Here is a 144,179-nt window from a genome sequence, read left to right on the forward strand (position 1 = left end):
TACCTAAAGTATCATTATTACAAACTCTCTGTTATTTCCACAAATCAAAGATAGAAAAAAAGTAATAAACATTTAAGGCATAATTAGAATTACAAGCAATACCTCTCTACAAGATACATCCAACAATAATACACTAGGCCACCTAATTTCATTTCAGTTGCCAAATGAATAGTTAAATGCACCATGACATCGAAGAATGTTGGTGGAAAGCATTTCTCAAGATCGCAGAGTATAACGACAATTTCACTTTCCAAACGAACCACATCTTGAGGACAAATAACTTTAGAACAAAGCTGCCTGAAGTATCTACTCAATCGAATCAAAGGATAGCGCACTGATTTTGGCAAAGTCTTTCTCAAAGCTATAGGCATCAATTGCTACATTAGGATATGATTATCATGACTTTAAGGCCCCGAAATTCTTGGTGGTTTTACTCGAACGCATCTTGAGACGTTAGCTACATAACCATCTGGAACTTTCACTTTTTTTTAGCACATTGCAAAACATAGTTTTCTATTTTTGATCCATTGCAAAGGAAGATGGAGGTAAGTACACCTTTCCAGGTTCTGTCTCAATGGGATGCAGCTCTTTTCTTATTTCCATTTCTCTCAAATCACGGCGGGAATTATAATGGTCCTTTGCTTTATCCTCAATGTCCAGCAATGTCCCCCAAATGTTTTCACAAAAAATCTTCTCAATGTGCATGAAGTCAAGAATATGTCTTAAGACATTATCTTTCCAATATGGCAAGTCAAAGAAAATACTCCTCTTTTTCCAATTAAAAGACAGCTTCGGATTACCTTTCACAAGTTTTCCAAATTTAATTTGCAAGTCTCCCAATTCACTCACAATCATATCAAGGGCGGATTTAAAGGGGGACACTGGGGGCACGGGCCCCCACTGCCCCCCTTAAATTCCTATAATACATATACAATTTTGACATAATTTTAAATATGGCCCCAGAATTGTTTTTAGAAAAAATGTGAAAGAATGGGTGACAAAATTTATATCATTCACTTTCCTCATCTAGTCCCCATTTTTCTCCCAACAAGGCCAAATACCAATTATATCAGTCATTCCTTTTGGTCCCCACTCCCCAAGTTCCCTCTACTCCTGTGGTCCCCCATTTCCCTTCATAACCGGCTCCTCTTCTTTCACACCTAAGCCAACTACTCTTTCTTTTTATCACTTCATCCAATTATCATTTACTTCCTTTGTCCCCACTCCCCAATTTCCCTTTTCTCCTCTGGCTCTCGGTTGTCCCCACTCCCCAACATACATACGAGAGCTACTTTTTCTTCCACAACCAAAGCTTGTTATTCTTTCTGTTGATCACTTCATCCGATTTAGAGATTGCACCAGAATCAATTGATCTTCTAGAACCTTGGTCCGCCACATTTTGCAGCTCTTTTCACCAACTTTAGGAGACCATCAAAATCAGGTTCTAAACAATTACTTCTTCTTATTATTATTTTAAATTTGTTTGCAAATATATTTCTAGAGTATGAGACTATTACTGTTTTAAAGAAATTTGAAAATTGATTAGTTAATGTAATAACTAATAAATGGGTTATTTGATAAATATTTTAACTTGTGAAATGGTGATTTTATGCATGAGACTTTTTTTTTTTTGCTTAAAAAATTAAAAAAGAGTAGATAAAAAATTTTAGTGTTATTTTTGCCCCCACTAAGATTTTTTTCTGGCTCCGCCCCTGAATCATATCCCCAGTTTGCAAAGGTGGTCGCTTTCCATATTTTTCGGTGCCATCAAAGAATTGGGCTTGCTTTCTAAATTTATGCTACTATCTAAGAATCTACGATGATTCATATAGCAATATTTGAAACTATGAGTCAACCGTCGTGCATGAGTGAACTTGTGACAAATAGGACAAGCATATTCACCTTTAGTGCTCCACCCAGATAACATTGCATATCCAGGGAAATCACTAATGGTCCACAACAGAGCTGCATGCAATTGAAAATTTTCTTTTTGGGATGCATCATAAGTTTGAATGCCAAAATCCCACAATTTGGTCAGTTCTTTAACTAGAGGCTGTAGATAAACATCAATATTATTCCCAGGAGAGAATGGTCCAGGTATTAACAAGGACAACATGAAGTACAGTTGCTTCATACACATCCACAGAGGTAAGTTATATGGTATTAAAACCACATGCCAAGTACTGTGTGTAGAACTCATGTTGTTGAATGGATTAAACTCGTCAGATGCCAACCCCAATCTAACATTTCGACAATCCTTAGCAAATTCTGGATGTAGATGGTCAAAAGTTTGCCAACCTGGAGAATCAGCTGGATGTCTCATACAACCATCTTTTGTACGTTTTTCCTCATGCCATCTTATTTGAGATGCAATTTTAGAAGACATAAATAGTCTTTGTAATCTAGCTTTTAAGGAAAAATGCCACAATATTTTTTGAGGAATTTTTCTTTTTTCACCAGTTCGATCATTTTCTGAAGCAACCCACCTAAGCTCGTTACATGTTTCGCATGAAGTTCTTTTTTCAGCACTACCCCAATAAAGAGAACAATCATTAGACCATGCATCGATCTTTTTATAACCCAGCCCCAATGTATTCATCAATTTCTTAGCCTCATAGTAAGAAGAAGGCAAATTAGTCATGGCCTCCGGAAATGCTTCTCTCAACAGCTCAATAAGCATATTAAAAATCTTGTTACTCATCTTACCAAGGCATTCTAGGTGAAGCAAATGAATAATGAAAGACAACTTCGAGAAATTTTTGCAACTACTGTACAAATCCTGTTGAGAATCATCAATCAATTTGTAAAATTTTTCAACATCTGAAACAGGAAAGTCCCCTTCTCTATTCAATTCATTTGATCCATGTGGTATCCCAAATACATCATGGACCAAGTCTTGCATGTCATTAGTCCCATTTGAAACCCCAATTGATGTATTTTTAGAATTAGATGTGGCTTCATTGTAGTTTGAAAGTTCTCCATGTACTATCCAATTATTATAACCCTTGATAAAGCTTACCACTTTCAAATGATTATATGCTTCCATTTTAGTCACACAAACACCCATGCCGCAATCTTTGCAAGGACACAAAATCATTCCGTCACAACTTGATCTAGAAAATGCAAAGTTTAGAAACATTTGAAGTCCTGCCCTATACTTTTCACTTGTTCTTGGAAAATCCATCCAACTTTTATCCATACTTTTAATATAAATAAATGTCCTCCAACAAGCTTCCAACAGCATGAAAACAACAACTACACATTAGTACTAAATCAAGCAGTCTCTAATTGCAAGTTCAAGAATTAACAGTCTCCTAAATCAAGCAGCCCAACAAATAAAGGAAATCAACAAAATGCACAATTTCTCAACAATCTGTCAAAACAGAAATTGCAAGCAAGCGAATAAAAATTTTATTTACCTAATAACAGGACAAAGCTCTTCGTACCAACTCCTGCGCTCGCATCTTCGCAAAATTCCTAAGTTCAATCTGAAATGTCAAAGGTTAAACAAACATATGACCGTGAAGACTAAAGCTGAATTTCAAGACTCATACTAAATTTCCATCAAAGTATACATACATCTGTCACAGTCATAATCTCTCACAGTCATGTCTTAATGGACTAGTTTCCAAGTTATGGGAGTCTGATGCATGAAAGTATACATATTGACATAATTGTAACTCAAAGAAGCTTGAATTAGGTTGATAGGGACAAATGCACGGTGACTGTTAAGAAGGTTTTGATTGATTAATTTATTGAAGTTAGATGACCAATGGGGTTAGATTTCAGCCATCAACCTCGCTTCGCTCTCAGCTTGCTGTCTTGCTTGGCTGTATCAATGTGATAGATTATTTAATATCTACTGGCTGTATCAGTGTGCATAGAAACAGAAACCAATAATGTTGCTTAGCATTAGATCCAAAGAAAAAAGGAAACCAAGAAACCTCTACACTAGCCGACTAAATTTAAGCCAACTAAAACTTGAAAAAAACATATATCACAAGAACATGGTAAGAGGTTCTTTTCACATTTGGATAAATGTTGCCGTGCAAAATCAAGAATGAAGAAAAATATGAACATAGTTGCTTAAAGAGAACTTCAATTATAACTTAAGTTTCATAAATTAACATTAAAAGAGATTCAGAGAAAATAATGAAAAACAAGGGGGGATTGACATTTTATCGACAGGTTATGGGCAACAGGTTCATTGTGTTTACCACTTTCTTTTGGAACAACATATGCCTGAAGTATCTTCCTGCTTTCCCAATGTAGAACTCCAATCTTCTAACTTTTACTCCTTGTCTGTCCTTCCAGATGTCTTAGCCGAGGGACAACAGTTGATGTTAGAAAAGATGAAGCTGGTTTTCAAGGTGCTTGGATTCCTACAACTTTCTTTTGGCCGAGATATAGCTTGTTTGCGGAGAGGTGAGAGAGATGAGAAGAAGAAAATTTTGGCCGACACATATAGCTTGTTTGCCGGCAGAATGAAACTTCAAAGTATTTCACCAAGTGCTTCACCAAGTATTTCACCAAAGTGTTTTGGATTTTGCCGGCAAAATGTTTTGGCAAATTTTCACCAAGTTTTGGCAAAATAAAACGACGTCGTTTTGTGTCCTTTTTTTTTTTTTTTTTGGTCATCTCACATTTTTCTGAGTGTCATAACAGGTAGTCTAAAGGCACATTATTATTTTTATATCAGATAAAATAAAAAAATTTATAGTACATATTATTGAGTTGATTAATAAGTGTCATGATAGGATTACTATAATAACACAAACCAGAAAGTGTCCTTATAGGAATGTCAAGAAAGGCTATTTTTGTTGTAGTGAAAGTATAACATAAAATCTTTATATAAATCTTTATATAATACAACATAAAATTTCAGGTGAAGCCAAGTCTTGATTATATATGCTTGAACTTGATATTTTGACAAGCCAAACTATGTTTTTCGTGAACATACATATGAAATTTTAAGTTAAACTCAATTAGTTTCTTTCAAAAAATTATTAAACATAAGCCAAATTCAAACAGTTTTTTTAAATTTTCGAATCAATCCTAAATATAATTCTGTCCGACTTGTTGAGTTTTGTTTTCAACCCTACTTGTGGACATTATTGCTGAAACTTGAAAGACTTCCACTAGACTAGGTTCCCCTTCTTCATTGCACAGGGAGAAATTTCTCCATTACACTAGAATAACAGCGTTCACAATGTAGAATCAACACCAGAAATTTCCACTTCTTCATTGTTTTTGAAAATACTCTATAGCATCAACACCGTTCACAATGTATGCCATCACTCATTCTAGTTATACACAAAAGTTAAAATCAAATTGATTAAGGTTTGCCGTTTAAGTAACCTTTACGAATTTGTCATGGTTTTGATCTAATTTTCACCCTTCAAAATTTTATCGCAAATTCTATGGAAAATTGTTCTCAAATGGATTTCATTTTTAAATATGGATCTACTCACCAACAAAAAAGGGAAAAAGAGTGACACAATCCGATGGTTTTTAAAATTAGAAATAGTAAATTAATAGGAGGAGAACATTCATGGAGAGGAGCCCATTCCGACTTCCTTAATTATTGGCTAAGTCCAACCTTTAAAAAATTCTTATATCAAATAATTGATAGGGTTATTATCACTTCACCCCCTTAACATTTGGTACTTCTATCAATTTCCCCCTTAAAATTATTTTTTAATCACTTTACCTCCAAGACTAACGGTCAAACTTAACGGAGTTTGTTAATTAAAGTGAAAAGGCATATTTAACCCTTAAAATTATTATCACTTTACCCCTATAAAATATAGTCTCATTATCAATTTACCTCATAGAGTTATTTTTTAGGCAATTTATCCTACCATTAAACCAACTTAACAAGTTAAAGAACTTTAAAAGAAAATACCTTCCTCTTTGCATAATAAAAATAATTAAAAAAATTTAGAGTGATTCTTCTCCTTTTTAGTATAAAAAAAAGTCAAAATATTAATTTTTTTCTTCTTGGCAGTCTATTTAATATTGAAAAAAATAGAAAGATGGGGAGAGGGAAGGGGGTGAGGGAGAGAGAGAGCTCAATTCTTTTTTTTTTTAAATTACAAATAAGAAAGAATTAAATACTTTTATTATTTTGAAATTATTTCACTTTTTGTTTATCACCAAATGCCAATTCTAATCCCGACATCCTTAAAGTAATACGATAATATTAGACATTTCTTTGTTTTTCTTTTTTGCAAAATCTAACTTTGTCTCCTTCTTTTCTATCTCTTTTTCTTTTCCTAGTATTAATAAGTGTGAAAAAAGAAATTTGAGAAAACCCTTTTATTTTTATGTTTTTCGATCTCTTAAAGTGAAAAAAAAAGAAAGAATAACCATTCCAACTTTTTATTTTTAATTATATATAAAAAAAGGGTAAATATATGTAAATTTTTTGACCATACTAGTTAGATTAATGATGAGGTAAAATATCTAAGAAATAATGTTAGGAATAAAGTGATTGTATCACTATAAACCAAACGAATAAAGTGATAATAATAATGTAGTAATGCAATAAAATAAAAGAGTATTTTTGTTCAAAATTTCTTAACATGTTGAGCTGAATTACTTATGAGGGTAAAGTGACTAAAAGATAACGTTAGAGGGTAAACTGATAGTAGTGATATAGTTTAGGGGTAAAGTAATAATAACCCTAATTGATATGGCTGCACATTATTTGGGTCAATTACTTTATTGGCGAAGACAAGTTCCCCCACATTAATATCTAATTCATTTTCCAACCACCCCAGCAATCCCACCCCCCCAAAAAAAAAGGTGGTATACTTTGAAGCCACAACCACTAGCCCAGGTTGGTGGCCACCACCAATGCATTAAGGCTTATCTCCCCACTAATTTGTCACAATTAAATGTGGCCTTATTTAAAAAATTCAGGTGGGTGTGTAGTGCGCTCGTCTGGTCCGGTAGTGGTTCAATCCCCTCCGAGTTACTACAAGACCTCTTCAGACCCTCCCCCTCCCCCTCCCCCTCCCTATAGTGTAGGAAACTATTGTATCAACAAAAAAAAAAAAAAGTATACTCTAAAGCCACCACTCTTTAAGGATGGCAATTTTAAGTAAAAGAAGAAATGCAACATTCTAGTCTAGATTAAATTAAAAAAAAAAATTACTTGCTAATATTGAAGCAAGTTTTATAATTTTTAATATAAAAAGAAGGAATTTTATTACTAAGATTACTAGAAATCATCCAACAGAAAATGATTGACAAAAGTTGGAAGAAAATTCCAAAGGAATTCAACATAATCAGATGATTTGGCATAAGGAACTAATCCATGAGCAACTTTGCTTACACCCAATTTACATCAATAGAGCTAGAATTTGGCATAATGAGCCAATCCACGAGCAATTTTGTTTGCACCCAATTTACATCAATAGAGCTATGATCTGATAACCTATTCTAATATCATTAATCAAAGGTTCGGCAGCATCCTCAGAAGAGGGCACATTTTGAATGATTCCCAGTGCATCACCTTCGAGAATAAATTGGGAGATGAACAAGTTTTTAGCCATAAAGATAGCTTTCTTAGCAGCAATTGCCTCAGCCACTTCCGGAGTAACAATACCACGAAATAAGCAAGTCAAAATGTTAATAAAACTTTCAAGGATGAATTATTGCAAAAAGAAGTTTAAGATGCTTGTTCTTCTAGCATCACAATTGCAAACTCTGCTACAGTTATCGTTGATTATTTGTGAAAGGAAATTGAAAATGAGATTTAAGAGGCGGGGCAGTTGGCTGTTGTCCTGTTACATGTTATCTGATAGCGGTCAAAATAGTATCCAATTCCAAACACTGGAGAAAAAGCACATCCTAACCCCGGAATCTAGGACGATATCAATGAACTCCAGACTTAATTAGTCTATTAAAAAGCCAACAAGGTTACTTTCTTTGATCGTTAATTCAGGTTTTCTGGAAGAATTAATTTGTGTACTAATGGTTTTTGTCAAGAATGAACTTAGAAAAGGGGTATGAAGTTTGATTGACCAAATTCTATTGATCAGGTTTCAAAGAAAAATGGCATGGATTTTCCTATGCTCAATTCTTCTTTTGATCCTATTTCTTCTTCGTGGTCCACCAGGTCCTCCAGGGCTTCCTTTCATTGGAAACTTGCACCAATTTGATAGTGCAAAGCCTCATGGATACCTGTGGAAACCTGTGTTTTTAAACTCGGATCGGACCGGCCGGTCCGACCGGTTGAACCGGGAACCGGCCAAGTGTCCGGTCCGAGTTGGTCATCAGAATCGGAAGACTTAAAACTCGGTCAACTTCGGTCAAAAACCGGGTTTGACCGGGTTTGACCGGAGAAAACCCGGAAAACCGGTTCAACATTGCATTCAAATATTGGCCAACCGAATTGGGGTGTTTGGTCAATCACTCGCCAAGGACAAGTGTTAATGGTGTGATCCTCCTGATCCTAAACTAAGTTAGTTTGAAAAGCAGCTATATCTGGGCCCACACGAAAAAGATAGCTGTTGGAATACAGGAGCGGCCGGTGAAATAAAAACACGGCCTCTGTTTCGGATGTTGTAAAAAAAAGTTCAAATTTTTTTAATATTATGTTTTAACCCCCTAAATGGTTAAAACTTATTAATACACATCAAATATTTCATACTTTATAAATATTATCCCAAAATTTGATGTTATTTTTCAATTAAATTCATAATTTTAATTCTAAACTTGTTAATGTTTATTAAATAATATAAATTGCTACTTGATTGTTCTAATTTCTTTTTATTTTCTTATTAAATATATTTGAAATATCAAATATATATGAATATACCTTTATTAATATTAACATGCTATGAGGTATTTTATATATAATATTTTAATTTTTAAATAATTTTTATTTATGACGTCATCTGGTTCGACCCCAATCAAACCCGGTTGAACCCATTGACCCCTGACTTCTGAGCACGACCGAGTCGATACCCGGTCCGGTTCTGAAAACATAGGTGGAAACTATCCAAGAATTACGGGCCTCTCATGTCTTTAAGGCTTGGTTCTGTGCCAGTAGTTCTGATTTTTTCATCGAAAATGGCAAAAGAAGCCCTGAAAACCCATGACCTTGTATTCTATGGAAGGCCAGCATATGTTAGCCATAAAAAATTATCATACAATGGCTTGGATGTTGCATTTCCACCTTATGGTCAGTATTCAAGGAAGATGAGGAAGATTTGCGATCTTCATCTCTTTAGCCTCGGTCAAGTTCAATCCTTTTCGCCAATTATTCAGGATGAAATTTCCCACTTAATACAGAAGATATCAAATCTTTCTTGTGCATCTAAAGTAATCAATTTAAGTTCGATTATGATGTCGCTTAGTAGCACGATAATTTGTCAAATTGATTTTACAAGAATCGCAGGCCATGATGGGAGGGTTTTTCATCTCTGATCACCTTCCTTCATTGAGCTGGATTGATAAGCTCTCAGGGATGTTTGCTCGTCTAGAGAATAATTTTAAGGACTTGGATTTGTTCTACCAAGAGCTCATAGATGAGCACCTCAATCCCAATAGGCCAGAAACAATGAAGGATGAGGTTCTTGATATCTTGATCCAGATAAAACAAGAACAATCATCAGGATTTGCACTTTCTTGGGATCACATCAAAGCATTGCTCATGGTAATTCCCTTTTTATTGTAATACAATACTTTGCTTCTCATTCTTTTTGGCCATTTTTCCTAGGACAACCTACCTTTTGTTCTGCCAAAGGTCTAAATTTTGGCGATCAATTAAATTTTGCATCATCGACGTGTTAATCAATTAATTTTTGCATCATCTTTGTCACTAGACGTGTGGAAGTGTTATTTTGTGGTCATTAAAATTTTGTTTGCGATGTTAAGATAGGATTCATCACAGGAACACCAACAAACATTTCAACGCTTGTTTCGTTTGCCTCAGTTATAACCAAGCCAGCCAATTCTGAAGTGGTAGTTGTGATTGGCATAAACAACAATTCAACGGACATTAGACAGATTCCTAAGCAAGTGTTTTGCCTAATTCACGGGAGTGTTTGGTTAGAACGATAATATAGCTACAATTTAACAGGTGCACAGTCAAACCGATACAAATAAACTCTGTTTTAAAACTCGGACCGGACCGGCCGGTCGAACCGATCGAACCGGGAACCGGCCAGGTAGCCGGTCCGAGTCATATTAAAAAACCGGAAATTTAAAACCCGGTCAAAGCCGGTCAAAAACCGGGTTTGACAGGAAAAAAACCGATTTTTCCGGTTCAACAGTAATTTTTTTAAAAAAAATTCAAACTTTTTAATATTATGTTTTGACCCCCTAAATTGTTAAAACTTATTGATATACCTCAAATATTTGATACTTTATAAATATTGTCCTAAAATTTGATGTTATTTTTCAATTAAATTCATAATTTTAATTCTAAACTTGTTAATATTTATTAAATAATATAAATTGCTACTTGATTGTTCTAATTTCTTTGTATTTTCTTGTTAAATATATTTGAAACATCAAATATATATGAATATACCTTTATTAATATCAATATATTATTAGATATTATATATATAATATTTTAATTTTTAAATAATTTTTATTTATGACGTCATCCGGTTCGACCCCTATCGACCCCCGGTCGAACCCATTGACCCCTGACCTCGGCCGAGTCACTATCCGGTCCGGTTCTGAAAACATAGCAAATAAGGATTCAACGAGTAAAACTTAGACCTTTTTACTTATTATTTTGGGACATGGATACTCCAAATAGGGAGGCCGAAATGGGAGCCGGGAGGCTTGAGAGTGGGCCTGGGAGACCTAAAATTGTTTATCATAAAACACCCAATGATTGTTTGTCCATTCATTTTTCTTTTAGTTATGTTGAATCCCCAGAAAGAATCACCATGATTGATATTTACATCCTTTTGTTTACTAATTTCTACAATGCAGAATATATTCATAGCTGGAACAGAGACAAGTGCAGCCACAGTTGTTTGGGCTATGACAGCCCTGATGAAGAATCCTTCAGCATTGAAGAAAGTACAAGCTGATATTAGAGATTTGGTTGGACAAAAAGGAGCTGTAGTAGAAGAAAAACTTCAGCAGCTTCACTATTTAGATGCAGTAATAAAGGAAGCTCTAAGATTGTATCCCACTGCACCAGTTCTAGTGCCAAGAGAAACTATAGAAAATTGCAACATAGAAGGCTAATGGGCCATATCTAGAGATCCTGAAAGCTAGGAAAGGCCAGATGAATTCATTCCTGAGAGATTCTTGAGCAATACTATAGACGTCAGGGGAAATGATTTTGAAGTGATTCCATCTGGAGCTGGAAGAAGAGGATGCCCTGGAATTTCTCTAGGACGGTCAATTGTGAAACTTGCACTCGCCAACCTTCTTTATTCCTTTGAATGGGAGTCGCCGTCCGGGATCAGAACAGAAGATGTTCATACCAATGTTTTGCCAGGAACAACTAGAAAAATGCGCTTTGAGTTTTGGCCAAGTAATATCTCGATCAAAGCTCTTAACACTGCAGAGAGCGAACATTAACGGCATGTATTTTTCTTTCTTTTCATCCTTTTTTTTTCGTGTTTTACAAACTACTCGTACTTTATAGAAAGTTATCTGTGAACAAAACAAAAGTTTGCAAGAAAGTTATTGATGGTAAATAGACAGTATTAGTTAATGGTGTAATGCCTACATGATTCACCACTTGCAGCCTTCTTTTAAATGAATACCAAAAGTTTCTGGCGGATCATTCATATTCCATGAATTGTGTAGTTAAATCCTAAAAGCACAGGAAACAAAACAGTTCATTCAAAATCATGGAAAACGGTCTACCAAGCCACCCACCTCAACCACCCCCCAAACCCCATTAAAAAACAAACATCAATAGAAGTGGTCTTCTTCTGAAACGTCATAGCAATCTTTTATCTCATCTCTTTAACATCATACTTCCTTCAATATTCAAGCGTAACATGATCATGTGAATACGAGACAACACAATAGGAGACTTTCTGTTCAAGCGTAACAAAGATCATGTGAACCTGAGAGAATACAATAGGAGACTTCCGAAATCCAAAATATATATAAAAGTTATCAAGCTTTTGTGTCTCGACCTATAGTTAAAAGTTTATACAAGTAGAACAAACTTGCCTTGCACAGATAAGCAGAGAATCAACTTTATGAACCAAAAAACAAGCAGAAATAAAAACCATTGCAGGTACGGCACCTTAAAGTCAACCTATTATGCATGTGGCATCACCTTGTATTATCCTTCCTAAGCCATCCGAGATCAGCTCAGTTAATTTTCAAGTAAGCATCTGTATAAAGTAAACACCTTTTACAAGATGCCTACGTTATCTAGACAGTAGTTACTTGTGTACTTGGTGGACAACCCCAAACAAGAAGATTAAGAAGACATAGCCCTTTCTAAAGATGGTCATCCAAACCTTTCACATGAAAGGGAATGAAAACGCATGCAAATTGGGGAAGGAACTAACATAGAGATGGATTAGGATTCACTAAATCACATGCAAAATCTGCAAGGATAGATAAAGTTCACTACATCTTTCAAATCTTAAGTTCCATGGTTCAAGAAATTACACTAGTTCTTTCAAAAATTAAGTTTAATTATCAAATACTACCAAAATTTTAAGCAGCTAGATGCACATTCAAAAGTTGTTTCACCAAAACAACAATATACCACAATGTAAAAGATGGTAATCTAATCAAAGAGGGACATTCCAAAGTCCTCATCATCACTCTCCTCCTTCTTCTCCTCTTTCTCTTCCTTAGCTGGAGCAGCTTCAGCAGCTGGCGCACCACCTGCGGGAGCAGCAGCAGCAGCAGCTCCACCACCAATGAAACCACCACCACCACCACCACCACCACCAATGACAACCTGTCTCAAGATAAGATGATCCTCACAAGTTAGTTGAGCAATAAAAGCCTAACCAAAACTTGCATTACTACAAGCAACACATTACTTCAGACCAACCCCAACATTCAGACTACTTTTTGTCCTATACAAAGTACAACCTGTTAAAGAAAAATAAATAAGAGACCAGTTCTATCATGCTCCAGCTATAACAACACAGATTCATCAAAGCTCCAGGAAAACAGAAACAACATTATGCAAATTCCTCAATGCGTTATTAGCAGAACTTTTGCATAATACAAAACTGCCCTATCTCTTATCTAATCATAGTACCAATTCTTAGCAAATGTAAAAAAATCCAATTGCATCAAGACGGTAAAACAGCAATTCTGGAGCATAACAAATTTAATCAGGTATAATATGCTGAAACGCAAAATCTATTCATCCTATCGAGTAACAATCCCTGCTACTAGTGACCATATCTTGTTGACTTACTCATTTTACCACACTGGAAATAGCAGTCCCTAACCCTATCTACCATATTTACGGCCAAAGTGAAAAAATTCAAAGTCTAATTCAGAACAATTTACTTAATCGGAAAAGCACAGAGTCTAATTCAGAACAATTTGCTTAATCGGAAAAGCACAAAAGAAATACATTTTCCAATTTGGAAAAATTATCTGTATACTCAACAAGAAAATAAAGAGAAAAATTCAAGTCATCATCATTACTAGGCACTTCTAACTAATGATTCTCCCATCTAATTTATAAGGCAGACAAGCAATTTCAAAAAAGAAAAAAAATCTAGAACTTTATTCAATAAATCGACTAAAATCTCGAGAAAACGTAAATAAAAACTTAATCCTGATTAACAAAATCTTAACATTCATCATTAAGCAATGTACAGAACGACTAGATCATCTACTAAACATGTTCAACCTTCGAAATAAAAGCAAATTCCTACACAAAAAAAAGTACAAAAGAATAATAATAAAAGGGGACCTGGAAAACAGCGGAGGAAGGTGTGATGAAGGAGAAGGAAGACTGAACTCCACCAGCGGAATCGGCAGCAGTGGCGGCTTGAACGAGCTTGCGCTGCAGCTCGAAAGTGGAGGCGGCTGAAGCCTCAAGATCGCCCTTGAGTTGCTTGGCGCTCCAGTCGCCGTCGGATCCTTTGACAACAAATGTATAAACTCCCATTTCTTCTTCGTCCTCCTGATTCTCAGTGTGTGTAGTGCGTGTGATTTTGCGATTAGAGTTTGAGGACGCAGCCAAAAGTGGTGGTCGGGGGCTTTTTGTATGAGCAGACGAACGGGAAACCCTAGTTCTACGATTTTGGGTGGGGTTTTGGGTTTTATCGGTAAATGACGATTTTGACCTTGAGCTTTTGTGGGTTGTTGAGCTGGGCTTGAGTTCAGGGGAAACTGGATTTGGTTGAATTTTGATGCCACTTAGTGTGAAATGAGATGGCTTGGGCCTAAGCTGAATCTGCCTGTACAGATTAAAGGCCTATTCTTTTCTCTCTCTTTTTTTCTTTTCTTTTTTTAGTTTGTGTTCTATTTCTTGTATGATCTTTGGCTCTCTTATAATGCTATCTCCTCCAGAAGGAAAAGAATAGAAATTGCCAAATTATTTGCTACTCTGGCTCCAGGAATGGCTGGTCCTTCATATAAATTTGAAAGGCGAAGCAAGTTGCTTGATACCTGAATCAAGGTCGACTAGGTTGGAGCTTAAAAATTAATCAAAACACGAACAACATTTATTTGTTCAATAAAATCTCAAATTAGACTTAAGTTTGGCTTGATTAGCATAATATTTTGGAATTTACATCATAAATTTCTAATTATTCGAATTCAAATTGATAAAAACTCATTTGAAGTTTGGATCAATATATGTACAAGTTAAATTTGAAAACAATTTCGAACTTGTTAAAATAGACAAGCAAATTTAAACACTAAACTATACGGTTTGATTAAACTCATTTATACACCTAAGTATTCATCGAACCCTACTATCTATCCCTAATGAGGTTGGGCTTTCTTAAATGGATGTGAAATCTGCTTTTTTAAATGGCTTTTTTGAAGAAGAGGCATATGTTGAGCAATCTGCAGGTTATGTTAGAATGGGTCAAGAAAACAAAGTATATAAATTGAAGAAGGTGTTGTATGGGTTAAAACAATCTCCCAGAGTTTGGTACACCCATATTAATATTTATTTTGTTAAGCATGATTTTCTAAGATGCCCATATGAGCATACTTTATACATCAAATTCACTCCTGGAGGAGATGTTCTTATTGTATGCTTGTATGTGGATGGCTTAATATTTACAGGCAAGAATCCTAAACTAATTTTTGAATTCAAGGAGGCTATGATCAGTTAGTTTGAGATGACAGATAAAGGATTCATGTCTTATTTTTTTGGTATTAAAGTTCGTCAGTTGGATGGTGGAATTTTTATTTCACAAAGAAAGTATGTAGGTGATATTCTAAAGAAGTTTAAAATGGATTTAGCTGAACCAATGATGATCTCAGTTGAAGAAAATTTGATATTGACCAAAGATGGCATTGGTGATTCTGTTGATGCTACTTATTTCAGGAGGTTAGTGGGGAGTCTTAGGTACTTAATTTCTACAAGACTTGACATCACTTATGGAGTTGGTTTGATTAGTAGATTCAGGGAATCTCGACGCCAATCTCACCTACAAGCTGCTAAGAGAATTTTGAGATATGTTCAAGGTACATAGTATATTTTATTCATCTTGACATGGTAGCAACCTTGTTGGATATACTGATAGTTTGGTGACACAATACAAAGAAGGAACACTTTTGGTTATGCATTTTATTTGGGTTCTAGTATATTTGCTTGGTCTTCCAAAAAACAGCAGGTGGTTGCTTTGTCCACAGTAGAAGCGAAGTACATGGAAGCTGCGAGTAGTGCTACTCAAGCACTTTGATTAATGAAAATGCTTGGGATTTTACAACATACGTAAGATGGTCCTACTAAAATATTTTGTGATAGCATGTCTGCTATTGAGTTGACACAAAATCCTGTTTTCCATGCACACAGCAAACATAGTGACATCAAGTCATTTTATTCATTAGTCAGTTCAAGATCAAAAGATTGTCATTGACTATTGCAGAAGTGAAAATCAAGTAGCTGGTGTTTTGACAAAACCACTCAATTTGGAGATGTTCACGAAGTTGAAAAAAATGCTCGGCATGGTGAAGTTTGAAGATCTTGATTTAATGGAGACAATATAGGAATTAAATCAAGATTATTATTATTATTATTATTATTAGTTTCCATATTGTTTGCTCCTGGTCTCTTTGTTATGTCAGTAGAGGTTTTTAAATCCAAGTCCAATTGTATAATTGATTCCTTTGCAGTTCGGGAACTATGCTTTAGGAATCTTAGCTGTGTGTGTTAGTCCACGCTCTACTAATGTATTGAGAGTTAAGAAATTGAGCAATAAAGTCAGAGAATTGCCTCCCTGTGGCTGTGCGTATTTCTTGCTCTTGGCCCGCGCCGCTGTCTTTTGTTGTTTCTGATGCCTACTCAATTCGAGTTTGTGAGACTTATTTGTTGTTTTCCTGTGGGTAAATTTCCTGCAGCTTGCTTGTTTTTTGGTTCGTAAGTTGATTTTCCCCTGCTTATCTGTGCAAAGCAAGTTTGTTCTACTTGCATAAACTTTTAAGAATAGGTCGAGATACAAAATCTCGATAACTTTTCTATATTTTGGTTTTCGGAAGTCTCCTATTGTATTGTCTCGTATTCACATGATCTTTGTGAAGGTTGAACATTGAAAGATTAATTTGCTATGATGAACTGTTTTCCATGATTTTGGATGAACTGTTTTGTTTCCTGTGCTTTCAAGTACAAAATCCATGGAACATCATAAACCCGCCAAAAACTTTTGGCGTTCATTTATAAGAAGGCTGCAACTGGTGAATTATGTAGGCTTGCACCATTAACTATAATTGATAAGTATCCATTTTACTTAATAGTTTGTAAATACATTAGTTCATTTATAGTTAATTTTAAACTCCTATGATAATGTGAGTGACCATTTTGATAATTTTTGATGTCTTTGAATAACTTTGAGAAGACTTGTGAATTTGTTCTATTTTACTTGTTAAAGTTTATCATTTTTTATAGAGATGAAGGAACAAGGAAATCTGGCACTATTTACAAAAAGTCATCACAAGATTGGCAGAAAATATAAGGTGCCGGATAGACGGAGTCAAGCATGATACCATACCAGATACTCATCAAAAAGTTTTGATGAAACAAGGGTGTTAAGCAATATGCAGGGCCGGATGGTGAATTTTGAGTTAGATACGAGTCAAATACTTGAGTGGGAAAATTTTGCAAGTTGTGCAACTTGCATCCTGCTTTTTATCCTTCTTTTCTACAATGACTGACTTTTTGACAACCACCTTTTGGGTTAAAACCATCAGTTTTTGTTAACTTTATGTCATTCTACTTAACCTCTAACTCTTCAAAACAAAAGAGACTTTTTGTGGAAGATTAAAGGCACTTGAAGAGCATAAATAGAGAGAGTTTTGTTTAGTTAAGGAGTTTTGAGTTTTGCTTTAGCTTGGAGTCTAGTTAGTTTAGAGAGGAGAAAAGATTTTGGAGCAAAAGGAAAAAATAAAGGAGGTTGAAGCAAGACACAAACTAACAACATTCATAGCTTTTTGCATTTATATTAATTTGCAAGACTAGTTTTGAACTCGTGTTATGTATTCATTTATGTAAAAACTAAGCAAGGAGGAAGATTGGGATGAAGAATGAGCACGGTGGGAGGCTCTAGTAACAAGGGTTATTCTCTTCCCCAAACTCTTTATCTTGTATTTGACTCTATACTTAGTGAATTTGCTAGTTTGGATATTATGTTTGTGATTTTCTTTTAAAGTTTATTTCTTGGGTATTTGGTTGAACTATATTTATGATTACTATGTATTGGATTCTAGATTATTTTGGGCTATTATTTTAATTAAGTTGTTTAGCACTTTTGTTCGTATAATCATTATTAACTAGCCATTGATAGTGATCATCTCATGGTGTTAGATTTTCAAATGAAAATTGGTAATTGACACTAGTTCATGGAAGTACTAAACCTAAAAAGTACAATCACCAAAGTAGATGTTTACCTTTGTGACTTATTTTGTAGTAATTTTATAGGAATAAATGAGTTTGTAATTAATTTCATAGCCATGAAAGTAGTTATGGATTAGTTATAGGTATATTAAGTATATCGGCGAAAGTAGGTATCACGAATATTAGGAAATTACGCTATAATTTAATCGATATTTTAGTGCTCAAGTAGTTGGGAAGATGCACTAGCATGAGTAAATAGGGATTCCATTATCTAATGAGCTTTCGTTTGTAATTTTCTTCCCATTAGTAGCTAACTAATTTGTTGATAGTCTATATAATAGAAAAGTTTTAGTAGTACTAGTATTATCTATCTTCATTGTAGGTTAACTCTTAATACCCAATACTCAAACACAACCTATATACTTGCAGTTATATATGGAGTATTTAGAAATTTACAAATTTAAAACTCGAGACTTAGCATGCGATTATTTTTATAGACACATCCCACGGCTATCACTAATACTGTCTATCTAGCATCAATAATTGTCATGCATAATTTCGTTTTTTTCACATATAACCCTCTATCAAGTACGAGCAGTTAATAAAACATTAAGAGAAAGGATGAAAAGAAGGAAAAAAAAAAAAAGCCCAAAATGCTCCTAAGGTCACCACCTGCAGTCTTAAGAGCTTTTATGAAGATATTCCTTGGCCAAAATGCAGAGAGCATTTTTCTTGTGCATGGTTATTCCTGGCAAAACATCAGTATCAATATCCTCTGCTCTGATCCCAGAAGGCAATTCCCATTCAAAGGAGTAAAGAAGGTTCGCGAGTGCAAGTTTCACAGTTGACAGTCCCAGATGAATTCCAGGGCATCCTCTTCTTCCGGCACCAAATGGAATCACTTCAAAATCATTTCCCCTGACATCAATAGCATTGTTCAAGAATCTCTCAGGAATGAATTCATCTGGCCTTTCCCAGTTTTCAGGATCTCTAGATATAGCCCAATCATTAATGTAAACTAAGGTTTTGGATCCAATTTCATAGCCTTCTATGTTGCAACTTTGTGTAGTTTCTCTTGCCACTAGAACTGGTGCAGGGGGATACAATCTTAGAGCTTCCTTTATTACTGCATCTAAATAGCGAAGCTGCTGAAGTTTCTCTCCTACTACAGCTCCTTTTTGTCCAACCAAATCTCTAATTTCAGCTTGTACTTTCTTTAATGCGGAAGGATTCTTCATCAGGGCTGTCATAGCCCAAACAACTGTGGCTGCACTTGTGTCTGTTCCAGCTATGAATATATTCTGCATTGTAGAAATTAGTAAACACAAGGATGTAATTATCAATCATGGTGATTCTTTCTGGGGATCTAACGTAATTAAAAGAAAAATGAATGGATAAACAATCATCAAATGTCTTATGAAGCCGCATTTTAGGTCTCCCAGGCCCACTCTCAAGCATCCCGGCTCCCATTTTCCGCCTCCCTATTTGGAGTCTCCATGTCTAGGGCTGTCGGATTTGGACCCGGACCTGATAGTTTTTTTTGGAGTACGAGTTGAGAAATAATTCCATTATTTAGACTTGGGTTCGGACCCATTTACTCTAACAAAAGAGCAGGTCGAATATGTAATATAGGATTCCAATTCGTATCCGATCTGGACCCAAACAATATATTAATAATTATCATTATCATTATCATTATTATCATTACTATATAAAAAGTATGAATCTTGGTATTAGAGAGTGTAAGTGTAAGTGTAAGCACTTTTTTATCTTACTTTTTGTTATTCCTAAATTACGCTCATGTCTTTTAATTAGAATTATTGCATTTTAATGTGGTAATAATTAAAAGAAATAAAACACTCCAATTGATTACATCTTAATAGTATTGGTAATTATAATTAAAAATTACTCATTAAAAACTATTTACCTACCATTGCACTCCACTCTTTGTATTGGGGAGTATAAGTGTAAACATTTTTTTTATTTTAGTTTTTGTTATCCCTAAATTACCCTCATATCTTTTAATTAGAATATTGCATTTATTGTGGCACTAATTAAAAGAAATAAAACACTCCAATTGATTACATCTTGATAGTATTGGTAATTATAATTAAAAATTGCTCATTAAAAACTATTTACCTACCCTTGGATTTCATCTCCAATTATTATACGTATCAAGATTTCTTAATTGAAACATGAAATATTTCTCATTAGTCGTTAGTTAAGATTGTTAAAAAAAAAAAATCAATGTCAAAATACAGATACTCTCTAGAAAATGAAGAAACATACAAGACGAAGAGAACATTTATTCATATGTATATTTTCATACAAATATCACGAGCAAATTTTAGAATTATGCACTTTTTGCCAATATAAAGAATTTTCATATTACACACAATGGAATTTCAATATACAAAAAATGATGACATATTTATAACTAAAATAGTAGTATTAAATCGGAAAAAAAGAAATCTCAAATAGCAATATACAAACCACTATTATCATTAATAGCAATCGATTAAAACAAGAAAAATTGAAAACTATTCATAAAATGACATAAAGTAAATAGCAAATGAATTAAAAAATTTAGAATACAATTCAAATAATACCAAAGACAACATTCAAATCACTTATATCCAAGGAAAGACAAACATTATTATTGACAATAATATGATAATACTTCATTTGTATTGATTTGAGCAAACCAAATCCATCCATGAAGGCAGAAGTCATTTCCAATGATAAAATAAGAATTATAATAAGAGTAAATTTAAAATGAAAAATGATAAAATGAAAATGTTATCCAAATTATTTTTGATGATGCCCAAAATACCCTTATTTTTTCTAATAATTACATATATTTATTGTATTGCAATATTAGCTAATAATGGAAACTGTTATGAAATGAAAAACTTTAAAATTAAGTAAATTTTATTTATGGTGACAATTGTAATTAGACATATTTAGTGCATTCCAATAATTGATAATAATGATGGCGGTTATGGATTAAAAATTGGCAATTAAAAAATAAAACACTACAATATACAAAAAATTAAGATTAAAATTGTTAATTAGCCACAATTCTGATACCAATTCAATGATCATCAAAAAAACTAATACTAAAACCAAAAATATTGTGCTTATATGAAAAAGGTAAACTTGTTGCTTTTGCTTCGCATTGGACTGTGCTAAAATATGAATAAAAAAAAAGAAAAATAGAAAAACTCCAACTATGTATATCTATAAACTTTCAATTGTCAGAATGTACAAGCCAAAAAAACTTTACGTCGTGAATCATTTATATTCCATTATTGACAAAAATAGAATTAACATAATACAAAAAGAATTTAAAATTACATGTATGTTTATTTATTTTTCTAACTTAATTATATTCTTCGTTTATAAAAAATTACAATGATTGTAGTTTATATGCAATAGAATCATGAATATACAATAATTTTGGTAAAACATGATGTTATCAATATTTGATATGTTAGAGTTCAAACTGTAAATCAAAAGTGTTTGGTACATGATTCCAAATTCAATCCTAAAGGACATGTCAATTACATTGGAATGTTTTCGGTCTCTTTTCATTTAATAAAATTTTTAAAAGTAACTAGCTTAAAAAAAATAAATAACATAAAAGTACTATATATATTATGATGTTGATAATCAAATTTTTATAAAAATTTTTAGTATCTAAAGAATAATATGTCTTAAGATATTACAATCACATGCAAAGCACGTGAACTATTACTAGTAAAATATAAATATTTCTAAATACAAAAGTAATTCTTTTACCAAATTAACAAACCCTAATCTTACAATCCACCTACCTGTACATCTCTCTCTCCTCTCTTGCTCCACCTGCCCATTCCAAGCTTCCAACAAAATCACTAGTTAGTCCATTCCGCCATATCCAAGCTTGCAGAGTTCGCCATCTCTGTTTAAGCTATAATCAATTCTGCCATGTCCCAAAATAATAAGTAAAAAGGTCCAAGCTTTACTTATTGAATCCTTATTTGTATCGATTTGACTGTGCACCTGTTAAATTGTAGCTATATCATCATTCTAACCAGACACTCCCCACGTGAATTAGGCAAAAAACTTGCTTAAGGAGCTGTCTATGTCCATTTAATTGTTTTTTATGCCAATCACAACTACCACTTCAGAATTGGCTGGCTTTATTATAACTGAGACAAACGAAACAAGCATTGAAATGTTTGTAGGTGCTCCTGTGATGAATCCTATCTGAACTTTGCAAACAAACTTTCAATGACCACAAAGTAACACTTCTACACATCTAGTGGCAAAAGATGATGCAAAAATTAATTGATTAGCGCGTCGATGATGCAAAATTTAATTGATCGCCAAAATTTAGACCTTGGCAGAACAAGAGCTAGGTTGTCCTAGAAAAAATGGCCAAAAAGAAAGAGAAGCAAAGAATTGTATTACAATAAGAAGGGAATTACCATGAGCAATGCTTTGATGTGATCCCAAGTAAGTTCAAATCCTGATGATTGTTCTTGTTTTATCTGGATCAAGATATCAAGAACATCATCCTTCATTGTTTCTGGCCTATTTGGATTGAGGTGCTCATCTATGAGCTCTTGGTAGAACAAATCCAAGTCCTTAAAATTCTTCTCAAGACGAGCAAACATCCCTGAGAGCTTATCAATCCAGCTCAATGAAGGAAGGTAATCAGAGATGAAAAACCCTGCCATCATGGCCTGAGATTCTTGTAAAATTTGATCAAACCTCTTCCTTTCATGCCCTTCTTCATCATATTTCTTACCAAAAGCAATTCGACAAATTATCGTGCTACCAAGCGACGTCATAATTGAACTTAAATTGATTACTTTAGATGCACAAGAAAGATTTGATATCTTCTGTATTAAGTGGGAAATTTCGTCCTGAATAATTGGCGAAAAGGATTGAACTCTACTGAGGCTAAAGAGATGAAGAACACAAACCTTCCTCATCTGCCTCCAATACTCACCATAAGGTGAAAATGCAACATCCCGGCCGTTGTATGATAATTTTTGATGGCTAACATAAGCTCTCCTTCCAGAGAATACAAGATCATGGGTTTTCAGGGCTTCTTTTGCCATTTTCGATGAAGAAATCACAACTACTGGCACAGAACCAATCCTTAAAGACATGAGAGGCCCGTACTTCTTGGAGAGTTTCCACAGGTACTCATGAGGCTTTGCACTATCCAATTGGTGCAAATTTCCAATGAAGGGAAGCCCTGGAGGACCTGGTGGACCACGAGTTTTTTTGCTTTTCTTGGTTTTTTGAAGAAGGAAAATAAGTATCAAAGGAAGAATTGAGCATAGGAAAAGCCATGCCATTTTTCTTTGAAATCTGATCACTAGAATTTGGTCAATCAAACTTCTTCCCCTTTTTCTAAGTTCATTCTTGACAAAAACCATTAGTATACAAGTTAATTCTTGCAGAAAATCCAAATTGACGATCAAAGAAAGTAACCTTGTTGACTTTTTACTAGATTAATTAAGCCTGGAACACCCTAGAATCCAGGGCTGAGGTGTGCTCTCTCTACACTGTTTGGAATTGGATACTATTTTGATCGCTATCGGATAACACGTAACTGGACAACTTAGTTGGATATAAAAAATACTTTACTGGAGCAGATAAGTTCCCCATTATTACTTTTTAATTCATTTCCCCACCACACCCTGGCCCCCTCCTCCCCACTTACCCTCCCCGGGTAAAAGAGAAACAAAAAAAAAACAACGCAAAAATAAGTTGGAGTGATCCAGCTGAAGGAACAATGGCACCATTGTTGACAGATAATTAATCAGTCCTCAAAAATATGAAAGAAATGTTAATGAGGATCCACTTTTTTAATTTTTTATTTTTTATAATGGTACTCTCATTATTTTATTTTTATATTAATAGAAAACAGATAAAAAAAAAGTAGAATTGCCATTATAAAAGGGAGCATCATTATAAAAAAGGATAATTTCAAAAACCTCCCCTGAGATTTTTGACTATTTCACTTAGTTCCCTTGAAGTTTTAATAATTACACTTACCTCCCTTGATTTGACACTTTAGTAACCCAACATTAAAATAGGGTAAAAAATTTAATGAAAACCCTAAAATGCCCTTATCTTATAAATTTTAATTTATTCTTCTAAACAATTGTAAAGTAATTTGTCACAATTATAAAAGAAGAAGAGTCTCAAGTTTTTCATACCAATATTTGTTAATTGATAATCAACTATGACAATAAATCTTTTGATATAATAGGCTACTGTTTATAGTGGTTTATTAGGGATATAGATTCTTTTTAAAATAGAGAAAAAAGTTCTATCTTTTTTTAAAAGTTTTTGGACTATTTTTTTAATAAAAATATATGGACTAGTTTAGTGATTGAACTACCGTAGTTTGGTAGTGATTTTGGACCATTTGTTTTTAATTATTCTTGATTTTGATACAAAAGAAGAGCTACTAAAAATTGGATGATATTAAAAGTTATAAAAAAAACTACTAGTTTAACGTTTAATCTAGATGGATATTAGGGATAACATTCATAGTTCTTCTATAATTCTAATGAAATATTAGAGAAATGAATAAGAAGGAAAAAGAAAAAAAATTATAAAATCCATCCATTTTATAAACATGGCAACAAGGGAGTTTTATTAAAATATTAAGGTTAATATTGTCATTTTAAATGGGTAAGGGAAGTAGGTGTAATTTTTGAAACCTTAAGAGAGCCAAGTGAAATAATCAGAAACCTCAAGAGAGGTTTCTGAAATTATCCCTTATAAAAATTAGAGTTTCAATAACTATTTTGCGAGATGAGATCCAATTAGAAGAGCAATTGCTAACACAGAAAAAAAAGGTACCAAGAGGAAAAAAATATAAAGAGACAAACATGCCTGATACTCATGAATAACGTGGTAGGTCTAAAATATCTTCTTTCCTAATAACTAAAAAAAGGAAAGCACTAAAGAAATGAATTCTTGGGACATAATAAATCTCACAATCTGACTGGGCCCTTTTTGTCGTTTGTAGAACTTTTTTTTTTTCGATAATTCCTTTTTTTGATGGAATAAAATGACATAAAATTTTTTTGAGCGACATAATTTAGCTTATATGGAGTGACACAAGAACTAATATAATATGCAAAAAATTGAAAAAAAAAATCATCAATTTCACTTTCATTGCCATTGTTTTAGAATGGATTGCCGTAATATATGACCTTTTCTTGCAATTGTTTTTTATGGTTGTGATATATGGAGAGTCAAAATGTAACTTGGGAGAAAGGATGAGTGTGGTGGTTCAGGGGGGAGGGAGGGAGTATAAGTAAAAAATCTTGAATTCGATTTCTCCCACTTATACTATAAAAAAAATGTGGGTTAAAAACAAAAAAATCCCCTATGGTATACCTAATACACAGAAAAGCCCCTCGTGGCTTTAAAACATACAAAATGACACCTCATGTTTTGAACTAAATTGTAAACTAACAGAATTCGTTAAAGTTAACGAAAATGACGGTCTTGGCTGTTAAACTTACTGGATTCCGTTAAGTTTACCGGATTCCATTAAATTTAACTAATTCTGTTAGTTTACAATTTAGTTCAAAACATGAGGTGTCGTTTTGTATATTTTGAAACTACGGGGGACTTTTCTCTGTATTAGGTATATACCACAGGGGGCTTTTTTGTTTTTATCAAAATATAACTTGGAAAGTAATAGTCTTTCTAGTTTTCTACTAGACCTTTCATCCTTTAATTTAATGTGAATAAGAATTTTGAAAATTATCAATAACAAAATGATATTTGATAAAACTTATTTAGTTTCTTTTTTTAAATTTAAACAAGAAACTTTGTTAGATCGCGACAACTTGTAACTAGAGTTGCAAACGGATATTCAATGGAATCAAACTTTCCACATTTCAAGCTCGAATTCGAATTTGAACTCGAATCCTATATGCATGAGCTCAAAATCTAAACTCAAACTCGAAATCGAGTTCTCGAATATTTGTTATTATGTATTAGTGTACTATTCAAACTCAACTCAATTCGATTATACCCCAAAATAGTAGAAGATCAGGTACTCCTAAGAATTCCTCTTACCGAATCGTAATTTGCATATTTAAATCTTTTACCAAACCCTATTAGGTAACCCTGTGGATTTTAACTCATATTACCAAATTCTCTCATTTCAGTTTTGGAATTACTCATTGGGTATCCTCTCCCCACTAATTTGAATAATTCAAAAAAAAAAAGAATTAGTTTTCATCAAACTAAAATTAGTTGACATCATGTTAAATCAACACACTACGTTGAATTTTAAACTTGGGTAGTGCCATAGAGAAACTCAACATTTTATATAGGGTAAATTTAACAATCTTTCAAAAGAAGATTCGAATAATTATCCCACATTTTCCAACAAAGAGTTATGCAAAATGCATGCCGAATAATAGTCTATAAGACAAACATATGTGCCAACTGAATACAAACTAAGGAGAATAAAAATATTTTATAGAGGTATTAATCCCTCAATGTGTGTGTGTGTGTATGTTTGTGTCGGTATCTTTGTTGGGTATTATTTTTGAGAATTCTTTTACTAAATCTATTGGATTATCTATTAGTAACTCCATATCAATATCAAACCCTAACATATTACCTATCTATCGTCTAATCATATTAATCATCGAATCAAGTACTCATGGGTATTGTTTTTAACCTACTCGCTGTTGTTCCTACTTGATACTTCTCTAATTAGATTTTAGGAGATTAGAGTTGCAAATTTAGATTATACTAGTCAAAATAATATATTTATGGTCAGTGATAGCAAGTTGGTAATGCTAAGAGAAAGGCGGCACAAAAATAATTAGGGTCCCAAATGAAATGACAAGAACAAAGAATGATTATAAGAACTAGAAAACCAATAAAAGTATTAGAACAAGAGATCATAATATCAATCAACGACAAAAAAGGAATTTAAACGAAAGAAAAGAAATTTGTATAGCACCTCTACCCTAGTAGAATTTATGTGATTTAGACACATTTTCATATCATGAAATACTTGAAATAAATTTAGAAAGCTACTATAAATTTAGATATATACTAGGCAAGAACTTAATGATAAGGCAAGGTGACACATTTGATATTTCAAAGGTATTGTTACAACTTTTTCTTTCGTATATTAGCAAATTATGATTCCCAAATTAAATTCGTAGATATAATGAATATGTTGTTAAGTGAAATAACATAACAATTCATTAGATGAATTATTATTATACATGGTATACATTTGATTCCAAGCACAATTAATCTTTGTTTTCTATTATTTCTCGTAATAAATCTTAAAAGATGCTTTTAATAGACCAACATGGGTAATATATTTTACTAGGAAACAATCCAAAAAACCAATATTGGAAGACATATATATTATGTTTGGTGCAGAACTACAAGAGATTCTTAAAATAGTTAACAAAAAAATGACTTGGCTATCAAAATTAAGCATATTAATAGGTAGAGTTTGAATTGAATCTCTTTAATTCAGATCCAAATCTATTAAATTTAGTTAGACTCAAACCCAAAACTTTATGAGTCTGAAAAAGTAAATCCAAATCCAATCCTCATAGGTTTGGATATCCATTAGATATTTGTGGGTATTTTTCTATACATATAGTGAAGAATTAAAGTAAAAATATTTTTAAAATATATAGAGCTCAAAAATAAAATAAATACCATTCAATTTTTGTTTTCAAATAATAAAATTAACATTCAAGAAGTTGAAGGCAATATTAGGCTGGATTAGGTAGTGTTTTCTTAAATTAAGAGTGTATGCTTTAATCTAACAACATGAAATTTTACTGTATTCAATCTAAAGGTCATTCTGGATAGGTTCTAATTTGGATATGGGTTTAGGCATGGATCATAGAAAATCAGATTTTATCCAAACCCATGACTCTATTATAGGGTTTAGGTTTGGGTTTGATAAATTTAACTTAAATCCTACCTAAGTATATTGAGCCGAGGTTGGGTTTGGGTAAGAGCCGACCCATTGACATGTTTAATCATAATTATTTGGGTTTTATCACTTTAACTTAATCATATTTTTAAACTTTTCACTAATTAAAATTGGTATTAAGCAAATTTTTACTCTTGTATAAATCATCATATGCACCTAAAAATTACTGCAGCTAAAAAATTTCTGACAAGAAAATTAAAATTTAAAAATAAAAGCAAAAAAATTGATTGGTTCTCTTTCCATTACACATATAAAGCAATTTGAAGTGTCAAAAAGTTTTTTGTTGTTTTAATCATTAAAATCGATGTATTTGAGAAGAAACAAGTTGCGGTGGCTTTTCAATTCATATAATTAGACCGGATGGTTCAGTCACCTAGTGGTTCAGTCAAATTCTAGGGATAATGATAGGGTGCAAATTTATCATTTATTCTATAATTAATTTCCTCTGTTACCTTACAAAATGTGGATTAATTTTTAGATTCTACTCACATTTAGAAATTTGCATTTATTACAGGGAATAGAACAAAAATATCATAACATGTGCCAATTTGACGGTTATCAGAAAAGGAGTTCAAGTAGCAGTCAAATCTGCTCCCTTAATCCAGGGGCACTTTTGGAAAAGAGGAACTTTGCCCTTTTTGGTAATTGCCGAAGAGAGAAGAGATGGAGTAAGGCTAGGAGTCTTCTTTTTCTCCTCTAGAGAGCCGCATCGTACAAGTAGCAAAAAGTAGATAGGAAATGGGGAGCAGACAATTGGGGACATCCTTTAGTTTAGCTTTTGACTTTTCCTTTTCGTCTTTAGTAGCTTTCTTCCCTCGTATGTCAGGGACAAATAGAAACCAATGAATCATTCGTTGTAGCTTGCTTTTCCTATATAATTCGAACAAATTGAATTTTCCCGATCAAGGACAATGGCCGCAACTTTTCTACAACTTTGTATGGGTTTTTCGCGTCAGAGATAAACTAAATCCCTTTTTCTAGTCAAGGAACAACGAAGGTTTTGATTCATCTAAAAATTGTGAGATCGAATTAATTTTATTTATTCCTCTTATTTATTGATATTTGCATATTCTCTGTTTGTAATGTTTATTGTTGTTTTGTTAATTAAATATCCTGGGCCCGGACGTTTAATTAATTTAGCAACCCGATGTCAATTAGAGTGTTAAATCCGTAATTGTTTAATTGCTCTAAAATAGTGACAACTGGCATGATTATGTTTGTGTCAGGAGAATATGCAAGCTAATCTAGAATAACCCTGGTAGTGTGTTATTTGGTTAGAATAGGGCTCCTCTAATACGTAAGGTAGTTGGGGAATTAAATCTTACGGGCGTACCTAGGATTATTTCTCAATTAGAGCAGTGGTTAACGGATATACCTTAATCACCAACACAGTAAGGAGGGGTTGACTGTCATCACTTATTTCACAGTTATAACCTATTTATTAGTAAATAATTGGAATTACCTTTGCATCGATGATCAATTAAGTGAACCATTGCTGAAGTTATTTCTTGGCTAAACCTTTAGTTATTATTACTCTGGTTTTAGTAAATTGTCATTTAATTTTTAATTAGCTATTTGTTTTTAGTTAAACTACTTTAATTGTCATCTTTTATACAAAAACACCCCCGTGTTACTTTGGATTTCAAAAGAGACAAATATCCCTAATCCCTGAGAAGACGACCTTACTTGCCCTTTTTACAAATCAATAATATCTCGTGAATAAGTAACCCCATTATAGTATATCGGATTAAACAAACTCTTCGAGAATAGGGTGAATCAAGTAACCAATTGCACATCTAGAGTCCCTACTCCAGTACTTAGAATCGGGTTTTGATTACTTTAATTGGCAACTAGATTTATTTTTATTATTACACATGCATCAACAACCTGTTAGAGAATTTAGAAACCTCCCCTGAGATTTGTCATAATATCACTCAGCTTCTCTCAAGTTTTTAAAATTTCACTTACCTCCCTTGTCAACTTGACAAGACTAAATATTCCTATCAAAAGTCATAAATTAACAACATACCTTGCTCTTAATAACTATTTAACCAAAAAGTCAAAACAAAATAAAATTTAGAAGCAAAATATGTAAATTAGAAGAACAAATAGTTAGCTAATAATGGTCCATATTTCTTTACATTGAAGTTATGGTGGAATAGTAAAGGACATGAATAAATTAAATCTAAACAAAATCAACTACTTAGGAGGATTTTAGAGAGTAATTAACACCTTAAAAAATTTTGTGCACGGTTACAATTAAGGAAGTAAAGATATTTTTTGGGGAAATTGTGAGGACCCGTAAATTTTCCTTATTTTTATATTATTTTATTTTATTCTCTCGCATGCATTTTCTTCATTATTCCTTATTATATTGATTTTGCCAGACATTTTATAAGTGAGTAGAGTTTTTTAAATCATTTTCCTAGTTTAAGTTAGTTCATATTAAGTTTGAAGCGTATTATGGATGTGGGGCCCGTCAGTGCGCTAAGTGTGATCAATTTTTGCTGATTAATTGAAGTTTTGTATAAAGGAATATTACTGTACAAGGTGTTAGGAGACAATTAGAGATTAGTTAGATAAATTACCATTGATAAACAAAAGGATAAGATTGAAACCCTAAAGGACCATTTGTCACAAAACTGTTGGAACTTGGATTTTGATCAAGACCTTCTTACTTTACTAAAACTAAAAATTTGACCAAAATTCCTCCATTTTCTTTGCTTGCTTGGCCGAACCATAGAGAGGAGAGAAGAGAGAAAACCCATCATCTTGTTCTTCAATTTCTTACTCCAATCTTGGGTTTCAACCGTTGAATCATCAAAGTACTCCATCAAAGTTGTTTACTAAGGAGGATTAAAACTTGTAGTGGTGTGATTTTGGGAGGAAAAACACTAAGCTACCATTTTCTTGGGGTTCCAAGGTAATTTGCTAAGAAAATTTCCCTTTGCTTCTAATAGTTGCCAATTAGTGGGTTAAAGTTGTAGTTTTGGTAGTTTTATGCGCATATTTCATAGTTTGAAATAGTATTATGGAAATTTCAGTTTTTACGGTTATTTTCTGCCTTTATGTGATGACTAATGATTGGCCATGGTTTGATAGCTTTGGTATGGGATATATTGAGGTTTCATAGGCTAGTTTAAGTTGCCTAAAGAAATTTTCTAGCTTAGGTGCACAATTCCAACTTAGGGTTAGTAATCTGCCCTGATTTTTGTACTGCATGTTCATCCTTGAGAGAGACTAAATCTGTGAGAACCCGTAATTTTCATTTTTCTAAGTTTTATTATTTTTCATGACTTGTTTTCTGCATTTTCGTGATTAGAAAATTTTTCTAGATAAATTTAAGGAGCAGATATAATTTTTAGATGATTTTTCTAGTATCGAATAGATTTTGAGAAATTAAGAGCAGATACCGGACGTGGGACCCACTAGTGCGAAAAGTCCGGAAAAATTCGGCCAACTAGATTAAGTTTTGGATACTGAAATTATTTTATCGGGTGTTAAGAGATAATTAGAGGAAGCTATTTGGATTGATGTGAGAGGGAACAAAGTGATAGACTTGCATTAAATTGGGTGACAAGTGTCACCATTTGATTGGGTTACCTTTAAGACTACTATTCCATGTCTTACCATTGACCAAATAAATCACAAAATTAACCAAAAATTGCACCATTTTCTCCTCTCAAGTGCCGGCCCTCTCTCTCAAAGGAAGAAAGAAAACCTCTTCAAGTTTTGGCTTCAATCTTGCTTCAATCATCAAAACCAACCATCCAACCTTGATTTTTCTCCATAAAACACCTTCAAGTAGTGGTGGTGAGTTGTTGTGTGAAGTTATTTGGAAGGTTAAGGTGACCCATAGCTCTTTCTCTCTTGTTTTAAAGGTAAGTTGTGAAGAACCACCCTCCTTCTTTAATTGATGCTCAAATCATGCTTAGTGGAAGTAGAAGATGCAAGTTTATGGATTAATTCTTGATTTGTGGTTGAATTGATGATTTTTTATTATTTTTGGGGAATTTTCTGTTTTAATTCAAGCATGATGGTGTGGCTCTCTATGATGTATGGAAATGATCTATAATGACTTAAGGAGGTGGGAAAAGTGATTAATTGCAACCAATTTCTGTTTTGGAAGAAAATTGGAAAATCTAGGGTTCTTAAGGGTACATTCTGTCCGAATTTTTAGGTACTAGATAGAGGCCGAATTGGCCTTAGCTCAAAACATGAAAGTTGTAGGGAATGACATTTTAAAGGTGCCTACAAAATTTCAGGTCATTTGGATTAGTGTAGAGTGAGATATGACGAAATTATTGTAGCTGTTCTGCTTTGATCAGAATGCGAAAACTGCGATAGTAATTGGCCATTTTGACTGGAATTGGTTTGGATTTTGGAGTTGGTGTCTTCTGATGAAATGTAGCTGGATGTCTTAGCTAACTTATGCCTTTGGAATTTCGGCATTTGGACTTGTATAGACTGAGTTATAGTAATTACAGTTTTGTGTGATTTGCAAACCTATTTTGGGAATTCTGGTATAGTATTTTGCATATTTGACCTAGTTGTGTTAGGAACTGGATTGAGTGACCTTCTACATTGTTGTAGCTCTGTTTCTTGGCTTCGAAATGGTGGGTCTTACACCCCCATCCGATGATTGTAGTGAGAGTTGTGCCATTACCGCAAAATGACGTCAAAACTGTATTTTTCCGGGCCAATGCTAGTTACATTTCCGAAATTTCTGGTTTCCTCTATTGTTTGTAAATGTTTATGGAACCTTATTGGGGTCATGTTTGGCCTTGGTTTATGACTCGTTATCGAGTCTCATTGTATTTGTTTGCATGTTTTTAGGGCGTGACGGTGGTACACAACGTTCTTTTGACTAAAGTATTTGAAACCACATTGTGCTAGCTTGGTGAGTGTACTACTCACTTATGTGCTATTACATGGCTTTGATCTTTGTACTTGAGATGTTGAATGTTGATTGATCCAAGTGAGAGTGTACTTTATCACTTTCACTTATTGTTTCGCATGTTATTGGAAAGTTATATGAAATGTTATATGAAATGAAATACATGACTTCAAATATTATCCATGAGCTCAACCCCATTGGTTATTGATTGAATCGAGCCGGCGAGGGCTTGGTCGTGCCAATTAATGTGCCTTGGGGCAACATCATAGGGAATCTTGTAGTATGAGAGACTCTTGATTCCGGTTTACTCGAGTAATACCACAATGTAAGAGTTTGGATTTCGGGCCCGGTTGAGGAATGTTAGGAGGAAGGGAATGGAAGTTAAGAGGAGTCTACGGTTGGTTACCTTTCAGACATTGACGGAGAGTCAATGAGACCTGATCAAGAATTCAAACGAGGAAAAGGGCTCTTGAGAGCCACCCGTATCCTTTTATCCTCATTATTAATGTGTGGCTTTATTTATTTTGGTAAATTGGACTGTTAAACTTGATGTATTCATGAACTTGGTTGCTTGAGTTGTATTCTCACTGGGCAATTAGCTCACCCCGTTCCTTTTGTTTTCCTTACAGGAATATGACTCTTTTGGAATGAATTTTGATAAATGGTTGCCGAATGAACTAGATGAATGACTCTTTTGTATTGTATATAAAATGGGACCCTAAATGTATCATTAGGGCCGTTTTCACTTTTGTTTTGGCAAACCATATATGTAGTGACTTTTGTATCACTTTTAAATGTCATTTTTGGTTTGTAAAGGCTAAATGTTATGTGGTATATGTAATTCGATGTTTGGTTGGGTTCGGACGAGTCGGTTACTATTCATGGCCGACTCCGGATTTCATTTTCTTTTATTTTGGGTTATTTTGCCCTTTTGCCTTATTTGCGCTCGTTATAAGTTCCGGAACGTGAAAGATCGCTCTATACTGCACCGTTAGTCCTGCCGAGAGCTGGGCAGGCAGTCTGCTAACCCCTTTGGTTCGCCTTAGGGGAAGGTGGGGCTGTCATAGGTGGTATCAGAGCCACTTCGCGTGGTCTCTGCGCGGAGTGAGCCTAGGGCCAAGTGGTGTTATGGTCCTGATTTCATGGAGATGTCTAAGTGCTCGTTTGAAGGTAAGTTATGAATGTGGCATGTTATAAGTGTAAAAATCTTTATTATGCAACTTGAGGAAGATAGATATGTATGTCGGGTAGGAATCTATAATATGGATGATTTACGCTTGGGACCGGCTGGCTCGAGTTGTGAATTAGGTTAAATGGGATTCTTGCGCCCGGATACGAAAGAGACGAGAGTCTAGGTTAGAAAGAATGGGGCGAACTAGAAATTGTGATTCTATGGATGACTTTATATGTACTTGATTGACTGTTCTGTATACATGTTGATACTGTTATGTGTTCTCTGTATATGTGTTATGTGTTTAAATGCTCGACGAGGGAGTGGAGTAGTTATTTGTTCCTGTTTACTTGTTCCTGTTTCGGGCTACGAAAAGGAGGGGTTAGGTGCCCATTGCCCATTAACAGTATATTTATTTTGTGACCTAGATCGACTTAGATTGTATGGACGGCACACGTAGTGGACGGGGCCGTGGGCGCGGGAATAGGCAACCTACGCCAGACCGGGGTACTGGAGAAACCTCCTCTGGACCCCATCCTGAACCGAGAGTTGACCCTAATGTACAGATAGCTGCCGCTATGCAGCAAATGACAAACCTGTTGGCACAAGTGGTGCAGCAACAAGGCCAGAATCCAAACCCTAATCCTGGAAACCCTGGAAACCCTGGCAATCAGGTTGAGAGCGAAGACAGAGCTCTGGAACGATTTCAAAAGTTTGCCCCACCCAAGTTCATCGAGGGACCTGATCCGGATGTTGCCGAAAGGTGGCTCGAAAAGATGGTCGATATTTTTGCCGCCCTGCACTATACCGAAGAACGGCAGGTGACTTTTGCCGTTTTCCAGCTGGAAGAGGCGGCCCGCTCCTGGTGGAATGTCATTCGGCAAAAATGGGAGAGAGAACAAACGCCCAGGACTTGGGTAAATTTTATGAGGGAGTTTAACGCGAAATTCTTCCCTCCTCTAGTTCAGGAAAGGAAGGAAGATGAGTTCATCCGACTCCGCCAAGGAGCTCAATCGGTGGCGGAATACGAGAGCCAGTTCACCCGCCTGTCCAAATTTGCCCCTGAGTTGATTGTGACGGAGCAACGGCGAATTAGGCGTTTTATCCAGGGCCTAAACGTGGAGATTCAGAAGGACCTCGCAGTGGCTCAAATCAATGCTTTTAGCGAGGCCGTTGAGAAGGCCCAACGGGTAGAGAGTGCCAGATTGCAAGTAAGAAATTTCCAGGCGAAAAAGCGAGGATTTCCTGGAAATAATTCGGGGCAGGGGAATGAGAGTACCCCTTCCAAGTTTGGGCGAGGAATTGGGGAAGAAAGGGTACCGGGAGTGTCACGACAGAGCCCGTCCCGAGGCAGCCAGTTGGGGAGAGGCCAGAGAGGAGGCTCGACTTCTGCAGCACGCGGACCTTGCGGGTATTGCGAAAAGTCGAATCATTCTGAAGACAATTGCTGGAAGAAAGGAGGCAAATGTCTGCGTTGTGGAAGCGTAGACCACAAGCTTGCTACCTGCCTACTTATGACGCAAGAAGGAAGGGGAGCTCAAACTATGTCAAAGACCAACACGGGACCGGATAAGGGGAATGGGATGAAACCTAAGGTAGCAGCTCGCGTGTATTCACTGGAGCCACAACAGGTCCCCGATTCTCCTGATATTGAGGAAGGTACGATTGCGGTATTTCTGCGGAAATATTAGTAGATCCCGGTGTTACTCATCCATTTGTCAGTCCCAATTCTGATGGACGAAATAGGTATCACGCCTACCTGAAAGTAGTAATCCTTTGGGGAAAATCATCGTTTGAGTCTTGGTATGGTTTGTAAGGATCGCAGGGTTTGGGTAAGAGAGAGAATAGTGTTCGCGAAGAAAAAAATCATGGGATAGAAAAGGCTACCTGGGAGGTGGAAAAAACAATACCCTGAGCTATTTGTGAACCATGGTGAGAAATTTCGAGGACGAAATTCTTTTAAGGGGGAGAGAGTGTGAGAACCCGTAATTTTCATTTTTCTAAGTTTTATTATTTTTCGTGACTTGTTTTCTGCATTTTCGTGATTAGAAAATTTTTCTAGATAAATTTAAGGAGCAGATATAATTTTTAGATGATTTTTCTAATATCGAATAGATTTTGAGAAATTAAGAGCAGATACCGGACGTGGGACCCACTAGTGCGAAAAGTCCGGAAAAATTCGGCCAACTAGATTAAGTTTTGGATACTGGAATTATTTTATCGGGTGTTAAGAGATAATTAGAGGAAGTTATTTGGATTGATGTGAGAGGGAACAAAGTGATAGACTTGCATTAAATTGGGTGACAAGTGTCACCATTTGATTGGGTTACCTTTAAGACTACTATTCCATGTCTTACCATTGACCAAATAAATCACAAAATTAACCAAAAATTGCACCATTTTCTCCTCTCAAGTGCCGGCCCTCTCTCTCAAAGGAAGAAAGAAAACCTCTTCAAGTTTTGGCTTCAATCTTGCTTCAATCATCAAAACCAACCATCCAACCTTGATTTTTCTCCATAAAACACCTTCAAGTAGTGGTGGTGAGTTGTTGTGTGAAGTTATTTGGAAGGTTAAGGTGACCCATAGCTCTTTCTCTCTTGTTTTAAAGGTAAGTTGTGAAGAACCACCCTCCTTCTTTAATTGATGCTCAAATCATGCTTAGTGGAAGTAGAAGATGCAAGTTTATGGATTAATTCTTGATTTGTGGTTGAATTGATGATTTTTTATTATTTTTGGGGAATTTTCTGTTTTAATTCAAGCATGATGGTGTGGCTCTCTATGATGTATGGAAATGATCTATAATGACTTAAGGAGGTGGGAAAAGTGATTAATTGCAACCAATTTCTGTTTTGGAAGAAAATTGGAAAATCTAGGGTTCTTAAGGGTACATTCTGTCCGAATTTTTAGGTACTAGATAGAGGCCGAATTGGCCTTAGCTCAAAACATGAAAGTTGTAGGGAATGACATTTTAAAGGTGCCTACAAAATTTCAGGTCATTTGGACTAGTGTAGAGTGAGATATGACGAAATTACTGTAGCTGTTCTGCTTTGATCAGAATGCGAAAACTGCGATAGTAATTGGCCATTTTGACTGGAATTGGTTTGGATTTTGGAGTTTGTGTCTTCTGATGAAATGTAGCTGGATGTCTTAGCTAACTTATGCCTTTGGAATTTCGGCATTTGGACTTGTATAGACTGAGTTATAGTAATTACAGTTTTGTGTGATTTACAAACCTATTTTGGGAATTCTGGTATAGTATTTTGCATATTTGACCTAGTTGTGTTAGGAACTGGATTGAGTGACCTTCTACATTGTTGTAGCTCTGTTTCTTGGCTTCGAAATGGTGGGTCTTACACCCCCATCCGATGATTGTAGTGAGAGTTGTGCCATTACCGCAAAATGACGTCAAAACTGTATTTTTCCGGGCCAATGCTAGTTACATTTCCGAAATTTCTGGTTTCCTCTATTGTTTGTAAATGTTTATGGAACCTTATTGGGGTCATGTTTGGCCTTGGTTTATGACTCGTTATCGAGTCTCATTGTATTTGTTTGCATGTTTTTAGGGCGTGACGGTGGTACACAACGTTCTTTTGACTAAAGTATTTGAAACCACATTGTGCTAGCTTGGTGAGTGTACTACTCACTTATGTGCTATTACATGGCTTTGATCTTTGTACTTGAGATGTTGAATGTTGATTGATCCAAGTGAGAGTGTACTTTATCACTTTCACTTATTGTTTCGCATGTTATTGGAAAGTTATATGAAATGTTATATGAAATGAAATACATGACTTCAAATATTATCCATGAGCTCAACCCCATTGGTTATTGATTGAATCGAGCCGGCGAGGGCTTGGTCGTGCCAATTAATGTGCCTTGGGGCAACATCATAGGGAATCTTGTAGTATGAGAGACTCTTGATTCCGGTTTACTCGAGTAATACCACAATGTAAGAGTTTGGATTTCGGGCCCGGTTGAGGAATGTTAGGAGGAAGGGAATGGAAGTTAAGAGGAGTCTACGGTTGGTTACCTTTCAGACATTGACGGAGAGTCAATGAGACCTGATCAAGAATTCAAACGAGGAAAAGGGCTCTTGAGAGCCACCCGTATCCTTTTATCCTCATTATTAATGTGTGGCTTTATTTATTTTGGTAAATTGGACTGTTAAACTTGATGTATTCATGAACTTGGTTGCTTGAGTTGTATTCTCACTGGGCAATTAGCTCACCCCGTTCCTTTTGTTTTCCTTACAGGAATATGACTCTTTTGGAATGAATTTTGATAAATGGTTGCCGAATGAACTAGATGAATGACTCTTTTGTATTGTATATAAAATGGGACCCTAAATGTATCATTAGCGCCGTTTTCACTTTTGTTTTGGCAAACCATATATGTAGTGACTTTTGTATCACTTTTAAATGTCATTTTTGGTTTGTAAAGGCTAAATGTTATGTGGTATATGTAATTCGATGTTTGGTTGGGTTCGGACGAGTCGGTTACTATTCATGGCCGACTCCGGATTTCATTTTCTTTTATTTTGGGTTATTTTGCCCTTTTGCCTTATTTGCGCTCGTTATAAGTTCCGGAACGTGAAAGATCGCTCTATACTGCACCGTTAGTCCTGCCGAGAGCTGGGCAGGCAGTCTGCTAACCCCTTTGGTTCGCCTTAGGGGAAGGTGGGGCTGTCACAGGTGGTATCAGAGCCACTTCGCGTGGTCTCTGCGCGGAGTGAGCCTAGGGCCAAGTGGTGTTATGGTCCTGATTTCATGGAGATGTCTAAGTGCTCGTTTGAGCGTAAGTTATGAATGTGGCATGTTATAAGTGTAAAAATCTTTATTATGCAACTTGAGGAAGATAGATATGTATGTCGGGTAGGAATCTATAATATGGATGATTTACGCTTGGGACCGGCTGGCTCGAGTTGTGAATTAGGTTAAATGGGATTCTTGCGCCCGGATACGAAAGAGACGAGAGTCTAGGTTAGAAAGAATGGGGCGAACTAGAAATTGTGATTCTATGGATGACTTTATATGTACTTGATTGACTGTTCTGTATACATGTTGATACTGTTATGTGTTCTCTGTATATGTGTTATGTGTTTAAATGCTCGACGAGGGAGTGGAGTAGTTATTTGTTCCTGTTTACTTGTTCCTGTTTCGGGCTACGAAAAGGAGGGGTTAGGTGCCCATTGCCCATTAACAGTATATTTATTTTGTGACCTACATCGACTTAGATTGTATGCACGGCACACGTAGTGGACGGGGCCGTGGGCGCGGGAATAGGCAACCTACGCCAGACCGGGGTACTGGAGAAACCTCCTCTGGACCCCATCCTGAACCGAGAGTTGACCCTAATGTACAGATAGCTGCCGCCATGCAGCAAATGACAAACCTGTTGGCACAAGTGGTGCAGCAACAAGGCCAGAATGCAAACCCTAATCCTGGAAACCCTGGAAACCCTGGCAATCATGTTCAGAGCGAAGACAGAGCTCTGGAACGATTTCAAAAGTTTGCCCCACCCAAGTTCATCGGGGGACCTGATCCGGATGTTGCCGAAAGGTGGCTCGAAAAGATGGTCGATATTTTTGCCGCCCTGCACTATACCGAAGAACGGCAGGTGACTTTTGCCGTTTTCTAGCTGGAAGAGGCGGCCCGCTCCTGGTGGAATGTCATTCGGCAAAAATGGGAGAGAGAACAAACGCCCAGAACTTGGGTAAATTTTATGAGGGAGTTTAACGCGAAATTCTTCCCTCCTCTAGTTCAGGAAAGGAAGGAAGATGAGTTCATCCGACTCCGCCAAGGAGCTCAATCGGTGGCGGAATACGAGAGCCAGTTCACCCGCCTGTCCAAATTTGCCCCTGAGTTGATTGTGACGGAGCAACGGCGAATTAGGCGTTTTATCCAGGGCCTAAACGTGGAGATTCAGAAGGACCTCGCAGTGGCTCAAATCAATGCTTTTAGCGAGGCCGTTGAGAAGGCCCAACGGGTAGAGAGTGCCAGATTGCAAGTAAGAAATTTCCAGGCGAAAAAGCGAGGATTTCCTGGAAATAATTCGGGGCAGGGGAATGAGAGTACCCCTTCCAAGTTTGGGCGAGGAATTGGGGAAGAAAGGGTACCGGGAGTGTCACGAGAGAGCCCGTCACGAGGCAGCCAGTTGGGGAGAGGCCAGAGAGGAGGCTCGGCTTCTGCAGCACGCGGACCTTGCGGGTATTGCGGAAAGTCGAATCATTCTGAAGACAATTGCTGGAAGAAAGGAGGCAAATGTCTGCGTTGTGGAAGCGCAGACCACAAGCTTGCTACCTGCCTACTTATGACGCAAGAAGGAAGGGGAGCTCAAACTATGTCAAAGACCAACACGGGACCGGATAAGGGGAATGGGATGAAACCTAAGGTAGCAGCTCGCGTGTATTCACTGGAGCCACAACAGGTCCCCGATTCTCCTGATATTGAGGAAGGTACGATTGCGGTATTTCTGCGGAAATATTAGTAGATCCCGGTGTTACTCATCCATTTGTCAGTCCCAATTCTAATGGACGAAATAGGTATCACGCCTACCTGAAAGTAGTAATCCTTTGGGAAAAATCATCGTTTGAGTCTTGGTATGGTTTGTAAGGATCGCAGGGTTTGGGTAGGAGAGAGAATAGTGTTCGCGAAGAAAAAAATCATGGGATAGAAAAGGCTACCTGGGAGGTGGAAAAAACAATACCCTGAGCTATTTGTGAACCATGGTGAGAAATTTCGAGGACGAAATTCTTTTAAGGGGGAGAGAGTGTGAGAACCCGTAATTTTCATTTTTCTAAGTTTTATTATTTTTCATGACTTGTTTTCTGCATTTTCGTGATTAGAAAATTTTTCTAGATAAATTTAAGGAGCAGATATAATTTTTAGATGATTTTTCTAGTATCGAATAGATTTTGAGAAATTAAGAGCAGATACCGGACGTGGGACCCACTAGTGCGAAAAGTCCGGAAAAATTCGGCCAACTAGATTAAGTTTTGGATACTGGAATTATTTTATCGGGTGTTGAGAGATAATTAGAGGAAGCTATTTGGATTGATGTGAGAGGGAACAAAGTGATAGACTTGCATTAAATTGGGTGACAAGTGTCACCATTTGATTGGGTTACCTTTAAGACTACTATTCCATGTCTTACCATTGACCAAATAAATCACAAAATTAACCAAAAATTGCACCATTTTCTCCTCTCAAGTGCCGGCCCTCTCTCTCAAAGGAAGAAAGAAAACCTCTTCAAGTTTTGGCTTCAATCTTGCTTCAATCATCAAAACCAACCATCCAACCTTGATTTTTCTCCATAAAACACCTTCAAGTAGTGGTGGTGAGTTGTTGTGTGAAGTTATTTGGAAGGTTAAGGTGACCCATAGCTCTTTCTCTCTTGTTTTAAAGGTAAGTTGTGAAGAACCACCCTCCTTCTTTAATTGATGCTCAAATCATGCTTAGTGGAAGTAGAAGATGCAAGTTTATGGATTAATTCTTGATTTGTGGTTGAATTGATGATTTTTTATTATTTTTGGGGAATTTTCTGTTTTAATTCAAGCATGATGGTGTGGCTCTCTATCATGTATGGAAATGATCTATAATGACTTAAGGAGGTGGGAAAAGTGATTAATTGCAACCAATTTCTGTTTTGGAAGAAAATTGGAAAATCTAGGGTTCTTAAGGGTACATTCTGTCCGAATTTTTAGGTACTAGATAGAGGCCGAATTGGCCTTAGCTCAAAACATGAAAGTTGTAGGGAATGACATTTTAAAGGTGCCTACAAAATTTCAGGTCATTTGGATTAGTGTAGAGTGAGATATGACGAAATTACTGTAGCTGTTCTGCTTTGATCAGAATGCGAAAATTGCGATAGTAATTGGCCATTTTGACTGGAATTGGTTTGGATTTTGGAGTTGGTGTCTTCTGATGAAATGTAGCTGGATGTCTTAGCTAACTTATGCCTTTGGAATTTCGGCATTTGGACTTGTATAGACTGAGTTATAGTAATTACAGTTTTGTGTGATTTGCAAACCTGTTTTGGGAATTCTGGTATAGTATTTTGCATATTTGACCTAGTTGTGTTAGGAACTGGATTGAGTGACCTTCTACATTGTTGTAGCTCTGTTTCTTGGCTTCGAAATGGTGGGTCTTACACCCCCATCCGATAATTGTAGTGAGAGTTGTGCCATTACCGCAAAATGACGTCAAAACTGTATTTTTCCGGGCCAATGCTAGTTACATTTCCGAAATTTCTGGTTTCCTCTATTGTTTGTAAATGTTTATGGAACCTTATTGGGGTCATGTTTGGCCTTGGTTTATGACTCGTTATCGAGTCTCATTGTATTTGTTTGCATGTTTTTAGGGCGTGACGGTGGTACACAACGTTCTTTTGACTAAAGTGTTTGAAACCACATTGTGCTAGCTTGGTGAGTGTACTACTCACTTATGTGCTATTACATGGCTTTGATCTTTGTACTTGAGATGTTGAATGTTGATTGATCCAAGTGAGAGTGTACTTTATCACTTTCACTTATTGTTTCGCATGTTATTGGAAAGTTATATGAAATGTTATATGAAATGAAATACATGACTTCAAATATTATCCATGAGCTCAACCCCATTGGTTATTGATTGAATCGAGCCGGCGAGAGCTTGGTCGTGCCAATTAATGTGCCTTGGGGCAACATCATAGGGAATCTTGTAGTATGAGAGACTCTTGATTCCGGTTTACTCGAGTAATACCACAATGTAAGAGTTTGGATTTCGGGCCCGGTTGAGGAATGTTAGGAGGAAGGGAATGGAAGTTAAGAGGAGTCTACGGTTGGTTACCTTTCAGACATTGACGGAGAGTCAATGAGACCTGATCAAGAATTCAAACGAGGAAAAGGGCTCTTGAGAGCCACCCGTATCCTTTTATCCTCATTATTAATGTGTGGCTTTATTTATTTTGGTAAATTGGACTGTTAAACTTGATGTATTCATGAACTTGGTTGCTTGAGTTGTATTCTCATTGGGCAATTAGCTCACCCTGTTCCTTTTGTTTTCCTTACAGGAATATGACTCTTTTGGAATGAATTTTGATAAATGGTTGCCGAATGAACTAGATGAATGACTCTTTTGTATTGTATATAAAATGGGACCCTAAATGTATCATTAGGGCCGTTTTCACTTTTGTTTTGGCAAACCATATATGTAGTGACTTTTGTATCACTTTTAAATGTCATTTTTGGTTTGTAAAGGCTAAATGTTATGTGGTTTATGTAATTCGATGTTTGGTTGGGTTCGGACGAGTCGGTTACTATTCATGGCCGACTCCGGATTTCATTTTCTTTTATTTTGGGTTATTTTGCCCTTTTGCCTTATTTGCGCTCGTTATAAGTTCCGGAACGTGAAAGATCGCTCTATACTGCACCGTTAGTCCTGGCGAGAGTTGGGCAGGCAGTCCGCTAACCCCTTTGGTTCGCCTTAGGGGAAGGTGGGGCTGTCACAAAATCAGCCCTTGCTCAAAACACAAAAATTGTAGGTATTTGAGTTATCTATCTACCTGAAAAATTTCAGCTCAATCGGAGCACTGTAACATATGAAATGACCAAAATACCCTTGACTGCCCATAAGCCCTGTTTCGCGGACAGTTTTCTATTTTCGTGGAGATTTCAATTTTTAACCCTGAAAATGTATGATTTGGCTTTGGAGGCCCTCATAAGAAATGTAGGTATATGTATTAGCTTTGAAACACCATAAAATTTGCCCCAATCTAATAAGCGTAGCTGCAGTTGTGACCAAAACGCCGATAGATGTCAAACCTGTTGCTTAGCTATTTGTTTTTAAAACTAGTTCTAGCTTCTAACTTGGATTTCGATGGTTGCATTGCTAGAATTGCCTTGTATTTGGGTGACTTTAAACCTAGTGAAAGAGTTATGGTGTTAAATATACTTATGTGTTGAATTGGGCTGATTTGAGGAAAAATGAAGCCATGATGGCTGGAAAAGTATCGAATTAAGGGGAGGTGCTGTCCAAATGTTTAGGCCGGGTGGTTCCTTCAAGTTGAGTTGATCTTGGTAAAAATGAAGGGTTTTGGGGGTTGTTTGTATTCCTAGAACCAACTGTTATCTTTTTGCTCAAAAGTCACATTTTTATTCTTTTGTACTAGTACTTAACCTGGAAAGGCATACGACTTGTAGTCAAGCCTCATTTATGCATTCCATTTATTAGGTTTGTGGATGTGTGAACTATAATTGTTCTATCTTGGTTATTTTAGGGTTTTTTGGTGATTAAAGCCACTTTGGGTGAAAACTTTTTAAGTATCTGTACTGGAACTGGTGAGTGTACCACTCCCCTCATTTGTTGCGTAACTTGGTTCCTGTACATGCAATTTGTGATTTGAATGACTGTACTATCTGTTTATTCTGTTTGAGATGAGGGTGTACTTTATCACACTCGTTCTCGTATCTGTATGCCCATTTACTGTGTACAATTGACTCTGTTATCTGTGCTTAATCTGTTGTTGGTTGGAGGGTTGAGTCCAACGACTATTCTGTGACCTCTGAGCTCAAATCCTGTGGCTAGTTACTCAAGTCGAGTAAGCAAGGGTCTGGTCGATTAGATAATGAACCACAGTAGTCTGTTTCTGAGAATCTTTGGGTATTGAGACTCTTGATTCCGGTATACTCGATTATTACCACTTATGTTTTTGTTGAGATGCTCGGGCTCGGTAAGGGGTATGTTTGGTGGACGAAATTTGGTGTAAAGTGGGGTCTACGGACACGGTTGTTCTTTATACTTTGATGGAGAGTCAACGAGTAAGATCAAGTACTGAAATGGGAACTTTGGGCTCCCGAGAGCCACCTGTGTCCTTTCTACTAAAGTGTTTGTTTAATTTCCTTTTTGATAGGCACATGTGACTAATTGAACATGAAGTTCCATGATTCTTGACTGCTATTATTTTGGTACCTCATTGAGCGTAAACTCACTCCCTTTCCGTTATCTTTGTTTTCCTTACAGGGGACAAACTTTGAAATCATGATTTTGGAAAAAAGGGTCGAGGTAGTGTATAGGTTCTTTTGTTAAGATCTTTTGCAACCGAAGCTCTAATTGTATTTTGAATAGTATGAATACTTTGGCTTGTACTTTAGTTAATTTGTTCAAGACTCCGATGTATATAAGTATTTAACCTTTTTTTTTAAAGTGTATTCCTTTGAGATGTTATGCTTCTATGGCTTTGGTGAACGTTTCTTGTAACCGTTGGACGTTCGGGCGAGCATGGCATTTGAAAAAATTTTGGGTTAGCCACTGCCCTGAATCCGGCCAACTTTCAGCCAGATTGTGACATGGCCATTTCGTTTTCATTTTCGTTTTCCTGTTTTTTTTGTTGAGGTGTTCCATCAAAGTTCCGTATCACCGTATGGTTTGGTAAGTTATATTTTGTCTTGGTGGTCTCCAATTGTTCATTTTCTTTGGGTTCCATCGCGCGTCATATAGGGTTTGTGTGATTCAACTCCGTAGTCCTAGCGAGAGTTGGGCAGGCGGCCCACCAAACCCTTTGATTCGTCTTAGGGGAAGGTGGGGCTGTCACAGAAATATATTTCAATTCATGGTGTAGTTTAAGTCGTATTAAAAACTAAAATAATCTCTTCATATGTGTGAATTTTTCAAGGTATAAATTTTGCTTTTGTTCCAATACAACTAAAAAAAATTGTTTACGTCAAGAAATTTACACCTGATAAAAATTTAACCTTATGTTATTTTTTTATTGTTGTTATAAATTTCATAAGTAGGATAATATAAGGGTAGTATTCGAGCAAAAGTTTTATCTTTCTTTTATTTCCTCCAAAGGGGTTAAAATGTTACAAGACATGTCGATCCAAGAGTGGTAAATGAGGTTTTAAAAACCTCAAGGGAGCTAAGGGATATTATAAGAAACCTCGAGGGAGGTTTCTGAAATTATCCCCAAATTCTAAGTTTTTATATATACTTAATTAGGGTAAAATCTTATTTCTTCTCCGTTCAGTCAATTGTTGACTCTTGCGCCGCTCTCTCTTTATCTCAACATTTTCTACTTGTTTAGGTCAGCTTAAACTTTTAAAAAAATTAATTTTTATTTCAAAATTAACGATAGAAGATTTGATTGAAATCTTCTTTAATTCTACACTCTTTTTTGCAAGATTTTCATTTTTATATAATATTTATTTCGAGATCAAAGGTTGTGATAACATTTTTCTCTGATCAAAGGTTGAACAACGAAGAAGTTTAGGTAATCCAATCTTACTCTTGATTTGTAGTTTTAAATGATTTTTAGGTTTGATTTCGATCTAATTTGGAAGATTTGCCTATTTAGGTCTGATCAACCAAGCGCTGTCTTTGAAGAACGAAGAAGTTTAGGTTATCCAGTCTTACTCTTGATTTGTAGTTTTAAATGATTTTTGGGCTTGATTTCTATTTAATTCGCAAAATTTGCCCATTTGGCTATAGGAAAATGCATATAAAGGCAAATCTACAAGTTAGATAGACAAAAATCTAACTTTGATTTAGTTTATTATATTTTGATTTATTAGATCTATCATCTTGTCAAGTTTTAGACATAGACATTTTTTGATAATGTTAGATGACTATTAGTTAGGCGTAATATGTTAGATATTTATGGATCTAATAAGAAATTTGAAAACATTTATTTGGTAAAATTTATTTAAATTCTGTTTTTTAAATTTGTGATCAGAAGAATTTCATCAAATAAATTATTTTTTTTATCTCAATTCATCTCTCAACTAACTAATTAGTATATCTATGGCTATTTCGTCAGATTCTACTCTTAATCAACAAAATAAACCTTTTTTTTTAATAAAAGGTCACACTGTTTTATTGAAGAAAAAGAAAGGAAAGTACACGAGGGGAGGAAACTTGTGAATCACATCCTAGAGTTCGGGGGGGGATGCTACCCTTTTGCTAAAGCTCGCTGCGATTCGTTTAGGAGTACCCAGCAAACATAAGGGTACTGGTGTACATCCAGCTTAGTAATTCCTTGAACTTGCTTTGGCAAGTTGGTTGCCCCGTAAGTCTCTGACAGTTGTGTAGAAGCTGCCCGTTTCGCGAGTACATCTGCCGCTGATTTGGTCTCCCTGTAGCTATGCTCTAGTACAAAATCCACTTGGGTCAACAGATGGTGTATTCGGCGAATCTGAGCATCCAGTTTCCAAGGTGTAGAGGCATCCCGCTGCACCACCTTGAGCAACTAATCCATATGCACGATAACTTTAATCAGACTAAGGGAGAGACAATACTAAAGGCCCTCCTCTAGGAGAGCGCTGGTTTCTGCTTCCATATTCATGCAAAAGCCGTAGTAGGTGGAGAAGGCGCCCCATAATAATTTAATCAAATAAATTATTTAACTATGATTTGCTATGTAATTTTCAATCTTTAAGTAGAGCGCAAGTATACACAACACACGCACGCATGCATGAACACTTACTTATATAATGATGTGTGTATACATTTTTAAGAGATATATAAGTGTGTAAATGTTATTTGTATATAAACACATGTATGTTTGAAAAATTTGTAAGAATAGTTTATAGATCAATTCTATATTCTTAATTGATTTATTACAAGTGCCAGTCTTTATGTTAACTTGATTAGGTTGAAAAAATAAGAAATAAAAAGGAGTTTTTTCCGTATATTTTAGCAAGACTAATGAATCGGCAAATGTCATCATCATCATCATCATCATCATATTTATTATTGTTATTATTTTAAATTGAGGTATTCTTTAACCTTGTATTAACTTTTATGTGAAGAATTTCTTTTAAAACTACTGTTAACTAACTTTGGTCGAATAACTTTGGTTATTTATTAAATATCAAATAAATATGAGGAAATTAGCTTATTCCCTTTTTCATGAGAACAATTGTTTATTTAATATTAAAAAACCTTTAAAGTTGAGAAATATAATTATATGCATGTCTTATGTTTCAAATTAATATAATAGTATCTCTCTTAAAACTTATGAAGCTATTGGATTTTCAAGTGATACCTATCCTATATTTCCAAATTTTGCAAAATTTAGATTTGATTCATTGATACTTGTTACGATTGATATAGACACAAACATATTTTTTTTGGTTCCATGACACAAATATGTTTGGGATCTCCAAAAAAAATAACCAAAAAATGGTACAAGAACCCTGGAAAAACAAATATTAAAATCCATTGCCAAAAGAAGAAAAATAGACCTAGACCCACTTCCGTCATTAACCAAAAATAAGGGATTGTATGTCAAATTCTTCAAGAATTTTCCCATAGGGGTATTTATGCAATATCACAATACCAAAAGCTATTTATGTGTGGTGACTAGGGGTGCAAACGAATCGAATTTGATCGAATGGCTAGCAAACTTGCTTGGTCAAAACTCGAGTTCAAACTCGTATTGACCGAGTTCAAGCTCGAGCTACTTGACGAGTCAAGTTCGAGCTTAATATGTGAAGTTCGAAAGCTCATTGAGCTCAATTGAGTTTCACATATATATGTTTTTAAAATTTTTATTTATTAGTATAAAGTGTCTATTTTGTCCCTTATTTAAAATTATATAAAATATAAATTTATATTTCTTAAACTCGATTAGACTCAATTGGGCTCGATAAGCATGAGTTCGAGGATGTAAAATATCAAGTTCGAGGTTGAGTTTAACTTTCAAGAACTCAGCAAGCTCGAATAGTGCACTACTCGTGCACTAATTAAGTTCGACTCGACCCAATTACACCCCTAATATTGAATAGAATCCTAAAATATCATCACGATAATGTTGAATATTGTGTTTAAACTCGTAAATAGCACACCCACATTCCATAAGTATGTGACTGTAAGTTTCCAGCCTCACCCACGTTCCATACGCATGTGAATGTAAGCTTTCAACCTCTTGCACATGAGCTTTGAGCTAGTTGCGGGTTCTCAACAAAATCCAAGGCACTTTTGGATCCTTCCTTTCTTCAAATGGAACGTATGTGATAGAGAGGATGACAATGAACAAAATCGCTTTTTTTAATATATAGAAAACATCATTCCATTCATGAGATATGCACTAATGATAGAAAATACATCATCAAACATAAAATAGAAATAACAAATTTGAAGGATTTACAAATACACAAATGCACCAAACTTTGAGAAAATTCCAACTATTAGATAGTAAGTTTGCAACCTATTCCAAATAATGTCAATATATTTTAGTCCAATAAGCATCTGTCTTCTCCTATTATGTCTATTGTTCTACTATTTCAAGCTTATGTATCAAATTGAAATCTGACAAAATAGATTTAGAGAATTTTTTTTTTTGAAGGATAGATTTAGAGATTTCAAATAAAAGACTAAAATTTGGCCAATGAAAAGAATAAAATAACATAAACTAATGAAAGGTGGAAACCCCTTACTAGAAACCCTAACAGAGAGAAAACTACTATTAGAAAAACTTTAGGAGAGAAGAAATCTCTTACTAAAAAACTCTAAGAGAGACAACAATACTCTCACTAGAAATTTAGGATAGATTGTATTACCTACAAACACAAAAAATAATCACTAGAGGAACGAAGGGAGACCAAATGGCCTCACTTCTTTGATGGAAAAAGTTATATCTATTTTGTTTGAGAGAAATGGAGGAAGTTAGAAAAAAAGGAGTAACAAAATTGCATATTAGTTGCCTAGAAATATTATCCTAATCAAAAAAATGTAGAAGTACTCTATTCATTATCAAGTTGTTTTGAGATACAAACTCAAATTCTTTATCAACATAATTACTTCACTATCTTAAATTTAGTAAACTTGATGTATTGTGAATTAGTTTATATTTACATTATTGATTTTTCATCCCTCGAATGTCCGAACTTGGCACCAAAGAAATGTAAATTATAAATCTAGTAGGATATAATTATTGACGCGTAAGCATGTCCGTTGATCGGATTTTATTCATATCCAATTGAGACCCAATATACTTGGATATGATTTAGATTTAATTTCTCAAATTCAAATCCTACCCCAGATTTAGATCCTATAAGAGAGTCATGTGTTTGGGTATATATGTGTGTGTGTATGTATGTATGTATGTATGTATGTATATTAGTTAATTCATAAAATAATCTCATATTCCATGGCCATTGGATCAAATATAGTAAAACGTCATAATTGTTTCATTTTTTCAATCTAATCCTAGTTGTCATTGTAATTAGTACAAACTTTTTTCAGAAAAAGGAGAAAATATAAAGATAAACAAATGAAAGATTGAGCGTGAATATGGTCGAAGTTTTAAAAATAAATAGAAGTAGTCAATAATAGTTCTTTTTGAGTTCATAATATTGAATTCAACTTCTGAATATTAATTTTATTATTTGAAAATAAAAATTGAATGGTATTTATATATTTTTACTTTAATATGTTTAGAAAATTATAACAGATGTCTATTAAATATCCAAATTCATGAGAGTTTGAGTTTGGACTTAATTTTTTAGACTCATAAGGATCTGAATCTAGGTTTGGGTCTGAATTTGGATTTAAATAAATTTAATAGGTCTGGATCTGGATCAAAAGAATTCAATTTAAACCGTACCTATTGGCATGGCCAGTTACATATGTATATGTGTCATTCCTTCTCCAATATTTTCCTTCACAAGTTGATATTCTTGTCATCCATATAAAGCAGCAAATTAGCTGTGATATCTTCCCTCTATTATGGCATATAAATTTTGATGCCATAGTCCAATTATTCTTTACATGAGGGTTACTTACAAATTTTATAATCACAGAATACAAAAATTCCCTTATTCTTTATCAAAAGTAGGTCAATGAGAATATCTATCAAAAGCATTATCAGCACACAAAGATGCCAAACTTCCCACCTATATATATAGTGTTAAACTAACCATGTACATGTCAATGTACTTGACATATGTCCATTTTACCTAATAGTTTATGCATATTTTAGTTTATTTAAAGTTAATTCTAAACTCCTAAAATAATGTGAGTGACCATTTTGGCAATATTTGATGTCTTTGAGTAACATTGAGAAGACTTGTGAATTCATCCTTTTTATAGGTGAGAGTATACGGGGCCGTTTATAAAAAGTCATCACCGGATTGGATATGAGTATATGGGGTCGGATAGTGAATTTCGAGTCAGATATTAAACCAGATACCCGCCAAAAGGTTTTGCAAGAGAAAGGTATTGAGCAGTGTACGACATCGGATTGAGAAAGTGAAGTCGGATAGTCGCGCCAGATGCTTGTCAGAGAATTTTTTGAAAAATAGCGTTTAACAGTATACGGCGCCGGATATTAAAATTCGATTCAGATACCGCTTCGTATACTTGAACGGGAAAAATCTGCAATTTGTTCAACTTGCACAACTTATAGATATCTTTTCATCCTTTTTTCTGGGAGCATCCATGACAATTTGGCAGCAATATTTTGGGTCCAAAACATCAACTTTTGTCAACTTTGTATCATTTCATTTCACAATCTTGACTCTTCAACACCAAACCAAGTTTCTTGTGGAAGATTCAAGAGATTTTAAAGATTATAAATATAGGGGCCTTTAGTCTTAGAAGAAGCTTTTAGGAGTTTTAGTTTTAGTAGGTTTTAGAGGAGGAAAGAGTCTTGGAGCAATGAAGAAAGACAAAAGGGATTGTGTCTTGCCCTTTAAGGCAAGACACAAATCCTCAACAAGTGTAGTTCTCCTCTCTTTCTTTTCTTGTTTTAGTATAGGATATTGTAGTGTGTGTTCATCCACTTTTGTATTGGCTCAACAATGAGGCCGATGGAGATGAAGATGGAGAGGCTCAAGAAGCTCTAGTGACAAGGGTTTTTCTTCTCTTCATCTCTTTATCTTTGTATTGGATTATAAATTTTGTTAATGCAAGTTTTGGATATTATATTTTTTATGTTGTTTTAAAATTTATGCCTTGGGTATTTGTTTGAACTATCTATAATTGCTATGTGTTGATTTCTTGATTATTTTGGGCTATTATCTTAATTGAGTTATTTAGCACTTTTGTTCTCAAAATCATGATTAACTTGCCATTGATTGTGATAACCTCAAAGTGTTAGATTTGCAATAAAAATTGGAATTTGACACTAGTTCATGAAAGTGTTAGACCTAGGGAATATACTCACGAAAGTAGAGATGCACCTTTGTGGCTTGTTTTGTAGTAATTTCATAGAAGCAAATGAGATTATGGTTAATTTCATAACCACGAAAGTAGATATGGATTAACTATAGGTATAGTTGATATACCAATGTAAGCGGGTATCACGTACACAAAGAAATTACGCCATGTCTTAACTAAGATTTTAATACTCAATTAGTCGAGAAGTTGCACTAACATAAATAGATAGGGATTCCATTACCCAAGAAGCTTTCATTTGTATTTTCTTCCCATTAGTAGCTTAGATTTGTTGATTTTAATTTGTTGGTAGTCTAAATAATAGAGAAACTTTAATAGTACTGGTAGTTGCCTGTCTTCCCTATGGGTTCGACCCTAATTACCCTATACTCGCCCACGACCCGTATACTTGTGGAAAATCGCGTGTGGGGTAGTTTAGAAGATTATAAATTTAGAACTTGACTGTGGATTGAACTTTATTGTTGTATGCATGCCCTGCGCACGTCAAGTTTTTGGTGCCGTTGTCGGGAAAGATTTGTGCCAATATCAGCATGAAGAGTGACTCTATTAGTTTAGATATTTTATTTGATTCTTTGTGCTATTTTTATCCTTTTTTCGTTCGTGTATTGGTGTGTTTGTTTGTGTGTATTTTATTTTATTATGTTTTATTTTTATTTTTGTCGAGTGTGTTACTGGTATCTATCTTTCTTTTCTAATCTTATTTTGAGGTATTTGAAAGCATTCTTAGGAAATGAGAAGGATAGGTTCTTTTGGAAGACAATTCTTGAGAGGAGAAAGAGAAGAATTGAATCCTCCAAACTTTCAAGGCTATCACAATAGAGGAATCCAAGAAAATCTTGTAGATATGTCCTTTGATGATGGCATATGGAGGTTGAATACTAAATTGGATAGTTTGATGCATTTGTTGAGCAATATAGGAATTTTAATGTCTTGAATTCCAATTATATGATTTGTGCCTTGTGTGGAGGTTATCATATTAATTATCAATGTATACAAGCACAACATGTAGGTTACTTTGAGGGATTTGAGTATGACACTTCTGATGTTGATCACCATGACCCTAATTGGGGTAATATGCATGATTATGGTTGGTATGATCATTATGCTTCTAGTGATTTTCAAAATTTTTATGATTTCCAACCTATTGATGTCCAATATGATTCTAAACCATCTTGGGAATTGGCAATTGAGAAGTTGGCTAATACACATTTTCCCGGAGAGTTAGAAAGAATAAAATTAGCTAACCATTCAAAACCATCATAGGAGTTAGCTATAGAAAGGCTAATGAACGACTCCAATCAAACCAATAAAAAAGTAGCTTTTGGATCTAAACAACTTTGGGAGCGAGCTATTGAAAAATTTAATAATAAAGTGGATTTAGATATAAAAAAGCTAACTAATGTGATATCCGACCGTTTTGCTAAGATTGAGAATAGAATAGAAGAATTGACTTTGCACTTTGGTAGAATACATGACTAATTACATGAATTGTGTGAAATTATTTCATCTAATTCTATGCAATTTTCTTCTAGAAATAATGGTGCGGGTATTACATGTGGAAGCGACTTGTGTTTAGAAGATGATTATGATATTACTTCCATCCATTTCGATAATATTTTTGGACTTAACATTGAAACTCAAGAGGTAACTTTGAATGATACATTTGTCATCCCTCTTGAGGAATATTTAGTACCTACAGTTTCCAAAAACAAAATTGCACAAGTAATTCTTGTGACATATCTTTTGGTGAGTTCTCAAATGATGTACGAACAAAGTGATACCTATGAAACACTTGGGACAGGTAAATTCCTTCCCACTCTCTTATCTTTTGGATATGTGGTTCATATAATAGAATCACCATTTATAGATCCACCACGACCTGAGTTGGTGAACTACTCTTTGACAAAGCCTTCTTGACAATAAGGCAAAATAATCAAGCTAATGACTATAAACAAGCGCTTGTTGGGAGGCAACCCAACGATTTGTTAAATTTCTTATCTTTTGGTATGTTTTAAGTGTATTTGTTTTCATGTTGTAGGTTTAAAAAATAAAGGTAAAACGAGCACTTTCCATAGAAATTTGGAAATCAACGATGCCCACTCACAACAAATCACCTACTATATATGTTAAGGGAGTATTTCTTTGCTTTCCTTTTACCTGTTCACATTGAGGACAATATATAATTTAAGTGTCGGGGTAAGGTTGGTTGGAATTGAATGCATCCCTTGGTATTCATTGTGAAAATTGATATATTTGTTAAAAACTTTCATAGTTGGTGATATTGGTATGTTTGAAATGTTGAATTTTGGGATTGTTAGCTGGGAGAATGGCCCAAATATAAGGGGGAACTCTGTCAAAAATTTTCAAAAGCTTTAGTATCAATAGTGTCGATTGTTGTGTCATGCTTATTGTACGAGATTATGTGTAAGGTGTTTTGAGATTGTTATTATGTAGGTGAAGAATTTTTATTTTTAGGAAAATTAATGTATTATAAAGTGGAGTTTATCATCTTTAGATTTCCTTAAATTCATGAAATGTATTGTTCTTGATTTGTTTATGTAAGTTGTGTGATTGGTATGATTGATGAATGTGAAACCTTTCTTGTGATTTTTCCCTTAGTTCTAGTTTTGAGGCCTCAACAAATGTAGTTCTCCTCTCTTTCTTTTCTTGTTTTAGTGTAGGATATTGTAATGTGTGTCCATCCACTCTTGTATTGGCTCAACAAGGAAGCCGATGGAGATGAAGATGGAGGGGCTCGAAAAGCTCTAGTGACAAGGGTTTTTCTTCTCTCCACCTCTTTATCTTTGTATTGGATTCTAAGTTTTGTTAATGCATGTTTTGGATATTATGTTTTTTATGTTGTTTTAAAGTTTATGCCTTAGGTATTTGGTTGAACTATCTATGATTGCTATGTGTTGATTTCTTGATTATTTTGGACTATTATCTTGATTGAGTTATTTAACACATTTGTTCTCTAAATCATGATTAACTGGCCATTGATTGTGATAATCTCAAGGTGTTAGATTTGCAATGAAAATTGGAATTTGACACTAGTTCATGAAAGTGTTAAACCTGGAAAGTACACTTACGAAAGTAGAGGTGCATCTTTATGGCTGTTTTGTAGTAATTTCATAGAAGCAAATGAACTTATGATTGATTTCATAACCACGAAAGTAGGTATGGATTAGCTATAGGTATGGTTGGTACACCAGCGAAAGCGGGTCTGACGTACACAAGGAAATTATGCCATGTCTTAACTGAGATTTCAGTACTCAATTAGTCGAGAAGTTGCACTAGCATGAGTAGATAGGGATTCCATTACCCGGGGAACTTTTATTTTGTATTTTCTTCCCATTAGTAGTTTAGACTTATTGATTTTAATTTGTTGGTAGTCTAAATAATAGAGAAACTTTAATAGTATCGGTAATTGTCCGTCTTTCCTGTGGGTTCGACCCTAATTACCCTATACTCGTCCACGACCCATATACTTGTGAAAAATTGCGTATGGGGTAGTTTAGAATATTACAAATTTAGAATTTGACTGTGGATTGAATTTTATTGTTGTATGCATACTTCGCGTACGTCAGTACTGTGCAGTGAAAATCTAAATACACTTACCTCTAACCATTGTTGTCAAGCACATGATCTCTTCTTGTATCTTTAACTTCTTCTTATCTATTCTGACAAAACAAAATATGTAGAAAAAGAATTTAGAGTAAGAATCTTCTAGCCTATGCTTAATCCAAAAGTGTACAATTGATGGAATACCACAAATTATTTATAGGTTATGTTAGGGACTCTTACTGGCAAATACAAAAATTCCTAGGATTTCCTTCCATCAAGGAAATCTTGCCAAAATTCTTAACTGAAATAATATTTTCTGACTAATTGATTGAATAAGACATCAATTAACAGTAGATATCAATCAATCATTGATATATGAAAGATACTAATTAATTATTGATAAAATGTCAATCAATTAATCAGCATGTCAATCACCAATCATTATATAATAAGAGATGCTAATTAATTTTTGACAAAATGTCAATCAATTAACTATGATATCAATCACTTTAGAATCAATCATGTGGGTCATAATTGTCTCAAAAAGATGCAAGTCTTACATTATCCCACTTGACCCACATGAAATAGTCAGATAACTTATGAGTGATTAACTACTTAAAAATGGTCATAACCTTGTTTGTCACTCACCAAATTCAGCAGTTATGTAACAGTTGTTTAATTAGAAAATAATAATACACGAATCATGGCGGTCGTGCTTTCATGGCAACACTTCCTTCCATGTATTACAATGTATTATACTTCCTAATCAAGTGCTTTAAAAGAACTTTATGAATAACTTCATATAAGTTATTTAAGGTCCAACCTTATGGATCATATGATCCTTAGTTTATACATGAACAATAGTGTGCACAAAATCATGTAAATATAACTATCTCAAGTGTCTAGACAATAACAACAGTTTGAAAATAATAACAAAATACTAAATGAACTATTGAGTTTCATGTGAGTTATTTGATCATTAACAACTCAGCCGGTAACCTTTAGTTGTTTGATCAACAATAATAATTCCTTACTGTATACTCAATAGCTACCTTTTGCTTTTCAAATAACTATTGAATACCTTATGTCCACTTGCCTATTTTGACTCCCACTCTTTCATGTATACATAATAAAAGGGTATAGTCAAATCAAATATCTATAATGGTCACAATACAATATCGACAAACTTTATACCAAACAGTAGATGCCTATGGTATAACTTCATAGCATGCTGGGTGAATTTATATTCATTCCAATGTATGATGTGAACATTATGCAATTGTTCACTATTACTACTTAAAAGTAATCAAAGAACTTTTGCATGAAGATCTTAAGATAGATTAACTATCTTTTACATTTTATTTTGTGAATATCAATAATAGAAACAAATATCATGATTGAGAAAAATTCTCATAGTATTGTCGCGCCCCATTTTTTATAAGAAAAATAAATAAATGGTTTTAAAAAGTGAATTTTTGATTTGAAAAAGAAAATGAAAAATATGGGTCTAAATGGGACATAAAAATGCGACGATTTGACCCAAAATATAGTTTAAAAAGGGTTCATTGAATGAAAAATGGAGTCGCCACTTGGTATAGAGTTAAGGTGTACCAAGTCACCTAAAATGAGTTTTCAAATGAAAAAGTGGAAAAAATCCCTTTTAAACGACTCCTAATTTACGTAAATCAAAGAAAAAGGTTCGGGAGTCACATTTGACGAAGGGGAAGGCAAGGATGAAATCCAAGGCACTCCTTCGACCTAGCCAAGGCTAGTTGCGTGATTTAGTCAAAGATTTTCTTGTTTTAACCAAAAAATTTATCATATTTGGAATGTACTATATGAATGCAAACCCTAGACCTAGGAGGGTATCAGGGGCAAAATTTCTCTTCAAAACTTGAATGGTGCCAATCACATTAATTGTAATGCCTAATAATGACTCTTTCGAGAGGTCACGAATAATGTAAAAATATGAGACTCTAAGAAAAAAAGAATAAAATAATTATACAAATATACATGTCTTAGAAGAATGCATCATGTCGGGTGCGGGGGACTAATGTTCGTGACTCAATGTTCCCTTTAATAGAGGGAGTACGAGCGTGCTAAGGCTAGGGCAGTCAAACTCGTCCATATCTCATATCCAAGGGGTTATCTCTAGTCTAATCAGGCAAAAATGCACTAATCTACCCCTAATTTCCTAAATGAGATGCAAATCTAAATGTTATATATACATAGGGGTAAGAGATATTTTATTAGGGGGAAATATTATGTGAAAATGGTAAAGATCCTAAAAAATGGAAAAACATGCATGAAGTGTAATGTAATCATACAAATATGATCTAGCGCTCGAGGGGCTCCTAAGGGTCTAGCATTAGACTAACCCATGTCTACAATTTCCCACTAGCATTGGACTAGTGAGAAAAGTCGGAACAAAGCGCCACAACTAGCGTTGGACTAGTGTGGATTCGAGAAATTGACCACAACTAGCATTGGACTAGTGTGGTGTCGTCACACATCAGTTACGATCAAATAAATCATATAAGACTTAATAAAAGCATGTAAACACATAAATCACATATAACACATAACACATAAGCATGATATCTAGATACAAGACCCTAGGAAAACGGTAACATATAGCACATAGACATGCAAAACACACATAAGGCAAACAAAGCAAATAAAACCCTAACTATTACATTCGGGAGAAGCCTACTACAATCTAAGAGGGGAAACGGAATGAAATAATAACCTAGCTATTACAACTTTGGCATTCAAGTGCCTTTCAAATGATCAAAATTGAAAATAACTATATAAAACTAAAACAAATAAAGTGGATAAATAAATACATAAATAAAGTGAAAAAATTCAAAAGGCATGCAATTAAGCATATAAATCACAAAGACAAATAGGGTCAAATAAAGTGAGAAGTAAGGGATCAGATGTACCTCCCTTGAGTTGGAGCCCTAATGGAGTGAAATTACTTATTTACCCTCCAAAATAAAAGAAAAGGTCAAGGCATCACTTTAATTAACAAATATTAAAGAAAATATGCAAACACAAGCTCACTTGATCATAAAGCCCTTAAAATCATGAATTAAGTGCAATTTAAATAAAGCATGGTAATTAATTGAAGCAAACAAGCAATGAAAAATTGTAAAATTAAAGCTGCCAAGGACCAAATTGAGGAAATTATTCAATTGGTTGAGTCATAGTGAAACAAGGGAGACTTGGGGGCCAAAGTACAATTTTCAGAAAGTTTTCATGCAAGTTCATGCAACGTTATGAAGCTTATGCTTCTGCAAATTTTCCAGCCACCATTCTTTCTGCAACCTTTTTCATTTAGCCCAGATGCACTCGTACAAAGCAGCCCAATGGATTTAACAACTCAACTTGAATACAACAACTTGGGAGAAGGGGGAGAGGAAGAAGATGAAAAACCGCAATGGAGTGCCATGATCATTTGCTTAAAGCTTCGACCAGATTTCCAATGAGACAAACCAAAATAAGATAAAGAAAACTGACGGCTCCCTATCCTTGAGTTCTCAAACATATGCGTGCTTTGTGAAAAGGAAAACAGCAACCAAAATCTCACTTAATGTTAACACATCCCAAAATCTTTCAAACAAGCTATTAAACAACCCCCCAGGACTACACAGAAATGCAAGGAAGACAGCTACTGGAACAAATATAAAAAAAACAGTCGCAAACATTGAAACCATTCCTGCGTTTTCCTGTTGCAGCTTTTGCTGCCAACTCCCCAGATGTTTTTGGGGTTTTAACCAGTTCATGCACCAGCCATTGACACAAGATTGATCAGGCAAACAAAATGATGAAACCCAGCTTTGTGAACTGTTGCGGGAAGAAAGTAAATCAGCAAAAACATGAGAGCGAAATGCAGCTTTTCTCGTACATTTGGAGAATTGGACACTAACATGATGAAACAGAGGAACGGAACACTAAATATGAGGACACAATCACAACCCAAATGAATGTTTAACCAATGCTAACAAATGCAAATGAGTGTGAGGCTTATGAATTGCTGTATAACAGCTTTGGGAAGTGCGGACTTCATGAGCTGCGAATCGTGGTGCAGCATCTTGACAAAAAAATGGTTCCAGCTAATCATGGAACTCACGGTTTCATGCAACAAAAGAAGATACCTTGAGGCACGAGAGACAGACTCATAACATCACAAACAGAATGCTAACAAAAAAAACAATATGGACAGAAATGTGGACATATAAATAACCAACAAAGAAATGGAAAAATACATCAACGAATGCAAGTGCCAACCAGCAAACTTTTTTGTTTTTGTTGTTGTGCGCGTTCTGGGCATGACTCACATCCATCAAAAGAATCTCAACATCCAACAAGTAAATCAAAGAAAGGCATGAAACAAAGGAACCCATCAACAAAACTCACATAAAGCTCAAAACTTTCATTCCCCTCAAACCAGCCCAAACCCACGGATTTCTTCACCATAAGCCGAAAGAGCAGAAAACAACGGGAAAACCAGAACTAAAGATGGATGGAACTTCAACAAGAACCAAAGAAACTTAACAGGAAAAAAGCAAAGAAACCCCTCCTTAACACACAATCATGGATCAAAGGCCTTCTTTTTCCCCCCAAACCCAACCAAATTCACGGTAGGATGTACGAAGAGGGAAAAACAACAGAAACAGGCATGACTCTCAATGCAGATCCAACAGTCTGCTATCAAATAAGGTAGAAAACATCACCTTTAACCCTTTAAAGGCAAAGCAAGGCGTGAAATGGTCGAAAAGAGCAAGTCTTGTGCTGGAAACAACTCAACTCCGGTGCTGATGATGCCGTGGGTTCCTCCAGAAACGTTCGCTGTCTTTCTCCTTTAGCCCGTTGTCCCCCTGTTTTTCTCAGGTCTCAGCCGTCGTCTGGATTTCTACTCTCCAGATCTCTCAGTCGCCAACAGATTCTTGCTTCCCAAAACCTTCGGTTCACCCCCCTTTCTTCTTTCCCAGTTTTGTTCCTTGTTCTCGGTACCTCGCCAGTAGGTTCCCTCTGTCTCTCAGGAACCCTTCTTGCGTTTTTCTTTTCTCTCCACCCTCAAAACTTTTCTAGATTTTCAGCCGTCATCCGTTCTCTTTGTTTCTTTCTTTTGCCGTTAAAAACCTCCCCCTCCTTGGCTGTGGTTTCTTTTCCAGCCCTTATATATTAAGTGAGAAACCCTAAAACCCCCCTTTCAATGGCTACAAACCAACCTCCTCTCCAGTTCTCTCCCCTGGCCATCCGATGACACCCTTACAATGAAACAGCTTTTTGCGTTTTTTTTTTTTTGTGAATGAATTTCTTCTTTTCAATAAATTCCCATGCTTAAAATGACTCAAAAATAAAAATAAAAATAAAAATAACAAAACAATAAAATAAAAGACCAAAGAAAATAAAAGAAATAAATAAAAAACTAACATGAAAAATAAATAAAACTACACTAAAAATTTGGTGTCTACAAGTATTACTCCCACTAACCTTAATGTATATTAATTTGCTAGAAAAAATTCTTCTAAGATCAAATGAAAAATAAATTAATATACTATTGGGAGGAAACAATTTAAATTGCATTCTCTACAATTGTATTATGGTGACATGTGTACACTTAATTATCAAAAGTCACGTTCAAGACATTTGTTTTCATATTTATCTAATGTAACTCAAATAGTGAGTTACTAGTGTCATAATTACCCTAAATAAAATCTCTCAAAATTTGGTAGAGATTTTGTGATAATTTGTAACATTATTCCTAAATATGTAGATTTCTCCATTTGTACCTTATGAAAACATTACCCAATATATCCTTAAACTCTTGTAGATATACAACGTAGTAATCAGAGAACTTCAATTCTCCATAGAGAACGTCTTGCCTCCCACTGTCTCAAAGATAAGTCGACTAGTAGGTTCAAAGTGCATTTATTTTTATATGTTTATTTGACAAGGAGTTTTTCAATTGATTGCTTATCTAAAATAATTAAATAATTATTTTGAGAAAAGCTATCAATTTTCCATATGCAAAGGAGTCAAATATGAATCCTTACCATTACAAAACTCCATTCTAGAATCAAAACACTCATACTTACTTTATGTTCTTAAGAAATTTAAATCTCCAGTTCTAATAATTCTTGAAGTGTAAAGGAATCTAAATTTCTTGAAGTAAAATAGTCTTGTTTCCTTTGTACAGCTTCTTTATGTGTAGGTTGATTACCCTCACAAAACTGAACATAATATTTTAAACTTGATTTCCATCCATACCATAATCAAAGTGGTGATTAAACAACATTGGAGGAAATTGTTTAAGTATATACTTCAATTTCAAGGCATTACTCATAAGATATAAAGATTGTTAAAATGCTATATCCACAACTATCTCATTATTTTCTTAAGGTACATAATTTGGATGTAACTAATCAAGCATTGCTTTTACTCATTAGCAATGCTTCATAATTAAGGAATTTATAAATTGAGCACATATAGGATAGTCCCCTAATTTTGTGTGCCTTCATTTTATTTTCTATCTCTCAAATTTCAAATTTCCTTTCTCGTTTGAACACTTACAAAGGTATCAAATAAGAAAGGAACTTTATATTTGATGAATGGTTACCTAATAATGAGATAAATATCTCTCACCAATCTAAAAGGATAGAAAATAACTCACAAAATTTTAGTGTTATAATGAGACTCTTATGGCATCCATAATGGTTGAATAGTCTGCTTTACTTATGTAGTCTACCTAAAATATTATAATCAATAAATCTAAAATCTTTAATGATTTATGATTTATCAACTCTTATTTCCTTATAGAGATATATTGTGAGGACTAATAAAAATTTATTATTTTACATTCCATTTCGAGCTTATTTAAATATTTAATGACCCGTTTGTCCCAACTATTATTTTCTAACCTAATTAGACCTAATTACATGGGTCTATAGTTTCGTTATATTTTTAAAGTGACATGTTTTAAAATTTAATTTTTGGAAGCTCATTAAGTGAGAATAGCGAATACGCGTTTGGAGACAATAACCGATTTGAGGATATAATGAGATTGAAAAATTGGAGACTTGTATATTAGTCTTAAAATAGGCATTTTATGTTTAAGTATTCAAATGTTAGTTACTTATACTATCGTAATAAGAATTTCTTGGAAATTTCACTCTATCGCGCTTAAATCGAAAGTACGCGTTTTTACGCGCGCGATTAATTGAGAAACTTTAGACCCTTATTTTGGGACAATTAAGAGTGAATAATATTAATATGAATACAAGTGCATTAGAGATTCAGTGCACTAGTGAAACAAACTCGAGATGAATCAAACACAAAACCCGCGCGTGCGCGCGCGAGGAGAGAGTTGACTTTTGCTTCATTTTGGGCCACACATTAAAGCTTCCCAAGGAAGCTTCATTTTAATCAAACCACTCTCTCTCTCCTCACCAAGACAGCCGGCCATCTTGAGCTTGAAGAACAACCAAAGCTCTTCATTTTCTTCATCAAATCTTGCTCCAATCCTTCACCATTTCACCTCAAAATTTAACCACATTTTACTAAACACTTGGTGATCATCTTAAGCTACAAAAGAGGGCTGCTTTCCATGATTTTCTTGGGCTAAGGAGGACCGAAAATTTCTGCCTTGAATATCTAGCAAGGTAAGTTATGATCAAACCTTGAAAACTTGATTTATGGGAGTAGTATTGCACTTATAAGCTTGTATATTCATGTGGATAACTTTATTTATGATGGAAAGTGTTGTGTGGGCTCTATGAACTTCCACTATGGTTGGATGGACTGATTTGTTGTGTTTTGATGGTATCAATGTTAGTTTAGTGCTTAAACTAGTGGAATAATATTGTATTGTTGGTAGAATCTCAAAGGGCAGTGAAGGTGAAAATTTTCCAATTCTAACCCTATGTTGTCCGTGACCCTTAGGGTGATTTTTTGTGGTTTTAATGGCTTATTTATGATGTATATATGTTGTGTGCATTGTGTAAAAAGTTTCATAAAAAAATAACGTGATTTGGTTGGCCAAACGTTGTGATTTCGGAAGTTCGGCAAATCTGGAAATTTTCCCGTCACTGCCCTGGCAGTGTTTTTCAAACTGCCATAACGTTTTACTCCGATGTCAAAATTGAGTGCCGTTTGTGGTACTGGAAACTAGACATTACCAGATTTCCAATGGTAATAAAATGCACATTCTGATTCCACCTGAGCAGTCCGTACCAATCATTTAAACATGACTGTCCTGTTTCATGTTTACACTGGGAGAGCTCTGTTTTGAGCAGTGAATTGATGCTCAAATGTGAGCTAGTTGTGGACAGATTTTGAAAAAGATTTCTCCTAAGAAATTATAGCTGTATGAATCTAGTTTTCAACGACACTAATCACGCTCAATTCCGAGTTGAATTGAGTGGCCATATTTCGAAACTGACTCAATGGGTTGAAACCCTCTTTTGGGCTAGTAAATGCTTATATCAAGGTTTGGGACTTGTTATTTGAAAATTCTTGGTGTTAATCACCCATAAAACATATCTTGGATGTTTAATAAACATTTTCTACCAAAATGTACCATGTTTACAAGGATTTCATGTGGCCAAAAGTTTAGAAAAGGACATTTTATATACAAGGCAGATTTGCCTTGAAATTTTAGAAACTTGGGTGATTTGGTTAACCAACTTCCCATACTTATTTATCCATTAAATTTAGTAGAGGAATAGCCCTTATATGGTAGTGCAATCATGCCAAATTTGGTGCCATTCTGAGTCCATTTTGCTGCTCAACTAAACTTCCTAAGTTCATGATTTGAGTTTGGAAAACCCTTGTTTAACAAGGAAATTTTAGTAACATTGAGCTACCATACCTTGGTGCTCAAAACTCCGATTCTTGTTACACTTATTTTGTTTTAAACTTTGATTACAACTCTAATTGAGTTTCAAATTTGAGAGTCTATTTCATCTTGAGTGAATTTTTCCGAATTTCCAAACTCTGCCGAAAAACAACCCAAATCTGCCTTGATATTCTAGAACATCCACTTTGAGCTAAATTTTGAATGTCTTCCATTTGGAATCAGGGAAAAGTGTTTTCTAGAAACTTTTAGTGCTTTGGAAGTAGTTTCCAACGGTACCAAATTTTCCAATTTTAGACTTGTGGAGAGTGAGTTATGATTTTTCAAAAAATGTCGCAAATTCGATAAATCTTGAGCATTTTGAAAAGAATTCGCGCTGGAACATTTTCAAAGAATCCGGCCAGTTCTTGGCCGGATAGTTGGCCGGATTGATGGTGAAAATTGAAAAAAATTCGATTGCTCTCTGCCTTGAATCCGGCCAGAAATTCGGCCGGATTGTGACGTGTCACTTCTTCATCCGACTTCGGTCGTTCATTTGGGAAATGATTTTCATGATTTCATACCTACTTACTTCCGTCCAATGATTTTAAGGATAAAAAATTAGATTTTCTTGTGTTCTTGGACCCTACTTTAAACTCTCGACTTACAAGAAGAGTTAGGGCTCGTCTTCACGATATTTCTAGGCTGTACATATGTACGATCTTCCATGATAATGGAGACTTATAAATGATAGTTTATTATTAATTAATCAAGCATCCAAGAGGACCTTCAAGAGGATCCTACGGTGAACGCCTGAACCTGCGAGTGGGAACTTCCTTGTTTTTTGTATTGGTAAGTGTCAAGTGTGTGACTACTTGAACTCTTGTGAACTTTATACATGCTTGTTTACTATCGATGACTTGAGATTTTGAAAATGGAGTCGAGTGTGTATTTTATCACACTTGTTCTCATTTGAAATGAATCACTCATGCTTGAAATGTTTGAATATGTCAAATGCCGAAAGTTCAAATGCTTAAATGTATCAAATGCTTGAATTATATGAAATAATATGCTATGGCTGCATACGTCATGGGAGTGAACCTTCTCGACACCCAAATGTACATGGGGGACGCCCAAACTCATAGGCTGACCTTGGGACTCGAGCCGCCATGGACTTGGTCGGGAACCTCAGTGAGCCATGAGAATTACATGATAAACTTGATCTATTGAGAGATCTCGCTTGGCATACTCGTGAAGTATCGCCTTATAAATGTTGCGCGGGCCCGGTGCAGTGTACGGTGGATGGACATGAGAAGTAAGTGGTGATCTATGGATTTGAAATACTGACCCGAGTGACGGAGTGTCATCGCGGGAAGGTATATGAATGATATTGGCAAAGTAAGTGGAACTTAGCTCCTGAGAACTACCATATTCTTGAATTGTTTCTGTTTATATTGTATTGAAATTATAAATTACCCGCACTTTATTATTTGACCTGTTAGTTGGGTTTGTTACTTGAACTATGTGCTTGCATGTGTGTTCTTGGCCTCACGAGCATTTTACTCATCCTGTAGATTTGTTTTCTTTAACAGGATTGGACATGGATTGAAACTTGGGAGAACTACTTTTGTGGCACTTTTGTAATAGGATTTCAGTGATATTGACTAGACATTATGGTTATTGTATATTTTGGTATTTGGGCTGTATTTTGGAAAACCGATGTAAGGATTGGCAATTGTGAAACATTGTTAAGTTTGAACGCTTCCGCACTAATTGCATTTATTTTATCTGGTCGTGACGGCTAGTACTGCAATAAGCTTGAACGGGAATTGCTTGAGTCCTGGCGAGAGCTAGGCAGGCGCCCCGCAGATACCCTTTGGTCCGCCTTAGGGAGAAGTGGGGGCGTCACATATATCTCAATCTCTTATACCAAAATTTAAGGAGTTTCCCCAGTGATAAACATACTTGTTGTCAATATAATTATTATGGTCAAGTGCAGTATATTGCTCAATTCAAAGGATGGTACTAAAAACTTTAGAATTAATAATTTCACTATTTTCAAAATCTACTACTGAATAATGAGGTTCATAATCATACCCAATAGTAATTAATTTGAAAATAGAAATTCTAAAGTAACAAGAAAATAATGTTTCAAAAAATAACAAATTTTCTTAAAATGAGCAATAATACATCACTTATCTTTATGTGAACATTTTTTAATTTCTATAAAGAAACTTTTGTTCACTTTTCATATAATCAGAAACTTATTATACTGGCAGCGTAAATTGACAGTTTTAGCCAATTCACCAAATATATCACAATTTATAACACTCAACAATTGAGATTTTCTTTTGAATTACTTTCTCTCAAATCAGAGTATCAAATATCATTCTCTTTATAAATAACGTTGGTCTTTATCGCTGTTTGATTTAATGAGAATAAAATCGCCTTTATTTCCATTTCTTCTTCCATGAAGGTTAAGTTTTTCTTATTTCTTAACCTCTTTATCCTTTCTTAATACACATGGTTAAAACAAGTAATTAACCATATATCTTTATGTGTATTATAAAGGTTTGAATGGTTAAAAAATTCTGCATGAAAGAATCAAGAATGAAATGCTATAGAAATAACTCAATCTCAATTTGATGGGACTTTAATTGATGATATAACAAAATTCTCAAATCTAAGAAATGAGCTAAAATACACTTCAATATTTAAGTGTCACAAAAGAAAGCCTTCTAATGGTGCTAGTTAAAATTTGCAACAATTTCTTTTTGGCTTTCATGCAAGATTTAACTATAAATAATTAGGGTTTAAACCCTAATTTATAGGAAAATGAGATAGAATGAGCAAACTATTAAATTGCTTCCAATTCTCATACTCAACCTCTGTATAGCAAATATATCCATATTATGAGAATGGTTTGTTCATTCTCATAAAGGTGCTAATTTAAAACTTGCACCATAAACAAAAGAGAATGAATTTAAAAATCAAGCTAATAAGAACCATAAAATCATTGGAATGAAAACTGAATTAACAATCAAGAACCATATCATAAAAAAGCTATGAAATTTGTACCTTGATTTTGAATCAACCTTATATCAATTCAAATAGTAAATTCAAACCTTTCTGTGGACAAAGGTTGCAAACATGCATAGAATTTACTTTTACTTAATCATAAGACTAGTAATTCTGTGGACAAAGGTTGCAAACATGCATAGAATTTACTTTTACTTAATCATAAGACTAGTAATCTAGAATAATAAATTAAAGAAATAATTCGTACCTGTGGGCATAGAAATATCGCTTAATTGACTTTCTAATTTACCATCTTATGTCAATTAATCTCATCAAAATAATTACCTCCCTATGGGGCCAGATAACTATTTCAATGAATTAATTGCAACTTGATATAGATGTCATTTTTTTAACTTCTTTAATCACTCAGCAATATGTGAAAAAGAAATACAAAATTTCTCCAAACACTAATATACTTAAGATGCTATGGCTACTCCTAAGTATACGGCATTATAAGAAAAATTATCAACTAGTCAATATGTTGATTAAAAATTCATAACTTCAATCACCAAACTGTATGTGATGAAGAACTTTTCTCATCAAAAATTTGGGATGCTGTGGCTACTCCCAAATATATAATGTTAAAGTAAAATTCTTAGCATGACATCTTGTTATTTGTCAACAGTCAAAAAACTTTATGTTGACTGAATTTTATTGAATTTTTCCTTTCCTTTTATAATCACCTAATCTTGTGTGATTAAAGTTATTTACACCCTATATTTGAGATGCTGTGGCTACTCCCAAATATACGATGTAAGAAAACTTCTAATGAAAATTCACAGAAAATAAGTAGTCAATTTGTTGACTAGAAATCCTTGATTTTAATCACTAAACCATATGTGATTAAAATTGTAGTACACCAATGTTTGAAATGCTATGACTACTCTCAAACATAAAGTGTGCTAGACTTTATAAGGATATCAAAATAGTCAAAAATCTGTATTTTGACAAAAGAATTTCATAATTTCCCTTTTTTATATTCATTTTTTAACCACCAACCTTTATGTGATTAAAATACTTCATGCATCAAATAATTGAGATGCAAGACACACTTTATGAAGAAAATTCTCTGAAATTTAAATATAATCAACCATACTAATGTTGACATTATAATATGAGATAAATGAACATATGCACAGTGCACAAAATACTACATAATTCCAAATAACAACAGGAACGTGGAGGCAAATTCATATTGAAATCATGCCTTTAGATGTTTATCTCATAATAAGGTAGTAGAGATTCAACAAACCTATAAATGCATTTATATAAAGTCAATCAATTATCTTGCATAGATTAATATGATATTAATCTTTTGATTGTTGAATATAACAACTCATGATATGTTTCTCGAATTGTTACATTGTATTGATAATAACAATCAATACATATAACCCTTACAATCACAAATATATAAGTCCAAGAAACATTCAAATTACTTGCAATCGTACCAGATTATTGGAGAAAATCTGAATGAATTGAATAACCAAATAAGATATCATATGAATGATACATATACATAGGATTAGTCAATAAATCTCAATTATTGAGAAAATGGACCATAGATCCCATGGAAAATTAAATTTGATTCATTCAAACTTGATATGAATCTCTAAAACTTTTATCACATTGCCAATAAATCATGAAATTATAAGTTGAACAACATGGTTAAAGGTTGGCTCTAATACCACATGTTAAACTAATTATGTACATGTGAATGTACTATGCAACGGAAATCTAAATACACTTACCTCTAACCACTATTGTCAAACACAAGTTGATCTCTTCTTGTATCTTTGACTTCTTCTTATCTATTCTAACAAAACAAAATATGTACAAGAAGAAAAATTAGAAGGAGAATTTAGAGTAAGGATCTTCAAACTATGTACATATGAATGTACTGTGCAGCGAAAATCTAAATACACTTACATCTAACCATTGTTGTCAAGCACAAGTTGATCGATCTCTTCTTGCATCTTTGACTTCTTCTTATCTATTCTAACAAAACAAAATATATAGAAGAAGAAAAAGTAGAAGGAGAATTTAGAATAAGGATCTTCTAACTTATGCCTAATCCAAAAGTGTACAATTAATGGAATACCACAGACTATTTATAGGTTATATTAGGGACCCTTATTGGCAAATACATAAATCCCTAGGGTTTCCTTTCATCAAGGAAATCTTACCAAAATTCTTAACTGAAAAAATATTTTTTGACTAATTGATTGATTTGATTGATTAATTGATTGAATAAGGCATCAATTAACAGTAGATAATCATTGACGTATGAAATATACTAATTAATTATTGACAAAATGTCAATCAATTAATTAGGATGTTAATCACCAATCATTATATAATGGGAGATACTAATTAATTATTGACAAAATGTCAATCAATTAACTATGATATCAATCACTTTAGAATCAATCATGTGGGTTAAAATTGCCTCAAAAAAAGGCAAGGCTTACATATAGGTGATGTTTGTGTATTGCAAGTCATGGGTTGAAGAAATACATTTGCTAGATTTTTTATGATCTGAGAAAATTTGCATGAAGAGGAGGAGAGTGGATTGCAACCAAGGATGATTTGCCGGCAATCACCACTAAATCATGAGACTTGAGTTTTCAGTCCCTCCCGGAAATTGTCCTTGGCTACATTTCGCTCTCTTTCTCTCATGCAAGCCTTTTGAGACCTTGAGTTGTGCTCTATCAGGTATTCAATTAAGCATTTTAAAGCCAAACTCTGGCATTGTTCTTGAAAAGGTGTGTCGTCTGTGTTTTTTTTATACCTTTATACTTGTGAATTTCAAAATGACTTATTTTTAATCTTGAGTAGAAAAAAGTATGAAGTGTGCAGTATAAGTTACTCAACATTCATATTTTTAATTACAGACAATCACAATTATTACTCTCTTGTATTTAAACACTTTATCAAATTGATTACACTTTTCCCAAAAACCTAACACTTGAGATCTCTCTTAACGGATCCACATTAGGCACCTATCAACCAAAGTGTTAATTGATTGTTGAGCAATAAGCATCAATCATATGCACTATTCCTACATATTTCAAAAGCCCATGAGTTAAAAAAAACAAAGAGAGCTATTCAATGTTTGAACGGAACTCGATTCAATAAAGTGAGCAAGTCAAACATAATTAGATTTAGTGTAAGATTGATTTTCTTATTTAACTTAAACTTGACTTAATAAGGGAAAACCTGACATAAAGAAATCTTACAAGTAGGATGGACAATAGGATTGGACATACGCAAAGGAAGTCAATAGTTTGTCCGATCATATTGATGACCTTGCAAATCTACATGCCAGATCCAATCAAAGAATGATATTGGCATTTATCCTCCTAGTGATTTGAGATTCCATTTACGTGCACATTTGTGCTATTACCAAATTTGGGCTGTTCAATGCAAATTTCAAATGAACTCCCTAGATTAACTTAATTTCTTATGATAAATCTAGGCCATCAACTATTATTTACGGTTGCACCATCAATCGCAGATAACCTGAATTCCATTGTAAAGCTTTATCTTGGTTTTCATATTCCTATGAGTAAGTTAATCTCTCTCCTATTCCTTTTAGTTGTCTTGTCTATGTTGTAAACTTGTCCTATCTTTTAGAGTTCTTTTTTTTCTTGCATTAATAGAAGGTCAGTTAAATTTTACAAAATGAGGCATACAAAGCCTCTAGAATCATCATCAGGTTGTTTTGAAACTGGAATTGGCTTACAACAGAACAAAATAAAGTCTTCCATCAGCATCGCCGTGGCCAAAAAGTCCGCACGTTGGTTCGCTTCTCTAAAAATGTGTCTAATAGAAGCCATCTGAAACTCTGCACAATGACCTTGGAATAAATTAATTAGAGGAAATTAAATTCATTTTTTCCTTCCAAAAGACAACTTGTATTAATAGTAAAAGTTTATACAATGCATGGGCAAAGGACAAAATGAGCTCATGCATTTTGTGCAATTCAACACAGGATCGGTCTTGATCCGTTCCATGTCTAAATTGTTGCCTAAGGCAAAATCACCAAGACTTTACTAACATCATTTTTACCCTTATCAACTAAGCAGATAGAGCACATGATAAACAATGAACCTACAAAAGCATAAAAGCATGCAAAAATCTTACACATTTTGTGTTACCTAATAATAAAAGCATGCAAAAATTCTACACATTTTGAGTTACCCAATAACAAATTATACTAACTTCTTAAGACATTGTTTTTTACTTGTTATCAAATTAATCCTATGCACATACTTATATTGAATTTTTAGAACCTATCAAGGATAAATACAAAATTTTTCCAAAACTCAAAACCTATAACAAAATTTTTTTTGTCAGTGTGGGCACAATTACAAATTTAGTGAGGTAAAAATAAATTTTTGAAAAAAAATTTCATAACTAATTCAATGTCTTTTTGTTTTGGTCAGTGAGGGCACGTGCACACACTAGCCAAGACGCGGATCCGGCAGTGCCAATAGAAATTTCACTACTACATCTTGCACCAAGTTGTCTCAGTTCTTTTCCTTAATGCCCATGCTGTTATGTGCTGGTTTGTATATCTATAGCAATAGTAGCTTGATAGCATCAGTCTCTCCTTGATTGATTGAGCAATTCTGCTCTTAGTGCTATTGTTCCTTGTGTGCACCTACTCTTTGTCTTTGCCTTCTTTATTGAATTGTCCTAACTGAGACAAATTGTACTTGCTTTTGGATCACCCTAAAAGAGCTCTTCTTGCTTTGCAGTGAATTCCCAAGCATTCCTAGCTCTCCAAATCTGCTGCTATAAGATATCAATTGTAACTGCTAATCGCCAGTTTTTCAAGCATCCTCTTATGTTTGAAATGCCATCGCACTGAAAAGGGGCTATGTTCCAAAGTTTCTCAACTTTACTATACTCTAGTAACACATTATCAATAGTGTCTACCCTTTCTCGACATCCAAAGCATATTTTATACATCACCTCTGAGTTCTCTTGTATATCAAACTCTTTGACTGGCAAATAATCATATTGAAATTTCCATATGAATTACGTCAGCTTGTGCTTGATATTCAAGCTCCAGAGAACTATCTTGAGTTGATTAGAAGAATGATTCAAGCTGATTCCTTATCCTCTTCCTACGATAGGTTAATCATGTTGATCTCATTTAACAGGTTGTTAGACCGTTATTCAGATCAATAATCACTTTGGCACCGGACTTGACGGATGATATTAGCAGACTTTGTTAAATTAACTCCATCTCTTGAGGCTCAAAGTTCTGCTGCATTGTTTGTGGCCCAACCCAAAATTCTCACATTGGAGTTAATAGCTATTAGCCTATTAGTAAGTACTTCAGATAAAAGGACTTCTAATTTGTTAATACTTCTCCTTTAAGTACTTCTAATTCGGTTATACTTCTGATAAAAGGAATGCAATTTTATTGTCTGAGTAATGAGTATAGAGTACTACTTAATCAACATCTTGACCTCAATCTTTTGTTCATTTCATACATATGAGACTAAATTTTGATGTTTGAGCTATAAAGATTACCAAACACATGGCATCCATACTCCCAAATTGGTGAGGTTTAGTCATTCTATGAACTTTTTTCTTTTTTGATAAAAACAAATTGAAGTTTGATTTTCACCTATGTATAACAAAATACTTGATAGTACTATTAAATTAGATAACTTCTCTCAACGTGTCTCTCTATCCATAGAACATTTATCTTTTGATCATATTAACAACATTCTCCGAGACATTAGTCTACAAACTGTACAGTCAACAACAATTAGGTAGTCAGGAAGACTTTGGACTAATGGCTAAAATTGTGGTTTTGAGTTCAAATTCCTCCCACCTCCTCATAGTTAGATGGAATTGAAGAGTATTATTATTTGAAACCTATGAAATAATCATAATAGAACAGTTTTTGATGGCTGTTATAGGGATCCTCTCAGTTTGGTTTCCCTGTCTATGGCATTCCTAAAACCGTTCCATGGAGTAATTCTAAATATGAGATTAATATGCCTACCTCTCTCCAATCAAGGTCATAAATATATCATTAGATATAGCCTATCGTAAGTTTTGTTAAAACAAATTTTGGCAAGGCTGTCTATGGATGATGGATCGCAAGGGATTGGCATTGTAATCTGAGATGACAAAGGAAATTCTACTGCTGCAATGTCCAGAAAATTCTCAAGACATTAGAACCAGAGGTGGTTGAATTATATACAACTAAATATGCTATTCAATTGCTACATGATTTGGGTTTCAGTAAGATTGTTCCAAAAGGAGATTCAGAAAAAGTCATCAAAATGATTCAACAGTTGGATTTGATGATTTGTCATGTGATTTGATTGATGATGCCATTGTCTTGATTCAAGACTTCATGTGTTGGGAAATTTCATGGAATCCTAGATCATTTGATATTGCTGCTCATTTGCTAGGCATGTTATCTCTCTTTTAGATTCTTGTGTATGGAGAGACTCTCCTCCATCTTTTATTAGTTCTACACTTGTTGCAAATTTGGTTTTATGATTAATAAAATTATCAAAAAAAAGATATAAAACAATTGAAAAATGGCTTGTCACATGCGTAGTTTAGTCTAGGAAAAGCCTAACATTTTCAGGAATGAAGTCCATTGTTATAAATGAAATAGGCTATAAGTTTTCCATCATTTATGGTACTCTTTTTTTTTTTTTCTGATAAGTGGGAGTGTCTTGAACCGGAGACCTCTTATTTACACTCCCTCTCCCAACCACCCAATCCATCCCTCCCCTCCCCCCTCCCCAACAAAATGACACTCTTTTACTTCTTGTACAAATAAGTTAATTAGTTTTTATATAGTTGAATGCAAGGGGCAGGCAAAAAATAGTTATTTAATTTCCAAGTAGATAAACAGTACTTATGTAATTAAGGCTTCACAATCACAAATTCTTTCACAATAAATTCAGAATAGTTAGATCCCCATGAATGGCTCGATGTGTTCTTTTGCACCATTACAAGGTCGTTGAGTTACGTTCATCGTAAGAGTTTAATCCCTATGGATTCCCCTAGAACTTAACGAATTCTTTTGCTGGCATATGTTGGATGGGATTAGGATTTTATGCAACTATCAGACCAATTACATGGTGTACTTGATGATCAAAATGCATTTAATTTAAATTTGGATGGATGAGATTGATTGTATGACACAACTATCAATTTGTGATAAAACTTATTATGTTCTTTTTTCCTTTTCTAAATGGTTGGAATCGATTGTATGACAAACTATCTGACAATAGTTGCATGTTTATCTTAGTGTCTATGTTTAATGTATTAACATCTATATATGTTGTTTTAGTATATCCATTGTATAGTGCAATTGAAAGTAGTAACTGCAGAAGACATGAATCACATGGATGCCTCGTTAGAAATTGACGGGCCGAGGTTTGGTTAAAAAATCTCCAGGAGTGCCTTGAGGATGAAGGAGACTTCATAATGGATAAGCCTATCTAGAAAAGATTAGTTACCAATATTGCAATGACAAATAATATTATTCCATGTATAATTGTCTTCTTTTCTCCGTTGACATGCCTGCTTCTCTGGATAATGATCACAAGCAATCTCCAAAATATTCTATTCCAAGAATAATTTGCATTTTGGCCTCATTGGCCATAATCAAATGATTTGGATTATGCAGGATTGGTATCCACTTTCCCACATGAAATCTATGCCATATGTGTACATGGACAAAATCCAACATTGGATCTCAATAAATCTTATCCTAATCAATAAATTTCATGAGTGGTTACACTCTTAGTGAATTGGTTTTGAGATGAAAATTGAGGGTAACGTTATGATATTCGGTTTGTCTAACGAGGCCGACGCTCGTTAAAATATATTTCAAGTGTTATATTTTTTAAAATATAAGATTAATTAGAAAAAGTAAATAAATATAAGGAGAGGTAGGCAAAAATAAATAGGAAAAGTATATAAATATAAGAAAAAATAATTATTATTAGTATATATTTATGATAGGTTAGATGAATATTAAGTGTGTTAACGGCAGCTGTTAGAAAAACTCTATGATATTTAAACTCGTAGACCCCAATCCAAAGTTCCATACGCACCTTTGGTCCTCTCAATTGCCTCTTACAACTCCATGGGCTTTGAGCTAGTTCCGAGTTCCCAATAAATCCAAATCGCATGATAAGGAGTGTTAAGGGAAAACATCCGTATGAATTTCTCTAGGAATCTTATTTTAAGGAATAAAGTTCATGAACCACTTTCTTTATATTGCCATTTGAGATGGAAGTTTAGGTTCATTACATACACGGGGGTGTGTGTGTGTGTGTAAATGCAATGGACACAATGATTGTGATGATATGTATTCACACAGTAAGTTACCTATAATTAAAATATGCTCACGAGTGCACCCAAAAAAAAAATCTATACATATATATATGTGTTACACACACATGCATGCATGCATGCATATATTTATATATATATATATATATATATATATATATATATATATATATATATATATATATATCAAAATTAGTAGGCATGCAACAAGTTGAATCAACTTAATATTTATATTATTACTAGGGGAGAGTGTTCGCGCATTGCGCAGGTGTTTAGAGCCTGTGATTAGAGAGGATTTTTCATTGGACAAATGATATTATTATATTTTGGAAAAAAATAGTCATCAAATATAACAAAGCTAATAATAGTACATTTTAATTGCACCACACAATTGTACACTTTATGTTTATCAATACTTTTACAATTTTACTATTACTAAAATGCCCCTATAGATGTCAGTTGAAAATCATCCAAGAGCATATATAAGTTGTTTCAGACAAAGGAATATCTTCCAATGGCTAGTTATAGCAACATATTAATTGCGCAACATGTTAATATATTTTTGTATTAATTACACAACAAAAGTCACATTTTAATTAAGTGTGTCTATAACACTATTTCAGTAATTATACCAACACATGATCTTATATGAATTGTATTTGATACAAAAACGATTGCAAAATAATTCCATATTCTAGAAATATTCAGATGTCTCCATAAATCAAATCTTTAAATGTACCAAAATGAGGGTATTTTAGTAAATATATCTAAACACATGTTGCCCTCAGTTGTATCAAAAGTTTTTTTTAAAAAAAAAAACTGCACAATATTTCACATTCCCAAAAAACCCCTATCCATGCGGTTGAAATTCAAACCCCATTTGACCACAATTCATTCTTATATAGTATAAGAAATTTGTGTTGCAACTTTGTAATCAACCCTGTACAAATTCTAGCTAAAATTATATAAATTAGTAACATAAAAATCTCATTTCCTATTCAATTTTTCTTTTTGTGAGTGTATGTTCATGCCTTGGCTATGACTTCCCTCTCTATTATGGCACGTAAATTCGGATGCCATGCACAACACAATTATTCTTTGCGTATGGAGTTATTTAAAAATGATACAATCACAGTACAAAATAATTCCCTTATTCTTTATCAAAAGTAGCTCAATGAGAATATCTATCAAAAGCATTATCAGCACACAAAGATGTCAAACTTCCCACTTATATATACTTGATCTTTGTGTGCATCAATTTATGGGTTGAAGAAATACATTTACCAGCATAATTGTAGTCCAAAAGAATTTACATGAACGGGAGGGGAGTGGATTGCAGCCAAGGATGATCTGCTGGGAATCACTACTAAATTATAAGACTTTAGTTTTAGTCCTTCCCCCCGGCAGATTGTCCTTGGCTAAATTTCGCTTTCTTTCTCTCATGCAAATCTTTTGAGACCTTGAGTTGTGCTCTATTAAGTATTCAACTTTGAGGCCAAACTCTGTCATTGTTCTTGAATAGGTATATTGTCTTATGTTTTTCATATTTTTATCCATGTAAGTTTCAACATCTTATTTTTAATCTTGAGCAGAAATTTTTTAAAAAAAAGAATGAGGTGCGCTCGGTAAAAGTTACTCAATCATTCGTGCCCTTAATCCAAACAATTTATTTTTTTTATGTAATTCAAACAATTTACATTTGTTGGTAACACCAATAACATATTATTATATTTTAGTCCTTTGTGACACACCAGATATAATTTTTAGATTTTTTTAGGCTTGTAAATGTTAACTTCCATTATTTGCATTATTTATATTGGTTGGTAATAGCGATAAACTAGTAGTAGGTTTCAAGTTTCAATACGTTTTTTCCTCAAAAAAAAAACTTAATCATGATTTAGTCCTTTGTGATATTTCATATTACCTTTCATTTTGTGTGCATTGTTCAATATACTATTATTCTTCTCATTGTCTTTTCTTTTTTGATTTAACAGATAGCACGACACTTGGTAGAAATGTTCCCTGTTAGCCTCACGGACCAAGCTAACCCTAATCGAGAGGATTCTCATCTGTATGATTTGGGTCAGCCTTTGCAGTGAAATGAAGCTTAAGTTACACCAATTAGAGAATGCCAGAAGAGGTTTTATCACAAAAACATGAGACAGGTTGGAGAAAAAACTTGGGCACCTTAGTCCTTGGATTACATTTAATACATACGCGAGGCAGAAGGTTGGATTGGATGATAAGACGGAAAGGATTGTAAGTATGATATTCTAAATTCAATAACTTCCACTTAAAAAAAAAAGTCTCCAACCCAAGCCTTAAACTTCGCCACCCTTTTACAATTCCCTCAGTCTATTTCGTGAATTTCAGATGGTGGTAAAGAGCCAAGGCAAGGGCTATGAACTTTACTTCGTTTTTATGTTTGCTGGTTACGTACGGGGCTTTTTTCTTTACTGAACTGAAAGATGATATTATTGTATTAATATCTCCTTCATTAAAAAGAATCAATCACACCGGAAGCCTCTTTTGAGAGCTACGAACCCTTAGTTTAGAGTAGACCAAATAAACCTCGTGCAAGAGTCCATAGTTCTTATTATTTCCAATAATAGAAAGAATCTACTTTCTTAGTCTACAAAAGTGGCCGTTTCCAAGGCTGACCTTAACCTTCAGAAGTTATATAACTATACTATAGATGGAGGCCGCTAAGGGCTTGCTTGCCTGGCATAGCAGCTATGTTTTGGTACGTCCTACGATCTGCAGTAAATACCTAGTGTAGATCTTACTTTAATTAGAATTTCCTTTTGCACAATGCTTAAGATTTAGAGAAAGTTGCACTTTAATTATTATCAAAATTCTAGTTGTCGAAATTCCTAAAAAAAGTTGCACTGTAAAATATTGTAATTAACATCTTTTAGATTTCGATATTAACACTAGGCACTATAGGTCGCAATTGGATATGTTGGGTTGACTTTAGGCATTTCAATAACTTGTTTAGTCAAAATGAGTCATGACCTAGCCTGTCTGATTGTTGAGTGTCTCTCTTGGGTTGAATCTTATAGGGTTAACACGAACCAAAATGCTTAACTATGATTCAATTGAAATGGAAAAATATGTGATGTTAAGAAGTTCTAAATCTGGTATGCTAGTAGTCTAAAGTGTGTTTATCATATATGAGGCATCTTCCACTAGGTAATTTTGTGTTACTTCTATCTTCCCCCCCCCCCCCCCTTTTTTTAAAGAGTTTCTATCTTCTTTATTTAACAATTAATAAACTGTATATAATTTAAGGTGAGGGTAAAATTTTGCATCCATTACACAAAAATAATTTTAGCAGTTAAAAAATCTTTATACGTCCATATGCTTTATCTTTTAAGCGGTTTGACAAAAATGCCCTTGGACTAGACACAAATAAAGCAAGTTACATTTATCTGTAACAAAAAAAAATTAACTATATTATGTCAAAATTAAGCAAAATCTTAGGCAAACTATTTTACCAAAAAAATTTTATAAACGTAAAAACCAAAGAAACTCCTAGAATGAAGTTGAACTTTTCAATTTTAGTGTACTTAGCATAAACTTACTAGAAGAAGATGTAAGAGTTTAGCAACTTAGAAGTATGAAAATAAAAGAAAAAAACTAAAGTACTATTTTATACATGTTAATTTAGTTCATTACAACAACTTGGTTTGTGTAATTGCATCAAAGTTAGTGCTGAAATTTGTATTCTTCATTGCTAGTATGTAAACTATGAAGTACCCAAAAAAAAAAAAAGATAATTGCTATTGCACTGTGAATTGAGAATTATTTATTTACTTTTCTTTTCCTAATCGAGTTCTGAAGATATAATTGCTTTGTCTGTTTTACACATTCCTTGTTTCATCTAAAAAAGCTAGGAGCTTGTTAAACAAACTCGTTTAGCAACTTGCCATGCGATAGGAATACAATTAACTACTGTTCCCTTGAGCAATTGCAATCAAACTTAGCGTATTATCACGGATTTCATTATATGCCACAATTCATGCATGGGCCACTTGGGTACTTAAATTACAAACCAACCCACCCAAAAAATGATTGGAGTCTAACCACTCAACCCAAACTTCAAATCTTGTGGGCAGGTTGGGCAGGTTTGTGGGAGGAATTGGATGGATTAAATTCAAGACCTTCCACTTGTAAAAAAAAAAAAACAAAGTCCCTCGAGCCAAATGTTTACCGTGGAACCAATGTCATATTTTTTGTGTTTGATCAATCTCATTTGAACCAACTCCCTTTACTGGAGTTGGCCACCACTTTTAGTGTGAGGTGAAAGGCAAGGGTTCCATCAAAAAGTTGTTATTTAATGTGGCTTTGCTTAAGATCCATGTGGGTGCTATGCACCCGTATAGTCCGATGGTGATTTAGTCTCCATCAGTTCTCCTGACCTTGTTGGGTCACCCCTCTAGTATAAATTAGATTAGAACTAGGAGTAGGTATAGATGCAGATGATGACAAGTGACAAAAAAAAAAATCAATCTTATTTGAATTCAATGCAAGACAAGCGTTATATGATATCTAATCTTTAGCATTAATTATTTATACTCGCAGACGTTTGGCTTTTGTACAAGGAGGTGCAAATATAGAGAGGAAGGTAAATTTAGCTTTTCGATAAACTTGTTTCAAAATCTATCATCAAATAAATTTCTATATTACTATTTTCATAATTTCTCAAGTTCTCATATTTACTTCGAGTATAAAACTTCGTTGTTTTCATGCTATGAAGATTTCAAACAATTATAAAACTTCAGTTGCATGGATTAGTTTTTAGCTCTCTAAGCTGTATAAACTTGCAAATATCCTATACATATGTAAAAAGGAGTTTGCAGGTGATTGTTGAGAAACTTTCATCCGCCATCTTTGGGGGTATTTTAAGCAAGGAAAAAAGTAAATGCAAATGGTTAAACTAAATGTACAACATTGTGATGTGTAGTTAAGTAGAGTTTGACTATTGTGTTCTCCCATATGCAATTGGTTTGTATTACACGTTATTATCAGACTTTTAAATGGTGTTTTTAGATGGAAAATGACTAGCTTATCTTCTAAGCTAATCATCAACTTTAGCATTAATACAAACAGAAAGTTCATTAGAATGCAAACCACTAGAAACCCTCAGATATGCAATTGAGCTTCCGTAACAAATGGGACTCATCGAATTTAGTAATTAAGTCATGTTTAAGGTAGTTTTAACACATTATAGGCACAAAATTAGCCTTGCAACTACTTAAAAGTGAAATTACAATGCTCTTCCTCTTCATCTATAATTGTAGGGCAATTTTTTTAAATGCATTAATGAAGGCTCTTGATGCTGAAGATGATTGGTTCAGGAAACTCTTAATACTCGAAACTCTTGGTTCAATTGGTTCTATTTCACATTTTGGTATGGTTGTTTGGAGAGTTGTGTTCATTCAAGTCAACAATTGATTTATGTTTAAGGGAATTTTAATGTACAATAGGTGAAGCATCAATTTTTAATCCATTACAAGTATAATTACAATGTTCTTGAACTTTCTAGCAACAATAGAGGCTTTTAAAATTAAAGATTGTTGGTTCAGGTGCTTATGCTCCATATTTTGTTACAAGTGTTTGGACAAGTGTATTCGTTTGTTTTCTCTCATTTTCTACAGTTTTTGGTGTTTAACTGATACAGCAAAAATTGTGAGTTTTCTACAATAATATTTTCTCAAGATCTGTTGTATGAAACTGAAAATTTTATTATGGAATACATGATACCTGTGAATATATCGTAGGAACTTTCTTATATCTTTTAACTGTATTTGTAAAATTTGATGTTCGTAATTGCATGCAAGTAAACTGTGAGCAAAGGTTATCTATCGATTGCAATTTCGTGATCAAGGTAGGATCTAAATGTGGCTTTACAGCTGATTCATGTTAATTGTGATTGTTGATTGGATGTTAATTGTTGTTTGTGAAAATTTTTTATAGTTTCTTTATTAGAAAATAGTTTGTTGTAAATTTGGCTTGCACAAAAAAAGTGAAATTCAATTGGGTTTTAAACTTTAGCAAATTTCTTTGTAGAGATCTTTCTTAAATTTGTTCGAATGATTTTCCCCTTACTAGGTTTCGAATGTTAATTTGTGATAGGACATGTAGACATGTAGATTAATTGATAAAACCAGCTTTTACTAAAAGAACATATATTCTGATTTGGATATATGCAAATTGTACATAAATGATTACTAAGTTTGTCTCTGTCTTATTTTTTTTTGTTATGCTGACAAACACCACTTGACAAAACTATTGATTTGGTAATTTGCTTTGTTGCCATTTGTTTGAACTTGCATTTATCCATTGGAATAGCTGCTGCTTAGTGGTGCTTTAAATGGTTGAACCATTATGCATAAATTTGTTTGATCTAATCAATTTGCTTATAATTCTATGCACTTCAACCGATTCAATGAAACATGTTACTACACAGTTCTAATTCAACAATCTCTTTTATAAATTCATTTGAATAAATATTTCACGGTGCAGGTAAAAACTCTCATGTTGAGTGCAAGCTTCCCTCTAGTAGTATAGAGTAGAATTAGCATAACTTCATTCTCCCATAGGGCGCAGAAGAGAGTTTCTTTCTCATTTTAATTCTTTTGCATTTTTCTTTTCACACCTGTCTGTAGCCTTGTACATGACATCAATTTGACCTCTACTCTTGGTAACGTGTTTAAATTAAAGATTATTTACGTTAAACCACAACCTTCGGTCGACCCACTCAACCTTACATGGCTCTCAACAAACATATTAACATTTTTGTACTTGCAATAGGTAAATTTTATTTATTTGCTTATTTATTTTTTTGAAACAAACCAAGCATCATTTCCATGAATCCCTATTACAACTAATATGATCATTACATTCAAATTAGCTAGCTCATGAGCTCTAGCCCAGCTATCAAGTTCCTATCCACTTTACATACATATCAACTAAAAACAGTAATCGTCCTTTAAATTCCATTGATAAACAAGGAGGAGCTATTACTTCAGTTTTAGCAAGAGACATGGCATTGCTGCATCCTAAAATCAATGTAAGGTGGCATTTCTTCGAACGAAGAAAGAAGGGAGTTGCAAAGTAACATACTGAGATTCTCGTTCTCTGTGAAATTGTGAAAAAAACCAAAAATGAAAATCAACCCTGGATGTACGCAACCACCTAACTTTCATTAGAGCTGTAAGTTCCAGAGAGAAAGGAAATGAAATGGTATCAGAGCGGTACATTTCAAAGGTCAGTCATGGTCAATAGCTAATTCTGACAAAAGAAAAAGAAAAGAAACAAAGAACAATCAGATCAGGGATGGATGTTCTCAGATCAAGAGCTACAGATGTTATTATTTCGTACAAGAATTCTCCCAGAACTAGTTTGATGCTATTTGAGACATTGCGTAGCTGCAGAACAAAGCAGAAAACTGTCCTGTAACAGATTGGAGGAGTTGTTCTATGACAGATCATCCATCTGTGATTCCCCAGGGGCGTGATATTTGGTAACATAGAGCAGTTGTTTTCCCAATTTCTGGAGGGCAGCTAAAGAATTTCTAACAGAATACAAAAACACCCTTCTCTGATGTAATCATTCTTTTTGCAGATGCAGAACCAACAATTCTTTCAAGCTGAAACCATAAAAAAAAGTACGCATCACAAGAACTTTAAAAGAAAGTAAAATTCATGTGACACAAGGACAAAGGTAATTTGAGAGAGAACAAAAAAAAAGAGGCATATACAGGCTTATAATCTTTGAGTATTACAACCAAGGCAACGAGTAAGAGAAAAGGGAAGGAAGAGCTGGCAGTATCATCTATATGACCACTAAATTAACATATTTGTAATCCCATCCATTGTCCTATGCCTTCAATTCCCACAAATATCTAACAATTTCAAAAATCGAAGGATCCTTGAAATTAACTGCTATAAATACTGAGTAGCAAATATACTTTCCAAACGGAACAATCTCAAGATTCTTAAGCAACATAAAAGCCAAGGAGCTAGAATGTTCGATTACAACCTCAATGCAGTGTAAGCCATTCTTAGGGGAGAGTCATGTCAATTCAAGATTAAGAAAGCAAATTACCTTCATTGGAATTAGAAACTTTCAAGAAATTCAAGGAGAAAGTTTCCTAGACGATGGTACTTGCCTTAGTGACAGAAGGTAAGTTCAATCTCTATGAATTTTGTCTATTCTAAAGAAACCTATCAGAGAGAATAAGAATAGAAAATTTCCAAGGGACACTTTCATTTCATTGCATGCTCGAAAAGATCATCCTTCAAAAAGCATGCAACCCACAGGTTTCAATCTAAATTAAAGAGCAGATCTTACCCGAAACTGATCAAAACGAGAAAATAGCACAGTACAAGACATGTTTTGAGATCCTTCGAGCATATTTACAATCTGAAATACACGACAATGGTACTTAAATAAAAATTCCTCAATAGACAGGAGCAAAGGAAACATATGCTTACAGAATAAATTGTACCTCAGGGTAAAATTCTTTCCTCTCCGGAAGAGAATAAATGATCAATTTCTGAATAGCACGGATCTATACACAAGAAACTTAGGATCAAAATAATGTCATATGTTCAATCTGAAAGCTTGTTAAAAGTATTAGGAAAACAATGAACTCCTAACCTCTGAGGTCAACTCTCATGGTACAACATTTCAATCTAGAAAACTTAGAGACAGACACACTGTTTGTATGGCTATGAACAGTGAGAAAGCCTTGAACTCATATAGGACAAATATTACGAGAATGACTTCTAAAATAAGATTAAACTTCACTAATCTACTCGTATCTTGATTTCCCTTCTTTAATTTTGAAACATGAAAGTTAGATTTTTGGATATACATGTAATTTGCCTCAAATATGAAAGTATCAAGAGGATGAAATGCATAGGAGAGATGCTGTTATTAGCAGTATTATGCATCATTGCAATTATAGACAAATAGGCCAGAAGATTCTCATCAATTATATTAATTCAGGTCCAGTTTTTGATATCTCATACTTGAGAAACATCAATACAGCCAAGCCTTGTAATCCTAAAGCACTTGCTTCTTATTTAAGTAAATGTTTTAGCCATATGTAATTTTAAGAATTCAACTAGAAGATAACGTCATTTTAAAGTTCTGCGAAACAAAGTCAAAACACTGTACCAGAAATAACATTGATCACCAATAGACCATGGTTTCTCCCTTTTCTTCATCAGTTTTGTTGTCAAAGACAATCATGCAGCAGCATAAATGATCTAATATCTATTTTCTCAACTAGTTTTACGGCCCACCAATCTTAATTGACTTAAGAGTACAATAAAGATGGCAGTAGGAAAAACCAGAAAGAACACAAAAAAAAACTAAGAACCTTGTATCTGTGGTAGAAGTGAGCTCTCTCAGTGTATAGCATGATTTTCCGCTGTCCTTGGAAGAACCAAATTCGTGCACGAGATATATCACTTTGTTTGGTGTACCTAAATAGGACAAAGAAATTGCTATCAAACATGGAGATAGTCAACCTTTTGCATCAAACTCAAATATTGTGCTGAAGAAAATGTGAATGAAACCAGCACAATCTAAAAGCCTAAAAAATAAAAAACAAAAAAATAAAATAAAGAAAAAGGTGATTGCTCCTTACTCTCCAAGAAGGCAGAACGATGCTTCTTGAGATTTCAAAAAATTTCGGAGTCGAACAAACTCGAAATAAGAACTAATAAATAGCATAATTCCACCCTGGATAAACGGAAAGGTTCATAAATGTTCAATATGAATCTTAAGACCAGATGTTCTCAGAAAATTATCAACCAATTCAAACAAGAAATCAATACCTGGATAGAGTCTTTTATTTTGGGAAACACCTGCAATGAGAATAAGTTGCATCTGGATAAACTTAGCATAAGAGAATAATGCTTCCCGAGAAAAAGACTAACCATGAGAGTTATGATTAACTTAACCATGCAAAAAGATCCACTCAATTAGGTCTCAAGTAGAATTATATACCATAAACTGAATTCATAATTTATAACTCCAATTTACAAGGAGCAGAGATCATTTCAATGCAGTTAGCAAAGGTAGTAAACAGTAAGAATGCAAAATGAAGCAGATGAAGATGGTGATGCATCCAAAAGAAGCTTCAGAATTGCTTCAATCACAGGCAAATGACACAAATGTAATTGATATTGTACTTCAATTCCCTAAATCTAGTCTAGAAATTCAGTCCTTAATGATGTTAGTCCCATAGTCCTCCTCTGTTTTCAAAACTCCAGAAAAGCCTAATAACGTCTTTTAAATGTTATTTCAGATTGGCAATTAGTGTTTACCATCTCTGGAACCATGAAAGTTTCAAAATACCATTCTCAATGATCTTTCTATGCCTTTCCTTCCAGTAGTCTCTTTTTTTTTATACCTTTCAAACTCTTGTATGCAATTTCCTGGTGTCTATTCTGATTTCAATTTCATCACCTACAAGCTCAAGTGATTATCATGTTCACAATTGAAACAGAAGTCAATATGATATGTTCAGACTTAGATCTGCCTGTTTAAGCAGGAAAGACAACATATGGACTTCGAAGAGCGAGTGCACAACTGTGATCGCATCAGATAATTCATCTTTTCTCTCAACTATTTAGTCACTTCGAGAATGCAAACTGTCTCTGGTACAACGCTGACTGAAGCTTAGACACTGTTGAGTTCAACACTATATGTGAAATATTGGAAACCAAGTTGTCTAAGATGATAGATGTCAAGTCCTGTATATTTTTACATGCACCCAATTTATGAAACCTGACTTTCTTTTCCCTTTTCTTTTGGATAGAATTCCACAATCTAAGGGTACTTTAAATAGCTCATTATGAAATGCAGTTGGTTTTCAGGTTTATTTCAACTAGGGAAAGCACATGCATTGCATACATTTTCTGATAATAGACAAAGACCATTCATTTCACCATTTATAGAAGTTCAGCAGAAAAGTGAGGAAGCTCATTGAGGACATACTCCCTGGACATAAAAAATTTCTTGCATCCATGACAAAATGTTGTCTAATTCAGATTAAATACATTCTTACAGAGGGCCTGGTAATGCTTTCTTACTGATCTCATCTCTTTTTGGGCCAACACGTCTCCTTTCCTATGTTGCATGCATAGTTGCCATAGTGAAAACACCTTCATCTGAGTTCTAACCCTGCATTTGGGAAAAGACCTATAATCCCTCTTGCTCCAATTTTCTTAATCTAACCCAGAAAGGGAAGTTCAACTTCCCTACCCTCTGCAATATAATCATGCACTTGGATTTTTTCTCTTTTTTGGTCAATGTGCTGTAAGTGTGAATATGTGACATTGCATCTTGGTGAAATTCTAATCAATTTCTTGATCATGTATATTTCACAAAGGATAAACTAGAAACATAGATATAAAAATGCACTGTGCTGAAACTTTAATGCTGGCCACTGACCCAACTCTATCAAAGCAAACGAGTCACCAATGTGAATGATTATCTGTAATATCTAAAAATAAACTATATAGGTCCAAATGGAAATAATATGCTGCAGAAACTTTGTTGTCAATATATATTGCACCATCTAAAGTGACAATCCAGCTATCAGACAAACCTTCTTACAAAAATACTGGAAACGAGCATCATCAACATATGCAATCGAGTCTGCATCAAACCGCTCGTATATCTGTCATGTTCAAATAAGGGACAAAACAAACAAGAAGACAAGATGAAGGTTCTTCTACGAGTTGATTGATATACAAGAAATATTAGGTGGTAATCCAAAATAAAAGTTTAACAGCAATCTTGCTGAGCTTTAGAAAAAAAAAGGAAATCTTAAACATCTAAATTTTGCTTAAATACACATTAATACTACAACCCCCAAGGATATATGGAAAATTAGCAGTTGCAGTCATTAGCAAAGATTTCTTTTCAACAATATTATCATTTAATAATTGGTCTACCATACAAGCATAAGCCTATCCCCTGAAGACTAACTGACCTGCCGTACAGGGATCAATACTTTTGGAAGAACACCTTTATAGAGGCACACCAACTTGACCTGCACAAAGACCTCAATCACTACTGTAACTTGCTACAAGGACATAGACTATGAGCCTGTTTTTATGTCAAGCGAGAAGATCATACACATTATTTACCATCAAGTCATGTTCAATCACATTTCCTTTTAAAGAGAAAACACGAAACAGTTATGCAATGTTTTCCCCCTAATATGTTGGATGATGGGGGTGGAAGCATATTAGAGATTCCTTTGCAGTTGAGGGAAATTCATAAGCATCCATACTTCAGACCTCTTGCAATTAGTCACGGAAAGTTAATATAGGAGGATGAGGTTATTATTGAAGTTTAATGAAGAAAATTGGCCACTTTGCCTCACACTTCCCAATCTAAAATCTTCTTGTAAGACGCATTGCATGAAAAAAATGAAACAAAGTAAATCAGACTCATATTAGGCTCGTGTTAGCACATCAGTCCAATCTAGCGAGTAAATTTCAAGCAGAGGAATTTCATCAAACTTTCCTCATTCCTCCCCAAAATTTGGTGATACTTCATTTTGGAGCTAAGGGGAAAAAAATTTGGTGATACTTCTGGAGTAGGCAACCAGCATTGGCAAGAGCCCCAAAATTTAACCTACGTATCTTCACCAACAAGATCATAAGCATTCCACCAATAGCATCAGCAGCTATGATACTGCCAAATTAGTAATCTTCAACTACTGGAAATGAGATTTAGAGTGGGCAATTTGAACAAATCAAAACTCTCAGGCTTAACTGTACGAAAAGAAAGAAAATAAGATTTATAAGAGGAAAGAATGAAAGACTGCAGAAGTGATAAGAAAAAGTTTCAGTTACAACTATACTGAACTATATTCATTTACTTCTCCCTTCACAAGGTTGGTGTAAACAAATATAAGGCAAAGGCTCACACTTGGGTAGACTCCATCTTCAAAGACCCAATGGCCCAAATTGTGCCACACCATTGGGTCCTTGAAGACTGGGTCTACCCAAGGTTTGGCCTTTTGATATTCATGGATAGTTAAAATCAAAATGGTCAACTAAACATGCCAATAATGTCTACATGCACTTAAAGTTACGAATTTAGGCAAACCTTTCCCTCGTAGTTAAGGCAGTGCCGATTGAACAGTGAATTGATGTCTGAAAAAGAGAATGGCAGAGTGAAGCGTCAAAAGAATTATTAGCTCCAACTGTTGTTCTAAGTATCTTATGAGGAATTTTAGGGTTCAAATGCATTGGTTTGCATGAACAGTCTCAATTCCATACATCCAAAGAAACAGTTCATCTTGTATGACACATAAAACAAACAAAGCACAAAATAGTCTTTAGAATCCACATTTTATGTGTAAAAGTAGCATGCGTAATATATAAAGATGAGGATCAGAAAAAGGATTCCTGTGGAGCATTATAGGATCTTTTTGTTTTCTTTTTATTTTTTATCTGCAAAGTGTGTGTGCACGCACTTCTTATCTTCTCTTTTTGTTATGGGCATTGGGTAGTGGGGGGGTTCATATCCTATTCTATTTGGACGAAAGGCCTAAATGCATCAGGTGGTACTAGTTTACTTTCAGCCCCACCCACGTACCAACATTAAGCATGATAAGAAGAGAAAAATTTATAAAAAGCGCAAAATAAATAAAAAGAAGAAAAGAAAACAGAAAATCCTATATACTTGGTGCAACATATATCTTCAGAGGTTAAATTGGTGTCAAAAAGCATTTAGCTAAAAAGTCCACATTGCTGTTTAGGGGAACTAGTTAACAGCTGAGGCTATTGTTTAGATGTTGGATTTAGGTTTCCAGTTCCAAAATAACATTCTTCAAAATCCAGAAGTGATGGAATTATTTCCTTTGTGTTTGGCCTTACGATCCACTCTTAGAGAGGTCAAATCAAACATCTCATAAACTGCATTTGGCAGCTCAAAACATAAAATGTTATATACATGCAACAACTATTCTTAAAGCAACATTTACACATAATGAAATTAGCAATGTGCAAGTAATTACCTGGGTTTAAGTGAGAACCTAGAATTATTGTTTGTCGATAGAATTGCGCTTGTCCATCTAGGTACCTAGAAGCAAGAAAGCAAAAGTTTACGTGGTGTCACACAAATTTAAGAGATCAGATGTTATGAAGGATGATCATTTTTATTGCAAAACAGAGTTATTCGTGCTTGCCTTACCTTTTCAAAAGCTGCTTAAGAAAAAGTTAATCCTACAAATGTTGTGTGAAAATAAAAGATATATTTGTCTTATAAGTTTTGAAAAGGAAAAGGACATTTACAAATCAGCCTTTTGGGCTCAACATAAAAAGGCAGGAGTCAAAGGCAAATGAGAACACCTGAAAACTACTTAAAACCTAAAAACAGCTAGAATCAACTAATATTAAAGTAACAAGAATACACAATCCTTGACTCAGATATTTAAAAATAAATTATTAATATTCCAGAAGCTAGGAAATGTAGCAGAAAGAAGACTGGGTATGATAGGAAATACATAGGGCTCATCGAAAGGTGGATGTTTGCCCATAGAGAAAGGTAGGAATAAAAATATACCATGGTCGTATGCGCATTATATCAGTTCCATGCTGCTTCACCGGTAACCGGTTTAATTGTTCAACTACTGTGTTCACATGAGACCAATTCTGCAGATCACATGAGGACAACAAAAAAGTAAACAAAAAGTTATTAGGAAATGTGCACTTTGCATCAGTTTCAAGCTGCTTGGCACCACATTTATCGTTTCAACAACTGTATATAGCTGGGACTCATTCTTCACGCCTAAAACAAGGAAGGGAAGTAGTATCCATTCTCCTCCTTTTATACGAGCCCGGTTGGAGGGGAAGTGTGGGAGAAGGGAGAAATGACTACTTAACTTGAATAGAGGAACCAACAAAACAAAACTCTACCAGAAAATAAAGTCACCTGCATTAGTATGACATCTGCGTGGTCAATAATCAAAACCTGGAAGATGCAAAAGCCCTCAATTAATTGAAGCGAAACAATTAAAGAATTTATTAAGATAAATATTGAATCATCATGGTAGTGATTAAGTTTAACCAATAAAACGTTCTTTTCAGCCCAAATGCACACAAACCCAAACACACACACACACTTATATACGTAAATATTATATGGAAATTACATGGCTTAGAACTAAATAGTTTACCTCTATGGAGGAAAGATAATCAATATCCTTTTCTTTCTCTACTTCTGCCGCACCAATTTTCTGTAAATTGCCAAATAGAACAAATCATTATGCATATCACACTTTAAGAGAGAAAGGAGGTGATTAAAAAGTCCTCTGTTCTCGGCAAACCACCCCAAAATTAGAGATTGAAAACCAAAAAAAAAATATATTCTCTCTAGTCATAATGACATGTTTGAGCCATAGAAAACAAAATGACCATCTCTATTGAATCATAATTTGGAAAAAATACAAACCTTTTAGTGATTATGGTTTTTCAAAGCTCAATCAGTAAACTAAAGTAGAGGTCTAATCTCATCAGTAAAATCAAGGTCACCTTATGCTTTAAAAAAGAATACTACACTACTGAATCCTGACAGGGCTAAGAATTGATGTCCACTCTTGGAGTCTAGCCAAACTTTTAATTTATTGAAAACAACAATTTTTGGGTTTTAATCAAATCTGTTAAATCTCACCTTGTTGCATTATTCTAAAATATACTGATCTGCATTCTTTTTTCTTTAACAGCATATCAAGAACTACTTCAACTTATATTAGATTTAAAATTCCCAGATGATAGAACATGTTACAAAGCCATATTGGTTAGCTATTATGAAAGAATATATTCCACAAAATTTGGGCTTCATTGTGTTCTACAAAACTAGGGTTTCACTTGAACACAGCCTGTTCCCGGCTGTGCGCTTTACTCCATGTGCTTATTTTTGTGATGATCTTTTAAGAGAACCCTTCGATTATTTTAACCAAATTTACAGGCAAGTTAATCATCCCCACTTCCTTTATTGCAGGAAAAAAGAAAAGGCAGTTGAGTTTTGATGGTCATAGAAATGGAGCACATTTTAAAATCCAAAAGGCCCCAACTCTGACCCACATGATAACAATCTTAAAAGGCATACTGCTCCACATTATTATGATCTATACTTGAAACCCCGTTACAAGCCTCAATGTCCTGATATGATTTTTTAGAGCAAAATTGAACATTTTATTGATAAGAATTGTAAGCTTGTACACGGAATGTAGAATTTCTACTGCATCAATAGTACTCTATGCTATACAATACTAGTCATCTAAAACAAGTCAGAGGTAGTCCTGACTCTATAGCCAATTCCCAGCTTGCCTTGTTTACTGGAAATTTTCCCCAACCCACAGCTACATCTCTTACAGCAGTCAGCACTTCATGAACAATGTCCTCTTCTTTTACAGGCATGTGTTTGAATAAAGCTTGGTTTCTAGCCTTCCAGATATGGTATACCACCATAAGACATGATTTTTTAAGCTTGTTAGATGCAACAGTTTGGGTCCTAGTTTAGGTTTGGACTTGTGAGGGTTTACAAGCCTCATACCAGTTGCTAAGGCAGTGGATCCACGACTAGAGATGACACACCTAAACAACAAATAAATAAATAAATAAATGAAGGCCTAAAAATCATTTCAACACTTGAAGGTTGGTAACTGATAGAGGTGCTCTAAATATAGGTCAAACAGTTACAGAATAAAAGTACAATCTATCTATCCTTTAAATACATATTATACAGTTCCTGTTCTAAATTTACTACTGTCTAAATTTACTACTGTCATGTAAACATTTCTGTTGAATGCGACTATTAGTTTCTTGTATTACATAAAAAAAGTAGAGTAACTCAGCCAACTGGATGGTTGAATTGTACTGCTAAAATTTCTTGGTTAAAATTAAAAGTTGGACCAAAAATTGGGTTGGACTCCACCTCTTTATGATGCCCAATTGAACCACATAATTTTTTGTTAACTAGTTAACACCAAAAACCTACATAAATTTCCAAAAAATCTGAAAACTGCTCATAATCACCGCTAACACACACAGTATAGATAGCAAAAAGATAATACACAGTAAACAAGCAGCCAAGGGAGCAATCCATGATGAGGAGTTTATAGTTTACTGGGAAGATTTTCAACCTATAGCAATCCAAAACTTAAAACATGCTCGATGCTGATAAAAGAGATCGCATGACATAGCATGCATAGCATTGAGAACCAAATCACCTTGACCAGTTAAAGACTCACAGTGATTAAACCAAGAGGGGAAGCAACTATTATGTCTGAGGAATAAAAATCAGCATATAACTTGATCTTCCTCCTGCCAATAAACAATCAAATGAAGAGATATTATTAGAAGCAAAACACCAAAGCTTAATAATCAGAATAATGAAGACACCTCGGGGTGTTTCCAAATCTTCAAGAACAACACAATTAATAAGGAACCAGAGCTTGAAAAGAATATATGATTTCAAAACAGAACAAATTACTATTATGCATCAGAGAAAGAATAAAGAAGTTATTTCACAGCTAAAAACTAGTATGCATGATTTCTCAATGGACTATACAATTCTTTTGGATTCATACATATAACAATAAATCCAACTTAACCCTCAAATCGTGCCTAACCACCATTTTGTCATTATCAACAATTCCCCAACTCAATCTTATGAAGAATCTCTTTTGAAGTCTCTGTAGATTTTCTTCACTCATGAAAATGACCTTACGTCAATTGGAAGCTACCATCCAACAACTAAAACTCACTACTTGGTAAATTTTTAAAGCAATACTAATAGGCCAATCGCTCTAAGCATGCACCAAGAGCCCTTTGGTGGTTAGTGGTTACTGGTAAATTAGGTCTGACGCCTGGATGTTGAAGTATTTTAGCCTGCCAAGGGGAATTGAGGGATGGAAGTTCCTGTCCCATCAACACCTCCACAAGCAATGGTGATAGGGAAGCCTTTTCTTCAGAACCAGGAAGAAGCTTCACACCAATATGTTAAAATAAAATAAAAGGAACCATGTTATGCAATCATGTCCTGTTATATTGGACAGTAAACAAACTCACACACTTCCCACAAAACATATCATGTGATGCTTGGACTGCAGAAAGCCACCGTCAGCTCTTTCCAAAAAAGAAATCTCTTGATAAAGTTCAAAACCTCCTTTTATTTGATGCTAACCCAACCAATCATTTCAAACCATCTATTTCCTTGGTACTAAGAAACGACAAAGTCGATACTCCTAGAATGCAAGCCTTCCCAGTCAAAGGCATTTAAAGAATATAATTTCATATAACTAAGTTCTCTCACAACGCCAAGGGTCATGGAGGGAACTGTATTACAGCATGAGTAGTCAGAACTTTCAAGACTACTTATTCAACTGATTGCTATAGTTTTGGCAACTGGTCCAAATCAGTACATTATTAAATCATATACCATAAAATTTCACAATGGATAAAAAGCATGAATTACTTTGCAGCCTTTAGATGTCCTCATCAAGTTAATGAAGAGTAACAACTTAATACGAGAAAAAAGGTAAAACATATGAACACAAATGACTGTAATGTTAGACTTGGCTTAGTCACAACGGACAGCCAAAAGCCCAAATGATTTTATTTCTCCAAGAAATTGCAATCAATATTAAAAAATAGAAGCATGTGCTCCATTCATCCTTTCAGAAAACACCCAATGAATGCGTCAGAATTGACATGCAATAGAAAAAGGAGCTCCCTAAAGAAGTCTGCTCAAACAGAGTTAAATAATTAAGAATCTCTCAATAGTCAACAAGTCAAGATCAGATATTTTACCCCATATACTTAATGCCTATCATGAAATGATCATTGTTATTCCCACCAAACAATGACTGAAAGTCAGAAGGTTTAGAGGACTTCTTTCTTTTTGAGTTCTCAACATCCTCTTCATCCTCCTCACTTTCAACTCCTCCGCTCCCAAACTCCTCAGTAAAGCGATCCATGTGTTCAATATTAACCTGGGGAATAGGACAATGCAGAAAATGCAATGAAGAGACTGTTCATTTTAATGACAATCAATAATTATAGCAACAAAAGACTGATTAACCTTGCGTCCCCTTGGACATTACCACACAGATGACCTATGCAAATGCCCAAATAATGACAAGAAGCATAGATTATAAGACATCATATTTGCAGCTACCAGAGTCAATTTAGTCCCTTTAAGTTCTAAGCATCACAATTATCCAGACTCCACAAGAACTTGATTGGAGCACTTAGAATGCTCGTCTCCTTTTCTTCTCAGTCGATGTAGAATCTACTGTTTAGTTGGAAAAGTGGAGATCCATAACCAGTCTAGGAGGACCATTTGCCAGTCTCCCGCGTGTCAGCATGAACATTACACCACAAACATTCAAAAACACATTAAAATCTCCTTAATTTCTTCCCATGGAAGCAATAAGAAATATATGCCATAGTTGTTCCTACTTCTCGAGCATAGTTGAAATTTTTAGTCACAATCAGTAATTATCCTACAGAAGACTGGCTTTTCATCTTGGTCACTAGCATGTCAATGTGCATCTTGAGATGCATTGCATTCTTTTGCCCACATCAATGGAAAGTCATATCTGGGCTTAAGACCATGTATGTGCTCCAATCCATAAACATCAGGCAAGTTGTATTAAGTTCAGAAGACTGAAAAGTCATTGTCGACAATACAACAGATACATTTGAGTTTTCGATAAGAAGTTATGCAAGAATAGTGCTAAACAAGAAGATAACCAGCCTCAGTGGGCTCTTATGCACAAAAACTCGTTGACCTTTCCTACCAGTGCTCTAGTACATTGCAGCAATACCTTGTGCTTTGAAGGGGTTAATTGGATCAACCTCTTTACTACCCGAAATGCAATGCTTGCTAAAGGCAAAAGGATCAAGACCTGAAAATTAAAACAAAAACAAGGGCAAAAGCTTATCTTCTGAAAGCGTCAACATTAAAGCAATTAAGAATCTTAAGAGTGTGCCCAGGACATCAAAACTACGATGTATAAGAAAGTTGTCAGACACATAAAACAAATATGAAAGAAACTTTAAGCATCCTTCAATCCTCCCTTAATTTCAAACTTGACTCAGTTGTTTCTGCATCCTGTTAGTCTCTTTCCCAGGTGGATTTTCAGAGATGTATAGAGTGTCTACAATGTACGTATAAACTTCCAAGGTGAGAAAACTAACAGGAAAAAGTTCATTACATTAACCTAAATAAATCAGCTCCAAGTGACCAAAAAAGCAGGAGAAATCTGTACGTCTTGTGGGTTAAGATAGTAGCACATGATTGGTGAAAGATCTTGGCGATGAAACAGAGATGCCAGGTTGTCCATGCAGGCACCTCCGATCAATACCTTCTAATCTTTGGCACCATGGTTTTGGAACTCTGCTCTATGATAATCACTTAACAAAGGCGTCAAGTAGTTCGCATGAAACGAAAGGCAAACTTTCAGAATCTTTTCCCTTTTCAAATATCCATTCCCTTGGATCCGTCACTGTCTGTATCAGATATATAAGAGGGTCCGAAAACTGCAGCACTTTTGAAATTCAAGGGGAAGGTAGCACCAAAGCAAATATTGACCTATGAAGTGAAGTGAAGTTCAAATTTGCCAGGAGAAGGCACAGCTCTTTCTGACCTTAAGTCTACCTAACAATTACTAATAGATGGAAAAACTTGCGCATACATTAGGTTTACCAATTTATAGCAACTGTTCATTGAGCAAAAGATAGCCACTTTGATGAAAAATAAATTGATTACGTGACAAAGGGGGAAAAAGATCATAAGAACAACACCGGACTAGTAAGAACGGCATAGATAAACAGCCAATTAAGACAACCAGAATAAATAAACAGACGCATGGAAGAAAATTTTGTGCATAACCTTTCTTATGTGCAGAATTACACCTAGAGCAAGCACTATGAATACCTTAGGACGAGTAAACCCATGGTCCAGGAAACCATAGCCATTGAGAATGCCCCCTTTTCCTTGAGCATCAGCCACTTTTGCATCGTTTTTACTGATCAAATCCCTTGTTCTCAAAACATGATTTAACTGCATACCACTATTTTATCAGCAATTTGAAATACGCAATGTTGTTTCGCTTCTCATTACAAAATGATGCTACAACAATTAAAAATCCATATAGAGAAAATTGGAAAGGAAATCCCAATTCAAAACACAAAGGTAATGACCAAAATACAAGTATAAAACCATATACATACAGTGTGCAAAACATAAGCATCCAGGATACTCGAGTCCTCTTGACCTTTAAGATAAAAAGGCTTCTTGTTATGGTGTAATACATCCCGATAGCTGTTGCCTACAGAAATAGTGTGATTGGAAGATTATATGTACAACTTTTAACTGATGAATATAACCCCATTGAACAAGCAAGAGTTTATCATAAAGCAACAATCATCTCAATTCTCTAGAATGTGTCAAGAAGTGATTGACTATCAATTGTTAACACAAAATAAGCTCAAAGTGACAAAAAAGGGAAAAAATTATAGCAAATATAAACTGAATAATAAGGCTCAATCCCAAACTGCACTTAAATAAGGACCACTTCATGTTAAATAACTTATATTCTAGTTCCTGATCTTTGATAAGTTAAACAACTATTGCAGAAAGGGGGATCAAGCATGGAAGAAAATCGAAAATAAAGTCCAAAGGCATCTCAGAGAATCACAAGGTTTTCAGTCATTTTATATCATCTACACAGAGAAGCATATATATCTTGCTAGTGGTTGACTCTGATTCCCTAGAATAAAATAATGGACAGCTTAGACGTTAAAAGGAATCTCCTAGTTGCCCCTAAACTTTGCCTTTTAAATAGATAAATAAACATTTGGTTTGAAGAAATATACATTCTTAAAAAAAAAAAAAAGAATGCACTATGAAGACCATCTAAACATACACGGGGCATTGACACCTTTCTGCCTACCAAAGAAAAAGGGGAAAGGCAAAAGTACTCTTAATGTAAAAAATATACTCCTCTATGCTTTTAGCATTTGTTATTCCTTTCCCCCCAGATTGTCCAATGGCACAACTGCAATACATGCTCAATAACATGCCAGTTTGTCAACATTAAATCTGTTCATCAATGTTTGATGCAAAATGAACCCAACTAAAGAATCACATAATTGAACCTGAAGTAATACACGGCAAGCATCAATTAGATTGAATTTAGAAGCAATATCAATTAAACCAAACAAAGATGACCAAGAAAATTGCGTTACCACCAATTAATTTCTTATGTCTTTTGCAGAGTATTCCAGCATTGTTAAGATATGTCATCCAGGGTAATAAAAAACCTAGCCTTTTCCAATCAACTGCTTGTAAAGAACATTGCAACCCCTAGACCTAGTCTTTAAAAGTTTCTGATGCAAAGTGCAGAATGAAAGTACAACCTGACAAAGCCACATTTGTTTTTTGAGATATAAATTTGGGACTCTCAAGAAACCAAACTCAACCAGGAAGGGCAACTATAATAAATAATTATGCCAAATGCACTTCTCAAGAAAATTATACAAAAATTAAGCCAACTTAAGGAGTCAAAAAGAATTGTCTGCTCTTCAGCTATATTTATGTGGATAAATCCATATTGCCGTCGTTATTATGAAATCTGAACACAATGGTTGAAGAACTTAGGAGGAATAGAAACTAATATAGTTAAATTTTCCTTGAATGTTTCTAGAACTAAATCTCGCTTACAAGAATTTCTTCTTCGGAGTAAGTATGATTCATTATTTCACATGTATCAGACTGCTACTGGTTCATACACAATTTCTGGTGCCAAGTGATAGGGCCAAAGTAAATTCGGTAACAGCACAAAAATAAACTAACAAACAGGATAGACCTAAAGGTTTATAAGCACCTTTAAACGTGCCAGGCATGCTATAAGTTGTTCCACACAAAAGTTAACACCACAAAATTCCTGTTCCAAGTTGACAGCAAATGCTACAATTTAATTCAATGTCACATTGATGAAAACCATCACCACTATTAATCATAAGTAACATAAGAAGTTTGAGTGGCAGAAAGATGTGGCCAAGTTTGTTAGATCACTTACAGATGGAGAAAAAGAATCTCTGCTCAGATGATTGAAAATCAGTGCTGCCAGATCCTTTGTAGACATCTACCCAATGCTTATACAATCTTGGCTTGAGGTCACACGTTTCACTCATGCCAGTGTCCTGCATAAACAGTCATAATTACATGTCCTGCTACTCTTGAAACTATACTGAAGTCCTTTTAAATAGAGTCTATAAAGGAGATCAGAAGGATCTCAAAAGGCAACAACAGACAAAGTGCAGGGTGCACCAATAAAGACTCCATTAATTTCCCTTTGCTGCAACATCAACGACTTCTAACTAGCGTAACATTTTTACACAGTCCACACAGCATTAGAATGCGGAACCAAATCACAGAAAGACATAACAAAAAGGAAGAAAGAAAGTTGTAAATAGAGGAGAAAGCACTCTCCTCCAATACCAAAAAAAAGGCAGAGAAGATAGTTTAAATTTCATAAGCTACCTTAAAAAAAAATTAAACCTATCCAAGATCATCAGATGATACCAAGTGAGTGAAGTTAAATAACAGCAAAATCGTAATCTATAAACACCAAGTTGTACATCTTTATCTTTCAATGATTTGTAGAGATAAACATACTAATGCAACAAGAAATATGAATGACCTCAAAACATTCATGACTCCTAGATAAATAGCGAAATGAGCTCAGGGCTCAAGCATATTGATTGATGATCATATGGTTGTGGAAAAGATAAGGGCAAACTTGGCTTTAAAAAGTCAAGAACTATGATACATTAAAAAAAATGCTCCAAAAGAATAAAAGTAAACGACTACCTTCCCATAAAATCCTCAGCTAATGCAACATGAACACAGGCAATAAATCGTGTATTGAGCTTAGTCACGTCACCATCTAAGATCTAGATCATGAAATACAACGATAGATGATGTTCAAAGATACTCTAAATGATAAGCACTGCCATACCACACTGCAAATAGGACTTAACCTCCAAAATTCTCTCCCAATACTAACAAACAAAGAGTATTTGGCGCTAAAAGACCAAATAGTAGGATGTTACCCTAAAATCTTCCTTATCCACCCACAAAAAACAGGTCATGAATTTTAAAAGAGTTGTTTTGCTTCAGGAGAAACTGATTTTTTGTATGCTTCTGGGAGGGAGGGTCCAACTGCAGCATCGTATGCCCAAGACTTGAAGTAAATAAACACAATGGGCTATTAGATCCACACAAATCCGCATCAATCAACCACTAGGCTAAAGGAACCAGAATTACAAGACGATAACTATTACAACAATCAGAGCTCTTTGCATGCAGAAACTCACCATATCAACCAACAGTTATAATTAAAGAGATCTACCTTCAAAAAACAGTCTCCAGTTCCTCTCCACTTGCAATTGGGTGCACGAAGAGCAGGAACTTCCCATTTGTAATTCCATTTCCTCCTGAATAAGTTGTCAACCTCTCCTTGAGATAATTTATATTCCAAGTGACTGCTGAATGTACTACAAGTTCAGAAACCTCAAGTTAGGTATATAGACAGTTATTGTGTCCCATATATTTTCGGTAGGGGTAGAACATTGTATTAGAATGCAGAACAGTTGTTGCACTGGTTCCAAAAGGAATAGGAAAACATGTTAAAAATGTTAAAGACCATCTACATTGAAAAACATGTAAAAGATCACCCATGAAATTCTATACTTGTGTTCAATTAATTTCTTAAACAGGTATAAATTCCTTGCAATCTTTCAAACTAGGAAATTACAAGGTTTCTCGTCGTAGAAACGTGAATAGGAAAAGCACAACTTCAAAACAAATTTATCACTTTCCTTGGAGATTTAAATTTCTAAAACAAAACTGGCATAATGCACAGTAAAGAAGCACCTACATATCATACCCTCTATCTTTTGCAGTAACTAGTCAAACTAGGTACATGATCATTAAATGAATACGCCATCACAAATTCCATTAAGAAGGGCAACAAAATAAAGATCAATGATCCAAAGGAAGAATAAAAAGAAGTCAATGAGCAAATTTGATAATGACAACAAAAAGACTCCAAAATGCTCGCATTTCAGTGCCATAATGCATCTATCATTTCCTTGGTGGATAAAAATTAGATTATAAACAACCAAATTTTGTCCTTGCTTTTTTAAAAACATAAGTTGATTTCCTTTTCGCTTTCCACCTTTGTCCTTTGAAAATGGATGTTTATTTGTTTTATAAGAAAAAATGGAATCCCAAAAGCGATAATAGAAAAACCAATGCAATTTATGTCATGTAAGAATACCTTCTGCTGGTAATGGATTCAACATTTGTTCTCGAATCATGTTCTTCGTCTGACTCAGAGGCACCAATCTCTCCATCATCTGATCCAGATTCTTCACTCTTTTCTGTAGAACCCGGCACACCACTTTCTTCGGCACCATTTATCATTTCACTTCTTCTAGGAGACTCATCAATACTCCCTAATTCAAAAAAAATAAATAAATCAATCAATATTCAACAGTCAACTACCCAAGCAGCTCACATTACAAAATGACATAACGAGTTGATTGCATCACTACTCTTACCACACCATAAATTATCAACATATCAGTTTTAGGCAAGATTACTAATTTTTTTAGTTGGAAAAATATAAAAGCAACGCCGATAGGGTTGTAGTAATTAATTGAGCAATTAAAGATCATGCCTTCCATAGTTTTTCTTATTGTTTGTATTGTTATGGTTGCTTATTTGAAAAGTTGTGCTTCTGAGGTGATTTCAGACTATAAGCAATTGCTTATAACTTGAAAATTTATCTAATTTTTCAACTGAATATTTTGGTGATAAAAGATATGCCTAAGTAGTCAATGATATCTAACCATTCACTTTAACTTGATAACTTCCGATATATGAACAGACTTAGACATGTTGCACAGGAAAAAAGAACAAAAATCCATTTTAACCCATGTGCACCAATAAATAAAAAATACTAATTCCAAGACACAAAAAGTGTTCTATCCCTCCGATGATGCAAAGATGTTTAAATTTTATATCAAGGAAAGATTATTAACTTTTATTTTCCATCTCATCTATGCACCCAAGGCAATAGGATTAAAGAATACTAGTTGAACTTTTCTCCAAATTTATTATTATGCCAAGTTTTAAATATAACAAGTTTAACACTTTAGCCCCCACAAAATCTGAAACATGACATAATTCCAATTCTTCACATAAGTAAGCTAATGTGAGCATTAATGATTAAAACTTGTGCTCTAAAAATTTTTCAAGCTACAGTAACTAGAGTGCAAGCTCATCACCACATGTTTTCACCTAAATAACATAATGGACTATGTACTCAATACATTCCATCCAAATTATCATAGTGCTTGAAACTAATAAACAAGCCTATTAACTGAAAACATGGAACCAAGAAACCCAGTACAATCTATGATGGAGATAATAATCAACATGTACAGGTCAACTAGGCAAAGGCTCAGCAAAAGCATTAAAGGATATAACAATATTAATGTGATGCATTGAAGTTTACATTTAATGAGAAAAGAGAATGAAAGGCATTATACTTCCTTGTAACCAAATGAAGCAACAAAATACAAATTCTACAACTGATTCATAAAGAGCATATTATCTACCTTCATTGTCATCTTCAACCTCACTTTCTGATTCATCATCTTCTGTATCACTTTTCCCTTCTTCTTCTCTTTTTCTATTCACAGGAGAAACACTTTTCTTATGTAAGTTTTCACAGACTAAATAAATCAACATCATGAATTGTGAGTTTCTTCTTCTCTTTTTCTATTCACAGGAGGGACACTTTTCTTATGTAAGTTTTCACAGGACTAAATAAATCAACATCATGAATTCATTCAATGCAACTAGAATAGTAAAAAAATCAGCCAAGTGTCTACAGCAACATGGAGAATTACTTTTGAGAATAACAATGATTGATTTGACTGACCTCCTAACCATGAAAAAAGTTATGCATGAGAAAACTAACAATTCTTATGCAGTGAAACACATCAGTTACACTATCACGGTGACAAAACTTATTCCAAGAACCATCTGCATGCCTCATCATAACAAGAACAGCTTTCAAGGACTTGTATTTTTTAACTTTCATTCCTCATAATCAACATTAAACAGTTCACCCTACACTAATCACCAGTTTGACTAGATACTTGAAATCAACCTTACTGAAATAATTTCCATCCTCTGTAACTCATTTATGCTTTCCATAATTTTTTTTCATCTTTGTTAAAGCACAGGCTCTGATTACTAGGAAAACAAAACCATATATCTTCCATAAGCAAAGAAAAATGTTCATATACCTTTTACAAACAAAATAAATTAAGGATTAACACCTATTGTTTCAGGGAAAGAGATTAAAGGCATCACTACATCTGTTTCTCCACCTCTTTCATCACAATTTTTTGCCATTACCAATGATCATCAAACAATGTAAAATACTGATTAATAGAGAAGCAACTGATGCTTTTAACATTAGCAAAATCCCAAAAAATGTCATTTGACACTTCAATTCCACAATAACAAAGCAATTATGATTATCTTACAAAAGAAAACTTAACAAACCCCAAAAACACCAGGAGAATATACTACAGAGCACCTCAATGCCCTAGTTCTGGGGAACCCACCAACCTCCACTCATAGCATTATTTCAAACATGCTCTTATAACATGTATTCCTTTTATCCATAGAGCAAATCAAATTTACTTCCAGAATGACAATTAGCAACCTCACGCAATGCATTATATACCAAAACAGCACTTTCTACATTAAATTGCCAATCATCCAAGTCACAGCTTCCAAATGATAGACTTTCAAAACCAACGAAAGTCCCACAGGTTCAATCAGCAAATTTTAAATGCATGAAACCATCAATATGTAATAATTAACCAGCAAAATCAAAAGGGGGTATACTACGCAGATAAAAATAAAAACATGTAATACATATAACAAACTCTTATAACATGTATTCCTTTATTCGCAGAGGACACTGAATTTATTTCCAAATAAAAACATGTAATACATATAACAAACTCTTATAACATGTATTCCTTTATTCGCAGAGGACACTGAATTTATTTCCAGACTGGCCATTATAAAACTCAAGCAAACATTCAATGCAATGAAAACAGCACTTTCTACATTGAAAATTCCAATATCATCATCAAGACATTATCCAAATGATCGACTATGGTCAATCAGCAAATTTTAAACACATAAAACCATCAAGAAGTAAATAATTCACCATCACAATCAAAAGGGGGTATATTTCACAGATTTAAGAAAAAGGGGGACACAGATTTTGTAGCACCAGAGCACTACCTTTGCTTAAGAGCATTTGCAATTAATTGACTACTTGATCCCAACCTCTTCAATAAATTGTCATACATTGTTGGCTCTCTGTTAAAAACAATTTCCTCTTCTACTTCTTCTTCTTCTTTGGTTTCTAATTCAGCCTCAGAATTTTCATCAGACCAATCCTCTAGAACATTTAAAAAAGACAAAAAAATCACTAATAACAAAAAAAAATCCTTAAAAGAAATCTAAAATGTAATACTGGCTCACCTGAGTCATTTTCTAGAGGTTGCTTAGGTACAAGTTTTTCAGCTCCAGGATTTAGCTTCAGATTTTTGAACTTCTTAAATGGCTTTGAACTGTTCACTCTCTTCAATCCTATATAAGATGTACCTATTAATAAGTATAAACGAACATTACCAAGCAAACTAAAGGAAATTTTACCTCTTTTTCTTGCAAATCCTGGTTTTCCCATTGAAACTTGATTCTTCAAGCTTTGCTGGAGCTCTGGGACGTTAATAAGTTAAAGAAGGAGAGAAACCCTAAACAAAATCAAAACCACAAATTAAAAAAAGGGTGTTATACAGAAGATAGAAAAACAGTAGCTGGGGGAGAAACAAGTGTGCTACTTCAGGAAACTTCAAAAGGATCCATTAGTTGGTCATTGCTCCATAAAAAATTTTATTACAGGTTCTTCTTCAATGACCTTATATTTATACAACCACATGTGTCAAAAACAAAAATATTGCAGGAATATTGGTTATTTCACAGGATATAGGCATTTTTATCAAAAATTAATCAATTTGTGATGGTTCAGTGGAGCTCCAAAAATGGGAAAATCAATTTCGAAGTCAACTTTGACAAAATTGATTTCAGTGAGGGCAAAAAGAGGACCAATAGAACGTGGCTCCAGTTACAACTAAAGTCAGAAAAATCTTTCCTCTTGCTATCAAGCTTTGTGATTTCCAGCATCTGGTAATGCAAGTCAAATTTGTTTCAACAATCCTAGAAGTTATAGAATCTAATCAAAGAGCAGAACAATTGACCTTCACAAACATAAAGTCAGCAACATATCTATCACCATAACTTAATAGGAATACTTGAAGTGTGAACCATACACACTCATCATCAACTCATTTAATTCAACCAATTAAACCTATTATTTATACCATTTTACAACAATAACTACAAACTCTATACGGGTTCACAAATATGAGACCATATAAGCAATTTTGAAAATCATCCAAACTCAAACCAAAAACATCATTCAAGCATTGTTAAAAGAGCATGGTTGACAGAAAGAGCAAGCTTTTGCTATTGCACAACAAGAATTTTGGTTTGGGAATTTCATCAAACAGGGTAGGCACAAAAAGGCCTTAAACCATTTTGCACAAATCCGTTCCGAACATTTTCGACCAACATTCACCCGCGTATATCAAATTTAATCGACAAAATCATTGAAGCATAATTTTCAGAAATTTTCAGAAAAAACAAAAGAAAGTACAGAGGGAGAGAAAGTTGTTAGGTACCGTCACTTGACAGCAAGTTTTGGCGGGTACCAAGCTTTTTGTGGGTTTCTTTTTCTTTCTTTAGGTAATACTGCTTAGGTGAGAGAGAGGCAGACGTGTTTAATGGCAACTACCTTATGGTCCAGAGTTTTCCACCACTTGGAGGAGAAGACGATAGGTTGACGAAGGCAGGATTTACGAGAGGAAATAAAAGCGTGAAACTCTTTTGAAGAGGCGGAGGTTGAAGGAAAATAGGTGGGAGGGATTTTTTGAAATATTTTGACACAAACATTTTTACTCCTTGTTCTTTAGAGAAATTGAACAAAACTATTTTAACTTTTCGGGAGAGTTTAACAAAATTTTGACAAGGCTAATGAATTGTTTTTAGAGAATTTAACAATATTTGGACACTGCTTAAAAGAAGTAAATCTTATATACACAACAGTGCATGCTGTTGGGTTTGGGTTTTATTGGACGAATTTCTATAAATATTACGAAAATAAGAAATCATGCCAAAATTGGTGTTGTGGGGGAATTGATGTTGTGTTAGGGGTCATCGCAAATTAGAGATAAAGTTAATTTATTTTCAAATTTTTTTAACTGACAATGCAAAGAACAACGAAAAAAAAACAATAGATGGACTATACTTGAGCACCATTGATCAACTTGTTTGATCAATGGTGCAAAACTATTTTAAAAAAAAAAATTTTCAAATGTTGTGGCTATACTTGATCACCGTTGATCAACTTGTGATCAACGGTGCAAACCTTTTTTAAAAAAAAAATTTTTGCGGCGTCTAGCAAAATTCTTCACACCATTGATAAAAGTGGATCAACGATGCTAAGTTTTTTTTTTTTTTTTTATCCGGACACCGCATGTTTAGCCCCACCCAACCATGCCCATCGACAATTTTTTTAGCCGTTGATTAAATATTGATCGACGGATGGATATAGTCAATAACAACGATGCAATATGTTTGGCTACAAATACATCACCGACCAGATCCCCATTTGCATCTTTATACTTTGGTCTCTCCAACTTCTTTTTTCCTTTCTGAGTCTTCCCAATTTCTTTGTTCCATTGCTAGGGTTTTCTATCGAAGAGCTCCTGCAATTGTGGTCCTGCATTTGTCCATTCCCATTGTGTCGCCGCAATTGTGCCTTTAGATTTTCCATCGAAGAACAACTGGCCTTGTGGTACTGCATTTGTGCTTTCTCATTGTGCAGCCGATCGTTAGTTTATGATTTGCTATAACAGGAAAAAAGAAACCGTAGATGGTTGTACGCATTGATTTTCTGTACCGGTCAAAAAAAGCCTTTGCTCAGTGTTGAAGTTGGTGGATGACCATCACATCAATTTGCTAAGAGGTAACAAGTACGACGTGTTACGTTGAATTACATTTAATCAGTTTGTTATATGTTATTAATAGTAATTTGTTGTTAGTTACTTACCTACGGTGAATTTAGTACATTTGATTAGTATTTAAATTAGCTAAATTAGTAAGGGAAAATGACATGTTTCATCCCTCACATTTCGCAAAAATATTCTCTTCATCCCTCACTTTTAAAATGAAACAAATTCGTCCCTGACATTTAAAAATTGAAGCTATTTCATCCCTGAACCTAATTTTCAATCTGAATCAAACCATCTAATAACCCAATAATAAATTTCGAAAATAGAATTGATAGATCATTCGGTCAACTTCATCGTATTCACGTGACATTTATTAAACCAAAAAAATAAAAGTTATAACATAAAAGGTCATTCTTTGTCTTGGAATAGTAGAGTTTTTTTTTTATAAATCTTTTCATGCACCATTAGTATATCCGCTTGCGAATCTAGATGTGTATCATAATTATAAATTTTGGTGTTTAAATTTAAATTAAAATGATATAGCGGTACATAAAACCGTCAGTGTATACAATGATAATGTAGAAAAGATTAATCTTTCTTTTTATATTATAATTTTTTCTTTTTTCTTTTTAGGTTCATTAAATTTTACATGAATATCAAGTTGAGTTAACCAAGTGATTTACCAATTACACCCCCAAATTTTATAATCAGGTTGATTGGTGGTTTGATTCAGATTGAAATTTGGGTTCAAGGATATAATAATTTTAGTTTTTAAATGTCAAGGACGAAATTGCTTTATTTTAAAAGTGAGGGACGAAAAGAATATTTTTGTGAAATGTGAAGGATGAAATCGATCATTTTTTCCAATTAGTAATACTATATTAATAATTAGTGTTCATGTTTAGGATTTACAAGTTTTTACATTATAATGTTACTATTTAGTACAAGCAGTCACTAATAATTATATTTAATATGTTCTTATTTAGAATGGTCAAAATTTCTATTAAAAGTAAATAGTACAAGTAGGTAAAAAAAGTAAATACTAAATAGTAATAGTAATAATAATAACAATAAAAGCAAATAGTAAAAAAAAGGTGAATAGTAAATAGTATGTAGTAAATAATGAAAGTAAAAAAGTAACAGTACTCCCGTATGTTAAATAATAGTAAAAGTAAATAATAATAGTAAAAATAATTAATTAATAGTTGAAAAGGACAAATGATAAATAGTAAAGTACATAGTAATTATAAAATATTTAATAGTAATAGTAGATAGTTAATAATAGTAATATTAATATTGGTCGTAGTCAATACTAGCAATTACTTCCTTCCTTATACTATATAAGAGCGAGTTTAAGGCAAAAATGATCTTTGGATTTCAACCGTAAGGGTAAGGGCATTTTGGGGTTGTGAGATTGTTTGGAGTGTTGTTATAACGGAGAGTACAATTGTTGATACAACTTTTGTTTTTGGCTTTGGCATAAATAGTCTTCTATGTGGTAATTGCACATAAAGTGTTGTTTGCAAAAGGAATGGGTACTGTAGGAATGTACAATTATTTTAGTTGTATTAACAGTAGATACAAGTGATAACAGCATTTGTTTCACTGAATTTATGTAAACATCCTTAATTGATAACTAAGCTTAGGCGAAAGTGGTTTATTGACAAATTACTGATAGGAATTAATTAGGAAGGGGTATTTTGGAAATGTCATTTTGTTGTAGTGAACTTTCAAGCAGTTGACACAAGTGCTAATACCCTTTGTGTTGGTGTAATTACTTAAAACTCTTTAGTTCTCAATTAAGGCTTGGAGAACATGGTTTATGACAGTTTCATGTCTGAGCATTAGCTTCAGTTGCACCTCTCCAAATGACTTTTGCTTCAAATTCTACTGTTATGATCTTCAAGCTTCTTGTAAAGGTTTATTTGTCCTGGTTGTGTACTTTGTGAGGATTCGAAAATTCCATTTATTTTAAAATTCCTAATTTTGGCTAAATAATTATTTATTTGGATTTTTGCCACGAATAATATTTTCTAGCCTATTAGACCGAAGTACATGATTTTATAGTTCGTTATATTTCTAAAGTGACTCATTTTAAAAAAATAATAAAATAAAAATATAGATGAATAAACAAATATTTTCTTATAAGCCTATTTAGCGAAAAATGGAAACGTGTCTAAAAACTTTAGCCAATTGGGCGTACAATAAGCTACAAATTTAAGACATATACAATGGTCCTAAAATAAACAATTTTAGGTTTAAACACACAAGTAATAACTAGTGGTACGATCGTTATATGTATTTCTCAAAGGTTTTAATTTTTATTACTCCTAAATTAGAAATACGTGTTTTCACGTGCGCGCTTAATTGAGGGACTTTGGACCATTATTTTGGGACAATTAAGAATGAATAATATTTATATGAATGTAAGGGCCCTAGAGGTTTAGTACACTAGTGCAACAAACGTAAGAGAAATCGGATACAAAACGCGCGCGTAGGGTACTAGTTAAAAATTGATTTGACGTATCAAAGGATTTGACGTCAAGCGTCTTTAGTACGCAAAAGCTTCAGTGTCGCAATTCATTTCCTTTCTCTGCTACAATGGCCGGCTAGACTGCTGCAGAGAAACAACCAAAGACTCTCACCATTTCTTTCTTCCAAAGCCATGCAAATCACTATCAAACTTCCACCAAATTCTCTCAAAATTTAACTACAACTAGCTCAATACTCGGACAACAACTTAGGCTGGAAAAGGGAGGAGTTTCACGGCTGTCTTCAGGCTTCATAGGGACCGAAATTTTCTGATCCGAACAGCCATCAAAGTAGGTAGCCATCTAACTTCTTAAACTTGTTTTATGAAGTTTGATTTATGCATTTGAGCTAGAATCGTCACTCTAGTAGCTTGTATTGTTGGAAAAAGTGGGCTCTATGAATTCCCACTCTTGGGTTGTTGCTGATTCTGTGCTTAATGAAGTTTATGATGACGGATTAGTGTTTAAGTTAGTGTTTCGTTGAAGAAAAACTGCAGGAAACTCACGTAGAGAGCAAGGGCCAAACTTGACCATTTTGCCCCTGCTCTGTTCGGTCATTTTATTGCAGAAATTGAGGATTTAATGGCTTGATTGTGTAGTTTACATGTTGTAGAAGTTGTGTACAAAATTTCGTTGAAAAATATTGAGTTTTGGTTGTTCAAACGAAGTTATTTCAAAAACTAGTAAACTGGAAAACGGTTTCGCCGTAATCCAGACCAGTGGTTGTGTTTCGTCCATAACTCCGTACCCCGACGTCAAAATCAGGTGCCGTTAGCGGCATTTGAAACTAGACGTTTCCATGTTTTTATCGGTGTATAATGCACGTCCTGGTTTTATGTGTGTGAGCCACACCATTCATCTGAAGTCGGCTGTCCTGTTTCTCCGTTCTGCCGAAATGATTTGATGATGCTGCAACTTGAGCCTTGATTTTGAACCAGTTGCATGCTGAAACTTGGAACGATTTCTTCTGTAAAGTTGTATCCCTGGGAATGTATTTTCTAACACTATCAACCATTTTCAATTCCGAGTTAAATTGAGAGAGTTATGATCAAAATACGGCGACTGCTCGTTTTGAAAATCTTAGATTTGGACAGATTGCTTTAAAGATTTTTCCAAACTTTGGTTGACTGAATGATCACCCTTCCGAGGGTATTTTTCCATGAAATTTGATAGAGAGATAACCTTCATATGGAAGTATTATACTGCAAAATTTGGTGTCAATCCAAGTCCGTTTCGGCACTTAACTAAAGACCCAAAGTTGGAACCAAATCTGGAAATTTTGTAACAATCTTGAATTTTCCCCAACTTCGAGCTGCCGTATCTCGGTACTCGAAACTCCGATTCTTGAACCGCTTGTTCCATCCAAAATGTTACTTGCAGTTCTAATTGAGTTATAAGTTTCAAGGGCCGGTTTCCAACGAGTGATTTTTGCCGAATTTCCAAAGTTAGCGAAAAACCAACCCGGCTCAATCTTAGCAATCTAGAACAGCAACTTTAGGCTCATTTTTGAATGCCTTACACTTAGATTCATGGAACGGTGTCTTCTAAGAACTTTTAGTACTTTCAAATACGATTCCAACGGTACCAAATTCATCAATTTTTTATTAGTAGAAAAGAAGTTATGATTTTTTAAAGATTTGACCAAAAATCAAAAATTCTGAAATTTCAAAGGAAATCCACGAAGGAACAATTTTTCCAGAATCCGGCCTTGAATCCGGCCAGAAACTGGCCGGATTGTCGGCCGGATTGGTGGCCAAAATTGAAAAAAAAAAGAGGTTAGCCACTGCCAGAAATCCGGCCGGATATCCGGCCAGATTCCGGCCGGATTGTGACGTGGCCAACCTTCCTTCGATTTCGATCATTCGTTTTGCAATCTTTTCGCTCGTACTTGTTTCCAACCAATGATTTTAAGGATAATAATCCAATTTTTGTACTTAAATTTTACATCCTCTTGAGAATTCAACTTCAAAGGCACGTCAAACGAAGTTTTCAATTATTTTCGAACCTTACTCGTGTTCAATCTTTCTCACCACTTGGGGACCTACAGTAATTATCTAAAATACGATGTTCAGGCACGCACGAGGACCTCCAAGAGGACCCTACTGTGGAAGTTTGAACTCTCCCTCCAACTTACTTGCTCGCATAACTGGTGAGTGTCAAGTGTATGCCTACTTGAACTCCAAAGACTTGATTCATGCTTGATTCACCTGATTTCATGCTTAGCTTAACTGATTTTGACAAAATGGAGTCGAGTGTGTACTTGATCGCACTCGTTCTCATTTGAAACGAATGACCCATGCTTAACATGATTTGCTTGGTTTGCATGACTTGAAATGTCTGCTTAAACCTATTGAATGCTTGAATACATGAAATGGTATGCTATGATTGCATACGTCGATGGAGTGAATCTCCTCGACATTTACATGACAAATGGGGGACGCCCAAACTCATAGGCCGACCTTGGAACTCGAGCCGGCATGGGGTTGGTCGGGAACCTCGGTGAGCCATGAGACTCAAATGATAAGCTTGATCTATTGAGAGATCTCGCTTGGCATACTCGTATAGTATCGCTTTATAAATGTAGTGCGGGCCCGAAGTGGTGTATGGTGGACGGATGGGAAGTAAGTGGTGAACTACGGACATGAAAATATCAATCCGGTTGACGGAGAGTCATCACGGAAAGATATATATAAATGGTATCGGCAAATTGCGGAACTTAGCTCCTGAGAGCTTCTATATCCTTGAATTGTTTCTGGTTACAGTTTATTGGTGTTATTAATTACTTGCAAGCTAATACCTGAATTGTTAATTGGGCTTGTTATCTGAACTATATGGTTGCATGTGTGTTCTTAGCCTCACGAGCGTTTTGCTCACCCTGTAGATTTGTTTTCCTTAACAGGTTGAATTCGGAGGTAAAATGGAGCCGCCTCTTGATGTACTTTTGTTTAGGGTTGCTATTACTTTTGTTTATGCCTTTGGCTTGGGATTGTACTTTTGGTATGGAAATGTAACCTTTGGACGAAATGTAGTATGTATATCAACTGGTGGTTTGAAGAATGGATAACTGTTATTATGTTTGAACACTTCCGCAATTATTGCATCTAAGATTATCGATTTGCATTCTTGTGGTCCGGATATAAGTTGAATGGAATTGCTTGAGTCCTGGCGAGAGCTAGGCAGGCGTCCCACGGATACCCTTTGGTTCGCCTTAGGGAGAAGTGGGGGCGTCACATACTTTGCTTTCCACCTTGCCCGTTGGGCGAAATTATTCCTGGTGGTTCAGTTTGGGGCAAGTGTTGTGGGTTTTTTCCGCTTTGATGGTGTCATTTATCTTCTTAAATGGTAGTGTTTGTTACGAATTCAATGGAGGCATTGTTAAATTGGGTGTTATTTACATACAAAAATTTTTTTTTGGTATGGTTGTAATGGTGTCCCTTTAATAGATTTGGAGCAATTGTGAGGAAAAGCTCTGTTGGGAATATTTGGAATATGGTACGCAATTGTTTATTATTAGTATGCAACGCTTGTCAATATTTTCATATAAATGTATTTAGGGTGCGTTTGGTTCTGCAGAATTGGAATTGAATTAGAATTGAAATTCTATAGAATTGGAATTCTATGAATTATAATTCCAAATCATTGCAATTCTTTCGTTTGGAAAATGCATAGAATTGATATGGAATTTGTTTGGAATTCCAAATTCTTTGTTTGCATGAGAGAATAATTCATTAGGAATTAGAATTGTTTTCATGAAACATTTGCTTACAGAAAATTTTTCCTTTTCCTTTACTATATAATATTTTTTTAACATTTAGCTAATTGTTACTAAAGCTTTAAGGAAAAAACCAATTTGTACCTTTAATAATTTATTTTTTCTTGCATTTAGCTAATTGTTACTCAAGCTTTAAAGAAAAAAAATTAGTTACTTTTCTTCAAAAAAAATATTATTCTTGTTTCTTTTCTTCTTAATTAAATTATATTAAATAAAAAATAACTATATATTCTAACTTAAAAAGTAATTAATATTTATCAAGTTAAAACCTTGATACTTTTTATAAAGCTAAGAACTTTAAATTTTAGAAAATCACAAGCCTACTCTATGATATTAATTGGGAAGGAAAGTCATAGCTTGTGCCTATTATAAAAATTTGAGTTTTGTATCTTACAAGAAATTCCAATAGATGAATATGCAAACAAAGTGACTTTAGCAAAATAGAGAGAGAGAGAGAGAGAGAGAGAGAGAGAGAGAGAGAGAAGCACAATTATACATTGCTACTATTCTTCAATAAATGGCCATTCTAATATTAAATTAAGTCCGAATAAGTTCCTATCAAATTTCAAGGCTAAGAATGATTTTGGCTAATTAGTGTATTAAAAATGCTCACAGTAAACAACTGCAACCACATGTAGTATTGGTGAAACAGTGACATCCATTTTAATTTTCTTTCTGAATTGTCAAAAACAATTTAATTGGATGAATGACAATAAATTAGAATAAAAAAGGCACAGAGCAACATTTTATTATTATTATTATTAATTGTCTCTTCCATTTACACACGAGACAGCATCATAATGACATATTATCCCAATTCCATACGAGTTTACAAAGCCTGCTGGCATACATAACATAAAGGTAACACCTAGTTCACACAGGCCCTGTGGTCTGCTGAGCCCTGGAATAGCTTGATACAGAAACAACATTATTCAGTATCATATCTCATTTGCATCCAAGTCAGAGTGAAATTGTTACAAAAAGTAGCTTCCCATATTTGTCACTCGAAATTAAGAAGACAAAACCAAATTTCACCATGCTAGAGGGATATGAGACGCTGCTAAAGCTAATGGCCTGCAGAAGTAATTACTCTGTGTTAGGATAACAACACATATTTGTTTCTCTTCCAGCTCATACATGAGAATAAATTCATAAGCATTTTGATCAGCCATCTTACTGCCTCACAGTATAACTATAACCATTTCTCATAACACTTTATTTCCATTTTGCAGTAAAAAAGTGTCTCTCTGCGATGAGAAATTCGTGATGTGTAACCAATCAAATGAAATGCTAAAGTGAATCTTAACAGAGGTTCAGAAGCAAAGCCAAAAGAGGTGGGCCTAATGTCTGGTACAATGAAAGCTTTTGAGCATAAAGCAAAATGTAGTTTACACCAATCACATAGTAAACCACTGTTTGGCTAAACGGCCATTAGTGGATTCCATCACAGATCTTGTAGCGGCGCTTTACGAATTGCAAATCATTCATAACTTTCAAACAATCTATTTATTACTGCTTCAAAATACATGTGCACACAAAGTATATAGAAACTAAAAAGGAAGCCTAAACTCAGGAGAACCATTAATTTATTTACAAAAGTTGCATCTTACCCCAACTTTCAAGAAGTCAAAAACAAAATTTTGTTTATATGGAAGACAGCATCAGATATACTGAGCCAGAGAAACAGGTGCAAAGGAACTTCTTTTGTCATTAGATATCTGATGAACAAGACAAGAAATGAGCCAAACAAAACTTGAACAAGTCCACCTGAACAGAAATGGATATGAAAGATAAAATGGATATGGTTTCGTTTATGTCTTGTTATTGGGGATAGCTCAAACAAACTGAAAAGAGGGATCTTGCCGTTGAAATTTTCTACTGTATAGCATTTTCACCTTTTGTTTTTAAAATATCCACAGCAAGTAAAGGTCATAAATTTAGTCCAGAATTACAAAAACCTACAACAAGTAGCTAAATTAGAAACAACCCATAAAACATTAATGCCAGCAAAATCACTAAAACGCTAAAAAAACCCGAGAATCACATCGAAACAGAAGAAAAGGCACAACATTTGAACTTACTGTGAGAAAACCAGAAGCCCAAGATCCAAATCGCTTATCCTTGAAGCCACCAGAAAGGAGAAGCAAAGAAAAAGATTGAAATCCACCAGAGGCAACTAGCAAGCTGTAAGTTCCCCCAAAGGCCAAAAGGCAACAGCAGAGCGGAGCAAAGCAGAGCACTCGGAGCAAAGGGCAATGGGGGAGACGGTGGTGGAAGAGGCAAAATGTTAGGGTTGAGGTGGAAGCGGCAGTGGACATCAGAGCAATTGTGCTGAGGAAAAGCGGTTAATTAGATAGAGAAGGGACGCGAGTGAACTTGACCCGATTTTTATTTTTTACCCACATTGGATCCGCGTGTAGACCCGTTTTTGAGGGTTTAGACGTGGAATTGGAATTAGAATTCTTTTGGTCTGATAAAGAATTCAACTCATGGAATTGGAATCTCTTGGAATTAGAATTCAATGCTAATTCTATGGAAAAGGCAGCATCCAAACACAAGAATTAGAATTGGGGTTCCAATTCCAATTCTAAATCCCAATTCTATGGGGTACCAAACATACCCTTAGGTGTGGAATTTATTTTGCTATTAGTGTGTAGTTTGTGCTGTTGATTTCTTGTTACAATGTAGTTTGTGCTGCTGATTTACTTTGCTTATAAAAGTCATTGATTTTTGTATGTATTATATCTGAAATTGTTTGGCTTCTGGAAATACATGATGCATTTGATTAGTAGCTTGTTATTTGTATCGATGATTTGCTTTGGCAATAAAATTGATCTATTCGTGCATTTATGTGTATGGTTTGATGGTTTACTACTAGGCATACCTGACATTTCATGTTTTACTTATGGGCATTTGTTTGCTCCTTCGTTGGATACTTGTGCTAATTTTAATGTTTCTATATGAGTGACTAAATGTCAAAAATCTATCTATTCATCTTATTATTAACACCATCACCTCAACAAAATTGTATTACTATTCATTTCACCGATTAGTAAAACAAATGACCTCATTTACAACAATTTTTTTTTATTTGGATTTAGCTATAATCCAATGAGTTTTGACCACAATCAGCACCCTCAACTACAGATAAATTTTTAAATTTCGTTAACATATTTGATTCTATTGTAACTATATTCAAGAAAAATTTCAGTTAACTTATAATTTAGTCCTAGCAAATAAATTTATCTTCTTCAAATTCATTATAAAAATTCCTTGGATTTAAAAACTCAATTACAAAAAATTTGAATTTTTTTAGCTTAAAATATGAATTTTTATGAAAAAATATAAAAAAAAGTATTTATTTCTCTGAAAATAATGAATAGATTTATTTCAATTTAGTTTTTCATTCTTATTTCAAAAAAATTTTAGTTGAATTGCATCATTTCAATTTGTGCAATGACAATTTTAATTCATTTCACCTATTAATAAATTTATGTTAATTCATTTTCTTATTTATGTTGTTATTACATAAAACACAAAGTACCAACTATCTTAAATTACATGTATCAAACTCCTACGCATTGCATGGCCCCCCTCTGGTAGTAATAGTAATACTAGTAATACTGAAAAAGAATAGTAATAAGTGCGATATTAATAAAAAAAAGTCATAAGTAGTAGTAATTACTTACAAATATTAATAGTAGTAATAGTGCAAAAAAAATAGTAATAAGTGTTTAATTAATATTAAATAGGAATCATTAAATTATTACATATTCATAGCATATGTGCCGTTAATTTTATATTAATGACAAATTCATTCTTGTTTAGTTATTGTACTATTTAATACTACTTCATATTATTTCATTTATGATTATTTTTTTATGGATGTGATAAATTTTAGTTTAGTTAATCTAAATTTATGTTGAGAATCACCTAAGTGCTTGAATCTAAAATAAATAATATTAATAAAATTAAGTACAGATATGTCCACGGATCTCGCATTGGTGATTCAGTTTTATAGGGAAGGAAAAATAGTAGAGATTGGAGGAACATTTTCATATGATCCTCTGAGATGCAAAAAAGGCATTTTAGTAAAAAATCGCATAGGTTATTCCAAGTTGGTTGATAGAGTGTACACTTACATGGGTCTAGATCGAACTGTGTTCAATTTAAATCTATGATGAAAACAAAATAGTAAATTTTTAACATAATTTTTTATTAAAAGCATAATACATTTTAGGACCATTTTTTGTTTAGGATCATGAATTACGATTTAGGGTTTATAAATTAGGGTTCAAGTTTTATGAATTAGGATTTCAGCTTATAAATTAGTATTTAAGATTTATTAATTTGGATTTAGGGTTTATAAATTAGGTTTTTGACTTTATAAATTAGAGTTTAAGATTTATAAATTTGGATTTAGGCTTTATAAATTAGGATTTAGGCTTTATAAATTAGGGTTTTTGATTTATAAATTTGGATTAAGGGTTTATAAATTACGATTTAGGGTTTATAAATTAGGGTTCAAGTTTTATAAATTAGGATTTCAGCTTTATAAATTAGTATTTAAGATTTATTAATTTGGATTTAGGGTTTATAAATTAGAGTTTAAGATTTATAAATTTGGATTTAGGCTTTATAAATTAGGGTTTAGGCTTTATAAATTAGGGTTTTTGATTTATAAATTTGGATTAAGGGTTTATAAATTACGATTTAAGGTTTATAAATTAGGGTTCAAGTTTTATGCATTAGGATTTCAACTTTATAAATTAGTATTTAAGATTTATTAATTTGGATTTAGGGTTTATAAATTAGGATTTTGACTTTATAAATTAGAGTTTAAGATTTATAAATTTGGATTTAGGATTTATACATTAGGGTTTAGGCTTTATAAATTAGGGTTTTATAAATTTGAATTAAGGGTTTATAAATTACAATTTAGGGTTTATAAATTAGGGTTCAAGTTTTATGAATTAGGGTTTTAGCTTTATAAATTAGTATTTAAGATTTATTAATTTGGATTTAGGGTTTATAAATTAGGATTTTGACTTTATAAATTAGAGTTTAAGATTTATAAATTTGGATTTAGGATTTATAAATTAGGGTTTAGGTTTTATAAAGTAGGGTTTACGATTTATAAATTTGGAATTAGGGTTTAAGGTTTAGTTATTATATTTTAGGGTTTCATTAAAAAAAAATGGTCTATGCATGCAGCTATTAAAAAGCTCGCCGCATGCGGCTATGTAAAAAAGACTCGCTGCATGCACTAAGCATATTAAAAAAAAAGTGAAAACAAAACTTTCCTTCTCAACCGCAAAAGAAAAATGGAAAAGAAATTTGGTTTTTTCAGTAGTTGAAAATTTCATTTGCGGCAACCATTCAATTATCACACATTCTCACACAACACCACTTCTCCGACTTTTTCTCTCATTCGCATTATTTCTGGAAATTCACCATTTTATTGCACCGACCATTTATTTTGAGCACAACAAAATAAACGGTTAGCGAGATAGAACTCAAGCCGAACAAAATAAACGGTTAGTGGAATAAAACCCAAACCCAACAAAATAAATAGTTAGTGGGATAAAACCCAAACCCAACACACACGCTATCACGGTTGGATGCATGACACATAAGCAAAATTTGAATTTGAATTTTAAATTCAGATGAGTTGTTATGTATCCAATGGTGATGGTGTACACAGTGTATAAAAGATTAATCCTAAATTGATTAGACATGAATCTTTTTGATTTTTTTTTTAGTTATTAAACCCGGTTTGAAGAAGAACCTGACAAAATAGGTGGATCAACGAATCACTGGTTCAATCGATGGTGAGTGGTTTAACTGGTAGATCGCTAAATATATTTAAATATTATGTCTCATAATTTTTTTATATAGGGTATATGGTTTGAATTGTAATAAACTATACCATAACAAATGCTCATATAGTCTAATTTATTATCGAATTATTAATTCTTATAAGAATCAATAAAACCTAAATTTAATTAGTAATCCATCAAATTTCAAGTGTAAAATTTTACCTATATTTAGTGTAATTATTTAGTTTATTTATGAATGTTAAGTGTAAAAGGTTATTAGGATTAATATTTCCCTTTAAAATGGGTTGTATAATATGTTATTTTTGAAATCCATTTCATAACTTATATTGTTTGTGGAGTAATAATTTTTATTAAAAGATTCAAATAAATTTTGTTTTAGAGCAATAAAAAAATAAAGAAACAATTGACTAATATATATTGTAAGATAGTTTAATAACTAGCATGTGAGTTAATGGCCAAGTGGTAAGTACTCTTTCTTAAATGCATGAGGTCTTGAGTTCCAACCCCTATAGTTTCTTGTCTAAATTTTTCCAACAACAACTAATGCTCTACCCAGTTCAACCAATCGAGTTTTCAGTTTAATCCAATTGAACCATCAATTCGCTGATAAGTCGATGATTTTTGTTCACATCCGATCTAATTAGAGACCCAACCCTATCTATTGCTCAATTCACCGGTTTTCAAATTGAACCGCCAGATCAAGCCAGGTTTAATAACTATGTTCAAACTTATTAGTAGACATGTTTCTCTACTACTAGTTTATCCCTTCAATCACATTTTTTTTCACATATATTGTGGCACAAAATGTATTATACAAAAAAAAAACTTCTCATGTAATTTCGAATCCAAAACTTAATTTTAAGAGGAAACTTTGTACTCTAACTCTTAGTAAATAGCCAATAAAAAATTTGTCACAATTGCAAAAAATACCTATAATTTATCAGAAAAATTCTCCAAATAAACTTCACCTAGACCAAAACAAAATAGGATATAAGTTTGGAGACATGTGGCCTTTGCTGCCATAGCATACTCACTTTGGAGTTTCAGAATACTCACATTGAGACATAATGTTGAATTTTATTTAGAATTAGGAGTTTCTCTTGGTATTCAGATTTAGGATTTTTTTTCTTTAGATTTTGTATTGTAATTTTTTTATTGGTTTTATAGGGATTATGTACTTTACTTTGATCAATAAAAGTAAACAATTAATATTGCATTTTTTTGTACTACTTTCATAGGGATTATTTGCTTACGGAAGATCAATTAAAGTATATGGCTTACCAAAAGGAAAAAAGAAAAGAAATGAGTAGAATTGTATATTTAATAAAAAAATGATAAAATGAAGGAATTGTTGAGCCAAAACTTTTGTTAAAACTAAAATTTTAAAAAAGGACAAAACTTTTATTGTGCCATTTCTCCTTTTCCACCCTACGTTGTGGCGTTTCAACTAGATCCTTTCTCTATGCTGCTGATCTCTCCCTCCTTTCCTTGCACTCGTTGCCAAAATGCTTTCTACCAGGTTAATTGTACTTTCTTCCTCCTTGATTTTGTTTTCCCAAATTTCATTGCCTAAGTTTGTTTTGCACGATTCTTTATGGTGGAAAAAAAATTCTAGTTCTCTCCTTTTTAAGACGATTCGTCTCATTTTCACCTTTTTGAAATCTACTTGGTTAATATTTATTTGCTTTTATAGATTAAAATGATTGAGAATGTAAAATAACCATCTCAATATTGACTATACCGCCTAATATTTTCTTTTAAAATAAATAACTTGTAGAAATACTTAATTATAAAAGCTGAGATTGATGTGTATTCAGCAGTTTAGATCCTCTTTAAAAAAGGGATAATTTCACAAATCTCCCCTAAGGTTCATAATAATTACACCTAGTACCAATCAAATTCTAAACATTACACTTGCCCTCCTTGGTTGTTGAAATGATTATCATACCCTTAAGGGGATGCTTTGTTCATGATCTGGAATTGGAATTGGATATGAAATGATATGCAAACAAATTAGTATGGGCATGAACTAGTGGTATCATTGTAATGAATAGTGTTTGGTAAATAATGCTTTGGAACATAAATCAAAATTATTTTTCTTTTTTGTTTAACATCAAACTTTTCTTCTATTTTCCAAATTGATAGTCATTCAGCTTTTCCTGAACAACCACGACCAACCACCATCAGACCACCCCCAACCAAAACTTTTAATTTGTTCTTTTCTCTCCAATCACTAGTCAACACTTGTTGACCTTGGTCGATCAATCCTTGGTTTTGATGATTAACAAACCAAAATGTAGATTTGGGCTAATGTTTTTATGTGAGTAATTTGTTAGAACAAATTCTTGTGGCATAAAAGAAGAAGCAAAAACAGGGCACTCATGTGGGACGTCCGAAAGGAAGCTATCGGACGTCCTAAAGGATGAAGAACATCAACGGACGCACGCATCGGACGCACATCGATCGCATCGGACGTCCGAGAAATTTCGCAAAGATTTGATGACTCTCTGACGACGGTCGGACTCAGGGTTCGGACGTCCGACAGGTGGTTTGGACGCAAGGTTCGGACGTTCGACAGGTGGTTCGGACGTCCGACAGGCCAACGGCTAGTTTTGACAGCATTTAATATTTGACCGTTGGAGAGCCTTTTGGAGTCATTTCTCACCTTCTATAAAAACCCCAAAGCACAAGAAGACAAGAGACTTTTGCCAACACAAAATACAAGCTTACAAGTGAGATTTTTGAGTAGAAAGATTCTTTGTTGGTTGTATAAGGAGTTGGGAAAGTTGGGTTGTGAGGTTGCTCAAGTGAAGGTTACTCTCTAGGAGGAGTAAAACCTTGGTGAAGGAGAACCTATCACTTGGAGTGGTAAAACCTTGGTGAAGGTTGACTCATTTGTATAAAATAGTTCTTAATTGGGTGAGTGATCTTTCAAGTGTATGTTGTTGAGGGTTAACTAGAATAGTTGTAAAACTCCTTGGCTCAACCAAAGAGTGTTTGGGGTGAGGAAGGAGTGAGCCTTCACTTGTACATCTTGGTTAGCATCGCCATCATTTGAAGAGGTTATTGGATTGATATTTGGTTTGCATTTCTTATCTTTTTCTCTTTAATTAAGTTTTCTTTATTGTGCTTAAATTTGATATATCCTAGTGCATCATTGTGAAATTGTTTGTACTCATTGGGTTGCACCGGGCACTTACAATTGGTATCAGAGCTTGGTCTCTTTTGATCAAGCTTAACCGCTTAGAGTAAAGATCATGACAACCATAAAAGTTTCTTTTTTAGAAGGGCAATCTATTGATAGACCACCTATGTTTAATGGTTCTCATTTTAGCATGTGGAAACAAAGAATGATGATTTTCTTACAATCCGTTTATATTGAATTATGGTATGTGGTAGAAGATGGTCCTTATGAAGCTAGAATAGTTGACTCTACCACTAATTTGAGTAGATTAAAGACTAGACAAGAATTGAATGAAAAAGACAAGAGATACCTTTCTTTGAATGCCAAGGCCATGTGTATATTGTACAATGCATTAGATGTAAATGAATCTAGTAGGATTAAAGGTTGTAAATCAGCTAAAGATATTTGGGATAAATTGTGTGTATTTCATGAAGGTAACCAAGATATTAAAGAACAAAAGAAATCTTTGCTTGTTTCTCAATATGAATTTTTCAAAATGCATCCTCTTGAAAACGTTGATAAGATGTGTAGTAGATTTTGTGACATTATTCAAGATCTTAAATTGCTTGGAAAAGAATATTCTTTGGGTGAGAAAAATAGAAAGATTTTGAATGCCTTGCCAAAAGAATGGGAAAACAAAATAAATGCTATAGAAGAGGCAAACGATTTAAATTCTATGTCCATTGAATCTCTTGTGGATACCCTAACCTCTTATGAATTAAAGCTGAAATTCAAAGAGCAAGAGGAAGAAAATGCAAGAATGTATAAGAGAGGCATAGCTTTTAAAGCATCTCAAGTGGGGGATAACCCATCCTTCATGGGTAATGAAATCATGGAAGTGGACAATGATATAACTCCTCACATCAAAAGTTTCAAGAAGATCTTCAACAAGAGATGTTCAAGAGGAGATTGCAAAATTACATGGGATGAATGCAATTCAAAAAGACAAAAAGAAGAGTTGGCCCAAATGGCACTAATGGCCGTTGGAGAAGATGAGGTAAGTTCTTATCACTCTTCTTGTGATGAAAATAATGAAGATGATGATGTGAAAATTCTTATGATTAAAATGCATAAAAGTTTGAGAAAATCTTATGCTAAAAATAAAGATTTGAAAACAAAAATAAATGATTTGTTGGAAGAAAACTCCAAACTTTTTCAAGAAAACAAATGTTTGAGAATGGAAAATGATGATTTAAAAAAATCAAAAAAGTGTTTTTGATTGCAAAAATAATTTGAAAAGAAAGTTGGAAGAGAAAACAAAGTTTTATGAAAAAATGTTGGAGGAACAAAATTTGTTAAAGAAAAGAATTAATGACTTGAACGAGTTTCTCCAAAATGAAAAATAAAAGTTTTCTCAAACAAAAGAAAGTAAATCTTTTCAAGGCACAAATAAGTTTGCTATGATAAGAAGTAAGAAAATTAGTTGCATTAAATCCACCTATATGCAAAATACTTCTATCATGTGTCACTTTTGTTGCAAATTTGGACATATGCAAAATGATTGCTATGTAAAGAAAAATATGAGAAAAGGCATGAAATTCATGTGGATTGCTAGATCATGTCGTATTAACTCCCAAAAACCCTATAAAGAAAGGGTACCAAATGAAATTTCTCATATTTAGGTACATCATGAAGATTTGATCCAAGAAGTGCTATATGGTTGTAAGTACAATTGAAAATTTTGATATTCAATATGGTCTTGATTTGAAAAATAAAGGGGGAGTTTGTTTTTTTTTTATTGATGCCAAAAGGAGGAGTATGATTTATTGAAATTTCTTTGTATGTTGGCACTTTCTAAGGGGGAGCTTTATTTGAACTTATTTGATAAAAAAAATTTTCATTTTGTTTGTCATCATCAAAAAGGGGGAGATTGTTGACCTTGGTCGATCAATCCTTGGTTTTGATGATTAACAAACCAAAATGTAGATTTGGGCTAATGTTTTTATGTGAGTAATTTGTTAGAACAGATTCTTGTGGCATAAAAGAAGAAGCAAAAACAGGGCACTCATGTGGGACGTCCGAAAGGAAACTATCGGACGTCCGAAAGGATGAAGAACATCAACGGACGCACGCATCGGACGCACATCGATCGCATCGGACGTCCGAGAAATTTCGCAAAGATTTGATGACTCTCTGACGACGGTCGGACGCAGGGTTCGGACGTCCGACAGGTGGTTTGGACGCAGGGTTCGGACGTTCGACAGGTGGTTCGGACGTCCGAGAGGCCAACGGCTAGTTTTGACAGTATTTAATATTTGACCGTTGGAGAGACTTTTGGAGTCATTTCTCACCTTCTATAATAACCCCAAAGCACAAGAAGACAAGAGACTTTTGCCAACACAAAATACAAGCTTACAAGTGAGATTTTTGAGTAGAAAGATTCTTTGTTGGTTGTATAAGGGGTTGGGAAAGTTGGGTTGTGAGGTTGCTCAAGTGAAGGTTACTCTCTAGGAGGAGTAAAACCTTGGTGAAGGAGAACCTATCACTTGGAGTGGTAAAACCTTGGTGAAGGTTGCCTCATTTGTATAAAATAGTTCTTAATTGGGTGAGTGATCTTTCAAGTGTATGTTGTTGAGGGTTAACTAGAATAGTTGTAAAACTCCTTGGCTCAACCAAAGAGTGTTTGGGGTGAGAAAGGAGTGAGCCTTCACTTGTACATCTTGGTTAGCATCGCCATCATTTGAAGAGGTTATTGGATTGATATTTGGTTTGCATTTCTTATCTTTTTCTCTTTAATTAAGTTTTCTTTATTGTGCTTAAATTTGATATATCCTAGTGCATCATTGTGAAATTGTTTGTACTCATTGGGTTGCACCGGGCACTTACAACACTCATAACTCACAAATACAAGAATCAACAATAATTTTAACCAAAAAATCTAACACAATTTCCAGAAACTAGATGGAAATTTTTGTCCTTTGAAATTAAATCTGCAATTCAACCCAACATAGTCCATTTAAAGCCAATAACTTTCTTTTCGTCAATCATTACTTGCGCTTCCACAAGGACAAGGAAGGTATCTGTGAGAACTCGAGTATTTTCACATTTTCTAAGCATTATTTTATTTTTGCCTACATTTTTATACTTGCCTTTAAAATATTAAAGTTTCTATGCATTTTTATAAGCAAGTACAGTTTTAAATCATTTTCCTAGTATAAGTTAGTGTACGTTAAATTTGAAATGCATTACAGACGTAGGACCCGCTAGTGCAATAAAATTTTGGTGATTAAGTGATTTTTGTGCTAAGTGTTATTATTTTATAAGGTGTTAGGAGATTATTAGAGGTTAACTAGATGGATTAACCATTGGGGGAAAGAAGATAAGTTTTAAACATTAAAAGAGCCAAGTGTCATGCCTTCATTGGATGTTAGATTTTTTACCAAGATTATTTCACTTTCCTAAAACAAATTTTGACCCAAAATTTCTTCATTTTCTCACCTTCTTGGGCGACCCTCTTGAGGAGAAAAACAAGGAGAGAAACTTCAATTTCTACTTCACTTGCTAGCTTGAATCTTGAATTGTAGCCAACCAAAATTGAAACTACACCATACAAGTGCTTATTAAGGAAGGTTGAAGGAGTTGGTGGAGTGATTATGGGAGAAAAGATACTAAGCTACCATTTTTCTTGAGTTTCCAAGGTATTTTGTCAAGAACTTCCTCTTTACTTCAATTAATTGTTAATTAATGGCTTATAGTTGTTATAGATGTTGTTTTGTGGAAGATTTCAAGGGTTGAGTTAGAGTTATGTTAAATTTCAATTTTAGGATTTCAATTCTGCCTTGTTCTGACTAGTGTTATTCGGCCATGATGGAGGCCGAATTGGATTTAGCTCAAAACATGAAAGTTGTAGGAAATGATGTTTTATAGCTGCCTGTAAAATTTTAGCTCAATTAGAGCACTGTATCTTGTAAGATGACCGAAATACCCTTGACTGCCCATAAGTCTTGTTTTGCGGACAGTTTTCTGTTTTCGTAGAGATTTCTATTTTTGACCCTGAAAATGCATGTTTTAGCTTTGGAGGCCTTCATAAGAAATGTATGTATATGTTTTGGTTTCAAAACGCCATAAGATTCGTTTCAATCCGATAAGTATAGTTTCAGTTGTGGTTGTTATGCCGAAAGGTGTTTTATCGCCTATAATTTGTATGTGAAATTGTGGTTTAATTGGGATGAGATTTGGTGTTTGATTATAGGATGGAAAGTGAAGAAATTAAGGAAAAATGCTGTCCGTTTATTTTCTTGAAATTTGAATAAGTAAAAGTGAGGTTTGAAATGTGATTTGGGGATGCGTTGGACTTACTTTTCTTAAACTTACTTAGGTCCACTTTAGTGGTGTTATTTGAGTTAGATTCCATTTGAACTTGTACTTTTCCGCATGGTGAATGTGACAACCGTTTTAAGCATGATACTTAGTTACAAATGTCAAGTTTTGAACTTCAAGTGTTTATTCATTATCTTTCCGAAACAAAGAAGAGTTGCATAGGGTTTCTCGGCCGCAAAACCTATTTTATCAAGCGAGGCTTTAGGTGTGAATTTAGGATTTGTTTATCTTTCTTTTCATATGATTTTACTCAAAACACTTGTTATACGTTATTTCTTTGCATATGAGTTAGTTTCGGACCAAAAGAAGAGCTTTACGAAAATTTGAACAACTGTCTTTTCATATCCGGCCGTATTCTGACATGGCACTGTTCATCGTTTTCCGATGAAATTTTCTAAAAACCTTTTTGAGTATAATTTTATGTTTGGTTTGGAAAATCCTTAGTTACTCATATCCTTTGATCTAAATGTACTCTTTTCACTTTAAAACTCATATGTATATATTATACTAGTAAGTATTCAGATTTTCTTTGAATCACTTAAACCTTTTATAGTTGAAACATAATGTATTCTTTTGATTATATTAGGGTTCCTTGGTGATTGAGAGTGTTATCCGGAAGGATACTTTAGACGTTATTTTGCGTAAATAGGTGAGTGTTCTTTGTTTGTTATGTTTCCATTAACTATATGATTTATTGTGGATATTTGATTAAATGATAAATGTTTGTTAAAAATGAATTTTGCTAGGCGAGTGTGTACTTTATCACACTCGACTTAAATGAAATATGAAATTTTCAATGTTTAAGCGATTAAATGTTAGTTGTGCATAAATGTAAGCCTTTTGGTTGAACTGAACCCTTGCCCTTCGTTGCCGGTCAACTCCAGCCAGAAGCGGACTCGGTCGGGCGATTTGGTGACTCTGGGTAAAAGTTTGGTATATTCGAATATTACCACGTTGTCGGGTAGAATCTGGCCAATGTCCAGAAGGAGGAAGAATGAAATGAATGAACGAGTGACAATGTCAATGGAGGGGTTTTTACTTACAAAATGCATTTTAAAATGATTGGAGGAATAAGGAAATGAAAGGTGAATGAAAGAACGAAAGGCTCCATGTGAGCATGTATCCTTTTAATGAATGCGTTATCATTGCTTTATATTGTAATTGCTTCATGGATTACTTATTATTACATGACTAATGTCCTTGTTTAAGTGGATTATGTGTCTGGAACCTCATTGAGCTTTTAACTCATTCTGTTAGTTTTGTTTTCCTTAACAAGGGATGCGAGCAAGGACGAGAGATCTGTACAGACTAGCCTAGTCTAATTCTTTTGAATTTTTGTAATGGTTCTCGCCCTATTGCTTGAATATGGTTGGATGTATTAAGAATTGAGAACTTTCGTTTTATTTGGGATTGTATATTATTTTGAGATAGAAATGAATGTAAGTATGCGTTTCAAGTTTGGGAATTACTTTTTTTTTTTATCCTCGAGGTTATTGCTTATTTCTTTTGAAGAGTTTGAATGAGTCCTGACGAGAGTTGGGCAGGCGGTCCGCCGAACCCTTTGATTCGCCTTAGGGGGAAGTGGAGCTATCACAGCATCAATTAGCATAAGGAATGAGGATAAATTAACTGTGAGGAAGAAGGAAAAGTGTTAGGTATCAAGCTTGTGTAATAATAAAACCTACTCAAGAAAAATAAGAATTTGCATATAATGGTGAGTAGGATTGCTCCACAGAAATTGGGGAGAAATTTGTTTCTTTTTAGAGTGAGAATTATGGAGGGATTTTTGGAAAATTAAAATAAACAATTTACATAATTGAAAGAAATCAAACAAAAGAAAATTAGAATTAAATCAATAATAAGCAAGCTCTAGCCAAAGAGAAAACGTAAAAGTGGTTCATATAACTGCTCATTAATACAATAATTATTTCATTTATTCATTAACAAACAAGTTATAATTGCCAAGCAAACAATGATAATCAATTTTTCCATACCATATCCATAGTTAAGGTACGCCCATTAACAATTTCCCTAATCAAGAAATAACCCTAGATATTCCCATAAAATTTAATTTTCTAGATTGCTGTTTGGATGGGAGTGTTTTTCAAAAACTAGTTTTTCAAATACAATAAAAATTTTTAAAAAGTACTCTAAAAGGTAATCTAAAAATTAGTTTAATTTTTTTAAAAATTTTAAAAAATATCTCAAAATATATTCTAGAAACTCTTCTACTCTTAGATATTTCAAAATATTTTCTAAAAATATCCCAAAATATAATCTAAAAACTCTGCTACAACAAAATTTTTCAAAAACACTCCAAAAAACAGCTAATCCAAACGACTAAGAAATACCCCCAAAAACAGCTAATGCCTAACATGAAATCGATCACCCTAGTTACCACTAATTTAAGACAATTAAATAATTACAAATTTATCTATCTCAACAGGCAATAGGTCATTAAGTTGAATTAAATATCAGATCGTTGTTATTCAAACAACAAAACAACCATGAGAAATTAAATCAAAAAACATTCAAATATTAACGAATAAATGAAACAAATAAAAGACACAAATAAAATCAATTCGATCTCACAGTTGTAATTGAACCAAATCCTCAATTATTCCTTGGCTAGAAAAAGAAAATTAGTTGCTCATCAGGGAGAAAACCCAACAAAAAGTTGATGTATAGCTAGAGAAAAGGAGAAAAAGCTAAACCCTAATTCTAATGTCTTTCCCTATTTATATAGTCGTCTAAAACTTATCCCAAATTCTTCTAGGAAATGGAAATAATAAAGAAAAAGGAACAAGAGAACATTAGTAGTGTCCTAATCAAAGTTGGATGCTTTTACGTTTGGAAAAGGAATCTTAGGTAGGCTAAGAATTCAGATGAGAGATGGAAACTTTCAACGCGTCAAAATCTCAAATTTCCCAGACTTGAAGTGTGGACTTAGGCGTGTCCACGCTGAACTTGTTTGAAGTCTTCTACTGAAAATCTCTTCAATTAACCCCTTTTCACTCTTTTTCATTCTAAATTCCTACAATCAACACCAATTATCAAATATAAATAGAATTAATATAGTAATGCAATATTTGGGCAAAATCACAAGAAAATATTTGTAATTATCTAACTAATATGCACTCTGTCAATTTTCTCCACACCTAAGGTGTGCTTGTCCTCATGCACTAGAACAACAAATCAAGTAATTGAGTTTAACCAATGGCTATTGCTCAAATCACGCATTACTAAGGTACAATTAAATTAAATATGAAGCATCAATGGCTAATCTCCAAGAGATATCTCTTCGGCTAGTTTTTAAAACCAAAGACTCTCTCAATTCTTGACTAACTTATCTAAGAATATAAAATATTCAACTAGTATTCATCAGGAAATGGTTCGACTATTAAGCAAAATCTCAACATCAAGACTCATGGATCCGCAGGCTAGAACAATCAATCACACACTTTCACGTTCATATGCACTTTTTCTTTTCTTTTTTTCTTCTCTTGCAACATCCTTTTTCTTTTTCAAACTTTCCCCTACACTTAAGTTTTTTGTTTTCAATTTTTTCAAGGGAAATGCCTAACCCTTAGCCATTCAAGCATTTTGATACAAATTTTGATATCTTCCAAATGAAGGAGTTCGGTTACTCAACTTTCACCTCTTAAGAATCATATACTCATAACTATCGCCACTTTTTGATGCGAAAGTCAACATTTTTTATGAAGACCCCCTGATTATTAGGAAACGATAACTAGCGGAGTATAACTAAATATTATTCACAAATAAACATGAAAATAAAATTAAAGATCACAATCCTGCTTCATTCCCAGACATAGAGAACTAAGATTAATAGTTGAACCAATTCACATGAAAAATATTATAAAAATATTTAGAATGCCTAGAAAAATTAACCAAAAATTACAAAAGTTACAAAATTTCAAATATTCACTAGAGAGACACCCTTAGACCTTGCCATATCATACTCAACATATTAACATATAAAACCTTAACAATAATCAAATTTGAGAATCTAGCACTTTATCAATATACCATCCTCCACACCCAAACCTTACATTGTCCCCAGTATAAGAAATAAAGAACAAAATATAGAAAAGGGACAACAAAAATTTCCTGAGCATGCAAATGGGTATCATATTACTAAAGATCAAGAGCAAAAGGTGGGGTGAAACCAATAGAATAAAAGTAGCCAACAAATTCTTTAATCATGTTAGACACAAACACGCCTAAAACCCAAAAAATCTTCTGATAAAAAATTTTCAATTCACTAATTTCATCACGCCCTAGAGGCACCGGCACACCTTATCAATCACTTATTTTCTAGAATTTTTTGTGCATATCATGAAAATTTATCAGTCATTTAGGCATATGAGCGCCTTGTCTGGTACTTTCTCCGTCCCAATATTAGAGTCATCTTTGGAAAATCCAACTTTTTATGGAAATAGGATAATCATTAGGTTTAGATGAGGTGGCATTGATAAATTTACACATGTATCCTTTGAATTTAAAATATTCTCTTGATAGATGTGTCTTGAGATTTTAAAAAGTTACTTTTTAAATGACAATATTGGAAAGCATGTGTTAAATTTGAAATAGTGACTTTTATTTTGGGACATCAATAAAGCGAAAATATAACAATAACAATGGGACGGACGGAGTATTAATTTTCTGTCCACCAAAATGCATAGAAAACAAGAAACCTTACATAAAAGTAATAAAAATAAATTAAAAATAAATTGGGTTGTCTCCCAATAAACGCCTTTCTTGAATATCTTTCACTAGGCATAAAACATCATTTTTCAATTTGGATATAATTCAAACTTTCTTGTAATTAGTGGAATTTTTTCAAGATCTGAATCACTATTGCGTGTAACCATCTTTTTTAACGTTTTGCCCATTTTCATATCATAAGTTGTTTTCAACCCATGATGTTTGTTTGCAACTACTTTCAACTTACCTTTGCAATTACAGTCAAGAAATTCTTGTAGTGGGATTAATAGTACAAATAACAAATATAGAATGAGAATTAATAGGATGTTTCATTTTATTAAAAATATTAAAATAAACAATTTCTCCATCAAATTTTATCGTAAGAGTACTCTTATTAACATCAATTTTAATATCAGCATCACTCAGGAATGGTCTTTCTAATATAATAAATGATGGATTTGGATTTTTTTTATCATCCATGTAAAGCACATAAAAATCAGTAGGAAAAATTAATCTAGCTACTTGAATTAAAACATTCTCAATTATTCCATTCGGATAAGTAAAAGTACAATTAGCCAACTATTACCCTAATTTCTTTCAAAGATTCTAAATTCAGGGAATCATAAATAGATTTAGAGATCACATTAATAAAAATCTCTAAATCTAGCATGGCATTTCTGATTTTTAAATTTTTAATTTTACAAGGGATGGTAAACATATCTGAATCCCCATATTTAGGTAGTAGTTTTATTTGTAAAATTGCGAAGATATTTTCACCTATTATAATTTGCTCATCCTCTCTCAATTTCTTCTTGTTGACACAAAAGTTCTTTAAAAATTTCATATACTTAGGTACTTGCTTGACCGCATCTAGTAAAAGAATATTTATCTCCACCTTTCGAAGTATCTCGAGAATCTCCTTCTCTTTATCTTGCTTTTTCGGCCTCTCTAACCTGTTAGGAAAAGATGGTGGATTAGTCTTAACTTTAATCATAGGGCCAGAGATTACGTCAAGGGTTGCATTAGTCATTCCTTCTTCATCAAGTTCTTTCTCAATCTAATTCTCATTCTTGTCCTTTGGAATCACCACTTTAGGCCTTTCCACCTCCTTGCTGCTTCTTAGAGTCATTGCACTAATATTCTTAACATTTATCTCAGGTTGAAATGACAATTTTCTTTTGTCTTGAGACTCTAAGTGACTAATTGCGATTGCCATTTGACTTATTTAGTTTTCTAGATTTTTTATGCTTGCCCTCGTCTCTTGTTGAAATTGAAAAGTATTAGAAACCAATTGTTTAACAATGGCTTCAAGAGGAGTACTTGAGGTAGATGAAAAAGGTTGAGGCCTCGATGGGTACTGAGGCTAAAACTCTTGTTGTCGATTAGGGAACAAATTTTGTAGCCTTATCCCTCCATAGTTTACATTTGGATGATCCCTTCTACTTGGATTATACATGCTGAAGTAGGGGTCATATTGTCTATGAGGCACGAGCATGTTACTAGTCATGTTTACCTGTTCTGCAATATCATCTAGCAACACTGGACACCCATCTTTGTGGTGACTTGTATCTTTATAAATTTCACATGTCTTGACCGGTTGTATGTGTCCTACTACCATCTGTCGAATAATAGAAGTTAGTTTAGATAATTGTTGCTAAATTGATGTAACACTTATCTCATTCACTCGTCGAACAGGTACATCATTTCGCATACCAAATTGTTGAAAATTTTTAGCTATCCCTTCAATCAAATTCTAGGCTTCTCAAGGAGTCTTATTCACCAGTGCACCTTTACTTGTAGCATCTATAATGTTCCTTTACGAGAAAGGTGGACCTTCATAGAAATACTAGATCAACAACTACTCACGAATTTGGTGTTGAGGGCAACTTGTACACAATTTCTTAAATCTCTCCTAATATTCATAGAGAGATTTCCCATGTTGCTGTTTAATACCACATATCTCTTTTCTTAGATTGACAGCTCGGGACGCAAGAAAGTACTTCTCTAAAATATCTTCTTCATGTTATTCCATGTTGCAATACTCTTTGTAGGCAAATAATATAACCAGTCTTTGGCAGCCCTCTTTAATGAGAAAAAGAATGCCTGCATCTTGATCTGCTCTTCTGTAACACCAGAAGAATTCATGCTTGAACAAACAATGTGAAACTCCTAGAGGTGCTGGTGAGATCCCTCACCTGGCAAACCATAAAAATTGGGTAAGAGATGGATTAAACCTGATTTTAATTCAAAAGTAACATTTCTACTAAATCAAGAAAAGTGATGCAGAGTGGCTATTGAGCCAAGTTAAGAGCAGCCAACTTCATCAAGATCCTATTATTAGCCATGATATCCTCTTCTTGCTCAAGATCACTCAAATAATCACTTGAAAAATCCACCAATTCAACCGCCAAATTGAGCCCTGGGTATGCAGTAGATGTCTGTCCCTCCTTATGTTTCATGATTTCTCTCCTCAATCTACACATTGTCTTCTTAACCTCATGAGAGATGGAAACTTTAACGCGTTAAAATCCCAAGTTTTCCAAACATGAAAGCTGGACTTAAGCGTGCCCACGCTAAACTAGTTCAAAGTCTTCTACTGCAAATCTTTTCAATAAACCCCTTTTCACTCTTTTTCATTCCAAATTCCTACAATCAACACCAATTGACAAATATAAGTAAATTCAATCCAATAATGCAATAGTTGGCCAAAATCACAAAAAAATATTTGCAATTTTGCTAACTATCAAGAAGTGATGTACAGAGGGAGGTGGCTAGTGAAGACAACATGGAAGAGGAGAGATAGGAGAAGAAGGGGAGGAGAAATTTTTTACTGCTGTTGAAAAGGAGAGAAACGGTGGCCAGTAAGAGGCAAGAGAGGAAGGGGAGGGGAAGAAGGAGAGAACGGCGATGAGAGATAAGAGAAGGAAAATGGATTAGAAGTGAGAAATTTTAATGGTTTAAAAAATTTGTTTAATAAAAGCTATTTAGAATCAAATTTAGGAATTGTTAAAACCTCCCAACTTACTTGGAGATTGAGAGCTACCACATTTTTAGAAATCATTCCAAAATCTTAAATCCCATACCTATTTTCCAAGTAGCAAGGAAGGATATGATACCAAATCTAGATTCCAATACCTTAAACCAAGCGCCCATTGGTTTTCTATACTTACAAACAAAAATTCAAAATAAAACTATAAACAAAAAGAAAAGCCACTTATACTTTACCATTTCTAGTTTCTTATTCCATATTCCATCTCTAACCTTGTCGAGCCAAAGCCTCAAAAATTTTTGTCAAGCTTCCACCCTCTTCCTCTCAAATTTACATCACCACACTATCAAATTTATAGCATAAATATGCAATTAGCCTTCAAAACCACCGTCTTTCAAATTCTCCATCCCTCTCTGTTACTTCCTTTCAACAATACCAAATCTAGACCTTCCAATTATAATTATGACAAATAAAAAGTAGAGTACAATTTAAAAGTTGAAGATTAAATAGAAGAATGACCACTCCAGCTTAGAGAACTTTTTATTTTTTAAATTCAAGTGACGATGTTCTTTTTTTATGGTTTTTTTTTTAATTCTCCCTTCCCCAAATTTCTCCCTACCCCTAAGATGATAACTAAGTCCGAATCCCAGTCTGCCAAGCGGGGGCATGAAGCCCCTAGCCAATAGTTCCAATGGCTATTGATTTTATGGCAACGTGTGTGTGTGTGTGTGTGTGTTTTATTCACTTATAAAGGTAGTTACTTGAGAACGTTGTTTGTGATGACTATGCTTGATATTCAATGTCTTTTTTAGTGACATTTTGTGGTGAATTTTCAAAGAATTGGATAGTTTCAATTTGTTCTTTTCCAATCATTGGTGATTATGAAAATGTTGGTCCAGAAGACTCAGCAAGATACTAATGCCATAGTGGGTGTGGGTTTCTTGGTAACTAGACTGATTAGCCATTGATCTGGGTGAAGGAGGATTTTATTGCGGGTAGGGTTGTAAATGAATTTAATCAAGTTGAATACTCAAGTATTCAAGGTTGTTTAATTATTTTAATAAGTTTGAAATTTTATTCAAGTTTGATTTGTTTATTTGCCTAGTTGAATTTGAATGAGTTTTTATCGGGTCAAACTTGTGTCAAGCTCAAGTAGCTTGAAATTTTTACATGTAAAATCCAATTGTATACTAATTGAATCAAGCTCGAGTCGAACTTGAAAGTTTATCAAATATAAAGCATTGTTTAAGTTTGGTTTGACTAATTGGCGAACCAAGATCAATCGAACTGTTACCAAACCAAACTTGATTTGAGTGGCGAGTAGTTTAGTTCATCTCTCAATCATATTTGTGAGTAGTGATATATATCATTGCTAAATGTATCACCAAAAGATTATTTTCTAATTATAACTGACTTGGAATACCACCTTAATTATTATCATTAATGAGACGTTTCCAATTAAGCTTCCTTCCTCCTCTGCATTGCCACAGTGTTTCAGCCTCATCCACTTGCAAAGCTACAGTCCATTCAATCACAAATCCATCTCTAGCCCTTGGCAAATAGGCGACATTTGGGCGAAACTTAAATTGGACTGAAAAATATGGGTTTATACTGAAACAGTCCCATCGACAGACTAAAGTGACACACGTCAGCACATTAGTTCCTTCTCTCTCTCTCTCTCTCTCTCTCTCTCTCTCTCCCTCTTCATCGTGTTTCTCCTCCTATATTGCTTCCCAAATCCTCTCATAAAAAAGAATTTCAAAAAATTTCGGGCTATTGTGATTGAGGAAACCTGAAATTTAAAATTAGAAAAGAAAACTTGTGCTTTTGGTTTTCATTTTCTAGTGCAATGTTCTACCAAACCTTTTTGTGCTTAATAAGTGTCCATTTTTTTTGGGTTATCTGTTCTTTTTGCTTTTTTTTAATGTTTTCGATATTAATATAGCTGGTCTATTAATGTAAGAAGTGTATTACTCTAAGATATACAGAATACCATACCAATTGTACACAAATTTATCTCTACAATAATTAATTTAAAGCCTGAGGATACAATTTGACAGTAGAATTAGATTTCTTTATTTTGCTTTGAATTTTTTTAGTTAAATGATTCATCCATGAACTGACGATATGAAACAAAGACTGGTATTCAAGAAAACGGCTGAGCAAAATTTGAAGGGCCGTGCTAATGAATTTTATTGGAAAAAATTTGCGATTTAGGATAAGAGGATTTATGAGAGGGGGGAGTAGAACCTGAAGTTAAACAAACAAACAAAAAAGAGTGCATTCTTTTTTTAATGGCGATTGTTTTGGTTAACTCAAGAATTAAACCAACTAGATATCTTTATTATAATAGTTTAAAAAGAACATATGTCAGCACATTAAAGTATGTAACATTTTTATCTGCTTTTTTACTTTAAATCTATCTCATCTATTAGACTGAAACAAAAGAAAAAACACCTCTATTCTATATTTCTCCGTTTCCAGGTTTTTCTAATTTCTACGAGTTTTTCTCTGCACTTGCCTTGGGAGATAGAGAAATCCCGCTCTTCGGGGCAATTGATACGTCGTCGTATATATGGTAATTATTGATGTGGTTTGTTGGGCAGTAAATTCAGAGCCCAAATGATTGGGTTTTCTTTATTTTAGGGATTAATGAATATTCAGTCCAAAAATTCAAATGATTTAAAACCATTAAACCAAAACACTCTTGCTCTTAAGCCATGAATCAGAGAGAACATTTGGCATATCCAAATCTAGCAAAGAAAGTATAGCTTGATAAAGAAAGTATATTCCTAAGTGATGAGTTCTTATCTCCAAAATAAGCTGAATATTGACTGACACATTCAAGACGAAGTACTAATGTCAAGAGTCTCCGCTTTCAAAATTCTATAAAATAGAGCACTTGGTCGAGCAAAGTTGTGATCTCTGGCTAGCTCTGCAGCAATCGGAAGAACTAATTTAGTCCTACCATCACTTCAGGTTTTGAAGACAGGCGGATCGAAAGTTACATACCTCACGTATAGTATAAGAATCTATCTGCATCATGTTAAGGGACACGTTCTCCTTTTGCAAAGTATCAAGTCCTCTGTAATTTATGTGGGCAAACAGGCGAGGTGAAAAACTTATGAGACCAAAAGCAGGAAGCAATTTTGGATCACTCAGGGCAGTACCTTATATTGGAGTGAGGCAGAGACGACGTTATTACCGGAATATGTGAAGTAGGAGTTGAGAAGAGATGCTTCTGGTGAATGCCAGAAAAGTCTTCACGTGCGGCAGCGGAAGATGATGAAGGATGAGTTACTTCAATGTCATTTAAAACCATTTATGGAAGGAACATAAAACTGGGCAAAATGTTATTACCATTTGGTCTCAAAATCTATTAAGGGAGGGAAGTAGAAGCGGTTTATATGTACAAACGTAGCGTGCTGCTACAAAATCTTCCAGTGCTTTTGGTTTTCATTTTCTGGTGCAATGTTATACCAAAATTTTTTGTGCTTAATAAGTGTCCATTTTTTTTGGGTTATCTGTTCTTTTTCCTTTTTTTTTAATGTTTCCGATATTAATATAGGTGGTCTATTAATGTAAGAAGTATACTACTGTAAGATATACAGAATACCCTAGCAATTGTACACAAGTTCATCTCCATAATGATTAATTCAAAGTCTGAGGATGCATTTTGACAGCAAAAATAGATTTCTTCATTTTGCTTTGATTTTTTTTAGTTAAACGATTCATCCATGAACTGACGATATGAAACAAAGATTGGTATTCAAGAGAACGACTGAGCAAAATTTGTAGGGCCGTGCTAATGAATTTTAATGAGAAAAATTTATGATTTGGGATAAGAGAATTTATGAGAGGGGAGAGTAGAACCTGAAGTTAGACAAACAAAAAAAAGAGTGCATTCTTTTTTTAATGGCGATTGTTTTGGTTAACTCAAGAACAAAATCTAACTAAAAATCTTTATTATGATAGTTTGAAAAGAACATGTGTCAGCACATTAAAATATGTAAACTTTTTATCTGCTCTTTTTCTTTAAATCTATCTTATCTATTCGACTGAAACAAAAGAAAAAACACCTATGTTCTATAATTCTCTGTTTCATGATTTTTCTAATTTCTATGAGTTTTTCTCTGCACTTGCCTTGGGAGATAGAGAAATCTCGCTCTTTGGGACAATTGATACGTCGTCGTATATATGGTAATCATTGCTGTGGTTTGTTGGGCTGTAAATTCAGAGCCCAAATATTGGGCTTTCTTTATTTTAAGAATTAATAAATATTCAGTCCAAAAATCCAAATGATCTAAAACCATTTAACCAAACACTCTTGCTCTTAAGCCATGAATCAGAGAGAACATTTGGCATATCATCATCTAGCAAAGAAAGTATAGCTTGATAAAGAAATTATATTCCTAAGTGATGAGTTCTCATCTCCAAAACAAGCATAATATTGACTGACACATTCAAAATAAAGTACTAATGTCAAGAGTCTCCGCTGTCAAAATTCCATAAAATAGAGCACTTGGTCGAGCAAAGTTGTGATCTCTGTGTAGTTCTGCAGCAATCAGAAAAACTGATTTAGTCCCGCAATCACATCAGGTTTTGAAAATAGGCGGATCAAAAGTTACGTACCTGGCGTATAGTATAAGAATCTATCCATATCATGTTAAGGGACACGTTCTCATTTTGCAATGTATCAAATCCTCTGTAATTTATGTGGGCAAACAGATGAGGTGAACAATTTATGAGACCAAAAGCAGGAAGCAATTTCAGATCGCTCAGAGCAGTGCCTTACATTGGAGTGAGGCAGAGACGACGGTAGCACCAGAATATGTGAAGTAGAAGTTGCGGAGAGATGCTTCTGGTGAATGCCAGAAAAATCTGGAAGATGATGAAAGATGAGTTATTTCAGAGTCATTTAAAGCCATTTATGGAGGGAACATGATACCGGGATAAACGCTATTACGATTTGGTACCAAAATCTATTGAGGGAGGGAAGTAGAAGCGGCTTATATGTACAGACGTAACGTGCTGCTACAAAATCTTCCGGTGCTTTTGGTTTTCATTTTCTGGTGCATTGTTATACCAAAATTTTTTGTGCTTAATAAGTGTCCATTTTTTTTGGGTTATCTGTTCTTTTTCCTTTTTTTTTAATGTTTCCGATATTAATATAGGTGGTCTATTGATGTAAGAAGTGTATTACTGTAAGATATACAGAATACCCTACCAATTGTACACAAGTTCATCTCCAAAATGATTAAATCAAAGCCTGAGGTTGCAATTTGACAGCAGAAATAGATTTCTTCATTTTGCTTTGATTTTTTTAGTTAAACGATTCATCCATGAACTGACGATATGAAACAAAGACTGGTATTCAATAAAACGACTGATCAAAATTTGTAGGGCCGTGCTAATGGATTTTATTGGAAAAAATTTGCGATTTAGGATAAGAGAATTTATGAGAGGGGGAGTAGAACCTGAAATCAAACAAACAAACAAAAAGAGTAGATTCTTTTTTTAATGGCGATTGTTTTGGTTAACTCAAAAATTAAACCTAACTAGAAATCTTCATTATGATAGTTTAAAAAGGACATATGTCATCACATTAAAATATGTAACATTTTTTATTTGCTTTTTGCTTTAAATCTATCTTATCTATTTGACTAAAACAAAAGAAAAAACACATCTATTCTATATTTCTTTGTTTCTGGGTTTTTAAAATTTCTACAAGTTTTTCTCTGCACTTGCCTTGGGAGATAGAGAAATCCCGCTCTTCGGGGCAATTGATACGTCGTCGTATATATGGTAACCATTGCTGTGGTTTGTTGTGCTATAAATTCAGAGCCTAAATGATTGGGCTTTCTTTATTTTAGGAATTAATGAATATTCAGTCCAAAAATTCAAATAATCTAAAACCATTAAACCAAACACTCTTGCTCTTAAGCCATGAATTAGAGAGAACATTTGACATATCATCATCTAGCAAAGAAAGTATAGCTTGATAAAGAAAGTATATTCCTAAGTGATGAGTTCTCATCTCCAAAACAAGTTGAATATTGACTGACACATTCAAGATAAAGTACTAATGTCAAGAGTCTCCGCTGTCAAAATTTCATAAAATAGAGCACTTGGTCGAGCAAAGTTGTGATCTCTGGGTAGTTCTGAAGCAGTCAGAAGAACTGATTTAGTCCTGCAATCACATCAGGTTTTGAAGACAGGCGGATCAAAAGTTACGTACCTCACGTATAGTATAAGAATCTATCCGCATCATGTTAAGGGACACGTTCTCCTTTTGCAAAGTATCAAGTCCTCTGTAATTTATGTAGGCAAACAGGTGAGGTGAAAAATTTATGAGACCAAAAGCAGGAAGCAATTTTGGATCGCTCAGGGCAGTGCCTTACATTGGAGTGATGTAGAGACGACGGTTGCACCAGAATATGTGAAGTAGGAGTTGAGTAGAGATACTTCTGATGAATGCCAGAAAAGTATTCACGTGCGGCAGTGGAAGATAAAGAAGGATGGGTTACTTCAGAGTCATTTAAAGTCATTTATGGAAGGAACATGATACCGGCCTAAATGCTATTACCATTTGGTATCAAATCTATTTAGGGAGGGAAGTAGAAGCGGCTTATATGTATAGACGTAGCGTGCAGCTACAAAATCTTCCGATGCTTTTGGTTTTCATTTTCTGGTGCATTGTAATACCAAAATTTTTTTTTTCGGTTATCTGTTCTTTTTCCTTTTTTTTAATGTTTCCGATATTAATATAGGAGGTCTATTAATGTAAGAAGCGTATTACTGTAAGATATACAGAATACCCTACCAATTGTACACAAGTTCATCTCCATAATGATTAATTCAAAACCAAAGGTTGCAATTTGACAGCAGAAATAGATTGCCTCATTTTGCTTTGATTTTTTTAGTTAAATGATTCGTCCATGAACTGACGATATGAAACAAAGACTGGTATTCAACAGAATGACTGAGCAAAATTTGTAGGGTCGTGCAAATGAAATTATTGAGAAAAATTTGTGATTTAGGATAATAGGATTTATAAGAGGGGGAGTAGAACCTGAAATTAAACAAACAATAAAAATGAGTGCGTTCTTTTTTTAATGGCGATTGTTTTGGTTAACTCAAGAACTAAATCTAACTAAAAATCTTTATCATGATAGTTTATAAAGAACATATGTCAGCACATTAAAATATGTAATATTTTTATCTGCTATTTTGCTTTAAATCTATCTTATCTATTCGACTGAAACAAAAGAAAAAACACTTCTATTCTATATTACTCTGTTTCCGAGTTTTTCTAATTTCTACGAGTTTTTCTCTGCACTTGCCTTGGGAGATAGAGAAATCCCGCTCTTTGGGGCAATGGATACGTCGTCGTATATACGGTAATCATTGTTGTGGTTTGTTGGGCTGTAAATTAAGAACCCAAAAGATTGGGTTTTCTTTATTTTAGGGATTAATAAATATTCAGTCCAAAATCCAAATGATCTAAAACCATTAAACCAAACACTCTTGCTCTTAAGCCGTGAATCAGAGAGAACATTTGACATATCATCATCTAACAAAGAAAGTATAGCTTGATAAAGAAAGTATATTCCCAAGTGCTGAGTTCTCATCTTCAAAACAAGCTGAATATTGACCGACACATTCAAGACAAAGTACTAATGTCAAGAGTCTCCGCTGTCAAAATTCCAAAAAATAAAGCACTTGGTCGAGCAAGTTGTGATCTCTGGATAGTTTTGCAGCAATAAGAAGAACTGATTTAGTCCTACAGTCACATCAGGTTTTGAAGACAGGTGGATTGAAATTTACGTACCTAACGTATAGTATGAGTATCTATCCGCATCATGTTAAGGGGCACGTTCTCCTTTTGTAAAGTATCAAGTCCTCTGTAATTTATGTGGGCAAACAAGTGAGGTGAAAAATTTATGAGACCAAATTCAGGAAGCAATTTTGGATCGCTCAGGTTAGTGCCTTACATTAGAGTGAGGCAGAGACGACGGTAGCACCGGAATATATGAAGTAGAAGTTGCGAAGAGATGCTTTGGTGAATGCCAGAAAAGTTTGGAAGATGATGAAAGATGACTTACTTCAGAGTCATTTAAAATCATTTATGGAAGGAACATGATACCGGCCTAAACGCTATTACCATTTGGTATCAAATCTATTTAGGGAGGGAAGTAGAAGCGGCTTATATGTATAGACGTAGCGTGCAGCTACAAAATCTTCCGGTGCTTTTGGTTTTCATTTTCTGGTGCATTGTAATACCAAAATTTTTTGTACTTAATAAGTGTCCATTTTTTTTGGGTTATCTGTTCTTTTTCCTTTTTTTAATGTTTTCAATATTAATATCGGAGGTCTATTAATGAAAGAAGCGTATTACTGTAAGATATACAGAATACCCTACCAATTGTACACAAGTTCATCTCCATAATGATTAATTCAAAACCTGAGGTTGCAATTTGACAGCAGAAATAGATTTCTTCATTTTGCTTTGATTTTTTTAGCTAAACGATTCGTCCATGAACTGACGATATAAAACAAAGACTGGTATTCAACAGAACGACTGAGCAAAATTTGTAGGGTCGTGCAAATGAAATTTATTGAGAAAAATTTGTGATTTAGGATAATAGGATTTATAAGAGGGGGAGTAGAACCTGAAATTAAACAAACAATAAAAAGAGTGCATTCTTTTTTTAATGGCGATTGTTTTGGTTAACTCAAGAACTAAACCTAACTAAAAATCTTTATTATGATAGTTTATAAAGAACATATGTCAGCACATTAAAATATGTAATATTTTTATCTGCTATTTTGCTTTAAATCTATCTTATCTATTCGACTGAAACAAAAGAAAAAACACTTCTATTCTATATTACTCTGTTTCCGAGTTTTTCTAATTTCTACATTTTTTCTCTGCACTTGCCTTGGGAGATAGAGAAATCCCGCTCTTTGGGGCAATGGATACGTCGTCGTATATACGGTAATCATTACTGTGGTTTGTTGGGCTGTAAATTCAGAACCCAAAAGATTGGGCTTTCTTTATTTTAGGGATTAATAAATATTCAGTCCAAAATCCAAATGATCTTAAACCATTAAACCAAACACTCTTGCTCTTAAGCCGTGAATCAGAGAGAACATTTGACATATCATCATCTAACAAAGAAAGTATAGCTTGATAAATAAAGTATATTCCTAAGTGCTGAGTTCTCATCTTCAAAACAAGCTGAATATTGACTGATACATTCAAGACAAAGTACTAATGTCAAGAGTCTCCGCTGTCAAAATTCCAAAAAATAGAGCACTTGGTCGAGCAAGTTGTGATCTCTGGATAGTTTTGCAGCAATCAGAAGAACCGATTTAGTCCTACAGTCACATCAGGTTTTGAAGACAGGCGGATCGAAATTTACGTACCTGACGTATAGTATGAGTATCTATCCCCAACATTTTT

General features: G+C 34.1%; 5 protein-coding genes, 2 long non-coding RNA genes and 1 other non-coding gene across 14 annotated transcripts; 3 read left to right on the plus strand and 5 right to left on the minus strand.

Moving 5' to 3' along the window:
- Positions 1-1,717: 1,717 nt before the first annotated feature.
- On the minus strand, positions 1,718-3,067 carry LOC113693366 (uncharacterized). Its single transcript, XM_027211917.1, has one exon. It carries the CDS (start codon positions 3,065-3,067, stop codon positions 1,718-1,720), a length of 1,350 nt encoding a protein of 449 aa, XP_027067718.1.
- Positions 3,068-9,081: 6,014 nt separating this feature from the next.
- LOC113693367 (5-OH-xanthotoxin synthase) lies at positions 9,082-11,562 on the plus strand. The gene is made up of 4 exons (XM_027211918.1): positions 9,082-9,333; positions 9,410-9,667; positions 10,963-11,136; positions 11,254-11,562. The coding sequence occupies exons 1-4, from the start codon at positions 9,082-9,084 to the stop codon at positions 11,560-11,562; spliced, it is 993 nt and encodes a 330-aa protein (XP_027067719.1).
- A 970-nt stretch (positions 11,563-12,532) lies between these two features.
- Positions 12,533-14,226, minus strand: LOC113691444 (large ribosomal subunit protein P3-like). The gene is made up of 2 exons (XM_027209577.2): positions 13,895-14,226; positions 12,533-12,916 (listed from the first exon to the last, which is right to left on the minus strand). Exons 1-2 carry the CDS (start codon positions 14,090-14,092, stop codon positions 12,740-12,742), a joined length of 375 nt encoding a protein of 124 aa, XP_027065378.1. The 5' UTR covers positions 14,093-14,226; the 3' UTR covers positions 12,533-12,739.
- A 4,282-nt stretch (positions 14,227-18,508) lies between these two features.
- Positions 18,509-23,564, minus strand: LOC113693368 (6,7,8-trihydroxycoumarin synthase-like). 2 transcript variants are annotated; one of them, XM_072053954.1, is made up of 3 exons: positions 22,966-23,564; positions 22,465-22,782; positions 18,509-19,293 (listed from the first exon to the last, which is right to left on the minus strand). In XM_072053954.1, exons 1-3 carry the CDS (start codon positions 23,425-23,427, stop codon positions 18,673-18,675), a joined length of 1,401 nt encoding a protein of 466 aa, XP_071910055.1. In that variant the 5' UTR covers positions 23,428-23,564; the 3' UTR covers positions 18,509-18,672. The 2 variants fall into 2 exon arrangements, with proteins under 2 accessions (XP_071910055.1, XP_027067720.2); XM_027211919.2 differs by having other exon boundaries at positions 18,511-19,293; positions 22,465-23,564.
- A 59,682-nt stretch (positions 23,565-83,246) lies between these two features.
- On the minus strand, positions 83,247-106,248 carry LOC113692632 (protein NUCLEOLAR FACTOR 1). 6 transcript variants are annotated; one of them, XM_027211092.2, is made up of 26 exons: positions 106,018-106,248; positions 104,933-105,030; positions 104,759-104,866; positions 104,516-104,675; positions 102,802-102,875; positions 101,457-101,634; positions 100,527-100,671; positions 99,192-99,315; positions 97,342-97,439; positions 97,046-97,171; positions 95,934-96,014; positions 94,915-95,096; positions 93,354-93,426; positions 91,278-91,337; positions 91,034-91,072; positions 90,665-90,753; positions 90,117-90,181; positions 89,204-89,250; positions 88,077-88,136; positions 87,690-87,761; positions 85,912-85,941; positions 85,722-85,816; positions 85,452-85,557; positions 84,573-84,635; positions 84,416-84,487; positions 83,247-83,711 (listed from the first exon to the last, which is right to left on the minus strand). In XM_027211092.2, exons 2-26 carry the CDS (start codon positions 104,961-104,963, stop codon positions 83,637-83,639), a joined length of 2,253 nt encoding a protein of 750 aa, XP_027066893.2. In that variant the 5' UTR covers positions 104,964-105,030; positions 106,018-106,248; the 3' UTR covers positions 83,247-83,636. The 6 variants fall into 6 exon arrangements, 4 of the variants coding, with proteins under 4 accessions (XP_027066893.2, XP_071910056.1, XP_071910057.1 ...); XM_072053955.1 differs by having other exon boundaries at positions 105,993-106,248; XM_072053956.1 differs by having other exon boundaries at positions 106,131-106,196.
- A 725-nt stretch (positions 106,249-106,973) lies between these two features.
- LOC113692634 (uncharacterized) lies at positions 106,974-112,963 on the plus strand. The gene is made up of 2 exons (XR_003449008.2): positions 106,974-107,363; positions 112,780-112,963. It is a non-coding gene; the product is annotated as an uncharacterized lncRNA (long non-coding RNA).
- Positions 112,964-114,369: 1,406 nt separating this feature from the next.
- LOC113692633 (uncharacterized) lies at positions 114,370-116,231 on the minus strand. Its single transcript, XR_011816254.1, has 2 exons — positions 115,734-116,231; positions 114,370-114,726 (listed from the first exon to the last, which is right to left on the minus strand). It is a non-coding gene; the product is annotated as an uncharacterized lncRNA (long non-coding RNA).
- Positions 116,232-133,592: 17,361 nt separating this feature from the next.
- LOC113694432 (small nucleolar RNA R71) lies at positions 133,593-133,699 on the plus strand. Its single transcript, XR_003449382.1, has one exon. It is a non-coding gene; the product is annotated as a small nucleolar RNA R71 (small nucleolar RNA).
- The last annotated feature ends 10,480 nt before the right edge of the window (positions 133,700-144,179 follow it).

This window comes from Coffea arabica, chromosome 6c, assembly GCF_036785885.1.
Source record: "Coffea arabica cultivar ET-39 chromosome 6c, Coffea Arabica ET-39 HiFi, whole genome shotgun sequence".
Classification (NCBI taxonomy): Eukaryota; Viridiplantae; Streptophyta; class Magnoliopsida; order Gentianales; family Rubiaceae; genus Coffea; species Coffea arabica.

Bases quoted from the DNA above. Each gene is read 5' to 3' on its own strand.
- LOC113693366 (XM_027211917.1), bottom strand. From the start codon at position 3,067: ATGGGTGTTTGTGTGACTAAAATGGAAGCATATAATCATTTGAAAGTG.
- LOC113693367 (XM_027211918.1), top strand. From the start codon at position 9,082: ATGGCAAAAGAAGCCCTGAAAACCCATGACCTTGTATTCTATGGAAGG. The intron at 9,668-10,962 runs GTAATTCCCTTT...TCTACAATGCAG, and splicing joins ACATCAAAGCATTGCTCATG to AATATATTCATAGCTGGAAC. The intron at 11,137-11,253 runs GTAATAAAGGAA...CCTGAAAGCTAG, and splicing joins AGCTTCACTATTTAGATGCA to GAAAGGCCAGATGAATTCAT.
- LOC113691444 (XM_027209577.2), bottom strand. From the start codon at position 14,092: ATGGGAGTTTATACATTTGTTGTCAAAGGATCCGACGGCGACTGGAGC. The intron at 12,917-13,894 runs GTCCCCTTTTAT...ATCTTGAGACAG, and splicing joins CTTCCTCCGCTGTTTTCCAG to GTTGTCATTGGTGGTGGTGG.
- LOC113693368 (XM_027211919.2), bottom strand. From the start codon at position 23,427: ATGGTTTTTGTCAAGAATGAACTTAGAAAAAGGGGAAGAAGTTTGATT. The intron at 19,294-22,464 runs GTAATTCCCTTC...TCTACAATGCAG, and splicing joins ACATCAAAGCATTGCTCATG to AATATATTCATAGCTGGAAC.
- LOC113692632 (XM_027211092.2), bottom strand. From the start codon at position 104,963: ATGGGAAAACCAGGATTTGCAAGAAAAAGAG. The intron at 100,672-101,456 runs GTATTCTTACAT...CTGAACTTGTAG, and splicing joins GAATCCATTACCAGCAGAAG to TACATTCAGCAGTCACTTGG. The intron at 87,762-88,076 runs GTCAGTTAGTCT...TGAACATGACAG, and splicing joins TATTGATCCCTGTACGGCAG to ATATACGAGCGGTTTGATGC.